The 144,179-nt window shown below is 42.1% G+C and overlaps 5 protein-coding genes across 8 annotated transcripts in view; 1 reads left to right on the top strand and 4 right to left on the bottom strand.

Moving 5' to 3' along the window:
* The window catches only part of dab1a (DAB adaptor protein 1a), a 209,919-nt gene extending 174,973 nt beyond the window's left edge, over nt 1-34,946 (bottom strand). Inside the window, exon 1 of the mRNA XM_034229817.1 lies at nt 34,701-34,946. The gene's annotated coding sequence lies outside the window, so the exon portion shown is untranslated. The remainder of the gene's footprint in view (nt 1-34,700) is intronic.
* Nucleotides 34,947-70,016: 35,070 nt separating this feature from the next.
* oma1 (OMA1 zinc metallopeptidase) lies at nt 70,017-81,575 on the bottom strand. The gene is made up of 8 exons (XM_034229692.1): nt 81,220-81,575; nt 79,902-80,130; nt 79,216-79,389; nt 78,949-79,056; nt 77,338-77,466; nt 77,125-77,199; nt 73,851-74,000; nt 70,017-71,566 (listed from the first exon to the last, which is right to left on the bottom strand). The coding sequence occupies exons 1-8, from the start codon at nt 81,573-81,575 to the stop codon at nt 71,222-71,224; spliced, it is 1,566 nt and encodes a 521-aa protein (XP_034085583.1). The 3' UTR covers nt 70,017-71,221.
* Nucleotides 81,576-84,410: 2,835 nt separating this feature from the next.
* mysm1 (Myb-like, SWIRM and MPN domains 1) lies at nt 84,411-91,245 on the bottom strand. Its single transcript, XM_034229769.1, has 20 exons — nt 91,110-91,245; nt 90,836-90,908; nt 90,671-90,741; nt 90,023-90,097; nt 89,855-89,939; nt 89,220-89,318; nt 88,469-89,000; nt 88,144-88,369; nt 87,937-88,067; nt 87,747-87,850; nt 87,570-87,647; nt 87,299-87,381; nt 87,149-87,203; nt 87,012-87,062; nt 86,681-86,755; nt 86,385-86,573; nt 85,737-85,869; nt 85,352-85,457; nt 85,146-85,203; nt 84,411-85,035 (listed from the first exon to the last, which is right to left on the bottom strand). The coding sequence occupies exons 1-20, from the start codon at nt 91,163-91,165 to the stop codon at nt 84,679-84,681; spliced, it is 2,637 nt and encodes an 878-aa protein (XP_034085660.1). The 5' UTR covers nt 91,166-91,245; the 3' UTR covers nt 84,411-84,678.
* Nucleotides 91,246-92,197: 952 nt separating this feature from the next.
* suco (SUN domain containing ossification factor) lies at nt 92,198-136,514 on the bottom strand. Of its 4 annotated transcripts, none has more exons than XM_034229765.1 (24): nt 136,232-136,514; nt 116,943-117,060; nt 114,695-114,796; nt 113,913-114,247; nt 113,029-113,172; nt 112,517-112,721; nt 111,254-111,365; nt 110,715-110,842; nt 110,399-110,466; nt 110,181-110,288; nt 109,248-109,353; nt 108,185-108,205; nt 107,851-107,906; nt 107,001-107,092; nt 106,557-106,622; nt 105,640-105,723; nt 103,653-103,737; nt 102,141-103,484; nt 101,886-101,973; nt 101,679-101,783; nt 97,283-97,437; nt 96,852-96,943; nt 96,030-96,085; nt 92,198-95,345 (listed from the first exon to the last, which is right to left on the bottom strand). In XM_034229765.1, exons 1-24 carry the CDS (start codon nt 136,282-136,284, stop codon nt 94,803-94,805), a joined length of 4,266 nt encoding a protein of 1,421 aa, XP_034085656.1. In that variant the 5' UTR covers nt 136,285-136,514; the 3' UTR covers nt 92,198-94,802. The 4 variants fall into 4 exon arrangements, with proteins under 4 accessions (XP_034085656.1, XP_034085657.1, XP_034085658.1 ...); XM_034229766.1 differs by having other exon boundaries at nt 96,030-96,082; XM_034229767.1 differs by lacking the exon at nt 108,185-108,205.
* A 1,230-nt stretch (nt 136,515-137,744) lies between these two features.
* On the top strand, nt 137,745-142,842 carry tmed5 (transmembrane p24 trafficking protein 5). The gene is made up of 4 exons (XM_034229908.1): nt 137,745-138,071; nt 138,711-138,808; nt 138,885-139,065; nt 140,920-142,842. The coding sequence occupies exons 1-4, from the start codon at nt 137,883-137,885 to the stop codon at nt 141,136-141,138; spliced, it is 687 nt and encodes a 228-aa protein (XP_034085799.1). The 5' UTR covers nt 137,745-137,882; the 3' UTR covers nt 141,139-142,842.
* The last annotated feature ends 1,337 nt before the right edge of the window (nt 142,843-144,179 follow it).

Genomic DNA, 144,179 nt, shown 5'->3' with positions numbered 1-144,179 from the left:
ATAAATATTGCCTCCTTCAGCTGGAGTTAGGAGCAGGTAGTTAGTCTCTACCAAAAGAGGAGGAGTAAGGATTGCTAGTTCACATGAAGTATGTTAATGACTTTGTTAACTTGTGGGGTATTTCAACCCTGCAAGCTTTACTGTTAGGACAGGAATTGTGGACATCTGGACACACTGCAAGGAAAACTGTCTGTCGATGATCAGTGAATACTTTCAACTGTAGGATGGCTGCTAGTGAAATGAATGTCTAATTATCCAGTTCTACAAGTTTGAAATAAAGAAATAGATGGGCATGGAGGCATAGTTGTTTAAATGCACGTGGACAATAAGTAGTGAAAGTATCTTACCAATAAGTGTAACTCTTTTATCAATATTTCTAGCAACAACTTTTTAAATGCTCTTGTGGCCCAAACTGTGTCTGACCATATTCCCATCTCAAATAAGCTTGATGGCCATACAGTGTTTCATTGGCTGCATGTATGTAGCAATGTTTTCAGCAGTTGCCAGTAAAAAGAAGAGAGATGAACGTGATAAATCTCACACACTGCATTGCTTTTAAACCCAGCAGTGTCAGACTCTGCATCATGGAAGAAGATACAAACCATTAAACATTCAAACTAATTAAACTGTTGTCAAAGCACTTGCTGGGATGTGGGCGGCTATTAGGCAGCATTAAAGATTGTGTGTATGTGTGCGTATGTGTGCCGTGTGCTTTCTTCTGTCAAACTGCAGCTCTGACAAACAATACATGTAATGCGGTTTAGATTCGGAGTGTGCCTTGTCATGGTAATGTGTTTGAAAAGCTGAAAGTCAAAAGCAATTAGAGAAAGAGACAGAGCCCCGTAGCTTTAAACACAAACCACTACACAGCAAATAGGACTCTACTCAATGCTGAAAAACAAAATACATTTATCTGTGAAATATAGTCACAGTGCAGCAATGGTAATTTGATGCTGCAGTACGTTCATGATCTGTACAAAGTGTACAAACACAGAGCTACCCAACCAAACATATACACTCGTTTATTTGGTCTTGTCCGAGCTGCCAAAAAGCAAAGAAAATAAATGAACAAAATAAAAGAGAACAAACAATGCTGACAGTATTTAAATAAAAAGCAAGAGCGCAAGACAGAAGAAAACATGAATAAGATCATTTAAAAGAACGTTTGACTCTGACTAAGTGAGACAAATAGTACTAGAGGGGAAAATGCAGAAAATGGGGAAGATGGGAAGAGGGATTACTTACACTTGGCTTTTGAGAGCCTTGCTGTAGGAATAAACACTATTGGGAGTGGTAAAGATCAATAGTTGTACTGCCACAAACACACACACGCACACACACACAAAGAACCTGGCTCCAATCGATACTTCTGGTGCAAACAGCGTTCCAGTAAACATAATTAAAATGAATACACATTTGTATCCAAATCCACCCAACAAATTACTACATACAGTAAAGTGTCACACACAGTGAGTGTGAAACAAACATGTTACAACCCACTTCAACAACCCAAGACCCACATACACACTGTCAGCCGTAATGCACACACACATACGTAGTCACATGAGTAACTGCACATGGCCAATCACACAGCCAGACTGAGGACTAAATAAATCACAGACAATCAGGATATAAACGTGAGGCAGTCATGCAGGGCGGCATGGGAAGCAACTCTGAACACACAACTACACACTCCTGCTGCATACACATCGACTGGTGGAGGCCCAGCAGAGGGAGAAATATTGGAGCATCATGCAGGGAGGGGGGGTGTGGAGATTTGCTGAGTGCAAGGCCAAGTAAAGCTTAAATCCATTTACACAGCATCCAGGAAAACACATTTTACAGAGCGGATGGTGAAAGACAACCTGACCAACATTACATCTCACCTTGCTAAATGACTCCACCTCAAGTAGAAAAGCTTCTCAGTGCCAGCTTATAATGCACAAGACTACTCATCCATGCTCCATGTTGGTTGGAACAGGGGAAACTGAATCTTTGTACATTTTATAAGATATCCATTGAGTAAGATATTGTACCTCCACCAAAATGGGACACATAAGTACATTCAGAATATAAATCAGATTAATCTCCAGAGCTTCACTGTCAATTAAAATTCACCACACATAAGCCTATTTTCTATTTGGATTTGTCACCCACACACCTTTTATAATTCAAAAAGAAACACACACAGATCTTTGGGTGTACCTGTGTGTGTGTGTGTGTGTGTGTGTGTGTGTGTGTGTGTGTGTGTGTGTGTGTGTGTGTGTGTGTGTGTGTGTGTGTGTGTGTGTGTGTGTGTGCATGTGCGCGCGTGTGTGTGTCATGTATAGGATGTATGTGCCGGTATAGGCAGTTATTTTCACCCGGGTGTCAGTAGCTAGGTTACTTACGTAACCCCAGAGTAACATGAAGTGAGATGTCTCACTATGGGATGTGCCTCAACGCGTATGCAAACAGAAGCATCAATCTCATTACGCCAATCCTGATTGGCTGGTGATCTTGACGTCTACGTCAGGGAATCCACCCACCCTTTAAGTAGCTTGCGCTACGTCGCAGCGTCATTCAAAATAAGCACCTCTTCTCGCTTCGCCTTAGCAAGAAGGGCCGTCTGGTGAGACATCTCACTTCATGTTACTCTGAGAACTGGGGTTACGTAAGTAACCGATAGTTCTCATTCATAACACTCCGTTCGATGTCTCACTATGGGATATTGAAACTCCCGTATTGCTAGACATGCTTATCTCGAAAATCACCAAAACAACCAGAACTTAACAGGTAGAACCCTGTCTCAACACGGGGCCCAGCACTGCGCGGGCCACACTTGGAGCAGAGACATCTAGCCTGTAAAAGCGGACAAAAGTGAGCGGTGAGGACCAGCTCGCTGCTGCACAAATGTCTTGGATGGAAACACCCTTGAACAAAGCCCAGGATGTAGCCAGTCTACGGGTAGAATGAGCATGCAGGCCCGTTGGTGCCTGCAAACCCTGACTCGTATAAGCCAGAGCAATCGCTTCCACAATTCAGTGGGAGAGCCGTTGCCTGGTAACGGGCTTGCCGTTATGAGGGTTAGCCCAGGATACAAAGAGTTGGTCATTGCATCGAAACTCTTTTGACCTGTCCATATAGGTGCGTAAAGCACGGACTGGTCACAGTAAATTCGGCCGCTGTTCCTCAGAGGAACACAGTGGCGGAGGAAATGCCTCAATGTCAATGGGGGTACATGAGCCAACCACCTTAGGTACAAAGGCATGGTTGGGCTTCAGCAACACTCTCGTTTGCCCCGGGGCAAACTGAGTGCATGAAGGATGTACAGAGAGCGCATGAATGTCACTGACTCGCTTGGCAGATGCCAGAGCCAGTAACAACACTGTCTTCAGTGACAGGTGTTTCATGTCAGCTTCTTCCAGGGGTTCAAATGGACGTCGAGTGAGCCCATCTAAAACCACTGCCAAGTCCCATAAGGGCACCAGTGACCTGGAAACAGGGAGGAGCCTGCGAGCCCCTTTCATAAAACGGCAGACCAAGGGATGTTGGCTAGCCGTCTTTCCCTCAAAGCCCACATGGCATGCAGCAATAGCAGCCAGGTACACTTTGATCGTAGAGAAAGCTCTGTGTTTATCAATCAGGTCCTGTAGAAATGATAGAATCACCCCGACAGGACATTGAAAAGAGATGTGTCCCCTTTGAAGGCACCACTCCTCAAACACCCTCCACTTACAGTCATAGAGGGACCTGGTGGAGGAAGCTCTTGCACTCTGAATAGTGTTTATCACCTTCTGAGGGAGTCCCACTGTATTCAGCTTATACCACTCACGGGCCAGGCCCATAGTGCCAAGCGCTCTGGGTTTGGGTGAAAAATCGCCCCCCTGCCTGAGTATGTCCCTGCGTAGCGGGAGCTGCCACGGCTGCCCGCACAGCAGCTGATATATCTCCGCCAGCCAGTACATTGCAGGCCAGTGTGGAGCTATTAGGATCAGTGTGTGGTAGGGGTTTCACCAACTAATCGACTAGTCAACTACCTTTACCACTAGTCGGCGCTGTAGGCCCTAGTCAACTAGTCGTGAAAAGAATTGAGGTAAACGAGGTGCTGCAAAATGCTCCAAAACACGTCCGACATTCTTATGTATGGCAGTACTTCAACAAAGATGTAACCAACTCCACAGTGAAGTGTCAGTTGTGTACAGCTGTACTGAAGTACAACAAAAATACATCTGCTATGCGCAACCATCTGAAGATGAGACACCCGCTGCCGACAGCTAGCACTAGCAGTAATGCTAGCACCAGTGAGCAACGGACCGGCGTCAGCACAGAGGCAGAGGAGCAGCAAAAAAACAGGTCAACAGTGATGCGGATGATGAGCTACGGGATTACTGCCAGCGGACACTGCATATCCCCACAATGGATAACCCACTGGAGTGGTGGGCAGAAAATGTGCACCGCGTCCCCCGTTTAGCCAAGCTTTCGAGGAGCTACCTGGCTATTCCAGCCACAGGCACCCCGAGTGAGAGGGTTTTTTCCCTGGCAGGCAACACTGTCACCCGAAAGCGGTCAAGCCTCCTTCCCTCACATGTCGATGCGTTGGTGTTCCTCAACGCAAACCAAAAATCTGGAAAGGTGGACGTTATCGTGGAGGACAGCGAGTAAAGTGTTGCGCAATGCGCTGTTGCGCACTGGATTTACGTGGCATTTCAGTAAACAGAGTTTTTTGCTGTCGATTTTGGTGAGTCCAGTTACTGTTTGTTATTTACTCAGCCATGTAACACAAATTAAAATGCAGTATTTAATGTAACTGTATGAGTTCCAATATAAAATACAGTTGTACACCTCTCTTTGTGTGTCTTTATTATGACGTAACGACTAGTCGACTGCTATTTTGAAAAACGTGTCGACTAGTAAATATTGGTAGTTGTGAAACCCCTAGTGTGTGGCAGTGGCGTAGCTGTGGGTGGGCCCGGGTGGGCCTGGGCCCACCCACATGCACGTCTGGCCCACCCACAGCCAATCAGCGCTTCATAGTGCCCAGAAGGAAGTGCCACAAACTGCAGTTCATCTAGTGGCCGACAGGGGATGGATGCAAAAAGGAGCAATTCCCATAGACCCCCATGTTAAAATGCCCAACTTTACAGCAGAAATAAACATGTTTCTAGCCTGGATCCAATAAAACTTATTCTGGATATAGTTAGATTCCACCTTCATGACAATGGAATAGGGAGTGCATTTTTTTACCGTGAGTTTTTATAGTAAGTAAAGTAACTTTTGCCGTGAGTGAATGAAAGTATTATTTCTTCTTGAGGTCTGCAGTTTAGCATGTACACATTTTCTCAATATGAAAACACTCAGTGTGTGCCCACTGTGCGACTGTCAAGGATAAACAACCTGTGGCCCCCGATATATGTTGTATGTATTATTGCTACACAAACATTACATTGCAGTTTAAGTGTCGCCAACTCCGTTTCTAATATGCAAAAAGACAGCAAAATGTGTCTGATTATTTTTAGTATTTTAGATCTTTCCAATCCAGACAAGAGATCTCTCTCCCCCGTCTGTGTGCGAGGGGGCGGGGCAGTTTACACACACGCAGCTGCTACATGCAGCAACACACACACACGGAGGAGATGGCGGAGAGAACGTGCTCCGAGGTGTGGTTAAACTATAGCCGTGTCGATGTGGACAATACTCGTTACCAAAAGTGGAATAAGAGTTTAGCATGTCAGGGCGGTAACACGAGCAATTTGTCAAAACATCTTGCAAAAGTGCTCCACATTCAGACGGAGAAATGCACCGGGTTCGACTGTCTTTCTAGTAGCTCTGTAGCCCCATCCACGAGTAACGTTTCCACGTCAGGTATGTTATGTATGCTAGCAGCAACACACAGAGTTAACTACATTATACAAACATGGGTTAATGATTAGAGGTAACTGAGTTATTTATTTTGTTAAAGTTTCAGCTATTCTGTTTACACTTCTGTCATCAGATTATTTAATACGATTTGTTAAAACATTGTTGTTTCTTTTGATGTGAAATATTATGTATTTAATTTAAATAAAAAGCAATGTTAGTTTTGTTCACAATTTGTTTAGTTAGTTTACCTTATTTTTTTCTCCAAAAGAACCGATGAAAGTACTGTTAAAGGACCGGATCGATAAGCGCTATCGATAAAAGTAGTAGTACCGTTAAAACCTTAACGATACCCATCCCTATGTGGATGTCAGTTTTACACACATTCTGAGGCCGCCGTGCCTATGTTTTTTGTTTTCACTGCTAATTTATGCTTATGTTCTATTAGTGCATTAAAAAATCATTAAAATCATTAATGAAGTTTCAGCTCAGACCCCACGCTTAATATGTCTCCCCCTGGCCTACCTACATTTCTCCAGGCCCACCCACACAATAATTCCTGGCTACGCCACTGGTGTGTGGCGTTGTTCTCTCACTCTGGCCAGAGTTGGGGGTATCCGAGCCAGGGGTGGGAACGCGTACAGAAGGACCGGAGGCCAAACGTGTGCGAGCGCGTCCACGCCTAACTGCGTTTAAATCGCGCATTGAAAAGAACAGCTGACATTGAGCGTTTTCTTTTGATGCGAACAGATCCACCGCGGCCCGGCCGTAACGCACCCACAGCTGACTCACAATTATTGGATGTAGAGTCCAGTCTGCATATAGTGGTGCACCTCTGGACAGCAGATCTGCCCGAGGTTCATCACTCCTGGTACGTGCGTCGCTCTCAGAGAGAGGAGACGTCCGCAGCTCCATAAGATCAGTTTGCGTGCCAGCATGTGTAACTGGAGAGAACGCAAACCCCCTTGGCGGTTTATATACGATATTGTGGTCGTGTTGTCTGTCCTCATGAGGACATGATGTCCTCTGAGAAAAGGCAGAAAGCGTTTCAGGGTGAGGAACACCGCTAAAAGCTCCAGATAATTTATGTGTGACCGTTGGAGGTCTCTGCTCCAGAGACCCCTCACAGGTCGACCTTCGTATATACCCCCCCAGCCCGTCAGACATGCGTTTGTGGTGACCACCTTCCGCGATAGGACAGCAGTACTAGAAAAGTCGGGTTTAGCCAGTGGCACAGTGCCATTATGCATTTCATAGTGACCATCACTCTCCGCGCGCCATGACGCACGGGGTCCATTCTGAGGGCAGCTACCCAGCGCTGAAACTCCCTCATGTGTAAGCGTCCCAGTCGTACCACCAGGATGGCTGATGTCATGAGCCCCAGTAACCGCAGACATGATCTGAAGAGAACATATTTGCGTGGCTGGAAATGAGCAAGGCAAGCCCTGAAGGCTTTCACTCTCTTTGCTGACAGGCGGGCTGTAAAGGGCACCGAATTCAGGCGTAGGCCCAGGAAGAGTACAGTCTGGGCTGGGGACAACATGCTCTTTTCTGTGTTTATTACGAAACCCAGGTCGAGCAGGTGTTTTACGAGGACATTCGTCTGCGTAATAGCCTCTTGCTCCGACTATGCGAGAAGGAGCCAATCGTCCAGATAAGTTGCCAGGCGAATACCCTGTTGTCTTAACGGGGCTATCGCGGCTTCCGTACACCGTACAAACACTCGTGGGCTGAGAGACAGACCGAAAGGAAGTACTCCGTACTCCTAACAGACACCCTGAAAGGCGAACCTCAGATATTTCCTGTGTGGATAATATACTGGGATGTGGAAATACGCGTCTTTCAGGTCGACTGATGTGAACCAATCGTTTTGGCGCACGAGACGCAACAGAGATGTGTGAGTGAGCATTCATTCTATGCTAATCTATGTTGTTTATTTTCTTCTTTTTCAAAGGAGCAACAGAGTCTAATTATCTACAATGTATATACATTGAAGCGTTGCGTGAGTGAGGACGCTGGCGTGTTTGTCGCCGCTTCACTTCGTAGCCAAAAAATTTGTTTTTTCTGTGCTGTTTTTTCCCCGTGTTTTTGTGTTCTAACAACCACAAATCCACTGCAAATAGTCTGCTAAAGCTACCATAACTGTCTGGATCTATCGACTGTGTACCTATTACACTTACACATTCTCCGACGATCAGCTGTCACTGCTAGCCGCCGTTCAGCCGCTAGCTCCTGCGTAGCTATCAGCCATCCTCTTCAACCTGGGATCTCTGGAGCTCCATTTCCTTCTCCACATCCCCAGTCTGTCCCCTCAACTCAGCTGCTACCCAGTTTCTTGTTAGCATTTCATTGCTAGCCACTGCTGGCTTCTCAATGTAGCTGCCGCCTAGCCCCTGCTTAGCAGCTCGTAGCTAGCCGCTGCTCCTCTGTGCTGCTGACATGGCTCTCTGGAAATACTCCGCTCTGCAAATGTGGAATCTTGTCTGCCACAACACTCCTAACTACCTCACTACAATACAATCACTTGGACTCCTTCGCCGTTCCCGCTATGTGCATAGGGCTGCACGTCGCAAGTTTGTCAACTCTGACCATGACATCCCCACCACACAGACAGACAGACGGTCCGTCGCACTTCGCCGACGTCATCAGAGCACACCCTACGTGCATAGCTGTAATCTGAGACCTCTCAGCTGTATCGACGTCATCAGCCCATTCACCCCCTCTGCCTCAACAACTACAAACAACAATGCAACATTCATGCTGCAGAATGTTCGATCACTGAACAAAAAAGCACCTCTGATCAATGACATTATCACTGATCATAAACTTCATTTCCTCTGCTTAACCGAAACATGGCAAACTGGACAGGATTTCCTATTACTCAACCAAGCCACACCTCCTGGCTATGTCTACCTCCAAAAGCCCCGCTCCACTGGTCGGGGCGGTGGGCTGGCTGTAATATACAGGGCAGACATCTCGATCAAAGAGCTTCCTGTACCCAACACCACCTCACTTGAATGTCTTGCCTTCACTATATCTGGATCTGCACAGCTCCAGGCTGTTCTTATATATCGCCCCCCCAAAGCCTCAGCCTCTGCCATCTTCCTGTCGGAACTATCTGAGCTACTCTCCTCAATCTGCTCCATGTCCCAATCTACGCTCCTTCTTGGAGACTTTAACATTCATGTGGACTCACCCTGTTGCACATTTTCCTCTGACTTCCTGGCACTTCTGGACTGCTTCAATTTTGAACAGCATGTCCATGATCCCACCCATGCCAAAGGCCACACCCTGGATTTGGTATGTACCACCGGCACAACTGCATCCCACCTGCAGTGCCTCAACCTGGCTGTCTCCGACCATCATGCCATCCTGTTCACTGTGCCTATCGCCCTACCCAGACAGCTTGTACTGAGGACAATTACCTACAGGAGCTTAAAATCAGTGAGCGCACCAGCCATAACCAGCCTCATAGCTAGCCACCTGGCCTCCGATCCCCCTGACACCTCGGTTGACGGACTGGTAGCCCAGTACAACACTGCTCTTTCCCTGAGTCTCGACTCACTTGCCCCCCTCATTACCCGCACTGTCTCCTTCACCCACTCAGCCCCCTGGTTCACCACCAGTCTCCGTGCCATGAAAGCCTCTGGCCGCCAACTGGAGCGGCTCCACAAAAAATCTGGCCTCACCGTCCATCTGGAGGCGTATAGAGAGCATGTCAAATCTTACAAGGACGCCCTCTCAAAAGCTAAGGCACACTACTACTCCTCACTCATCGGTAACCAGCAACACCACCCCCGTATGCTCTTCTCCACCATAAACCGCCTACTCCGCCCAATTGACCCCCCCAACCCAGCAGACGCCCCCGAGCTTTGCACCAGGTTCCTTGACTTCTTTGAGGACAAAGTCAACTCCATCCACCAGGAACTCCAGGCTTCTGCCCCATCCCATCCACATGCCACACCACCTCCAGTCACTGTTCGCTCAACTCAACACCTGCCTCAATGTTGTCTCTCCTCCTTTGCACCAGTGGATGCCACACAGGTTACCAAACTTGTCTCAAAAGCTAAGGCTACAACCTGCTCCCTCGACCCCATGCCCTCTGCCCTGGTCAAAACTTGCCTACCCATCCTCTGCTCCACCATTGTTAAAATTATCAACTCCTCCCTGGAATCAGGCAAGGTTCCCGCCGTCCTCAAGATAGCAGCTGTCACCCCCATCGTCAAAAAACCTGGTCTCGACCCCGAGGACCCCAGCAACTTCCGGCCGATCTCCAACCTTCCTTTTCTTAGCAAGATCATGGAAAGAGCAGTTGCTGCCCAACTCCACCATCATATGTCCGACCATGAGCTCTACGAACCCTTCCAATCAGGCTTCAGATCCAACCACAGCACAGAGACGGCCCTTATTAAAATAACCAATGACCTCCTCATAGCCGCCGATTCAGGCCTCGTCAGCATCCTTATCCTCCTGGACATCTCCGCCGCATTCGACACAGTCTCCCACACTATCCTACTCAACCGCCTATCCGTCTACCTTGGCCTCTCTGGTACAGCCCTCTCCTGGTTCCATTCCTTCCTCTCCAACAGGCAACAGTTTGTGACCATCGGAAAATCCAGCTCTCCCCCAGCCCCTGTCAACCAAGGTGTGCCGCAAGGTTCAGTGCTCGGCTCCCTTCTATTCAACATCTACATGCTCCCCCTCGGTGAAATCATCCGCCGACATGGTCTCAACTTCCACTCCTATGCCGACGACACCCAACTCTACATCAGTACCAATCCATCATCCCAGCTACCCCCACTGTCACTTGTCAACTGCCTCCGCGACATTCAAGCCTGGATGTCAAAAAATCTACTTAAACTCAACAATAACAAAACAGAGCTCATGGTTGTGGCCCCAAAAACACTGCTCCGGAAGGTTGGAGATCTGCTCCTCACCATCGATGGCGGCTCCATCCACCCTTCCCCTGAGGTTCGCAGCCTGGGCGTCACTCTGGACTCCAGCCTCACCTTCAACTCCCACATCAGATCTACTGTCAAAACTGCTTTCTTTCACCTACGAAACATCTCCAGACTCCGGCCCTCTCTCCCCGACCCCGTTGCAGAAACATTAATTCATACCTTCATCTCTTCTCGTCTGGACTACTGCAATGGAGTTCTGTTCGGGGTCACCAGCAAAGCCCTGGACAGGCTCCAGTACGTCCAGAACTCTGCAGCCAGGCTCCTCACCCACACTAAGCCCTGGCAACACATCACCCCTACCCTCATCCACCTTCACTGGCTCCCGGTCAAGTCACGCATCCAGTACAAACTCCTCCTGCTAACTTACAAATCTCTCCACTCCCTAGCCCCTCCATACATCTCTGACCTCCTTCAGCCCTACACCCCCTCTCGTCACCTGCGGTCCTCTGACAAAGGGCTGCTCTCCATCCAGCGCTCCAAGCTGAAAACATTTGGCAACAGAGCCTTCAGTGTCGCAGCCCCCACCCTCTGGAATTCTCTCCCCTGTGCAATCAGGAATGCAGACACTCTGGACACCTTCAAAAAACACCTCAAACACCATCTGTTCACTCAGGCCTTTGGCCTCAACTAATATACAGTACTCAGCAACCTGTTCCTGTTTTTGTTTTCTTCAGCCTATGTCTCTTTATTATTACTTTTTGTTTTGTTACTTCCCATTGTAAAGCGTCCTTGGGTTTCGTGAAAGGCGCTATATAAATTGAAATTATTATTATTATTATTATTCTGAATTTGTATCTTTTGAGATATTTGTTCAGAGCCCTCAAATCTAGTATAGGCCGAATCCCGTTCCCTCCCCGTTTGGGAACGAGGAAATACTTGGAATAAAAGCCGCTCTGACTCTGTTCGGAGGGTATTATAGATATAGCCTTCTTGTCTAGTAGCGAGAGAATCTCTTGCTCCAGAATATGGGCCGACTCTCCCGGGCTTGCGAACGTAGAATTCCCGAAAAGTGAGGGGGGGTGACAGCGAATTGGAGTCTGTAACCCCGTGCTATTGTCTTGAAAACCCAAGCAGAATCTGTGAGCATCCTCCACTTTTCGCTTCTCATAGCGAGTGGAGATGTCACAACCCTGTGTTATTGGTGAGTAAATAACATTGTGTTATTTTGAAAAGAATAACAAATTAGAAGGAAAAAAAGATAAAAAAAATACAGATTTCAGTATTCTGAGGCTCTGAGCCCCATTTATTTTCCTCATAGACGGCAACAAAAGTCCGAAATTATACGATTTAAAATAAAAGCAATAATTGTGGCTTGATATTGAGTAAGAACATGTTTTTATGAACCACACAGCTTCCGGTCTTCCACGACCCGACCGGAGAAAAAGACGTGCTGCAGGCACGAAACACATTACCAGTAGAAATACATTGCTTTTAAAATCGTGCTGTGCAACACAAAAAAAAGGGGGAAATCGTGTTGGTGAACACGAATCAATAGATTAAAAATCGTGTTGGTGAACACGAAATGCCATGAGACTGGATTGCTGTAGCTAACAATGCTATTTACACCCGGGTGCAAATAAACAATCCGGAGCGGTATATGCTGTATGTGTCCTACGACCTGATATAATGTGGACAGGAGTACATTATTCCTAAAAAAGATGCTGTCTTTGGCTCCTGTGATTCCATTAAGAGTGGGATGTGAATATTAATTGGTGTTTTAGCTGGCAGACTGTCAAAGGGAGACTAATGTATTCTGCTAATGATACGGAGTTTGCTACTTTCACAGAGTGACTGTGAAGGTGGAGCATCAGGGAGGATTAAATGTTTGTTGGCTGGTGTTCAAATTGACTCATCTCAATGTATAAACTCTCTCTCCCCCCCACACACACACACACAAACATCAGTGAACACAGATGTGCCTCACTTCCAGTAAACACACCGTGCCAACACAGGTGCCCACACATGCCACAAACTCTATCTGCTGACGGTCAGAGTGAAGCAGCTGTCATGTTGCGGTTCTCCCCTTACAAGCCTGACTATAATGTGGAGGATACTAAACATAGTCATCTGTAAAAAAAAAAATCTGAAAGAGGGTCTTAGAGTAATTATATAATGAAAAGAAACTTTCTCTTCACAGGCGATAACAAATGAATAACTTAAAAAATACTTAGCCCACACACTGTACTTCCTACAAGTTCTTGGTGAGCCTGGAACAAAGGCTTGAAGTTCAGCTGTAGAGAAAATTATCGCTGAAATGTCTGTCTAAATACTGTGCAGCCTTCAAAGAAAACTTTACTTTCTAGGTGAAAGGGAGAAAGAAAGCAGTGGGGCCAGCAAGAGAGAGAAAGAGAGAGCGCACGGATGGGGCAAAAAAGTATTTAGTCAGCCACCAATTGTGCAAGTTCTCCCACTTAAAAAGATGAGGCCTGTAATTTTCATCCTAGGTATACCTCAACTATGAGAGACAGAATGAGAAAGAAAAAAAAAATCCAGAAAATCACATGGGGTTGAGATCTGGAGACTGGCTAGGCCACTCCAGGACCTTGAAATGCTTCTTACGAAGCCACTCCTTCGTTGCCCGGGCGGTGTGTTTGGGATCATTGTCATGCTGAAAGACCCAGCCACGTTTCATCTTCAATGCCCTTGCTGATGGAAGGAGGTTGTCACTCAAAATCTCACGATACATGGCCCCATTCATTATTTCCTTTACACGGATCAGTCGTCCTGGTCCCTTTGCAGAAAAACAGCCCCAAAGCATGATGTTTCCACCCCCATGTTTCACAGTAGGTATGGTGTTCTTTGGATGCAACTCAGCATTCTTTCTCCTCCAAACACGTCTAGTTGAGTTTTTACCAACAAGTTCTATTTTGGTTTCATCTGACCATATGACATTCTCCCAATCCTCTTCTGGATCATCTAAATGCTCTCTAGCAAACTTCAGACGGGCCTGGACATGTACTGGCTTAAGCAGGGGGACACGTCTGGCACTGCAGGATTTGAGTCCCTGGCGGCGTAGTGTGTTACTGATGGTAGCCTTTGTTACTTTGGTCCCAGCTCTCTGCAGGTCATTGACTAGGTCCCCGCGTGTGGTTCTGGGATTTTTGCTCACCGTTGTGATCATTTTGACCCCACGGGGTGAGATCTTGCGTGGAGCCCCAGATCGAGGGAGATTATCAGTGGTCTTGTATGTCTTCCATTTTCTAATAATTGCTCCCACAGTTGATTTCTTCACACCAAGCTGCTTACCTATTGCAGATTCAGTCTTCCCAGCCTGGTGCAGGTCTACAATTTTGTTTCTGGTGTCCTTTGACAGCTCTTTGGTCTTGGCCATAGTGGAGTTTGGAGTGTGTTTGAGGTTGTGGACAGGTGTCTTTTATACTGATAACGAGTTCAAACAGGTGCCATTAATACAGTTAACAAGTGGAGGACAGAGGAGGCTCTTAAAGAAGAAGTTACAGGTCTGTGAGAGCCAGAAATCTTGTTTGTTTGTAGGTGACCAAATACTTATTTTACCGAGGAATTTACCAATTAATTCATTAAAAATCCTACAATGTGATTTCCTGGATTCTTTCCCCCCATTCTGTCTCTCATAGTTGAAGTGTACCTAGGATGAAAATTACAGGCCTCATCTTTTTAAGTGGGAGAACTTGCACAATTGGTGGCTGACTAAATACTTGTTTGCCCCACTGTAACTCTGCATTCAAATACTAGGATAAAGAGAATATGTGTTTCATATTGCAGCACACAGGGCTCATACCGTGCAGATATTCAGTATTAAAAAAGGTGTTTGGAAAAGTGATATTTCCAATAAGGATCCTTTGTATGGGGTTCCCCTGTGCTATATCACCATTACTGCAATTGTACTGCTAAACTAAACTGAAATGTTCTAAACTAATATCAGTTGAATTGAACTAAACTGAAGTGAAAGAATTTCAGAAATGCAGTGTGAACAACAGTGTTTCCTTATTTTACAAGTGACAGTGAGACTTGTTCTAACAGAGAAATAAAAAGGGATTAATGCCTCTTTCTGTCCCACATGTTCCTCTCTCTTTCTTCACTTTCTTTTGTACTTGTGCTGTGTGTCTATTTCTCACTACCCGGCTCTCTGACATTAATCTATTGTTATTAATCAAAACCCCACAGGAATCCCCGTCTGCCCAACACTTTGATTGGACCGGACAAAAAGATGCAGGCAGTGAGGAGGGGGGAGAAGAGGAAGAGTAGAAAGACAAAGGAAAGATGGCTTTGATGTGTTCTTGTTTATCATCATCCTGCAAGTGTTACAAGGTTGCAGGATGATGACAGGTCTCTCTTGAAAATGAGACCTTGTGTCTCAATGAGATCTACACCTGTATAAATAAAGGCTAAATAAAAAAAGGTGTGATGGATTCAAAGCAGAGGTTCATAACTCTGCCAGAAAACATTAGCAGCTCCACTAAAGCAATGCATACATGTATCATTAAAGTGCGTTCACTGTACATGGACTCATGTAACCGCTATCAATACTGTTACTGTAGGATTCTGTGCTACAGCGTGTCAAATGTTTATATATTTGTTCAGTGATATCTCTACTTCGTGTGTGTCCCCAAACCTGTCGTTTACACAGATTGTAATGCTTTCCTTTGCTGATCTATATTTTGATAATCCATTATGTATAATTAACAATACAAAGTTTGTTGTTTGGCTTTTGAGGTTTATAATATACTCATTGTCATTGCACACATGACCACGTGCTTTGCACTGAGATGTATGATCTTTGTGATTGGGTTGTTAAAAGCGAGCCAATCATAGCCCTCATACTCTGCAAAAAAGCACACATATGCACATGCTCACACCAGCAGTTCTTCAAAAACGATCTGTTCCTTTTGATTTAATGAGGGGACACATGAAACTCTGCTTAAACATCACAAGAAGCAGCCCCAAGGCTACACACACACACACACACACTTTATTACAAATTATTTCACTCTGTCCTCACGTGGTGTCACTCATAATGAAGTATATTTTTGCAGCATGAGATAAACAACTACTCACAGGAGACTCGCAAATTCACAAAGTGTACACACACACACACAAATGCACAGCCACGCGCACGCAGGCAGGCATGCACGCACACACACACTGCTGTCTGCTGGAGGAGGAAGAAGTGTGTATTTAGTAAGAAAAGCAGACAGGAAGTCGGAGATTCCCTCATCAGACTGATGGCAGCTCACATATTAAGACAGGCAGCTGGTTAAAGCTACCAGCATCTCCTCACTTCCACACATATCAAGCAGGATTTAATCACTCATACTGTGTGCACATATTAAATATAACCGACTGGAAAATGTAAAATGCTGCTCTGTGTGTGTGTGTCGGTACTGTGTACTGGGGTTTGCCTATACATTAGGTCGTTTTTTTCAGATGTGCAAATATATGTGTAGATATGTCACATCGGCATCTTTCATTGCAGAATGTGTCAACACAGTTGTCTAATTAAAGTTGTAAGCCAAATATCCACATTGAAACTTTGTCAGCACTGATTTCTTACCCAACTAGAGCATAATAAACCATAACATAGGGGTAATGATTGGTGAGGGGAGGGGAGAGGGAGGAGCACAGGGAGAACAATTATAAAACCAGGAGTGCAGGGAGCTGTAGGGTAAGGAGAGTGTTCAGAGAGGAAGAGACAGGGGCTGGAGGGATGGTGAGATAACTAGAAGGAAGGATGCAAAAGAGCAGTTTTACCATTCCACCGGGTCTCATTAATTCAGCCTAATCAGATCATATATTGCTGAGGAAATACTTGAACAATATCCTGCACAACACGTGGTTGCTGTGTGTGTGTGTGTGTGTGTGTGTGTGTGTGTGTGTGTGTGTGTGTGTGTGTGTGTGTGTGTGTGTGTGTGTGTGTGTGTTGTGTGTGTGTGTTCCCATGAGCTACTGACAACATGGCAGTGGTATGTTTGCCGTTTCCTGTGCATTGAGGGGCAGGATGTAGGCCGGGGTTCAGTTATTACCATGAGGATTTCAAACTATGAGAAAGAAATGTGAGTCATGGTCGAATGGTGTGCGTTCTGCCTGCGGATAAAAGGAGACAGTCTGGATGACCCTTTGTTTGAACACGGTCCTCTCACTGTCTAGATAATCTGTCTGAAAACATCCTGCCCAATCCCGACCCCAGAGAGAAGGCCATCCGAGGAAGAAACAGAGTGAAAGAGCGACACAGGCTTCGATGCTGTGAGACAGATAGACACAGAGACAAATGTGCTGCCAAACCCTGTTTAATATTCCCGTCTGAGGACCTTGTCTTTTAAATAAACACACGGATAACATTCCGCAAGTTCAAATTCAAGGTGTCAAGCTAGTCTAACGAGAACAAGGAAGGAGACACTACATTAAGTCCTCGCAGATTCCCACAAATGTCTGATCGTTAACTACACAACCAGATTCCTCTGAAACAAGACCGCTGAGACACTAGCAAGCAGACGCATATACATGTGTACAAACATATCATATTCACACACCACTAGTTATTCTTCTGAGGCTGTACACGTTCATGTCAGATTGGTTGGCCTTATTAGTGGGGAGTCAGCCCCCTGCTGGGGCAGACTTGGGCTGAACCAATCCAGTCCAAAGCAGGGGGAGGAGACGAATTCCTAATGACAGAAGAGATACATACTGATACCAGTTTGTGGAGAAGGAAGACTCTGTAGATGGGAAGGCTGGGGGTTAATAAGCTGGAGCAGAGAGAAGAATGAGGGGAGGAAGCAGGCGATGGGGGATGAGGGCCAGATTCTCCTCGTAGTGATCCTGCACCAGACTCATTCAATTAACACACTGGGGAACGGCCCTTTCATTCTAAGCCAACATTTAGCCTGGTGCACACACACTATCACCAAGGGATACATGTGTTAGAAGCATGTTTGATATTCTGCATGCGTCTGCAAAAATTGTGATAAGCAATGAGCGCAGAGAAACAAAAAAAACGACAACCTCAGAAATACAGAAACGAGCAAAAAGAACATCATTAATTTGCTTCCAACAATACACTTTAGGATTTACAGCATATTGCTAAAGAAATGTGTGAAATGCTTATATGCTCTAGTCTATGACATTCAAACTCGTCGCCTCCAAACCCACATCCACCCAGTCTAGGCTGCGAGGGCATGAAAGGGTTGAAAGATGACCTAATTAATAACGACACACACACGTTCATACACCCACCAATATGTATGCTTAGCAGGCATGTAAGTGTTCAGAGCAGACCCTATTAATTCAGCTCATTTAGCCCCAGTCCAGCCATTAAATATAAGCCGGCCCCAAAGCTCAAAATGCAACAGCAAGGCTCGACCCCCACAGCTCAGTCTTTGTTTTGCCTCCCTCTCTCTCTCTCTCTCTCTCTCTCTCACTTCACACATCCACCATTTATTTGTGTTCTTATTGACAGCATTTGCCATTTATGGTGCTTTTATAAATGAGTACAAATCCAGAGAATGGTCATGAGGACGAGGAGTAGAGATGGTATCGGTTTTGGGCAGAAATCAATCAATCTAATGTCACCAAATATTGTTTAATACCCAGCCACAGTACTAGGGCACACAGCCTGAATCACAGCTTATATCAATCTTTTAACTCCAGATGTGTGAAGAATAAACCATTCATATTCCCAAACCACCGGTCAGTAACAATTTGTATTTTTACATAAATGTTGCTCATGTGAATTTGATGGCTAACTGGACAACTCCGAGAGGAAATGAGAGATAGAAAGAGAGAGTGGGGGGGTGGGTGGGGGTGGAGGGCAGCAGTAGACACAAATTAGGATTAGAGAAATGTTAATCCCTCCTTTTCTGCTCTTTCATTAACGCACCTCTGAGGTGTTTTTAGAGGCTGTTGGAAATAAGCCGATTTCACTGCTCAGGAGGGTTCCCCCCCCACACACACATTAACTGTTCCAGTGTGTCACACACACAGAAATAATTCTCGCTGTCAATCATTGCGAACTAAGCAGTAATATCTAAGTACAGAGCCAATGGCTGAATGGGGTTGTGCTCGTGGTATTGGGGTGAAAACCTAAACATACAAAATGTCATAAGGGGTTGAATCTGATTATCATGCAGAACAATTTATGTCAATTCAATTAGTGCGAAGGGAGACAAGAGCATGTCAGCCTTATCTCTGGCCTTTAGTCAGATATAGCTAGCGAACAGTGAGCGGATGGATTAATATGTGGAGGGGTGATAGAGAAAGACAGTAGGGCCATGAAAACCAGATAGTCATGGAGATAAACTAATAACTAAGATAAGACCCACACGTACAATAAGTCATAAGCTTCACACAGACAGCTACTGGCAGTCAGGGCATCATTGTCATCTGCCCCACCCAACCCACAGAAGGAGAGAGCAGAGCAGATCTTTTAATTAGACCTCTGTAACAAAAGATTTCATTAGGCCTACCGAATCAACTAACTGACAGTTTCAGTAGCTGCCAAAGAGAGGCAGAGAGGAGTGGGAGAAGACAAAGAGATAAAGACAGCAAGGTGAGATGGGTGTTCAGAGTGTGTGTGTAGAGAGACTGTATGGACCAGAAGACATGCAGAGACACTGGAGGACTAAAGTAGACATGCACAGCGATACTGCGAGGCACTTGTGATAAAGTTCCCAGTTGGACTGAGCTGCATTACAGAGTAAAAGCTAAAGCTTTCTCCAATCTGACCTGAGGTCTGCCAGTGGGAAGACACTCTGGGAGGTGGCAGTTCAAAGTCACTCTGTGAAGATACACATCAGAAGAGCTACATACAAATATGAAAACACAAACCTGGACGCAGCATAAAAATGTCTGCACCTTCAGTATTTGGTATAATGCAGCTGCATTGCAGAGTACCACAGCCGGTATGATTCAGCACCACGGAGAGCTCCAGCCTTGTGCCTTGATCTCAGTCAGTGCAGTTTCTCATCTTACTCCTATCCTCAACGTCTGCTCCATCTTTGTTTTCTACAACCAAGTACCAAAAACCTCAAGTTAAATCAGCTGTTTCTTTCAGAGGCCTGGAGAAAGAACGACGAGCAGAGTCTGCGTCTACCTTCTAAATGATCCAGATGTCAGTCTTTTCTTCTCTAATTATTAAAGATCCCCTATTATACTGTTTTTCATCAATATATTATAGGTCTCAGATATATACAAAACATGTCTCTGAAGTGTTTGGCTCCAAACACCAAACAGATCATTGCAGCATTACCCATAATCCCCTCTGTTTCAACCCTGTTTCAATAGTGCTGATTCTCTGTCTGTTACTTTAGATGAAAATAAGGAGCCCCTCCCCACGCCCCTCTGAGAGAGATTTCGTTAACAAGAACACAATGGTGCTCTAGGAGGAGATTCAGGTGATAAGGTGGGGGGGGGTTACCTTGGATGGTTATTGGCTGATGGTTACACAAGCCAACAAATCGTTGTGACATCATAAAGTGGCCAGCATCTGATCAGCTCATTTTCAGAGAGCTTTTTATAGAAATGGATCAGGACAAAAAGAGAGAGAATCTTTTTTCCTAAAGCTTTCAGAATCTCTTTACGCAGAGGGGACACATGTTTATGAATAAAATACATGACAAAGTGGATTTTGCATAATAAGTGACCTTTAAGTTCATATTTTATATTAAGAGTGCATCTAGCAGGGCCTATTTACACTTTCCACACTCTGAAGGTGCCTAAAGGTCTGAAGTCTAAAGGTGAGCGCATGTTTCCCAGATAATGGAAACTCTGATAAAGACAGCAGAATCCCGGCTCTCTTTAGAAAGCACTTCTCAAAACATACGTCGGTATTTGTTCAGTTGTACAGCTTTACATAAGCCACTCTCTTAGCTCACAGTTTACTATCACCGTGTCAACGCCTTTTGTAAACACTGTAAAAGTCCACCATTAAGTACATTATTATTAACTGATCTAGTCTGCTCTCTTGTGTAGAGAAGAACTTTTCTATTTACTATGCAGAACTTCCTGCTTAACAAGATAGATCGCCCAATAGATAAAAGAATAGGGCAGGACTATCAGAAAAACACATCAAGGCTTTGGAAAATACCAAAGGAGCACACTGGCTGATAATGCAAACCCTCACTGGGGTCTTTAGTAATCAAACATAATTATCCTTGTCACAGTGTTCTCAAACATGCTGATAATCACATTCCCATGCACGTGTATCTCTCACACACACACACACACACATACACACACACTAATCCTGGCGGCCTACTAGGGAATCTTTCTATTGATTCTGTAGCAGCGCTGGTTGGTTTTAGAGTAAATGTCAGACTCCTGAGACTTGCTGCCCTCGTGTGTCCCGGCTGCTCTTTTCCCCTCTTCAAATCTCCTATGTCCTCCTCCTCCTCCTCCCCCCGTCTCTCTAATGCTTTTTGTCCCCTCATCTCCTCATCACTTTCCATCTTTATCCACTCTTGACTCCCCTCCCCCCCCCCCCACATCTACTCCATTGATTGCGATTTTCTTCCAGTTCTCTAAACTCCCCCATCTTTCTTTGTCTCCTTTCCTTTCCTTTCCTTCCTTCTTCACCACCCATTGCCATTTTCCATTTCCAACTCAAACTTCTGGCCATTAGCAACCCCCACCTCTCTTTGTCTGTACATTTAGCATTTCACCCATAGTAAGTCTGTCAGTCTCCAGTGGGGGGGATAGAGAAGTACCTGCTCAAATGTCATCAGCATCAACTCTGAATCTCAATCATCTCAAACAGGATCAAAAAGCAGGGGCTTGTAGAGGAGGGGGTTACGGGTTTGCCGCTCTGAGATACAGCTGACAGCACACTTCATTGGAGGAGGGGGTGGGGAATTAGATTAAATGTTCCTCATGGGTGTCTCGCCTGAAGCGCAGCCTGGTCCAGGTGACATTTTGACAGAGTAGGCCTCGGGCTTGTTGTGCTAAGGTTTCCGTAGCTCTTTGACTACAGAGATGGGATCTATAATTGTGGTGAGCTAGCCAGTTAGCTCTCGCTTGAGCCTGTCAGGAAGCACGAAAGACACTTCTGAAGACGAGTGTCTGTTCAAAGAGCCTTTGTCTGGTATTATAGCTGGAGGTGACAGGGCTATTAAAATGCACGGAGTCTGAGCACCCATGTGTGTGTCTCGCGGTGATGGGTAGAAAGAGGCGGTATATTCCACTCTGTGACACAAACCTGAGTGCTGCCTCTCCCCCTCTCCCCCTCTCCATATTACCTTCTACCTCCCGTCCTCCTCCCTATCATCTGGTCCCATCTTATCCTGTCTCTGCTGGATAAATCTTTAATGGAGGTTTTATTGTGCTGATCAGCATTCAGAACTGTGCATGTTTATGCAGGCTCATCTCACGCACACAAACGCCTCAACTGTTCATCCTTCTGACTCAATTGTCCCAATTTCGTATTTTTGTCGTCTTCATCTTTACCTTCCACTCTTTCGCTTTTATCACATTCACAAATCAACGTAACTCTTCGACAAAGAAGCCATAACTATTGCTCTATTTCACCACTTATTTATTTACTGAAATTGCACGAGGGAAACAGCGCTGAACTCTTTCTTTGTTGTGCTGTAGTGTCATTGTCTTGCCTAGTGGAAGTGTGAGTGTGTGGGAGCAAAAAGGTGCCATGCTGTGAATGTAAATTCTGATTGGGGTCCTTACTCTGTGGACTGGTGAAAAGATGTCTGTATAAGAGACAACAAAGGCAATGACAGGTGAGGCTGGAGCTATGATTGATGTGTGTGTGTGTGTGTGTGTGTGTGTGTGTGTGTGTGTGTGTGTGTGTGTGTGTGTGTGTGTGTGTGTGTGTGTGTGTGTGTGTGTGTGTGTGTGTGGTGTGTGTGTGTGTGTGTGTGTGTGTGTGTGTGTGTGTGTGTGTGTGTGAGGGAGGGAGAGAGAGAGAGAGAGAGAGAGAGAGAGAGAATACAAAGTGTGTTTAAAAGACTCAAAGGTGTAATTGTGGCAATGCAGCTCCTCTGTTCACAGTGGGATAGCAGGGGATTTACGGTATCGCTGTCCTGCAGTTAACAAACACACACACACACAGTCAACTAGAAGTGTCGCACTTGGGTGTACATCAAAGCATTACAAGGACAGATTGTCCCTCTGTATGTGCTATTGAAAAAGAATAATGTTCTGTGTGAGAAATACTCCAGCTTTAAAATGTATAATCTTGTGTGTTTGTGACGAACAATGAGGGACAAGTTTTGTCCTCTAACAAAAGTCAGCGTATGTATACATTATAATCAGTGCCGTTAACCAACAGACACACACAGTCACACACAAAGGACCTTCACCATGACGCACATACAGTCCACTTTATATTCTGAAGTCACAGCCAAAAAATAATTCATGTGGCAAAAATATATGTGTGTGTGTGGATATGGACTGATATGTACCGATGGAGGGAGGGAAGGAGCGAGTGATACAGAGAGAGAGAGAGGGTAGGAGCGACCTTGCTGCGGGGAAGCCTTCCCTACAAAGGCTCTTTGTAGGGTCTCTGTCCAGCACACGTCAACACCCTAAGGCGCACACAGTAATATAGTATACACACACACACATGTAGTGTCACACAGACACAAATACAGATTTTGGAACGAAGTGGTGCAGAGAAAGACACAGTAGCACCCTGAGGGCAATCTCTCTCACCTTCTCTCACTCTCTCTAGAGATACAGTTTTAAAGAGACATTTCTCTAAGCTAGAGTACTCTCTTTCTCTTGTGTATTTTACTTCACTGTGCACTAGCATGGATTGAATATCTTTGTAATTTCCAAATTGGCTTGAGACTATGATAAGATGTTTTCTGAAACCAGCAAATATTTGGCCTCAAAAGACGACACTAACAGTTAACCCCTTACAAAAGTGGTCCATCTTTTTCTTGTAAATCGCGTTTAGGAACAGTAAACTCACCAATATCAAATGTTTGTGTTTTGACTTCATCTTATTATATTAATAGTTAACGATACCTCATTGAATAGTATATTGTTTGCATGTTTACAAAGAACAAAATAATGTGTCTGAAATTGACATTGTGTCTCCCACACTGCCTCCATGTCTAATTTAAGAAACGATTAACAATTAAAGCAGCACTCCTACACAGGATCAACATACTTCAAACTCCACATGCACGTATAGTATGTGCACATGTGGAAACACGGACATGTGTGTATAAGCAAATCTTCACACCTTGGCACATATACACTCGCAGTACAATACCCATTCTAACCCTAACTGGGTCAATCCACCATCTATTCTGCTGGGGGAGGGGGGGGGGGGGGCGGGGGGTGGGGGGGGAGACTTAGGTTTTGCTGAAATGGGGGAAGCGAACACCAGAAAAAGGAGCCTCACTGGGAACAAGTCTACAACTGGTGAATCTAGGACAGCTCCACGAAGAAAGGGGGAAAGGAAAGGGAGGAAGGAAACCAAATGATAATGGATAGCAGTGTGCCAGAAGAAGGTAAAGGGATACAAGCCCAATGAGAGCAAATGATGAGAGGGTAGAGGGCAGGAGGAGAGGAGAGAGAGAAGGATCGGAGAAGAGAAGAAAGAAAGAGGCTGAGGAGAGGACAGTGGTTTCATTAGTGAGATTGATTAGATGAATCGAGAAGCTAACAGCCTCTCTGCTCTTTAGCTAAATGCCATCTCTGGGCCTATCAGCACCAGCAACAACACATACATTAGAGAGAAAGAGAAAGAGAGAGGCAGAGAGATGGATGGAAACAGAGAGAGAAACTAACAGAAAGAGAGCATAATCATCATCATCACAGAAACACACAGTACAGTCTGCCCGGGGAGGCCTGAGAACACAAATATCAGCCAATGGCAGATCACCTCATGTGGTTGCAGAACTGTAAGCAACGGGATGGGGATGTATGCATGCGTGTGTCCAAGGGTGTGAGGAAAGAGGCCCTTGAGATGCTCAAACATGCCCCTAGATTTCCTATTACTAATCTGTGTACTATCAACCCCTCGACACACACACACACACACACACACACACACACACACACACACACACACACACACACACACACACACACACACACACACACACACACACACACTAATGACATTCACCCATCCTGAGGGCTTCTTTCTAAAATGTTGCCTTTTACATGGAAACTTAACAAGTGTGAAATTAGAAAGGTTACAAAATTATTCACACACACACACACACACACACACACAGAGATACACACACACAAAATAACAAAGCATGTGGCAAGTAGTGGAGCTCGGATGGGGGGGAAGTCCTAATTGAAAAAGCCTCTTCCTTCAAGGAGTTTGCTTCACAATAAGATAATTTAAAAAAGGGCCGTGTGACATAAACATTATCTCTGGATTGTCTCACAATAACTGACTGATATGAATTTTCATGAGCAACCCATATGTTCTGCCCGATTGACTGTAGGAATGTTCTTAACGACTTATTTCCCACAGATTCAAACTGAAGTTTTTTAATTGATCAATAAGTTAAAAAGTAAAAAAAAACACTATGCACAGCATATTCTAAAATGGTCCCCCAAAAAGTACTACTTAAACGCAGCCTATGTTAACACATTTTTAATAATCAAATTGTATTTTCTTTGCTGAAATCAATGTCTCTAGTTTTCCCTCTGGTCATGTTAGCGTCACCCTTTCTGTGTTACAGGTCACAATTAAAGCCTCTGGCATAAACACTTGATCACTGCTACTAGAAGGAAGTTAAAACGCATTCAGAGCATTTACTAAGAGAAAAATAAACATTAAGCTGACGGTATCCTAGCGTAAGTTCAATTCATTATGTAGCTGATGGCAGTAAGATATTTAGATGAATAGCCATGTTGCTAGCTTTATGGTCGAGAGTGTGATTACTCTTTTCAAAACTGTACAAAGACAAAGAGTACTGCAATTTCTTGAAATGTGAACAACACGACTCAGTACACCGGTGACTCTTGGGTAAAATAATTGAATTGTACCGGTTCAAAAGTCAACAGTAAGACTAACTCAAGAGATAAATAGAGAATAGTCACAAAGTTCATCTCGTCCGTAAGTCAGTGCAACCGGTCATTATTGCCTTCTTTCATTGGGTTTGTGATCATGTTCCCAGAGATCAGATAAGAGTTCAGAGGGATCAATGACCACGCACTACATAAATAAGAACTTCTAATGCAGCAAGTATCAAATTTAACATTTAACATACCATTTTCTATGTTTTTCCTGACAAATCCTTGTTTTTAAATAAGTGTGCGGTACATGGGATAGACACTCACAGCTGCTCGGAGGCAAACAGTCACTGGTAGACTGATTCTCCCAGGCTATCTTCACCTTTCCTCTCCCCCCCCCCCATAATTTTTACTCAGGATGGAGCAGTTTGCTCTATTAAATCTGTAATGAGATGCAAATGAGATGCAAATCCCTCCCAGAGGAGTGGACTGCTGGAGGGAGGCTATCTGATGTCAGCGTTCAAGAGAGAACCATTGCCTCAGGAAGAGACAGAGAGAGAAAGCGTGTGTGTCTCAGAGAGTGTGTGCATGTGTAAGAGAGAGAGAGAGAGAGAGGGGGGGGGGGGGGGGGAGGCAGAGCTGTTGAAAAAGGGCTAGGGCATTGATTGCAGCTGTAGAAAAATGTTTTTGATTTATCTTGGACACGAGCAGAATGGGACCTTCAGTATCACTGCGTGGCAGAAAAACTCAGTCGGAGAAAAATAATACCCTCAATCTGTCCTCTGTACAGCCCCAGATAGGAGACAGGGAGAGAGGGAGAGAGGGGGAGGCAAAGATAGAAAAAACCTGCCGAAATCTAAGGAAGAAGATGGAGATTTGGAGGGGGTGAGGGTCAAGGAGAGGCTGATGTCCTTTTGACAAGAGAAAAATACACCTTTCACTGAGAAATAAAGCTTCCCCTCCCTCACTGCTGCATTCCTTCTGATATAGCAACTCATCAGACTCACCCACACCACAGGGAGAAAGGGGGGAGGTAGAGGGAATAATAAACTGGGGAACTACATCAATACACTTTTCTGACATTTCCAGTGAAACTGTGTCTGTCGTTAAGTTTGTCCACGTCTCTGTCTTACACAAAAACTTGACTGTCCACCATTTTTTGCCTGCGTCCCAGTTTAAGCTGAGCTGTAGCTTAGAGATAAATGCATAAACTTGGAGCTGGACACAGAATGCCGTGCCCATTTCTCTAACCCTTGCTCACTTTCTACAAACAGACACCCAGGGGACCATGTGACAGTGATAAACCTGAGGTATTTTTAGTTGTGGACATAAAGATGGAGCATCCCAGCCTTTAAATTCCATCGGGACTGTAATGTTGTGGGTTGGAAGCTCCAGTGACCCACTATGTATGTGTTACTTTTATTTTTGTATCTCGGAAATGGCAGTCAGCCATTAGCAGCTTCGCAGCTTTCTCTAGCAATAACATAGCACCATTCAACCAATCAATTCAGAGGTGTGAGATCCTGGAAAGCTTGAAGTGCTCATAGGAATAGACTTCTTTTTTTATTTAAAATGTTTCCATGCTGAAATACATGACCTAAACATGACTGACTGGTGGTCAGTCATGTCCTTATTCATTATGTAGCACTGTACTATGCATTGGCCGTATATCTAATGTTATACTCAGCTCAGACACATGTTGAAGTGCTCTGTATGTCAGTCAGTCCTCGGCTGTTCACTGGAGCATGGCTGAGGTTAAGTGACTTTCTCAAGGGTACATCACTGGGTTTTCAGGGTGAAGACCACTGATAAAACACAAAATACTACATTCTACATGTGCCTTGTTTCATAGTATACACACAGGCACTATGAAGTTAAACTAAGATAAAGAAAATCAATTATTGTGTGCAAAACGTTAACACTACTACCATTATGGAAAACATATATAACAAGACACATCGAACATTTAGCTGCTTTCATGCGTACTTAGCAAATAAGCAGCATAGATGCTAGACTTTTAGTTAATAAACTCACAATGTAAAGATCCTACAACAAAGAACATTTATTTTGTTATACAGTCAATTTAAATGTTCATATTTCCACAGATGTTGCTCTTTCCTGTTTCAGGTCCTGGAAGTGTGTTTTGAACAAATCATTTAATGCATTTTGTTGTGAGTATTCTGTGTGTTAATGACGGTTGATTGGTTAAGAGGCTCATTCATGTGATTGTAGTAATGATGACTTCAATGCTGATTGAATAATCAGGATGAATGAATATTCAAGACCAATTTATCATGCTGCCAAGCACTTTTATATTTTTGTGTTCCAATATTTTGACAAACTTGGTGGATTGTTGTCATTTGTTGCAGCAATTGTACATGTTTGCACCAGCTCAGCCTTACTTTGAGCCGGTAACACCCTGCTACCATGAGACAGCATTATGTTGTTTATATCAAAGGGCCTTTCTTAGGACAGGTATGTTGACTTGTCATAGTGGGAAAAACACAGGTGTATTAACGATAGCTCTGTAGTATTCAAGTGTTTCAGCGACAATTAGCAAGCACACACTTCATCAGGAAGCAAAGCAGTCTATATGGAATCTAACAATTATTCATATTACTATTCACATCGGTGCAATGACAATGGTTTGACATGGCACTAGCGTATTACTTTTCAGCATTAAAGCAAAGAGCTGACAAAAAGTGATTGACTGAAAAGATTATGGATACACATCTTTATATATGAACTACATTTCATTTTTCCACATTTGCCTTCACATCTAGCGAGTGTAGTTGTGTATTGAACCCCAAACACAGCTGCATTATGTTCAAGTCATGAGAAGCTCACAAAGCACAGACAGGTCTCTGTAATTCTGCAACTCGTTTCCTATTTTGTCATTCTAAAATGACAAACAATGTGGTCCTTTTACTGTCACCAGGCCTTACTGAAACAGACCACTGATAACAGTTAAAACATTACACCCTAGTATCGCACTTGTCTGTGCTTGTCCTACTCTATTTTATTTCCACTCCGCATGGAAAACCATTAAAAGGCTTTAGTAGGGTGGACTGCAGGCTGATGAAAAGCTGCTCCTCTGTGATTTGGTCCCTAGGTCCCAGCCATGGTCGAGTGAGCTGCACTCAGACACCTGCTGCTCATTAACCACAACACAGAAAGGTGACCACTTCAATCAGGATATTAAGGCAGGAAATGAAATGGACAGAGGGGGTACATCTAGGGAGGAGGGGAGAGAAGAGATGGAGCTCTACAGAGTCCCAAGGTTAAGAATGAGGAGAGGAGAGGATTGAGGGTTGTTCTTTGGCTTTGAGCCCAGATGCAGTGTCGTGTCCCTCAGCTTTAAAATCCCCCCAGCACTCAGAGGTGTGGGAGTGTCTCTGCCCTGTCCACCTGACATCTCTTAACAGTAATAATGTATTCCCTCTTATTAATATGTTATGGATCAGAGAGTGTATTATCGATCCACCAGCTCAGCCAGTTCTTTTACCCCTGCTCCCTCCACCTGCTGCCTTCATTGCTTTGCTGCATCACTGAAGACCCATTTTGTATCTCCTGATAGAACCCCCTTTACTTTAAAAGCTCCTCTCGCTCTCTGCATTCATTCCTTATCCTCTTGCATTAGGACTGACCATTATAAAGTTAAACATAACCTGCGTTTAACTTATTTATTGGCTTGCAAGTCATGCGTAAAGTCGAAGAATATGCAATCATTTAACAGGAATAAATGTAATTCATGATTTATTGACGTAATCTGTCAAGCAAGAAAGCCAACAATTTTCCAGTGTCAACCTCTAAAATAATACAATATCGGTTATCTTTATTTATTTCATTTTTAATATAGTTTTAAACGCCGTTTTGACAAAACAAATACATGAAGACCTTAGGCTCTGGGTCCCAGGTTCATAAACCAAATTGTTAATTGGCAAAATAAGGTTGATAATACAAATCCTACAGTAAGGTACAATTAGTTATTTCAGCCAAATGTTCCGAACTTCCTCTGATGAAAGTAGTACCTACAGTAGTGAAATGTATTCTTGGATAAAGGATTCAGTTAATTCATCGCATTGGTTCTGTCTTTGTTTATTGTCAACACAAACAGAAATAATCAATTCCATTTTGAAAAAGATGAAAACATCTGCTGCTTGAATAAAGATTTGTGCCTAAAGTTTATATCTCCTCAAAAAAAAGATATGTATTCATAAAAAAGCAACCCAACGCTGACACAATGCATCACCATAATTGATGTTTGAGTTTCTGCTCCATTGCATTTAACTTACAACAGCTCTTTGGATCAGTCTGGAAAAAACAGTGACTGTGCACTTTGTGGCTGCACCCAAATTACTTCTTAACTTGTCTCTGCGAGGTAGGCCCAACTTTATTCCTGTCTGTTAACACTTAATTTGACCTTAACAAGCTTTGTTTAATAATGAATATTGCAATAAGATCAAAGCTCTAAATTGACAACCATATAGTTATTCAGAAAAAACATTATTTCAAAAATAAATCCACTTTAGGGCGTCACGGTAGGTTAGCTGGTGACCCGGGGACTGCTTGGATTACTGCAGTGGCTCAGGTTTGGAATCTGACCCATGGTCCCTTATGGCGCGTTTCCACTGCAACGGGGTAGCCCCGTTTAAGCGTCCCTAAGGGTCCTCGCTCTGGCCTCGGGCTGCCTCACTGGCCGTCCGAGGCCGTGGCGCATTTCCATTACAGTTTAGGACCTGTGCTAGCAACGCAGTGTAGGCGGGGCGATCGGCTTTGTTTTTGTTCACATTTCTCGTTGTTCCGTCGAGCTCCCGCTGGATTTTATCATCCCCAATGAGATGAAGGAACGTCGTCACCTCCTCGGTCGACCACGGTGTGCTTTTCTTAGAAGTAGCCATTTTTGTAGCTCCTCCGTTTACAAAATGCTGTGTATAAAAATGCTGCAAGCTTGCTTCTAGATATATATGCGACGCTAGGGATGAACTCGCGCGCAATCTTGTGACGATTCTCTCTGACCAATCAGCAGTCGAGAGTGTTGACGTCACTAGTTCAGCCCTGGCCCTGGTCTGAGGGAACTACGATTTTATGAGGCCGGAAAAAGTACCCGCTGGCCGGTACTAGGCTATATGGAAACACCACCAAAAACCGGCCTGGCCGCTTGAGGACGGTTAAGGACGCTTAAACGGGGCTACCCGCTGCAGTGGAAACGCGCCATTAGTGTTGCCCTTAGCTGCATGCCCTCTCCTATTTCTCCTCCTCTCCTGTCAGTCTTCTGCCTCTGGCTGTACAATTGAGTAAAGGCAAGACACCCAAAAACACCTTGAAAAAAACCCCCAGTATATTTGAATTCCTTTGTTTGCATTACAAATGTTAACTAAATGATGGATTATTAAAACTAATGATAGCAATATGATATGGATATTTGGATAATTTAGGGTACAGGAAGCTGCTTCTAACAGCGTGGAAACTAACAAAATGTCCAAACATATAACTACTTTAAGTCTTTTCTAGTTCATCTCTGACATCTACAAACCCCTCTCTACCCACACAGACTGCAAAACCCAAACACAAGCAGTTTGCGCTCATAACCAAGCTGCGAGACAGCATCAACACGCAAACAACACTTCACACATTCATGACATTCATAAAAGGAAATGGAAAAAGAGCGTAACCCTGTCCCGGGCACTGGCGTGTGAGACGGTGATTGTGTTGAGTAAATGTGATTACCTGAGAGTCAATCTCTGGAGGCAAACGCCACCGAGTTATTACATTCTTATTATTCCCAAACTAATATCATGGCCTGCCAATCACTTACCACGCATGCCTTAACCACATGCTGGTGCTGCCACACCAACTAAATAAGGGAGAGAAAGGCCTACACACACAAACAGAAGTACAGAAAAATAGAAAAGCACCCACACAGATCTACACATGCAGAATGAATCCAGACACATACACTCATCAGACTAGGCTGTAAGCCAGCCGACATTTACACACACACACACACATCCTCGGAGGGCCCCAAGGCGAGGGGAATTGTCCTCTTCATCTGAAGTGGAGAGGAAGTCCATTGGCCAAATTAGATTCCCGACGTTTCCTTACGGAGTTAAGCATCAATCTGCAGGGCTGCACCGTGATGCGCCGTGACCTTGGCCTATCACAGCGCAGCGTCTGGGAGTGCTCAGAGAGGCTCTTAATCAGACCAAGAGGACATGGGGCCTATGATGACATTACTCAGCCTTTATCTCTCTACACACGTCCCTCTGTTTCTCTGTGTCCGTCTTCCAATCTGCCCTCCCCTCCCCCCTCCCCTCTCTCAGCTGCAGGCTGAGGATGTTGCTCCAGAGCTCAAATGGATGCTTGCTTAACCTGACCTCAGAATGTAATCTATGTTCACTGATCCAATTCTGCGCTGACAGTTTGCCCTCACAATGCTGACCAAACACAACAAAACATCGCCCTTTTGCATCAAACCTGACCCATTTCCACTCGTTCTCCTCAACAGGTACTTCTACAGGTCTGTTCCTGCATCACTGATTGCATTCCAACATGCATTCTCTTACTCACACTTACATACATGATCCTCTAAACAACACACACACTTATCCTCATTCCAGAGCCACTGCAATCTCATTGTGAGTGATGAGATTGTGCTGAGATGGAGATGAATGAGCCTTCATTACAGCCATGATAGCACCGAGCAGCACCAGAGAGGACGAGACGCGCTCCACCCTGCATTCCCTCCATCCCTCATTTACCATGTCCAAGGGTTCTTAATGCATAAAGGACACAAGAGGACAATATACTGCGGAAATACAATAAATATGTGCATTTATATAGCTTGGACTTATACATACATACACACATAAAATAAATATGTGCATTTATATTGCTCATTCACACGCACATATACAGTGTTTCAAACCAAAGACCATCCATAGAGGCTGTATAGAAAACACCTACATAGATAATGTAATTCTCTGTCAGGATCTATCAAGGGAAAGCTTTTACCTCCACATGGATAACACACTCATCTTCAGCTGAAAACACACACACATTTATGCACACATTACTTGCTCAAAGCCACAGATGTGCAGCATGGCAAATGAATACAATAAAGGCGTAGTGTTTTAGGTACATTCGGCCCATTTGATGATTGAAAGAGATTTGTAAAATCAAAGATATAAAAAGCCTGTCTCATTCTTGGCAGGCAGTGTGCAGGGGATGTAATTGGATTTTCCCCCTCTTGGTTTAACAGAAGATGTTCTGGAGAGGTAGAAAGTTATGAAGTCTGCACAGCACCTGTATACACATTCAGACACTTGTACACAGAAATTGCCATACAGCAAACAGTGTGATATTACAAGTGCCAGTATGATACAGTAGCCCTGTGTTATTTTCTAACAAAGTAATATTACTGCTCATATCCACTCTATATCAGCGCCAATATTCACAGTCAATAGTCTGAGCTGTAGAAATACAGAAGCAAGACAAGAATTTTAACAACCTCAACACTACTTATAGCCAGCAAGAGTGTGTGTGCGCGCCTGCTGCTGAGTCATGCAGGGTCCAGAATGGATTAGCCCGAGTCAAGCTTAATTCTCAGCAGGTCAGTGTCTAGCGGTTACCTCAGAAATACGTGACGTGATATCATGTGATGTGATTGGACAAAGAAAGTTAGAGACAGGAAGATACAGGACCATCGTCAACGCATGCAGATAGAACCCAGAGTTCACTCACACTCCAATCATATTTCCCTCTGCATCTTTTTCTCCAGCTCTGGCTGTCATACAAACAAATGTGCCTAAATATTTTGACAAACGGAAACATTCGCTGAGGCACTCAACTGGTTTGGAGCCAATATAATGACTTGCAGGTTTAATTGCTTTTCCTATCCAGTCATTCTCTAAAATCCCCATGCAATCCATCTGTCAACGGTATTCACATTCCAGCATTTGGGGTTACAGTATAATCACGTAATGTATAAAACAACTAATTTGTCCATTAGAGATTAGCTAAACTATTGTAGCCTTTTTTCCAATTACCTACTGGCGTTATCCTGACATTAAACCCTTTAGCAAAACACAAACAAATAGCATAAAGATGACAAAAGTGACAGCAGGAACATAAGCACCAAATGGCTCAAGCCCTACTGTATGGTGAGATGACTTTCTCAAGGCCATTTCACCAGGGAAAACCTTTATTGTCATACTCTCTCAACCTCCTGCTGATGTGATTCAAACGCAAACTTTCAGCAGAAAGGATCCGTATCAGTTGGCAGCAAGTACTGTAGTGAACCTCAGGTGCTAGATCCTGTCATAGACACAGACATAGAAGTACAGTGCATCACTACTGCACATGCTGCACCTTACAAGACCACTTGGAGAAAAATCCCACATGACAACATATTTTATTTTATAAATATATTCACACAGAGACTTCCAAATAGCTGGAAGTGCACACAGCCTTGAGACAGCACCCAGCCCACAATGATTGATACTCTGACACAGGCGGGGGTTTTCTCTGAAGCCAAGTCCAAGTCAGTAAGAAAGACCCACACACACACACACGTCTGTCATCCTCACCGAGCTCTAGCTGGCACAACATACATCTCCCTCTCTCTCCTGCTTCATCCATCTCTGATATTCACCATTTATATTTTCCTCTCCTGATATCAGCATCTCTATATCTGCCTTCTGTGAGGATCTATCCATCTACAATGTGTCACAGAAGAATGTCTCCTTTAGTGTTCACATATCTTATCGTACAACTCTTCTTCAGCTGAGTACTACTTTCTTAACTTGCATACTACTGCTGCATTACAGAATGAAATGACATTTAAGTGTAGAGGGGTCTCACTCATGACATATTTCGGTACTCTGTGTATGAACCCTCCTTCACTGTAACTGCACAGCCTCTGAATACAAATGCAAGCCTACAGCAGAGTCTCAAACTCTTTTCTTACTCGTCCCTTTAAGTGATGACACACACCTGATGGATCCTGTGCCCGTTCCCTCCTCTGCTTTGCCACCACGAAGGTCACTACCGGCCCGCTGTCGCTCTTACCCCTCCTGTCTTCCTCTTCCTCTCTTTCTCTCTCTGCTTTGGCCAGCAAGAGGGAGAATCCTTGCAGGAGCAGGAAATCCTCAGCTACAGACAGAGATTCTCAGGGACTGCAGAACCTAGATTCAGCTGAAGCAAACCCGAGGTGCCGGCTGACTGAGCAGTGGAGGTGGAGGAGAGCGGCTAACGTGGCTAGGCTACGGTCTGCACAACAGCAGCCTACAGATACACACCGGCAGAAAGCTCAGAGAGTCGCTAGCTCAAAGCTCACCGCGGCAAAGCTCCGAGTCAGCAACCTAGCCCCCCTCCCCGCCTGCCTCGCTCCTGCTCTCGCTCTGCCTCTCCCCCTCCTCTCCCCTCTCAGTTACCACATTCCACCTAATAGCAGAATCCTCTCTTCCTCCATCTCTTAAAGTAAAGTATACATCACCCTCACCTCAAATGTTTCTCTTCCTCTCCATGATTTACCTCCAACAGAGATTCAAAATGTTTCAGCTGAGATAAAAGTCTACTCGCTCTCTTCAAAGGTTTTTTGTGAATATGACATTTGAAGAAAAAGTCTCAGGTCAAGTCAAACACCTTGTGACAAAGTGCTTTCATTAGATAGAACTACTTTCTACCACTATAAAGGAGAGCATTAAGACATCAAACTGAATCCATCTGCATGACTAGATACCACGCACAATTAATGATACAAATGTGTTTTGGTCATGTGGGTGAACTGACCCTTTAAAACACAGAGTGGCATACAGACACCATAAATGCTCACTTATGACAGCAGGGGAGACAGAAATGCAAAGAGGGGCGGTGGCATTTAGGCAAATCCACATGCTGCCACCTTCACCAGCACCATTTATCATGTATTCATCCTCTCCAAACCTAATGCCCTGACAAAGACAGGCTTATTCAGCCCTCCCTAACACAACGATTAGCCTCAGACAGACTACACATACAGACACCCTCACAGAGGGAAGAGATGAACACATAAACAGTGGGAGGGGAAGTCAAGTGGAGAATCCCCCATTGGGAAAAAAGAGCAGTCTAAAAAATGAGCATTACGGTTAAGAAGAGAGTTGGAAAATCATTAAGACGTAGCCTGGTGGTGAGTAACATATTCACATCGTTAAGGTTATTTGTTGAATAGTAAAATGTCATTACTCTTGTTCTTGCATTGATCCAACATAGGGACTCCATATGTCACAGAGCTCTGCCGGATTGTAGAACAAAACAGGTAAAAGGATGTGAAAGGAAGCTTCCACTCAGTATTTTCTAAAAAAAAATAAAATCCAGCCTTATCTACCCCTCCCTTTTCTCTCCATCCCTCACTCCGACTGCATTTTCATCCCTCTCTCTCTCTCTCTCTCTGTCATCTGAACAAGGACATTCAGTGCATCCCCACAAAAAAAATAGTCATCTCCATCCTCACGCATGGCTGTTGCTATGGCCACAGCAATAAACCTGACTGTGCTGCTTCACTCAACACTGAATGAGTGCCTGTATAGGATGTGTTATGCCCTTACGTGCTCTCAGTGTCAGATCTATGAGGAAACACACAAACACACACCTGCATCATTCTTCAACGCAGACCACATTTTCACATGGCTTCCCACAAATCTATACACCAGGATTTAAATGATTATCGGAAAATCATTCAATCGAGAAAATTAGTTTTGTCATGAATGCCGTCCCATGGACTTCCCGGTGATGAAAATGTTGTAAGGAACCACAGCGTATTGACAGCTGTCGAGTGCGGCCATAGGGCAGATTGATAAGAGAGTGTGTTAACTGTCATTTGGCACAGAGGAGACAGATTACGTTTAAGTAATGACTGTCTGAACCATGTGGATGCTCTTCCTTACCCCTGCCACTGTCACATGCTCATTAAGAGCATCAGAACATGTCATTACCATACACACATACGCTTACTAAAGCGTATCATTAAATAGATTTGATTATATAACTTTTCTGAGTCTCTGAATAACGACAACAAGTGCACAGTGCATTCAACTTCCAAACAAATGACTCGTCAGTACATTTCTAATTAGTCAAGAGAAGAGGAAAAAGATTGGCATTAACCTGGGCTTACTCAGTCTGCGTGCGTGCGTGCATCCTCCAGTAATTATATTTCCAGGCAGTGGTGAGCAGAGAGGGGTAGGCCTGTGTGTATATACCATTCAGCTTATCAGTCGGTCCAATCCTGAGGCAGATCAGATCGAACTGTAAAAGCTGATTAATTAGGAATGGTTGCTGAGCGACAGAGAAAAGGGGAGGGGAGGGGGGGGTGCTGGTAGGGGTGAGGTGAGGGGACAGATGGGTGAGGAAGTAGATGAGGTGCAGTATAGGAATGCTGAGGCTCAGAAATAATTGAACAAAAAATGTCCCTCTGGTTTGTATTTGAGAAGTAAGAGCTCAGCACAGCTTTGGAGATCAAAGTGTAAATGTTGCTAGCCATCTCTGCTGATGGAGGCTCGCTGTATCGTTCATACATGAAAAAGGTTCACACAGCATACACTCAAAGAACCCATGGAAAGATTTAAAAGCCGTTTGGTTAAGAAAATACATTCTGTGGGGTATAGCCTTGAAATAAACTTGAAGTCGAGTTACATTGATAAGATTCAGTGAATCATACTTTTACTTATTAATCTTTATCAATTAGATTAACGCTTTACAGTGATAGCTATGGAGTGACAACATTTGGGTGAACAAAATAAAGTTGGGTTACGTTTTTTGAGACCTTGCTTTGTCTTCGTGTCCTTCAATCATCAAAAGTATCGTCCAAAGCAACATTTGGTCATATATCTTCATGAAATAATGATAGGGCATCTGGAACCTAAATGTACTTAGTAAGAACTCAGCTTTACAACTACAGACATGATGGATTATAAATACAAGAACTCAAGCCCTCTTAAAGATGGCGGATATTCTAATAAGCTATCAAGTTAGCAGTTGTACCTTTGAGTTAGGGTTAGTACAAAGAAGTCAAGACTTATACATGTTACGGCTTATTAAAAAGTGCAACAACTAAGATGTAGCATTTAAACAAAAACAAAAATCTTTATGTATTCCTAAAGTCGCCCTATTATGCTTTTTGGGGGTTTTCCCTTTCGTGTGATATAGGTTTGTGTGCATGTAAATGATCTGCAAAGGCTAAAATCACACATTTCACCCCAGAGGGAGTTTCTCTCCCCCCACCCAAAATGGCTTAGACTCACACACAGATAGACATGTACAAACGCATATGCATGTGGACTCAATCACCTACTTTTTCCATTAGCTGGTAACTCCCAGATGAATAAAACATAGCCAATGATTATGCTGCACCAATCAGATTATAGCACACACACACATACTGTACAATCATATGGTAAGACATGAGAAACCAATTCCCCACGTGTAACACCCACCTATAGGTCAGGGATAATCATAAAAAGTAATTGGTACACACTCTTGAATATATTAGTGTTTGATTTGGCTTCCATTGAACTCCCACATATATTTGCTCTCTGGTGACCAGCTGAAAATATAGCGCAGTGTGTTCATCAAGATTTTTCTTTTCCCCCAGGTGTCCCAAAATGATTTCCCCATGGCAAAAAAAGTATAGACAATCATATATGAAGAGTGTCTTCTTTGTCTTCTCTAGATTTCATTTCTGAAATATGTTTCTCTTGTGATACTGTGAATTGTGTTAATACGTACGATATGATAATCATTTATTGTCAGATTAAGTCTGAAATTTGACTTGAATCACAGCAGCATTTGCAAACACCAAACAAGAACAAATATTAAGACACGATACAAGGAAAACTATCATTTAACATAACAATCACTGTGATGAATCATGATGATTAAAATATAAATATTGATCAAATGCAATGTTGAGTGCTGTTGATAATTAGTTGTGATTTTAACAATGCACTTAAATGCCAATATGGCTACCTTTCATAAACTTCTCCCCTTCTGAGTATTGGTTGTGTCCTTAGAAATGAAAGCTATTAGCAAGCTTCTTCAAGAAAGCACTTCAAACTTACGAAGGATGTGAAGAAAATGTAAGCAACAACAGCAAAAAGCTTTAAAGATATGAAAAACATATAATACAGGTTGTCTTTCCGCCATGATCTTACTTTTAACATCAAAGTATACTCCTTAAGTGTCACAATGTTTAGTTGTGCATGTTTACACTTACCTAAATCCTGTATTCGAGGATAATTCCAGGTTTGGCCAGGGATGAGTCAATCTTACTGTGTTGATCAGTGTTTAATCCCCAGGTACACACACACATTATGCAGGAATTAAGGATACATCTAAGTCAATAACAATGCCACTTGCATTGCAGCCGCTTCTACGCATTTGATTGGATATGTGTAGAAGCACCTAACCCTTGTTTCTACTACATGTAGCACATTGAAATGAATACATCAACACATTCATTCTGAGGCAGTTTTGTAAACAATACAATCATCCAGCCAACCTGCAGCCTCAAATGGCTTTTACACTTTCCTGCATTATGTTGCCAGACATCAAGAAATTATCTCAAGGAAATGGACAGTTTTGCAACACAAAGGAGGCAGCACACTTTCCGTTTCACTTCGTGAGCGTGCCGTACCAGGAAGGGATTTCTCCCCACTGTTGATTCTTGTTGATGGCTCTGTGGTAAAACTTTTGGAAGGAAAGGGACACTTTCTTTATTCTTCTTTTATTGTACACACTACTCGTGTGCTGCTGTGCTGTGCTGTTGATCATTTACCATGGAGATATTCGCGGAGAGACCACAGCGCCTCCACGCTCGGGCCGGGGCCTGCTTTCGCGTTTCCGGTGTTTCTGTGCTCAGGAGAGCCGCCACGCTGAGCTGCTGTGCGGAGGAGTTTATCCACCTTGGAGACATCGCGGTGGGAAAGGAGCGCCGGGCTGCTGTGCAGTGGAGTTTTCTACCCCTGAGACATCACGGTGAGACCGGTGCGCAGCCACGCCGGGCTGCTGTGGAGATATCGCGGTGAGATCTGGAGCGCCTCCACGCCGGATATATCTGGCTTTGGGATCTGAAGGATTCACCAGAGAGGCCTGCTGTCTTTCTTCAGCCCTGCATCTCCGGGCCTCCCACCTCCAGTGCCCCGGGCTCGGTGAGTGACGCCGCTTCACTTCATAACGGGAAGGGAATATCGTGGATGCTGTGCTGGCCTGGGGAAATGGCCACTATTGTGGCTCTGCTGTGCCTTTTGGCTGTCTTGGACGGTGAGAAGATTTCTAGTCATCCTGAGAAGTCTACTGGATTCATGTCTGTTCTGCCGTCCGCGGTGAGCATCCCCTGCAAAGGATCGGGAGTGCTACACAAACAATTACCGGTTACCTTGTCGTCACAGGCAATCAGTTCGACAAAATATGTTTGTCTTTATGTCTATGGCAGTTTTACTCCTTTTACTGTCAATGTTGTTCATGAAGCATTATCTAAGTTAGATCCTAAGAAACCGGCTGGCCCGGACAACGTAGAACCTTTCTTTTTAAAGATAGCTTCAGATTTTATTGCTCTTCCTCTCACTACTCTTTTCAACCTCTCCCTCAGCACAAATGCAATTCCAAAAGTATGGAAGTCAGCTTATGTCTTGCCTTTGCTAAAAGGAGGGGAGGCAACTATTTTAAATAACTATAGGCCAATCTCTAAATTGTCAGTTCTGGCGAAGGTGCTCGAACGCCTAGAGTGAACAGGTAAAGGAGTTTTTATGTAAAAATGATATCCTGTCTAAACATCAGTCAGGCTTCAGAAAGCAACATAGCACCATCACTGCCACAATGAAAGTGGTGAATGACATTACGAGTATTTTAGACAATAAGCAGAGTTGTGCAGCTCTATTTATTGACCTTTCCAAAGCGTTTGACACTGTTGATCATCGCATTTTGAAGCAGAGGCTACTCAGTATTGGCATATCCAGCCATGCAGTGGGTTGGTTTGTGAACTACCTCTCTGAAAGGTCCCAATGTGTTCACTTTGATGGGCTGTCTTCTGAGTGGTTAAACATTGCTAATGGTGTTCCTCAAGGTTCTGTTTTAGGTCCACTTGTATTCTCTATATATATCAACAGTTTAGGTGAAAATGTGGATGAAGCTACTTTACATTTTTATGCGGATGATACCGTGATGTACTGTGCAGGTCCCTCCATTAAGGAGGCTGGTGTTAAATTACAGGCTGTTTTTAACATTATTCAGACTCCGCTTGCTGAACTTAAGCTTCTTTTAAATGTTGATAAAACCAAGGTAATGCTCTTTTCTAAAGCTAAAAAGACTACAGACACTGCTTTGGATATTGTTACTATGCAAGGACAAGTACTTGAAGTGGTTACCGTTATAAATACCTAGGTATCTGGCTTGATGATTGTCTTACTTTTAAACTTCAGGTCATTAATCTGCTTAAAAAGCTGAGGCTTTTTCAGAAACAAGTCCTGTTTCTCATTTGAAGACAGGAAAAGGCTAGTCACTGTGACCTTTTTACCTGTGCTGGACTATGGTGATTTGATCTATATGAATGCACCTGCCCATTGCCTGGAAAAGTTAGATGCCGCCTATCACAGTGCTCTGAGATTTGTTACTAACTGTAAAGCACTTACTCATCACTGTACCCTATATGCCAAGGCAGGTCTGCCTTCACTAACTGTACGGAGGCTCAGTCATTGGTACATGTTCATTTACAAAGCCATGTTGGGTAAACTACCTTTTTATATCTGATCTCTCGACGAATTGAAAGTACATATTGCCTGAGATCTCATGATGTGGTTTTATTAAATGTGCCAAGTGCTAGGACTGTCTTAGGGAAGAAAGCTTTTAGTTGTGCAGCTCCACTAAATTGGAACAGTCTGCAAACATGTTTAAAACTGAGCACTTTGGTTCCCCTGCATCATTTTAAAACTCAGCTGGGTGACATGCTGTTTGATACTCATGGTACCTGTCTCTGTAAATAGAGTTTGTAAACTGTACCCTGTACATTATGTTGTATGTCATCCTTATTGTTGTTCTGTTGTTTTTATGTTACATGTGTAACTAATGTCCTGCAGGTCACCCTTGAAAAAGAGATCTTTTGATCTCAAGGGGCTTCACCTGGTTAAATAAAGGCTACAAACAAAAGAAGCAACAATCTAAGTACAAATGTGTCTTGTTTCGAGAAACACTAGCGCTTATAGTAGCAACCATTATTTCACGTCAATTCTACCAAGGTATAATAACATATTTGCCAATGATGTATTGATATTTTAAAATGCTATGTGCAGCACATTTAAGTACCTCTCAGCAATAACTGCCTAAAAGAGCATCTCTCTGTTTCCCTCTATTTAATCTCCTCCTTCCTCCCCCTCCTCCTAGTGCCTTCTGCGATGTCTGGGTGTCATTAATCTGATGGTGGTGGAGTGGTACCCATTACAGTCGCACACCCTAAATCAATGACTGATATATGAAGGTGTATGTGTGGCAGAATATTGCGGTAAATAATACCCGGCTGTTCTTCTGTCCTCCTCTTAACACTGCCTTTTGATTCCTCTCCACACATTGCTGATGATCTTACTCTGCAGGAGGGCCTAATGAGCTGCCGGGCCTCCATGAATAAAGAGAGGAAACACACATGTGCATGCACACACATCCACAAAAGTGACTCAGACTGTTTGTTTTAAAGAGGGAACGGTGTGATAAATCACAAATGCGAGTTAGGAGTAAATATTTGCATGTGCTAATTGGACTCATTAATGGCAGAGATATGAGAGGGGGTGGGGAGGGAAAAGAGATGAGTGACTACTTAAATATACACCACTGATCAGCTATCTAATTGGAGCTTTGTAATGCACATGCACACTCAGAAGCGTTTGTGCATTGGTGTGCTGGGCTCTGGGCGCAATGATTAATACCTTTCTCAGACACACGCGCTGAAGAAGCCACACACTCACATCCGGGCGAAGACTCTTCACAGAGCCCCCGTCTCCAAAGAGGCTTTCAAGTAAATTGAGTTTGGGTCTAGGGTCCCGTTTATATTAATTTGAGTCCACTGCCGGTTGAGTTAGACCCAGCGCTCTGTGTTATTACCTGCTTGATAATGAATGCCGGCTTGACTTGCAGCAGTCAATAGAGACCGCCTCTCACTGCAGGTAATGCTGCATCATGACACCGGCAGGAATAGATTACATGCAATCTCTCTAAATATTGAAAGAAATTGTGACACACCTGGTGGCCAAATGAGTATTGACAATTACTATATACTAGGGTTGCGGTCGAATAGTCCCTTTAGCTTAGGAACCTTCCTAACGGAGTGAAATGACCCGGAAGTACCTCAGTGGCAGCCATGATAAGTGCCGTTCCAATTCTCTAGATAATAGGAAAGGAGGTTTCAAACTTCCTTTATAACCAGGGCTGCACATAACTGGTGCGCAGGTGCGCAGAGAGAAGAGAGGAGAGAGAGAAAGATATTTGCGAGTTGCATATGAACTCAGGGCCGGCCCGTAGCACTGGCGTTATAGATGTTCGCCTCGGGCGCCAGATCTGGGGAGGCGCTGCGCTGGCAGCTCTGGGAGGGAAAAAAACTTTTTTGACTGTTGGGGCTCATCCTAATTTTCGGCCTTGATGTAACAATATTCATAATTAAGTAAATGTAACACCCTTTTCACCCCGGTTACACGTTTCATTTGCCCTGTACGATGGGCGCTGCAAGTGATGAAAATGGGGGATGTTGGCTTATCTGGCGCCCGCAGCTCACAGCCAAAGTGCGAGTGAGTGTGGGAGCGAGGGAGGGTGCACCGGTTCCGGCGCTGTTGTTATTAGAATCTGGTGCTAGCTGCTCTAACGGATGTAAGAAGAATATGTTTCTACAATAATGTGGAGGGAGAGTCCTCTCCAGTCAGACTGAGAGGCTGATACTACAGCTCAGTGAGGTAAAGGACTCTCAGTGTTTAGATAGTTCACTTTAGTCTAAGTTCAAACGTTTTGATCACAATTTATGTAAACACATATTTCAAAGGCACTCCTTTATAATTATTGGGATAAACAGGTTTGAAATCATTCCAATGTATACTATAGGACAGTAACCACAAATATCCTTTAAAACTGGAAAGATTAAAAAAAATGCATAAATAAATAAATGTTAAGGTAAAATAAGATATGAATGAACAACACAAATAAAATAAGTTACATTAATTTCTTATTGGCTATGGTAGGTTATTGGTTATGTTCACATACTTATTTGATTACATCCACTTTTCTAAGATGACAACAGAGACTTTCGACCCAAACCCAGTTGTTGACTTGTGGATGCAAGCAGCTAATGGCAGACTCAACCAGAGAGAAAGTAGTAGGCCTCCATCATCAGCTACCATGTCTGACACAGAGGAAGACAGAGAGGAGAACAGTCAGGAGGGTAGTGATGACAGCTTGTAGGATTACTGGTCGTGCTAATGTTGTCTTGTGTTCACCTCTGCATGTGTGTTCTGTGTTCACCTCTGCATGTGTGTTCTGTGTTCACCTCTGCATGTGTGTTCAGCGCGTGTGTCTGGCAAATAAAGTCAAGACCCCCTCAAAAGTTACGGTTTATTTCATTTTAAGGATGAGCACCAAGCAACATCTCCAGGTGCTCCTTTGAGAACCAGGGCAAAAAAAGTTATGTGCACCCCTGTTTATAACCTCCTTTAGCTTAGGAGCCACTGGACCTCCCTTTACGAAAGGAGAGGAGCAAATGCTGCCCCACAATGCCTTGCGGGCGCAGCATTTACCATCACACAACAGTCGGCAGATTATGATGGAGAAAATCATATCATGAAAGTTACGGTGCTTATTAATCATTTTAAAACGCATGTGGTAAGTTGCCAAAGTATCAGTATTATAATCAAAAAGAGAAATATGAATGTTAGTTTTTACCGAAATTATCAAATAAAGTCAACATTTCGCAGTCTTTACTGAGCTGTGGGGTTTGTTCAACTTTTAAAAGATGTTTGAATGGTGATATACACAGTGATAGATGTTAAGGACTAACGTTTATAATAAATGGGGCGAAGCCTGCGAGCTAGTTCAGGCAGTCAACTCGAGCACTTATGCTGCATTCATACATAACGCCCCTTGCTACTCTACAACCAACCAAACAGAGTCCCCTTAATATGCCGCCCTATTTAACCTCCAGATCTCTCTCCATGCATTGCTTTCTGCTGCTATTGCTGCAGCTACATCGCTGCTGCTTGCTGCCCCACCACCACCCCAGCTTCCACCTGTAGGCTCGGGGGGTTAGTTATTTAATCATCACTCATCGTGCTATGTATATCTATGGAGTGATGATGCCCGAGCCTAGTCGCCAAACTCAACTATATGCTGCTTCTAATAAACATGTTAAAGAAACACGTGAGTTGTCTGACTGAAATACATTTGTATTGATCTTAAGATCTTTTCATACAATCATACGTATTGGGATCATTTGTATTAATGTGGACCGGAGGGAGAGGGTGACGAGCATACGTTTCACTTTCCTTTTTTATTTCAATTCCAACTTTGGTCATGAAGAATATGTTTCTCTGTTGTCCCCGTTCATAAAGCATAAAGCAACAGCATCAGAGCACGGTGCAGAGTCTCTAGATGAGTTTACAGTAGTCCCTCGTTCTTATTAAACATCCATGTTGTAGTCCACTGTATAGAAAACTGGTTTCCATAGTTTCCTCACAGCAGCAGACGCACATTCATGACGTCCGCTGGCACATCATAAACACGTCGAATAGTGAAAGTGCATTCGGATTCTCAAAGCACCGCAGTCTCTTCTCCTAAATCCTTTTGAATTCTCCTATCCACTATCCCTTAACCCCGTGACGTTTCACTCAGAGGTCAAGGGATAGACGTTAGGAGCTGATTTTTGGACGATTCGACTGCAACCTAGATCTTAACCAGATAACATTAGCAGATAATTGAACGCATTTGTTTGAACCTTCCTGGAACAGCAGATTAGAGGCATTTGTCACACAGGACATCACAAGAGTGCCTGCAGGTTTCAACTATTTTATGTAACCAAAACATTTAAGTAATTTAGTAAACATTTCTGCAATTACATTATCCCACTATGTACTGTAAAGCCCCGCTCATCACTTATACAGTAGGAGGCTACGGGGGAATCGACCCCCACATTATAAAGATGTCCTGATTTGGCGTTAATTTGCCAATCACTGTACACACACACACACACACACACACGCCCATATACAGTAATGCTAAATAGACATACAAGAATATAGTTCAGTTATTCCTGTCCACCCCATGTGTTAGAGCTGCACAAAACAATATTTGCTATCAATATTGAGATAATGTGTTGTGCTTCATTCCTGCTGACAAAATCATTTTTCAAAATGAGTATCAAAATAAGGTTTTTCTTCACCTGAATTCAATGCATTTTAAAGTAATCTTCAGGATATTTCTCGACTACTGGAGTGCTGCAGCAACAATTAATCTATCTATTAATCTATCTTTGGTATCATTTTATCTACACGCGTATAAAGGAGGTGGATGCCCAATGAAAAAGGCACTGAATCAAATATGTATCCACATATTACAACGGGTGTAGCAGAGTATGCTGTCAGAAGCTATAGCGAGAACTCCCTTTCACCCACAGCAGCAGGAAGATGGTTAAATCAACAGTTAACTTTATCAAAAAAGTATCAAAGAATATAAAACAAAAAGATAAATCATGGTTGAAGGCTGGTTATTTTCAGCAGCAGCCGACATGGCAGACAAATATCCGATGTATGGAGCTGGGCGTTTGAATTCTACTATCCAAATAGCTGTGTAGCTGCAACAGGAATCACCTGATCATCAGATCATCAGCTCGATGACTGAGTGTTTGTGCTTTGGACCTAACTTCTGAGCTCCAATTAAGCAGCTTAATTAAACCAGTGGGTACAATAAACCATGGACTTACATTCTCAACTGCAAAATAAATAATTGCTTTATCCAACTGCATGTTTATAGCATACATAAGCCTCTAATGATGGTTAAGGGTAATTCAACGAAATGAAAGTAATCCGTCATCACAGCTCTATCAATAAAGTTGGTCAAAATTGTTAATACATAAATGCAACATTATCCATGGCAACATACAATGTACAATGACCGTTAGGCCGTGTGTAATTAGCTGGCAGTGTCTCCCACCAGAATCTGTACCGATACTTAGTTTTTTGGGGGGATTACAGCTTTTTCTAAAAACCTTAATTGTAATTATGCCCGAGTGTGACGTAACACAAAGAAACTATGACTGAGGAATGACTGAAATCATGCAAAACACAACAAAACCCCTGATGGGCACATCTCTCAGTTATAACCAAAGTATGAAAAAACACCCTCTGCACACAGAGCGGTATTCCACTTTTCATTTGCATCTATGCAACAAGTCATCTACTGCATTTCTCCAAGGACTCATTATTCTTAGCAGACACTTTGGGGGGCGTACTTTCAAAACTAAGGCTTAATAAGCCTGTCTTTGTTTAATATCTTTCCACTTTCTTACAAAATGTTCTTTTCCAATAGCCTATATCAGTGTGAAGAGACAAAAACTAAATCGGGATCCCATAATGGCAACATGAGCAGGAAATGCTGAGACTCCCGCCAAGGAGACAGTTTGATGTAGAGTGATGGTTCAAATCTGTAATTATAGAAATGTAATTGCACAGTGCAGTCATATAATTCCTGAAATGTCAAATATTCTGGTTTATACAAAGCAGACAGCAAATCGACTAAAATACAAGATTCTTTTTTTTTGTGAGGTGTTTTCTTTCTTACTACAGCTGCAGATTGACAAGAAAAGAGAGAAGACACAAAGCAGACCTCACTCTACAAGGTGAAGTACTCAAGGACACATACACTTTGACCATATGTTTTCATTCAGACTCCCTGTTCGGTCGGTTTTTGTTACTCTCTGCTAATGGGCACATGTAGGTAGCATCGTCGTAAATTAAAAGTATGAAGTAGATAGTAGAAAAGAAAATCAAAGGATGCTTAGCAGACTAGGAGGGCGTCTCAACTAATTATCCCTTGAAAGAACAACAAATGATTTCAGCAATAATCTTTTCATAAATATCTAAGATTGAATTTGTGCTAAGTCACAGATATTGTATGAAAAGCTGAATGAGAGTTCAGTTATTTTTTCCTAATGAAAGATTCACTTGTTGCCCCGGCATAATAGGGAGATTAAATAAGAAAAGTTCAACTCATTTCAGTACTGGCATCAGATCTTATCATATTGTTTATTTGATCATCAGTATTGGTCCAGCAGATCACAGGGGGTTCAAGTACAGAGCTTGGTTGCAAAATAATATTCTTGTTTTTTTCACGCAATGTTTTTCTAATAAATCAGAAATGTCATCAGAATGAACCTTTCAAAAGGTTACAAAATGATAGCCTATAGCTGGATGTTTGAAAGGCTGCAGCAGTCCATCTGCAGCTGCAAACAGTGAAATCCTCAAGCTTTGCTCAGCATGAGCAGTCAGTTCTTCATGTGCAGTGCTTCATGTGTAGTGCTTCATGTGTAGCGATTGAGTGTGGTACCCTATGGGTATTACATCGGACTGGCCTCTGTGTGTGTGTGTGTGTGTGTGTGTGTGTGTGTGTGTGTGTGTGTGGACTCCAGCTAAATCAAAGCTGCCTCTGTGCTTGCTCCCTGAATCCTCTGTCGCTGAAAACGAAGTTTGTCTGGGAGCTGAAAGAGACTGGTGAATTATTAAAGCCTGCTGAAGCTTCACTCAGAGAACCAGCAGACCACACACACACACACACACACACACACACACACACACACACACACACACACACACACACACACACACACACACACACCACACACACACACACACACACACACACACACACACACACACACACACACACACACACACACACACACACACACACACACACACACACACACACACACACACACACACACACACACACACACACACACACACACACACACACACACACACACACACACACACACACACACACACACACACACACACACACACACACACACACACACACACACACACACACACACACACACACACACACACACACACACACACACACACACACACACACACACACACACACACACACACACACACATAAATGAGGCTTATGATGCAGTAATCTAATATTGTCCTACACATACTTCCTGTAACAGAAGCCTATCTAACCCCAGTGAAGAAAATGCCAATGTGTGGCAAAGTCAGTATTTCAAGGCCTAATACGTCATAAAGGCGGACCAGGGCTGTTCTGGTTCAAAGGTTCCTCTAAACCAGGAGTGTCCAAGCTCAGCAAATTCAGAAAGTATACTGAAATATGGCCCGCAAATGAAACTTGTGCTTGTCTTGTACTTCTTAAATATATCTGTAAACATATATTACACAGTAGTGTTCATGTGCTAATAAGCCCAATGTTTCGAATAAATTCAGTCAATTCAAGTTGAAAACAATGTCTAACAAATCTAAGTTGATGAGAAAAAAAACAATAACTTATTTGTACAGTATAACAATCTTGAAATATACCGTTCCTATTTCCTCTTATTATAATATACAATACAATACAATATACAATCTGAGGCTTCTGTTTTAAGGAATGAGCTGCTAATAAAATAAATGAAACCCTATGGAGAGCTGTGAGGCTGTTTGTTTTCTTAAAGCATATTCAAGTATCAAGCATCATTGAGCTACATTTGATTGATTTTGCTAACTTATAACTTAACTTATGAGACAATATACCTCCAGTGAGTGGGCCAGCCCTTCGTATATTTTTCTGAATGTGGCCCTCGGTGAATAAAGTTTGGACACCCCTGCTCTAAATGCAGACTGTCTTTCTTCCCTTGCACATTGCTGCCTGTGCATCCCTCAGGGCAGGTCAGTCCCTAGGCAGAGTGCATGCATGGTTACAAATTACTATATTGCTTTTCTGTATATAGTTCATGTTTTACGTGTTATGTTCATGTCTGTATTTACATATTTTACTTATTCATGATGCTGGAAAAATGTGCGAGTGTGCTGGAGAGAAAATAAGTGTTGGAGCTAAGAGGCTAATTGGTGAATCAAATTGATTGTCATCCAAATTTAGAGTAAAGTTAATCAAGACTAATTTTGAAGGTGAGTGACATTTCTTTTTAGTTTGTGTTTCGATTGTAATTTAATAATGGAGCTGCAGTTCTGTCACATTTCTTCCAGCAATTACTGTTTCAACCATAATGAAGACTGGAAGAATAGCTCCTACATGCAAATATGCAACTGCCAGGACACAAGCCCAGATCTAGCAGCAAGGCACTTAGGTGCTACTTAATGTCACTGTACAGTACACATTAATGCCAACTGCCACAGACAGTATAACCGGACACCTCTGACACTTTCTGCAACGGTGGAGACAAACAAACCTTAACACATTAAACCAAAATACCGTCCTCAGACAAAAGTCAAACTCAGAATTGTGATACTGTACATCTGCCCAGAAGTATGAGCTTTGAAGAGCTCCGTCAAAATCTCTTTTTTGATGGCTCTCAACTTTTCTATTCAACTTAATGCTCTGCTTTCGTTACCCTATTATTTTCAATTATATGTTTTAAACTATATATTTTGTAATCTTTCTTATTGTACATTGTGTGGTGTTTTTCATTCAGTCTTATTGCAATGCAGCCTGTAGGCATCTTCAAATAAACATTTAAAAGCACTGCTTCTTCCCCTTCAAATAGACATTACAAAACAGGACATTTTATACAGGTCTGTCTTAAGCAATACATGTTATAGTAAACTGTAACAATCTGGTTTGTAAATGGAAAGCACACTAACAGAAAATAAAAAGGAGGTTGAGAGCAATTCAGTTGGCTAACAGATCCATGTAGCCCTGAGGCGGTCCTGCATGGAGAAGCATTTTGGTTATATGCATGAAGCAAAAACAATCCCGTCTGGGTCCATAAATATACAGAACATTAAGACGTGCAAACCCTGAAATAAGTGAAAGCATTGAAGCTCACTGTCTGCCCACAAAATAACTTTACAGAAAGAAACAGGACTACTCTTAACTCTTTAAAACAAAATACACACACACACACACACTAGTATGACAGTGATCAGTATTGAAAAGCATACATTGTAAACCCATGTCTAATTTCACAGATGCTGAACAAATTGTCCTCTAACCTAAAGAAAACGTGTTTGTGCGGGTGGTATAATTTGTGCAGCTGTGTGTGTTTGTGGGTGTGTCTCTTTGAGTGTGTATTCATCTTGGATTCAGACAATGAGAGAAAGTCAGGGAGGCGTGACGAGAGCTCAAGTTGCAGAGGGAATATCTATGCAATTGTGACTGTTCGTAAATCTTGACATTCGGGTGTGTGTGTGTGTGTGTGTGTGTGTGTGTGTGAGTGTGTGTGTGTGTGTGCGCAAAGGGTGGGGGATGAGACCAAAACAGTGCACGGGTACATCTCTGCATTATGAACCACACACAAACCTCTTCAACATTCAGAGGCCGTCACGTATCTGCTTGATGCAAGGTGACAGTTTCACTTCTAAAGCGATTTACATTGAAATAAGAGTCGCACAGCCTCACTCACTGCTGCAGAGCCAATGAATAGCCAAACGACATTTTGTTTCAACTTTAAACATCGACATGCTATACAGTTGCATGCATTTGTAAAGAAGATCAGTATCTCTCTCACATTCTGAAAACCTAGACACATTTATTGCATGTCAATCATTAAAAAGGTATATTTCAAACTTCCAACAGACCAGCATACAGTTCACTGAATCAAAGAGATTAGCATTTTAGAGATTATGAGAAACCTACAGATCCATCAGGTGACAACAGGGTTCAGGTGTGTGGCTATTGCTTTTGTCAAACTGGGGGGGGGTTATTTTTATTTACTCGCCAAAAAGTGGAAAATCTATTTAGCCACAATAGCAAAACGACAGCTTAAGAGCTTTCCTGAGTGACCACATCCAGGGCAGAGTTTAACCTTCTTACAAACAACAGCCCCCTGATGGATATCTGGCTGGATGTAGAGAGAGCGTGTGTGTGTGTGTGTGTGTGTGTGTGTGTGTGTGTGTGTGTGTGTGTGTGTGTGTGTGTGTGTATCTAAAAGTACACTTGCACTTCGCACACATCAATCTTCCTCCCCATAAATGGGCTGTCAGAAAAAGTTGTTTGTGTTCAAAGAGAGGACCCAAAGGTAGCAGGAAGGAAGTGGATAGAGAGAGAGAGAGTAGAGACAGAGCGACAGAGGAGAGATCAAAGGAAAGTTGTGTGTAAAGAGCAGAGGATATATAGTATATATTGAAACCCATCTATTTTTGATGTTTCCCACTTTACATATAAAATGATTTCGACATTGTTTTCTCAAAGAAAAACCGGTTTAATAATTGGATTTGACCATGCAGTGTGTGTTCTGCTATGACACACTTGACTCGATCAAAAGTGTCATCAGATTAAACTAATTTGTTCATGTGTTCAGCTCACTCTTCTTCTCAATATAAGATGACAACACATTGTGACAGGCTGATCTTTCCCAGCCTGTTTCCATCACACCCACACCATCCATCTATAAAGAGCACAGAGGCAGTCCCTGAACATTACAGTCAGATGACATTTATGGCACGACAGGACACTTCAACACATTCTCCACTGTACGCGTATTTGCCTAAATGTGTGTGTGTGTGTGTGTGTGTGGGCTCAGGATGTGTCGCTGCCTAGATAAATGTGACATTTCAGTGATTAGGGCTTGTGAGGCCAATGCCTCATTAAAGGTTATGTGTTAATTAGGAGGACAAGTTGAGGTCAATATCAAAGTGACAATGCCCCTTTCTCTTCCTGTTATCACACACACACACGAACACATGAACACACACACATGTAAGAGTGTTGAGTGTTTGTTTGGCCTGACTGTAAGTAAAGCAACTTAAAGTTAAAAGGATCTAAAGTAATCTGCACTGTCCCGTTTATACTCAAATATGGATATTTTGGAGACACTTCTTGAGAATGTTGACCGAATGTCTCAGAGTAGTAAAATAATTATAGAAATGAAACACAAACTCCAAACTAAGAAGGTCATTTCTGATATGAAATCGTAATGATCCCTGTGGCTTCAATGGGTGATTGCATCAGTGATTATTAGGAAACAACAAAGAAACTAATGGGCAAAAATAACAGTAAGCTGCTTGGGGTTTAAACAGTTACAATATGATCAGATATTAAGTAAAAATCACATTTAAGTTAAAAACAGTAGCAGACATGTGACAGGCATTGTAGGGCTGCAGTAAGTCTGTCAATATCAGGCCTCTGGCGATAGTACATTTGAATGAATTATTTATGAATCCATGTTTGATTGCCTTTTTATGAAGTGTGTGTACTTCAGATGTGATAAATATAAAAAAATGCATTAAGAAGCCTGCATCACTGCTTTCCTTTGATGTGTTTTTATAATACTCTGTTTAGTGTCCTTAAGTGTTTTGTATAATATATCCACGGAGAGTAGTGTCAATCTGGATCAGTAAGCTTTAGATGGGATGTTGATAGCCTCCCAACCCAAGCATGCACAGAATACAGAGGTTTAAATGCAGTTTGAACTACAACAAAAGGCAATTTAGAAATGCACTGCATTTGCAAAATGTTGCTTTAATAGACGCTAAATATAACTATCTCTGCACATATAACTTTCGCATAATATTACTCTTAAAAAAAGCAAAAATGGTGATACCTTAACTGCATTTTGACCTTAAGAGCTGAACTGAGAGCATTAACCAACATACAAAACACGGCGCAAAGACCAATTATACGAGTAAGGTCTTGTATAGCTGTTTTTTTTCAATTGTTAAATGCAGTGAAGCAGCCATTCAGAGGAAGCCTGTTTGATTTGAGCTCTCTGGATGCAGCTGGCTCCATTCCCCCATGTTAATGTAATCACATTACCACACAGGAAAGCTATTGTCATACGCTTCTGTCAAAAGAGTAATGGGAATGCTAGGAGGCTTTATATAACAGGGCCTTGCACGAGTGTTAGAAGCCCATATGCAGGACCTACATTTCACACAATCAACAAAGCCACTTTGTGTCAAACCTTTGCTCGCTTTTTTTTATTTTTTTTTTTATAAATCCTCTTCTAAAAAAGGAGCTGCAGGCCTCCGAATCAAGACTTGGACAAGCCTCACACAAGCTCACTATTTAATTTCACACTGAATGGAATTAGCTTGTGGACCAACCTTACAACGTGGCTTTTAAAGGAGGGTTGTGCGTATGTGTTCGGATCAGGGGGTCACAGGTTCAAACCCCACTGCAGTCAGCATGTCGTTGTGTCCCTGGGCAAGACACTTCACCCCAAATTGCTCCTGTGGGGATTGCCCACAGTATTGAGTATGTTAGTCGCTTTGGATAAAAGCGTCTAACAAGTGAAAGATTTGAGTTCCGCCCGGAAACACTCTGCCTGTCGCTGCTGTGAATATGAGGATGTGTGTGTTGGAGGAAAATGTCTAAAGAAAATAGATTCATGAAAAGGTCAAGACTAAAATGTCCTTTTACTTTAGAAAATGACCCAGTAACACTCCGCGGCAGGACTGGCCTTTAATATCAATATGTCCATTTCATCTGAAGCCAAGCATTTGCTTCTCACTGGAGTGTCTGAACACCAGGGACGAAAAAGACAGGGGGGGCAAGGCAACAGATAACTGCCTTAGCCGTCTTTCAGTTTTTTTTATTCTAGCCAAATGTGTTCAGTAGCTATCCTCTGACCAATGAGCTATCCTCACCCTAAACACTCAACGTCAATACCGAACCCTAAACTAGCTACAAGGCGGGGTTTTGCCAAGAAAGCGGGATTCGTAATGTTACCTGGACTTTTCTCCACGAACGAGGGGAGATAATGCCATGGATCACTATTTTGTTGTTGCAGCAACAATTTGACACACACACACACACACACACACACACACACACACACACACACACACACACACACACACACACACACACACACACACACACACACACACACACACACACACACACACACACACACACACACACACCACACACACACACACACACACACACACACACACACACACACACACACACACACACACACACACACACACACACACACACACACACACACACACACACACACACACACACACACACACACACACACACACACACACACACACACACACACACACACACACACACACACACACACACACACACACACACACACACACACACACACACACACACACACACACACACACACACACACACACACACACACACACACACACAGTAAAACTGACTATAACTTCCCTCTGTGATTTGTTTGGATATTTACTTTAAGAGGTCTGTAGGTATATATGGACTCTTGAAATGCTTTTAAGTTTGCATGTTTCCATTTTAAATTCTTCATTTATTTTTGATTAACAAACTCTTCTTTATCCGAGTGGATCTATCAGCTTTCCTCTCTGTCATCAATCTCTAAATCCATACTTTTTTATAGCAGAGCTGATAGATTAAAAGAGGAGAGAGGAAAGGAGGACAGAGAAGCCCAGAGTCAGAACAACAGAGGGACAAAGACAGAGTTCTCTGTTTGCTGCTGTGTGGTTCTGGCTGGGGTCCAGCAGGGCCTGAGGACCCAATGTTGCGGCTCTGATGAAGAGAGCTCTGCAGCCAAACTACTCTCTGCCACCCCTCTTTCTAACACTACTCCACTTCCCCAGTCCCTCCCAGCCTCCCCTCTCATTCGCTTTCCCCACGTACCCTCACTCCGTCCCTGCCTGTACCCTGCCAGTGTGATCCATGTGTTGTGCTCCAGTAGAGACTGCTGAGGCAGCAGAAAGGGGGAATATTTACAGATCAGTCAGATGGGGTTGAGTTCTGCTCCTACTGCACACACACACACACACACTTCCTCGTCAATCACTGCTACAAGAGCTGCAACACACAGGCAGAGACACTGCTTCACATATACACACACACTTAAGCCACACTGAATGTAAGAACACTCATATATCCATATACACATAGCTTCAATATACATGTCAACATACAGGTGCAGGTAAAAGTGCAGAACAATCTACTGCAGTCACCCAAATCAGGTTCAAAGTATTTAGACTGATATACTACAGGAAAATATTCTTTATCTTTCCTCAGGAACAAACACACTTACAGGTTCACTCAGGGGGCACTGTTCACAGCAGGAATCTAATTTAATGGATATACATTTCCAAAAACTATGCCTGCATACATGTAACTTGTCAATGTTGCTTTCATCATCTCAGTTCAAAGAAGAAATTGATTGAATCTTCGCACTTTAAAAAGATGCTGGTTCTCCAAGCTTCCTCTAACATCCACTGCAAGCCTACAGCAGAGAGACTAGCACCCACTGTGGCTTTTCTCCCCTCTTTCTCCCACTTCCCTCGTTTTCCTGCATCCATTCCTCAACTTTGTAACAAATGAATTCCAGAGTCCACTGAGAGTTTAACCACAACTACACACATTACAGAAGCACACTGCAGAGCTTTGAGCAAACAGATGACGCTGCCAAAGAGGTGTTGCTCCTGCTAACTCTGTCAGCCCAACAAGGTCAACATTCAAAACACAAGCTGTGCGCGTGTGTGTGCATGTGCAACAGCATGGGAGACCTTGACATCTACTTTAAAAGTTCTCATACCCAGCTGGGGCGGATCTCCTGCACCCTGGTCACCCTGTTGCCGTGCCGACATCCTGCCAACACCCCATCAAATCACACTGACCCTGCCCACCCTCTAGCCTTCACACGCAAACACAAAATAAATCACCTTGTTACCAACCTTCTCCCTCCAACGTACCTCCTTTCCTTACCCGCTGGTAGGGTCAACAGGAGCCATAATGTCAGCAAACTGGCTGACATGGCAACAGTTTGCCTAGTCAGGTGTCACTTAAGGACAAACATCCACATTGTATCAAAAAAGCCATCCTGAGATATTCAAAACTTTCTTCTTTAACTCATCAGCTCAAACATATCTAATGTGACGCCCAGAAGTTTTAATGTGACACTTTATTGCCTTGAAATAACACTTGACACAAATTAGAAATGACAAGCTGTTATTTTAATGGTCATCATCCAACCAGTACGTACGAAACACACAGGTCAACCAGTGTAGCCAGTACCACTATAGGTCATGATCAACTGCAGCCAATAGACACCTTCTGTGGCCCTTTGTATATCACAACACTTAACACTTGCACAGCTGACTCAACCTGACCTATTCCTCTTACAGTTTCCATAATAACAAATGTAATGGTAAAAACATGTTTTTAAAAATTGTTATTTTAAATTACCTTGATATTTAAGGTGTAATAACTGTCCATTTTAATAGTATGCAATGATTCTGGTGCAACCCTAGGTTACACATTAACCAAAAGGAAATACATAGACAACCTGCGTGCAGACCAATAATAACCCATACAAATAGTGACTTGTTGATTCAGAAATACATATTTTAAAACCTTATTTGAACCCGATGTACCCCGACCATCCGTACACAACTCCAAAGTGTTGATTTTCAAAAAAGGTCATGAGCTGTGGTTTCTTCAACACCCTTCGAAATGATTTAACATCAACACATCAGTGGATATGCAGTATAACAGACATCTTGGTAACATGGTGCCTCAAACTACAACGACCTTGCTTTTTCTCCATCTTTGAGAGCACACTGTACATCATAGCAATTATTTTTTAAGAAAACCCATAGAACTTAGAAGCCTGTATATACAACTAGTCATTAAAGGTGATTATAACAGTCGATAACTGAATTTCTGCAGCAGGTTGTGATGAGCACTGAGGTGATGGCAATGGCTAATGCCACAAATCATACCTGTCTATGTCTGGATTGAAAATGCACTGAAGAAGACTACAAATTAGCTCCATTTATCTTTCAGAAATAACTGATCAGAGTACGAGTAGATCAACCTCATCTCATTCTGCCCCCTGCATACTGGGTTATGCTTCCCTCCCTTTCTAGTGGGCTGTTTTTTTCTGTTGTTTGTGTCCTTTTGTCCATCTTCTTCTGTGTTCTCTCACTTGTGTTCAGGAGTAGTGGAGAGAGACGATGGTCTGAAGTAAAAGTTGAGCCAACTTTGAGCCAGACATTAATAATTGAGGGGGGCAGGAGGGGAGAGAATTGCTCCTGCAATATTCATATGTCATATTGACTTGACTGCCAGCCACTCACCCGTGCAATACTGCGTCCTCCCTAAGCCTCATCCTCCTCTCCCTTTCCTTACCTCAGAACACTTTCCCATCTTTCATCCGTATGCCACCTCCTTTTTACACACTCCCTCCATCACACTGCCATGTCTGCTGTCTCTTTCTCCTTTCCTCTGCCATTTCTTTTTATCCCTTTCTCATCTGCTGCCATCTCTCAGAAGAGTATGGCATGCCCATGGGCCAAATACAATTATAGACCAAATTAAAGAGATGCTTTCTAACTCCCTCAACAGACAAAAGGAACACATGCTAGCACCAGACACGACGAGGGGTTACAACCACACACATAGTATTACATGCTCACACAGAGTCAAACTGATTTTCACATGCATCCACTGCAGTGTGCAAGAGAAATCTCCATAAATCATTGATGAGAAAATGGACGAAATGTAATTTGATAGTGTCATGGAGTCTGGCAATAATATAGTGAAGTGTTACATCCCTGACAGAGATTCCCCTCTGTTGCTCACTGGAAACCTCTCCAGGCCGCAGATGCCGTTTTAATTAGCCCTGGTAATAGTAACATAGCTGTGAATAAGTAGCCAGCCGCCTGACTGGTCCAAATCTGTGAGGACAAGCTGATGAATTACACAGTAAAGGAGAAAAAAACATCGTTAGTACCAGCCGTCTGCATTTTAACATCAGCCGTCAAATATCGAATCCTCAGAAAGAGTTGGAATGTTTCTGGGGTCAGCCAATTATCGAGCGCTGCAGGCTACACTGGCTGCCTTTCAACGTGATTAGATCTGAACCCACCAGAGGACATCCGGTCCACTTGTTCTCTTGTACAGAGAGCTGAGATTAAAAAGCTCAAAATTAAATAAAAAATGCTTTTTTTTTGCTGTGAATTGAACTCTAAGCAGGAGAAAAAGAAGAAGAGTTGGACAAAAGGAGAGAGGGATTTGGTGCGCGAAGAGTCCCCTGAATCTTCCAAAACAGCCTCCGGCTGAAAGCTTTAACCAAGAGCGTGGAGATGAAAAATAATACTGCCACTGTTGTTAAAAAATAAAGCATCAATTTTGGTGATACGCATGTTTTTACTTGAAGGGCTCTAACAAGCAGAACAATTGTTGTGACCTCTGGGCTCAGAAATCCACTCAAACACCATAATAACATTTGTAAAAATTGAAAATGAGACCGAAGCGTAACATTCCTGAAAACCTGGCTTTTTAATAATGCAGGATTTCTTTGCAATAGAAAACTGGAAAGAGAAAAAAATAACAGTAAAAGTTCTGCATGGTTCCCTAACCCTCATGTGCAAGAGCCAGGCCATGACCTTAGTGTTAATGCAACCAAAGGGAAAGGCACATCGTGTGTGTGTGTGTGTGTGTGTGTGTGTGTGTGTGTGTGTGTGTGTGTGTGTGTGTGTGTGTGTGTGTGTGTGTGTGTGTGTGTGTGTGTGTGTGTGTGTGTGTGTGTGTGTGTGTGTGTGTGTGTGTGTGTGTGTGTGTGTGTGTGTGTGTGTGTGTGGTGTGTGTGTGTATGTGTGTGTACGGCATAGCAGGGAATATTAGAGGGAGGCAGGTGTTACAGTACGGCACTTGGTTTCACCCTGAGGATAAAGTTATAATTCTCCACCAAGCTCAATAGATGCCTCCGGAGGGCTCTAACAATACATTAGAACAAACAATTACACACAACAGCCTGAAAGAGCCATAAACCACTAGGCCCACACTGTCCTCACTGTCCTCACTGAACTTGTAACAGTATTCTGCACCAACACCCAGTTAATAAACACAATAGCAACTTGTGGACCAGAAGCAACGTGCAGTAATAAATATGTAAACAACCCCACGTCCTCATCATGCATGTGTGCTGGAGGAAACAAAAGTAAGTAGTAGGAGAGCAGGTGAGGGCATTTATGTCATCCTCTGTTGTAATGACGACACACTCAACAATCACAACATGACCTATCAATGACAGGAACTGTGTACGGATGGATCGACAAATACAAATGGATCAATGGAAAGCATTGCATCCATCAGCACACACCCACACACAATCCAAGGCTGTGACAGTGGGACAGAGAGGGGGTGTCTGTCATTGTCCTGTAAGGGGATATCGGAGCTGATGTTGGCGACTTATCCACACTCTTCATAATCCATTGTGTGCGTGTTTGTGTGTGTGTGAGGATGTTGGGTGTGTGTATGTGTGTGTAGTAGACCAGGCCTGGTGTTGTTGATAAGAGCTGAGGGCTTAGTCCTCAGTCACAGGGACACACTCCGAGCATTAATGAGCCCACAGCACAGAGGAGAACCTCTGCCAAAAAGGTCTTTATCAGCCTGTGCGCAAGAGTGAGTGAGAAACTCAGCGTGTCTGCATGTGGGTTTTTTTTTAATGTCACTGTATTTTCAGGAAAAGTATTAATGATCACCCTCTCCTTACAGACACGAGCCACGGTTGTGGGTATAGCCTGAAGGTGAGGCTGGAGGTTGAGATGCAACACACAGCAGTTCTGTCTGAGAGGTCACATCCATCACACAGACAGCTTTAACTCCGTGTGTGTGTGTGTGTGTGTGTGAGAGAGTGCGTGATTTAAAAACTGTATTAGCTGGCTAACAGGGGGGATTTTATTAGGAGCTACCAAAGCCAAGCAACAAGGGGATGGAATGACAGACTGTTATATTGGATGTCAACATGAGGCGATAGGTGAACGTCAGAAACAATATAGACGGACTGACGAGAGTAGTATTGAGACGTAGAGGACACGTCTGCAGCACACATTCTTTGTAGACAAATAATTCTCATATTTAGACAGAGTACAAGAACAAGTGATGTGAACTTCAAAGTGTACACAAAGCTAGGAGAAAGAACACACTCACCTACGTGGGACACTGCAGAGAAACACAGTTGTCATCTCCAACTTTTTTGATGAATGGCTTTTCTTCCACTCTCCCTCTGATTTGTCATGTTCCAGTAACCAGGAGTCATGGCTTTCATCTGCAAAAGGTACAAAGCAGAAGGAGGAATGGTGGTGGCATCAGGAGGTGTGATGTACATTGTATCATGTAAGTGCCTGCATTTTGCTTATCATTTTAGCTTTGAATTATTAAATGGAATCAACAGATCAAACAAGCAGTCCATGAGTCAGTCATCCAATTCACAGAGAGGGAAGGGGACGAGGCAGTGGGTTTGAAGTATTCCAGGTTTAGGGCAGTGCATCAACAATTTATAGGACCTAAGTGATGCTGGTTTGAGATTACAGCAGGGGAGGGGTTCACTGAGCTGTAGAGTGATACCGGTGCTTGGTGGGGGGGAAACTGCTGAGTTGTGTATACCGTTTAACAGTGGGGATGTTTCTCAGTTGTACACATACACACGAACAGGAGGAGGAAGGAGAATAGTGGGGGTAGACCAAATATAGTTGATAGAAAACAACTTCTACCTTTGAACTGAATCAACTTTGTGAACAGTTCTCTGAACTAAGGTCTTAGTAGAAGGCACAAAAGCATCATCATGTTTATCAAATAACTTATTTACCAGTGTTTAAGCTGAACCTGAACGCTTTGGACCCAATGATCATTTCAGAATATACAGTATCACCCCCAAAACACACCAGGAGCGTCTGCGCCGCGTTACGTTGCGGCTGCGCCATGCTGCGACCTCCTCCTGCGTCAACACACACCAGACGCGTTTCAAAACGTTGCGGAAGCGGAGCGTCGTGTGTGCAGCCTCGCAGTTGTTGTTGATTTTGGAATATTTCCTGGACATTTGTACTTCTACAAGTAAGTAGGCTATACGTAGTTAAATGGTTTATGTTTGTGTCTGTTTAAATCGTGTTTATTGTTGTTATTTCCTATTTTGTTGTGTTGTAGACTACAGACACTGTTAATAATAATTGTAATATTCCAGTTATAAACGACATGAATCAAAGATGTGTTGCTGTATTTTAGTGGTAAAAAAATATGCATTCATCATCATAATTATTCTATATATATATCATTTACAGTGCCTGTAAACCGGAGGAGAACGCTGGCATGTATTCTCCTACTTGAAAGACTACGGGGGGATGGGGGGATGGGGGGAGGAGTTTACCTTACGGCTGCGCCGCGGCAAAAATAGGATTCATCCTAATTTTAGAGAAGCGCTGCGCCGAGCCGCTTCTGGGACGCGTCTGAGCCGTAACACGGCGCGTGTGGTGTAATAGCACCCATTGACTAGAGTGGCCGCGATCCTTACGACCGCCGCGGCGCGGCCGTAACGCGACGCAGACGCTCCTGGTGTGTTTTGGGGGTCAGAGTGTAGTTTATTAACCATGAGTGCAAATACATTTTTCCTCCTGGTTACAAATCAAAATAATAAAAACAATGCAGAAATTCTTACTTCATCAGTGGGACGCAAATGACTGACTTGTCATTGGCTGATTTTGAGTGCATGCACATAAATGAAGAACCTTTATTTGAAATGAAATAAAATGACCAGATGACTTTGACAACTGACCGCACAAATAACTAAATGTATATATAAGTATCTAAATCAACATAAGAAAATGTATTTTTGGAACAAAAGGGATTATAATAGCATGAGAAGATTCATGAGGACAGAACACCTGTTCTTAGACTTAGACATAAGGAGGTTCCTGCCTGCGTGGCACATAAAACACAAAGATTACAACAACAACAAAAATGTGTGTCTGTAGCCATGTAGCCTGCAAACAGAAAACACACCTAACATGTCTGGTACCTTAGACAGCACATGTGTCTGCTTCCCAAGCCCTGGAGTAATAGCAGTCATTACCACGCACGAGCACCGCGAGCACTCACTGACAAACTCACACACATTGTCCAGCAGGTTATTACAGCGGCAGTGTAGCTTATTACCCGGCCTCAGCGCCACTCAATTATTCAGCCCTAGTCCACGGGGATAGGAGAAGGAGCTCAGTGTGCTACTTACAACACGCCTAAGTAGGCCAAAGAGACTGAAACTAAAGTATGACACACAGACACACCATAGCATCACCGTGAAAACCAAACAAACTGGGAACTCCAAGCTAAGATAACACATTTCAGGAGGCGATTTAGATATTCTAATTTTGTACGTGTGCAACGGAGTCACTTTTGGTGAATGGCAACAGTGACAGGGAGTCAAACATGTCACTGGCTGGAAGGACAATTAATAGTCTAAATCCTAACAAGGCCCAAATCTGATTTTACATTTTTATTATGGCGGTCATTGCTTTATCGCTGAGAAAACCTAGGTATTTCCTCTTAGAAACATGACTGTTGGTCCTTTTTCAAAGAGAAAGATTATAGAGAAATGAGACAAACCACAGAGAGAGAAACAACCTTGCTTGATCCCCCCCCAGTAGTTTAATAAATACTTTTACAATCTTCTGGAGGAACACAGACAGAGGAGGCGAGGGGCTGAGAGTATCAGAGTGGAGGGAGCAGATCTATTTTAGAGCAAGATTAAGCAGAGCTGGGTTGAAATAGAAAACCCTGACCAACCCAGCCATGATCTGGGGACTTATTAAAGGCTCTTATTAAAAGTTAAGAAAGGCCCTAAGAACCTTACAATAAGAGAGAAGGGTGAGGGGGGGAGAGAGGATCACACAGTGGAAGGGCTGATGTGTGTAGTGTAGAATGGATTGAGTTTTAAGCTCTTTTCTTCCATCCTGTTTTTATTAAGACACACACACACTCTCCATGAACATCTCCCTCCCGACTCATCTGCCGACCTACTCTCCAACCAGGTCGGCTAAATAAAGTCCACGGTTTTAGCCTGATTTCTGACAGTCTGAAGCCTTCGCAGATACACACAACCAACTGCATGCACTTAGTCATCAAGTATTAGATATTCATTTTAAGCAAATCCTTTTTGTTTTCTTCCTGTACTGCCAGTGTGCAGCACACTCATTGAGCATAACACAGGCCTGGTGCCGGCTGATTGGTTTGGTGCAGTCCTGTGTGACTGCAGTTTATCCCACAGAGTCCCGAGGACTCACTGTTCCGCCTGCGTATTGATTAGTTAAGAGATAAGGCTTGCTAGTCTTAAACATCTGACGCCAAAGGGGGTGTTTGCGTGGAGCTGCCTTCTCAGGAACCCTGGGGATGTGGATCGAAGACCGCAGTGTGTATCTGTGTGTTTGTGTGAGAGATGACACTAGACATCGGGATGAGAAAAATAAAAACGACATCATGTATACAGTGCAATCCCCTACTTTGTTTAGCTTCTTTCCCTTTCCCTCTGTCTCTGAAGACTAACCATCAGCAGTGCTTTGTCCTTCAAACCAGAGCAGGCATTAAGCATAATGGAAACCATGACAACGAAGCAGCGAACAACAAACAGCACTGCTTAAGTGGAGAGAGGACAGATGGATAGAGGGGATTTCTAAAAAGGACACTGAAGGAGAGGTGACGTAGGAAGACGTGGGAGAACAAAAATAAACGCTTTTAAAAACCCTCCCCCCGAAAAGTGCATGCATGTTTCAATAAGATACACACACTCTTGTAGCCTACTTAATTTCTTGGCAGATCTGTAGGACTTCTTTGAGGCATAATGAGAGTCAGTGTTTTAGTTTTGTAAGGGCTCTGTGGGTTTTCCTTTTAAAATGTACTCAATTTCTTAGCTATCAAGTCAGTCATTAGACATGTACAGCCCACAGACTTCAGCTGGACTCAAAGCAAGAGAAAAGCAGGCATTTGTTCCCAGTCACATGGTCTATTCTGTGAACCCTAGCTAACAGCACAGTGGCTGGCATTATGGTTTTCCTCAGATGTTATGCTGGTTTACCATGGCAGTAAACTGGAATGTCGTCCAATTTAAATGTTGTCACAGAAACAAACGTACAAGAATTAATGTGAAATTATTGTAATTTATTCCAGGCTTAATCCGTCATAATATCCCTAGTAAGTAGCTGTAAGAAGGCAGACACGCATGCTCTCAATCTGTCTCCCATACAAACACATAGAGATGCCTAGCATGAAAACTTTAGACTAAAACAATTCATTAATAAACTATCATTTGTAGCCTATTTAAACTCAATAAACCACATCTTGAAGGATATGTTAGCTTCATAAACAACACCACGTAGAAGTAGCTTAAACAACTTTTAGCCTTATTTATAGTATCTTGTTCCATGTTTTAGCTCAATAAAATTAACATGATTTAATATAACAATAGTACCCTTTTAAGTCTGAAAAACTATATAGTGAAGCATGTTTGGGCTGAAAAAAAATGTGTAGCATGTTTTAGCAAAATAAACAACCTTCACCATGATTTAACTTTTACCATTTTGAAGTCTGATAAACTATATCTTAAAGCATGTTTAAGCTACATAAACAACATGCAACATGATTCAATTTTACACATGTTACCATTTGTGTATCTGATAAACTATTACCTAGCATGTTTTAGCCTGATGATCATTTTTAACTTGTAGCAAATTAGGCTAGGTGAATGCAGTTTGTAGGACCTTAAACGAATACAATTTAACTTCATGGATGTTTTCACGTGTTTCGAGGGCCTTATAATGTGGTGTATGTTCTCACCAAGCATGGTCTTTAAAAGTACTAACCTGTGGCTATCTCTCCAAGTAGGCCTACCATTTTCGACCTTCTCAAATCCGTGGTAGTTGTTGCTCACTTGTGTTTAAGATGGACAATTGTTTTTCAAGTGCAGTTCTCGGAAGCTCCTTCAGCATTTAACTGAACCATAGTGTTTGTCACTTGATAAAATAGTGTACAGATAAAACAATTTCGCGAATTAGAAAGTTGTCGGTAGACACAACACGCGCATGTTGATCTCACACAGGTGCATTGATTAGACATCCCCTCGCGACTGTGCGGGTGTACAGACCCTCCCACTTGATTGACACTTCCTTCCCTCCTGTTGCACCTGTTAGCTTGGTACAATGTATGTACCCTTATCCTTATACGTATACTTTTCGCATCGAAATTACGCCTGCAAATTATAGGTAGCATTTCTTTGAATAGATGTTCATAATATGCATATGATTAACCATGAAAAGACCCCCATCTTCCTTGGGTAATTTATGTTGCCCGGGATAGCTCTGCCTAACACCTGTTTTAAAAGTGCAGGGCTTTTGATAAGCCTGCCTGAACTATGACATTCGGTTTACAGCATCCACAAACACATGTATTTAGTGGCAGTAAACATAAACTAATACTGGTGTATGCTATGAATTCAAACACATTTCATAATTTGCAAGAACTTCTTTTATAGTTTCAAATTTGGTGTTATTATGAGTTGGTATGAGTCTTCAAATCCTAACATGTCAGAATTAGCGGCTCTATTTTTGAGTGAAACAGTAAATAACTGAAGGAAATCAAACGTTGCCTACGTTAATTAAGAAGTGTGGATAATAACAGTGTTGACAGCTGTTAAAAAAAATGTGATAGCACTTTTGGTCTGAATGTACAACCAGATCTGTCACAGTTTGTTGAATTTAGCTGACACTGACAGTGTGTTGGTGTGAATTTGAGAACAAAATATCATGGTCAGCTGAACTGAGAAAGGTACAAATAAGGCACATTGTTTTTTGTATTATTTACGCCAGTAGAACACACATTTCTCAAGTAATTGAATTTGTGGACAATCAAATGCTCTAAAAAGGTACAAAATCTAGACTTCTGAACCCAACTATCATCAATCTGACATTGCCACTATCCGTCCTCAGGTAAACCGTAATGTTGCATACTGTTCATTTTTTTCATAGGCCCGTAATTCGAACTTGTTCACTATCTCTTGATTTGCTTACCCTAAATTGTAACTTGATTTGTTTGTGCTCAAACACTGAAAGCTACTGGTGTCAAAGCAGTTGAGGGAGACTGATTCAAACCATTTCATCTCATCTCATTTCCACATCCTCTAGTCCCCTTCTGCTTCGGCAATCTTCCTTCCCTCTTTCCCTTCATTAGATTGCACCATCTACTTGTTGAAAGACGGGGAAGAACGCTGGTTATTCAAATTCAAATCAACACTGACAGAGAAGCAGATGTAAAAAGAGAGAGAGAGGGGTAAAGGGAGTTACAAAGCTTGTACCTGACATTGTTAGTATTAATGTGATTCCACTGCCAGGGTTGGGATCGATGCAGTCAGATGAGGGACTGTGTTAACATCCTAATCTCTAATAGCATCAGAGCAGCCAGACTATAAAAACCTCTACCAGTTCAACCATGAACACACACACACACACACGCACATACACACAACCTCAGATAGAGAAGATAATACAGACGGGGAAGACATGAGGAGCCATTAGAGGAGGACCTGTATTGTGTGTTGAAAGAGAATACCCAGATAGCCTCAATGACCCCATGCCAGACAGTTCCTTCACTGCGATAACACACCAAAAAAAAAAACACTGACAAAATATTGGTTTCATGGGTAATTTTAACTAGAACGAACTAGAAGTGGAGATCTATTTTCATTTATGTTACCTTTGAGTGAAGGGTGAGTCATTAGCTAGAAAAAGCTTTACTTTATAACCAATGTAAACATTGCTCACACATTAACACATTAGCTTACAAAAAAGTTGCATTAGATTCGATTTTTTTATGGGAAAGAAACACTCAGCTCAGTGTTATCGGCTCAAAGTGTAGACTGCACCAGATAAAAACAACTCTTGCGCACCACCGTTTTGCCCTATTTGCTAAAAATAACATTCTGGTGGCAGGTTTGCTCAGTTAGGGTAAATCTTCTCAGTGCATAACAAGTGAAAAATTCAAACTCAATACACAATTGCTCATGTAGAAAGAGATGGACGCAAAAAATTAAATGTAGGATGGTTCGTTCTTGCTGCCATTCCCCAGTTGTACAAAATAAAATAAAGTTTACAATTTACATTTAGACTGATGGTTCTAAATGAGGACACAACAAAATATTATCCTGTAAGATTGAACTGCCGTTAAGGCTACCTCTGCCCGACACTCATGCCACATCAACAAAGATTGTTTCTTCTTAGAACCCTGACCTGTTTGAAAAGCGTTTTGCTAATCAAAGTTAGACAAAGGCATATTTTATTTATTTCTATGGGCCCCATTGCTTCAAAACATTGCAAATCTAATTGTACTCATTAGTAAGGCTCTGGAGTACTTCCGTCTCATACTGCAGACACAGCCTCTGAGACTTGCATGTGTGCATGTGTGAGACAGCATCTTTAATTACCCAGGTAACACAGCCAGATGCTCCATCACTCTGGCAATGGCAGTGATTAAAAGCAGTAAAATATTCATTTCAATCAGACACCCACATGCCACATGTATAATGAATGCACAGCGGAAGGACACAGAAACTTTTACCACAACAGCACACTAACACACACACATTTTCCCATCACCATATTCCCTCTACACTCAGCAGCCAGCTGCTTCGTGTGTGTGTGTGTGTGTGTGTGTGTGTGTGTGTGTGTGTGTGTGTGTGTGTGTGTGTGTGTGTGTGTGTGTGTGTGCGCGCGTTGTGTGCCGGGGTGGATCTTAGAAATGGAACTGTGGATGAGCCACTTGGAGCAACACTCCACAGGGAGGTCAGAGGGCAGCCAGACTGCATTGTGGGACATCATTCAGCCACCTACACAGCAGATGTGTTGGGTTGCTCTCTCACAGTCCTGACTCTCTCTGGGAGTGTTTTTGTTTGGAAACAGCATTTTGAGTTTGCCGTCTGTCGTGCATTCAGCATTCTCTTTTGTGGGTGTGCTACCTTTTGTACTTCTTCTACTTTTCAATGCTTCTCTGCTTATCAATACCTTGAAATACCTGCAAGCAGTTTGTCAGAGGTCTCAGAAGCAGTATGGTGTCTCTAGTGGGCGTACAAATATACAAACACAATACAATCTGAGACTCGAGGTGAATATAGAGACATAAAGTAGACCGATGATTTCTCTCTCACTCCGTGGAACAGATCTTATCTGCCTAAGGCTACATGTAGACACAGAGAAATACATATAAGTAGGACTTTCTTATCCAGCATTTGACTTAAAATATGTAAGAAAATCAGCTGCTTAATTTTGATGTAGATAACATAAAATGCTCTTTCACCCACCTGAAATAAATATTTTCTTTTCTCAATCCCCATGGTTCCACTTTGTCTACTTTCTATTTCAGTCCTTTCAATCCCTCTGACTGCTGTGTCTTTGTTTTCCTTGATTAAGCCCTCTGTCGCAGTATTGTTTAGACTCCAGCAGTAGGCTACAATTACTCAGAGCAGTGTGTGTGTGTGTGTGTGTGTGTGTGTATGTGTTGTATCACGCTCATTACAATTACCTCTGGGTGTGAATGTGTCATCTGTTGCCTGCTCATGTTCCAATTTCTGTCTGAGTGCTGAGGGAGCTGCATCCAGATGCTTCAGCGTACACACGACAATGTGACCAGGAAATGGAAAGTCTCCATTAAAATGTATAAAAGCTTTGGATCCAAAAAAATCCTTGAAGTGAAATTAGTGTGAGCATGAAGCGCAACACAGTAAGTCAGGTTAACTTTAGTTAATGCTCATGTTCTAAAGCATGATATATTTGCTCAGGAGGGAACTTTCGATGTTGCAATGGTCTTTAAAACTGAGATGTCACAGGATTGATCTTGTATTCAAGAAGCAAGAACTTGTAACATTTGGCAGGCATTATAAGACTACTGCACTGAATCTGACTGAATGAAATGCTCGTAGCTTTGATTTGAATACGACTGTGTAATGTTGTGTGTGAGATTTACAAACTATGTTTCTCTGATCAGCTGAGAGAGGCCAGCAAGGACTTTCCCCGGGAGTCTGGCATCAACGAGAAACTTCTGCTACAGTTGCTACAACATCATCACATTCATACAAACACTGAAACAATTATAAGGGAACTTTAAACCCTGTTGCAAAGTTTTATGCAATGACACAGGCTGATTATTTCCTCTAACTATCGCACATTCAAACATACACAGTACATTTTACATTGTGTTGCCATGATCCTTATTTATTGCTGCTCAAACATTAACATATTTGAGCTTGAGTTTCACAGGATCTTGCAGTGAAAAAACCCCACCAAAAAGCATTTTTTCAAGTTTTTATTGTTTGTCTGCCACTTGCAAACAGAGCACGTCCCTGTGGCATTTCATTTCACATTTTTGTGTAAACCCTATCACTGACCACTTATTCTAATATAGACACAGCCTTTATTATCGACCAACCCTGATGCAGTTAGACAAAGCTTCCACAGCACACAACTGAAGTGCTCCCTTTTGGTTTGTAAGCTGATACAGACCCTAAACCTAAAATGCATGGCACAAATATTACAACATATCCCATATGAAAACACAGCAGTACTTTTGATTTCACAGTTTAACACAGTGTGCTACTTTGTTCCTGTACAGAGATATGAACCATTACTGTTCTCCCCTCTTCATTGTGCAACTGCTCCCGCAGGCTGTTGTTGTAAATAAGGATGTTTTCTCAGTCAACCTGACTTGTTAAATAGGAATTTACAAAATCCCATGAAAGATTTCACAAAGCTTGACGCTAGATATTGGCATTCCTGTGCAAAAGGCTATGTTTTAAAACCTGCAAACAACACGGCATACATTTACACCATTAAGTCCCTCAGGGTAGAGAATACATAAAGTGCCGTGTGTGTGTGTGTGGCATGATAATGCAGCAGTCATAATTAGAATGTAGATGTCCTCTGCCTGCCATGGACGGAGCCTCCGACATGCACACAAAGTGCTTACTCTCATCTGTTGCCATGTGTCAATGAATAATGCACATATTAATCTGGCAATGTATGGGAGCTTTACTAAGATTCATTCTGCATTGAGAGGTCATCTAATTAATGTGGCCTCTTTGTAGTCACTAGTTATGAATACAATGCTTTAAAGCACAGTCAGCAGGGTGTTGCAATAGAGTTCGGAGGGGGCTTGAACTCTTTTAATATAATGTTTTATATTTTACGGGTTTTTCCACCATTTCTTCTCCAAAGCTACTTCTTTACCCAGATCCAAACCCACGTCCAGCCTCCATAGTTCTAGCAAAATATAGGAGTCTTTAGTGCCGAGAAAAAGACAAACCTTGGGTTCCCCTGATCAAAGGTGGAAGCTTTACCCCGTTTAACACTTATGAAAACAAGGTCAATGAAATTGAATAGACCATTATTAAGATGATTATGCTAGCTCACCAATATACAAACCAACCAATCACTCACTCATTCACACATTCAAAAAGTCTTTGACAACTACAATTGTGGGACTATTTAACACCCCTGTCAGCTGGTGCTCTGCCCCATAGACTGGGATCCTTCTCCCTCAGAAGGAGCGGGGACAGAGGCTGTTACCGCTGACTCTGATGCTATGAATGAGACTTGGCCTTTCATTTCTCGATCTAAATTTGGGGAAGGATAGAGGTCATTTTGGGCAAGTAGAGCAGCAGGCAGTCCAGTGAGGAGTGAGGCTGGGCTGCGGGGCAGGGGGGGCTTGCGTGCCCCTTCTGGCCCTCCTCTCCCCTGGTTCTTAGCGGCCTCCAGCATCACACGGACACTTTTGGTGAAGACGACGCGAGGGTCTATAGCAGGTAGAGCAGGGCAGACGCAGCTCTCCCTCAGCTCCAGAGCCTGGACAGAGACAGAGGGAAGACAAAGTATTAAACCATGCTCTGTACTCTGTATGTACTGACTTGTCATAACTTCAGACAAGAAGTTCATTAACAACAAGTACAAAGATGGATATGACAGGTCTATGATTAATGTGTTTGTTTGGGTTGTGTTGAGTCATTTGTTGTTTTTGTTTGAAGTGTAGTAGAACAAGGAATCAGTAACTTCTTCTTTTACATTTGTGATAGGGAGATATTTCATCAAAGAGCGGCTGTGAACTGAAATGAAGGAAAGACAAACAAACACAACAAATAAACCGTGATAAAACTAAAGAATATCCGTTCCACTGTAGCAGCTCCGTGAGGCCGTTATAAAGCACTGCTGTACCCTGGGCTAAATGCTAACACATCTTAGTTTACATGTTGCCTGGCTATCATTTGCTAGTTTGCAATTAACATAAACTACAGCTAAGGAGGATGGGAATGTCATTAGTTGTGCAGGTATATTGTCAGATCAATCTATTGGGCAAACTGAACTCTCAAACCTTATGATGGCACTAGAGGAAAATAACTATTCATTTAAATCCTTCCAGTCTGGCCAAAATGGTGAACCAACAGATTGATATTGCTATCCCAAGAGGCAAACTGCTAGCATGGCTATATGGCTAAAGATTCAATCTTTATTCTTCAAACAGGTACAGGTTGGATAAGCAGTGCTGGAAGGAACAAACCTAGCACTTCCCAGCAGTTAGAGACATTCTCTTTGTCCGTCTCACACACACACGAAACTCATTAATCTCTCACTTAAATCACCTACAAGACTCATATATACGTGCACTTGGCTTCCCACTCAACAGGCTCTCCCTCTCATGCTACCAGGCAACTTAATGCGCTTTGCTCAAGGATGATGAGCGCACTAGTGGAGGCAGAGTGCCCTCAGAGGAGTCGGGTTAAGTAGCTTGATGCTGTCACCTCTCGCAAGGTTGAAAACATCACATTATGCACCACTTTCAGCCGAATGAGCTCCACTGTTAACTGGCTCATATGTGCTGCCATGCTGGATCGAAATGATGGGTGTGAGGAGGGTATAAACCGGAGAGTTTCCTCACAGAACACACACGCACACACACACACACACTGGAGGCCAATGAATCCCCAAACAATAGTCTTCCTCACTTCACTGCCTGTGGCTGCAGACTGGCCTCGACAGAGACTGTTGCTAGAGGTCAATCTAACACACAGGGATATTATATGATGCAAACAAATAACACACATATAACACACACACACACACACACACACACACACACACACACACACACACACACACACACACACACACACACACACACACACACACACACACACACACACACACACACACACACACACACACACACACACACACACACACACACACCACACACACACACACACACACACACACACACACACACACACACACACACACACACACCACACACACACACACCACACACACACACACACACACACACCACACACACACACACACACAATACTGGCACCTGATGGACAATTAGTGATTTACCCATCTGTTCATCTTTCATGCTTGGAGCATTTGACAGTGTACCAACAGTCCTACTCACACTCAAGGTTAAATATTCCTAACCTGTGCCTAATACACTGTTAATCTGTCCTTATCTTTCTCTCTCTCTGCCTCAGACACACACACTAACTCGGTGAAACGTGAAACGTAATGATTGTGGATGCTGGCGCTCTCCATACAAGTTGCTGCCTTAACTGCTTGTTGATTTCCTTCTAGCCTTAGGACACCATTGATTGTCTTGCCACAGTGCCTGCACAGTGTGTGAGATCGAGCTGCTTCCGAGGGGCTGCTTTCTTTCAGTTCCTGAACTCGAAGCCTCACAGACATTTAACTAATCAGGCATCCCTGCCCCTGTGTGGCAAAATGTTTTTTCCTGTCTTCCTAAAACCTTGCATCTTTTCCTCTCCTTCCTGAGTCCCTTCCTTCTCTCTGCCTGCCCTCCTCGCCACATGTCTGCCGGTGGTTATACATCTCTCCAGATGCTTCATTAGTTCCATTAAGACTCCTTGCAACAGCTCCTAAAGCTGCACCGTTTCTCCTAAACAAAAGACAGGTGTCGGGCTCTGTCCTAAAACACGGATCAAAGAGACTTTTACATTAGACAAACACATGGTTTAGAGCAGCAGGAATGTGTTTACTTATGTAGTTTAGTTTTGAAAGAAACGTCCCATGCTGTTCTTTGAACTGATCCAGGAATCAGTACTGTGTGTGTCTGTACCTGTGGTACGAGGCGGTCCAGCTGAGTGACTCTGTTCCTGTGAGAGGGGTGTGTGGACATCCACTCGGGCACGGTGGTCTCTCCTGTCAGCTGGTCCCTGATTTCCATTTGCTGCCAGAATACGGGTCCTGCTCGCACATCTGCACACGCCTGGGGAGGAGACAGGAAAAACACACACACACACTGGCATTACTGTGTAGTACTGAGATGAAAACCCTTACCAACCAATCATCTGAGTTTGGTTTAGTTTGACAACATTGCCCCCTAGTGGCCAGTAGACCGATTACAAGGATTGACAGCAACAGCTACTGACAAAAAAGCAGACCAGACTGAAATCAATCTAAAAACATACTTAAAACACAAGAATGTAAACTGTCCCAGAACCAGAGTTAAAATGACTAAAATCGCTCAAATCGACTCAAAGGGGCCAAAAAAGAGGGGATTCAGACAGAAAACAGAATGAAACTAGTAGTTTCATTCTGTTTTTAGGGATGTACCCGAATATTCGACTATTCGAATATTCGTTCGTTGGCCAACTATTCGGGTTTTAATTTCATTATTCGGATATTCGTTTTTTGTTCAATTTTTTTTGTTTTTTCCCCTAAATGTATGCTATCAATAAAGGCGAATTGCCATATTCTTATACTATATTTATACTTTTGAATTGCACTGTTAAAATGCGGAAATATATACAATCTCAGCCTGTGCTCCTGACATCGCGTTCACTCACAGTCACGAACGCAAACGGCACGCTTCACCTCGTTTCACACACCTGAACACAAAATGCCGAAGACTTCAGCTGTGTGGGACCATTTTAAATTGGACGACGGTAAGAAGAAGGCAGTGTGCCAAATATGCGACAAGAAACTGGCTGCTGTAAGTACTAGCCTAGCTTAGCTTAGCTGTTGTCAAGTTGCCATGATGAAGCTGCTTTATCCGCCGTTTAAACAGTAACGTTACACATGATAAAATCGTGCACTTGCTTTGCTTGGAAAATAGTTGCAAGCAAGCAACCGAATTGTTTTTTTATATTAGTTTTTCAATGTTATCCGAATAGTGAAAATAATAGCAGCAATGTGGGAACATCTGGGGCTAAGGCAATTATTGGCATACAGTTCGTTCATTTATTTACTTATGTCTTGCCTTTACTAAAAGGAGGGGAGGCAACTATTTTAAATAACTTTAGGCCAATCTCCAAATTGTCAGTTCTGGCTAAGGTGCTCGAACGACTTGTGAGTGACCAAGTAAAGGAGTTTTTATGTATAAATGATATCCTGTCTAAACATCAGTCAGGATTCAGAAAGAGATACAGCACCATCACTGCGACAATGAAAGTGGTGAATGACATTACTAGTATTTTGGATAATAAGCAGAGTTGTGCAGCTCTGTTTATTGACCTTTCCAAAGCGTTTGACACTGTTGATCATCGCATTTTAAAGCAGAGGCTACTCAGTATTGGCATATCCAGCCATGCAGTGGATTGGTTTGTGAACTACCTCTCTGAAAGGTCCCAATGTGTTCACTTTGATGGGCTGTCTTCTGAGTGGTTAAACATTGCTAATGGTGTTCCTCAAGGTTCTGTTTTAGGTCCACTTTTATTCTCCATATATATCAACAGTTTAGGTGAAAATGTGGATGAAGCTACTTTACATTTTTATGCGGATGATACCGTGATGTACTGTGCAGGTCCCTCCATTAAGGAGGCTGGTGTTAAATTACAGGCTGTTTTTAACATTATTCAGACTCAGCTCACTGAGCTTAAGCTTCTTTTAAATGTTGAAAAAACCAAGGTAATGCTCTTTTCTAAAGCTAAAAAGATACCAGAGCCTGTTTTGGATATTGTTACTATGCAAGGACAAGTACTTGAAGTGGTTACCAGTTATAAATACCTAGGTATCTGGCTTGATGATTGTCTTACTTTTAAACTTCATGTCAATAACCTGCTTAAAAAGCTGAGGGTTAGACTAGGTTTCTTTTTCAGAAACAAGTCCTGTTTCTCATTTGAAGACAGGAAAAGGCTAGTCACTGTGACCTTTTTACCTGTGCTGGACTATGGTGATTTGATCTATATGAATGCACCTGCCCATTGCCTGGAAAAGTTAGATGCCGCCTATCACAGTGCCCTGAGATTTGTTACTAACTATAAAGCACTTACTCATCACTGTACCCTGTATGCCAAGGCAGGTCTGCCTTCACTAACTGTACGGAGGCTCAGTCATTGGTACATGTTCATTTACAAAGCCATGTTGGGTAAACTACCTTTTTATATCTGCTCTCTGATCTCTCGACGAATTGAAAGTACATATTGCCTGAGATCTCATGATGTTGTTTTATTAAATGTGCCAAGTGCTAGGACTGTCTTAGGGAAGAAAGCTTTTAGTTGTGCAGCTCCACTAAATTGGAACAGTCTGCAAACATGTTTAAAACTGAGCACTTTGGTTCCCCTGCATCATTTTAAAACTCAGCTGGGTGACATGCTGTTTGAGACTCATGGTACCTGTCTCTGTAAATAGAGTTTGTAAACTGTACCCTGCACATTATGTTGTTTGTCATCCTTATTGTTGTTCTGTTGTTTTTATGTTACATGTGTAACTAATGTCCTGCAGGTCACCCTTGAAAAAGAGATCTTTTGATCTCAAGGGGCTTCACCTGGTTAAATAAAGGCTACAAACAAACAAACATTTATTTTTCGTTCTTCATTTATTTAAATACTGTTTACTGTATCGGTAACAAGTATTACCCTGTTAGGCCTACTGTTACGGCTATGTTATTAAAAGTATTGTTGTTATAACAGAAATATGTATTTTGTATCTTCAGGTTGTAAAACGTTATAGACGGAATTTGGAACCAGATTTGGTCCCCGGGCGCTGCACTGCGGCTGGGTTAAATGCAGAGGACACATTTAGTTTTAATGTATGCGAGTACTGAGACAATAAATAAATATAAATCGTAATAGTATGCTCTTTCTGCGCTTCTGCTTAACAGCGTGTTGTCAGGTGTCTCGGAGCGTGTTATGAAACATTTCTGAAAAAAAAAATGTTTATTAAAAAAAACAAAAAATCTCTCCGCACCGAATATTCGAATATTCGCTGCTGATTACTACCGAATATCCGGAGCCCGAAAAATTGTATTCGGGACAGCCCTAGAAACTACACACTTTACATCACACATTCACAGTTTTCTATGGCTGTGGAACACTGTTTATGAACTAAACATGTTGGGCAAAATCTGTGAAGTGTACTTCTATCAGTAACACATCGTAGATGATTCATACCTTCGCAGCCAACTGTAATCCGACTTGATCGGCCTCAGCCTCCAGTTTCCTACTGTAGGGACGGCTGAACATCAACTGAGGGAGAGACAAATCATGTATGTATGAGGGTGTTCCAACTTCTTTTCCTTATCGAAACCTATTTCAGGGCTCTAATGTTCAGGTGAAAGTGTTGCTGTTTTTCAACATTATTAATAAAAACGGACTAGGTCTCACCTGGGAGAGCTTCTCCTGTACCCAGTGTCCCAGCACAGCCAGGCTGTCTCGAGGACACACGGCCCAGATGGCTGTCAGCAGTATAAAAGACAGCAGGTCCACGACATGAGACAGACTGGCCTGTTCTGCCTAGGGGAGGGGGGCAGAGGGGAGGGGGGCAGAGGGGAGGGGGATGACAGGGGGACATGACAGGAATGTAGCAAGTGAGGATTGGGGTAACAAAGAGAAGAGAATAGGATAGGGAGGAAAAACTAAAAGGTAAAAGTTTTTGAGAGGTGAACAAGGCAGCTGGAACATATTGATTGTTCTCATCTATTTCACTGGAACTTTTACGTTGTTACAGATTTAGAGGTTTTAACAGCCAATCCAATAGAGCACATCTACTGGGTAATACCCAGCCCATCGATGCTCATTCCCTTCATCTAATTAAAATCTCCTTCAAGCATTTCCTCAGAGGACGTTTAAAGTCTTGCAATACCCACAACTTCATTAGACATTTTTTCAGAACAAGACGAATGGGCTTTGGTAGCCAGAGTAAAAAACAGTAGTCTGTGGAGAATTAATAAAGCCCCACAATGCCCTGGGTCCACAGGACTTTGGTCGTCATGGCGCAGAGAGGATTAGTAAGCATTTGGGGGTGATTGTCAGGGAGTCTTTATCACCGGCTGATGCAACAAAAGGCTTCCAGCTGTAGCATCTACTCTGTTTACAAAGGGCTTTTAAATCACTTGGTTCTTGAACAGTATTTGCACCACGTTTTTTCAATTACTCATTGTTATGCACAGCAAGGTCTGATGCTATCAACTACACCTCTCAATGTCAGACTACTTCACACTGCAGATATGATATAGGGATAGTGGTGGTCCAATGGATAGTGAGGTGGGCTGAAGATCGGAAGGTTGTGAGTTCAAATCCCGCCAGGAACACCACCACTAGTGTGCCCTTGGTCCTTAGTTACTCCAGGGAGAATGTCCCTGTGATTGGTAATTGTAAGTCGCTTTGGATAAAAGCGTCAGCTAAATGTAATGTAATGTAATGTTCTTGTACACAGCACTAAAGGTTTCCATGTTTCTGCATCAATCTCAGTAGTGCTGTGTCTTTGTGTGCCATTTCAATGGTTTGGCTCCCTCATACATCTGCAGCATGCATTGAATGAGTGAAAGATCATAATGAGAAAATTCGTTATAGATAAATTAATAAAATATGGTATGATTTCCTGTCTATGGCTGAGACGCACTTATAACGAAATTCAAATTCTATGAGTACTTTTTTCGACTAATGGCTAAGTAGATGTATTCGACAAATCTGTAGAACTGAGTTTCTCATCAGATAATCACGCAAATGCTGGACTTAAAGACTTGTGTTTACCAGAGACATGGTCCTTTCTTGACAACATGTTATTCAGCACGAGAAAAAGTGTTTTAAAGAATAATAATACACTTTATTTATATAGCACCTTTCATGCTTGACGCAGCCCAAAGTGCTTTACAGAGTATGACAAAAATGTACTAATCAACTAAATAAATCGAAGTTGACTAAGACCAAAATGACCCACCCTTAAAAAAATCTATGCCACAATCACATGCAGTCTGTAGAGGGTTGTTTACTTACAGAGTGCCCCAAAACAGCATGAGCCATCTCATGTCCCAGGACAACGGTGAGCTGGTGAACGTCAGCCACAGTCTCCAGCATCCCCGTAAACATGAACACTTTCCCGTCCTACATAAAGGAAAGAACAATCCAAGTCATTTTGTGATTAAATTCTCTACAGATGTACAAAAAAAGAACTTACCAATGACCTTAATGGAGGTTGGTAATGATAATATGACACAAAGACATAGAAATCTGTAATTCCACAGCTGTCTCTCTCTTACTGACCGGGAGGACGAAGGCGTTGACGTTAGGACTCTGCACCACATGGACACTCCAGGAGACATCAGACACTTCAGGGATGTCCTTGTTTCTTTCTGCCAGATGCTGCACCAGCCGCTCCACCACCTGGTGACGGGGGTCAGTGACAGGAACCAACAGCTCTGCAAACTCCTCCATGTACTAAAGCAAGCACGAAAACACACGCAACGCACACACACACACAAAACTTTTAGCAAGCGAGCAGAGAAATTGAAACATGTAGCTAAAAGTAACAGCTAGATGGTTGTAATAGCTAAACGCAATTATTAAAGCTTATAATTACTAAAAGTATGATTAACATATTTGCTAAAATAATTAAATAGTTGAAACTTCCATGTTTTTAACATTGGAAGCAATTTATTATTTTTAAGATTTTTGGGCAAGTTTAGCCTTTATTGGAGAGTGACCTGACCCTCAGTTCATGGGGAACCAGCTCTAACCTGTGAGCTATACAGAGGCCCACAAAGACAGTATAATTGAATAAAACAGTAATGTATAATGATTAATATGACAGGTGAAGTTGACCGGTAGAGGTGATGAAGGGGTACTTGAGCTCATTTAAAAGGGCTGTGGGGGTTTGTTTGACAGTAAAGGTTGGGACATAATCACCGTGCTAATCACACATATGTTATCCCCCTCCCTCATTCTCTCACCGCCTCTGAAGTCAGAGCTGCCAGCTCCATGTATTTCTCTCGGCTGAACACCAGGAGGCGGGTCCGACCCGTCACCGGGGACTCGTTCAGGTGGGTAAGGAGAAGGAGGGCTAAAATCACCATAGCAACGCCTGCTCCAGATATCAGATGCCAGCGGCGATGACGAACCCATTCGCGCATGAGCTGCCGGCGGTTTGGTGGTAGAGCCACCCACCACTTCCTGATACTCCTACACAGAGGTGAAAACTGTTTATGTAGCTGACAGTCTTTAAAATCATATACTGCCCAAAAGTGGTAAACAATTCAACTAAAAGGATCATTTTAGGTCCTGTCATTTCTGAAGAATTTAAATGTTTGGAATTAAGCAGATAAGAAACACTGATATCTCAAAGTAGCTTCAAAACATGCATAATATATGTTGACAACATAAAATGTTGACATCATTTTGTGCGCCTTTCCAGAGGAAGCCGTAAAATATTTAAGTAGACAAGTAGGCCAGGACTTTTTGGAATAGTTACTAAACAAAGCAACTCTCTGTATTGCGGGGAGTTCCATGATGATGTGTCCAAATTCAGATCTCTGACCCAAAATAAAACCAAAGAAATGAATGATGCTTTGCTGATAGTGTTTTTTTATGTGTGCCAAATGAAACTATTATAGTCAGGCCACTTCAGTGTTGATTAGAGAAGAAGAAGGCACTCTTTTTTCAGGCAATCTTTCAAAAACCTTCTTTCCATTCCAGACCAAATTCCATAACTAGTCACTGCAATATTTGCTGTTTAGTTGTTACTTGAGGCAGTTACAACATGGACCGTACAGATACTCCCAATCTGCAAGTTGTAGTGCGTTTCTGTGGTCTGCTGAAAACTGTATGTGCTGTATGCCTATACATGTGCCTTCTATTCCTGCTTCAAAGGCCCCCAACTCTATATGTAACCCTTTACATCTTATGGAAGCGACCAAGTGTCCAAAATAATACTGCAAGAAAAAAAGATAGCCAAACAATAATGACATGCCATCAGTAAACATAAATGACTCCAAGTATTAGTTTGAAAGCAGTAAAGGTAAAGTAAACAAATTAAAACCAGGGGGGTATAGAAAGTAAAATTGCAAAAGACTAAAAAGTCCCAACATATGCACAACACATTCTAGAGTAATTGATTTGTTATTTAAATAATCTATTGATACAACTGTTGGTAAAACAGTTCATTATACATAAACACATTATACATTACATATAATAAAACTAGAGTGTGGCTCAGAGCAATGAACACGTCTTAATTTAAATGTATATAACCAGCTCCAGAGTGTCTCCTACCTGCCCAGGATTACAGCTGCGATCTTCTGTAGAGGTTTGAGCAGCAGCCACAGCAGAGGAGCAGGCAGGGCCCTCACAGGGGCAGAGGTGTGGAAGTGGGGTCCTGAGAGCAGGGGTGAGGTGGGGCTGGGAGTAATCTGGAAACACGCTCTCCTCCCATTGCTACAGAGTAAGAGATGCGGTGCTGTCTGAGGGGATCTGAGGTGAACAGAGTTTGTTGTTCTATAACAGCTGATCTGAGAAGAGAAGGGTGCCTTCTTCACATGAAGTCCAGCTTGTTTGTAGTTTCTTGTCAGATGTGCAGACAGAGAACAGAAACGACTGCTCCTTAAGATATTAACATAAAGTAAAACCATCGTCCTTACTGGTAAATAAACACTCCACGTATAAGCAAACAGCAGTCAGGTCTTTTGAAACTACGGATGATGCCAACACCTATTGTCCGAGAGGGCTGGACTTCCTCATCTTGATGTATGAATGTCTATCGTAGGACGTCCACGTTACTTTGTTATGTTATTTTACTTAGCTTCTTTAATATCATATCGAACAATTGTTCCAAGCTGTCAATGTCCTTGATACCGATGGACGCTACCGACAAGTCACCTTGTACCCGCTAACCGACAGCCTTATGCTTATTTATTTGCATCTATACTAACAGTATGTTTAATTATAAAACTGTTCCACGTCAAGTTTAAAAATGTAAGACTCCATGCGACGCGAAAACCTCAGTATACTGGACGTTAACTTTGGTTGTTTTGGCAGTTGACGCTCCTGCTTCCAAAATGATTCCCCCTAGAAACAAGTCCACGAATAAAGGTTCCGGGCACACAATACAAGCCTGTATTGTGTGTATGAATTCGTGGTATTTCGTATGTATTTTATTTATTTATTTTCTATCTGTTGATTAGAGAAGAAGAAGGCTCTTCTTCATTTTTCATTGCAATGCCTCAGATCTACTTCACATAGTAAACAAGCCTCTCCACTCGGGTGTATTTCCACAGGCCCTGAAAACTGCAGTAATTAAACCAGTCTTAAAAAAGCATAATCTAGACGCATCCGTAATGAATAATTATAGGCCAATATCAAACCTCCCATTTTTATGCAAAATGATTGAAAAAGTTGTTTTTCAACAGCTGAGTCATTTCATGCTTTTAAATAATCTATCAATCCATGTTTATTTATATAGCCCAATATCACAAATGTTACATTTGTCTCAGTGGACTTCACAGTTTGTACAGAATATCAGTATGACAATACGACACCCTCTGTCCTTAGACATCGCATCGTACAAGGAAAAACTTCAAAAAAAGGAAAAACCCCACAGTTTAAAGGGGGAAATGGGAGAAACCTCAGGGAGAGCAACAGAGGAGGGATCCCTCTCCCAGGACGGACAGACATGCAATAGATGCCGTGTGTAAATTGAAAAGAGAATACATTTACAGCATATAGACCGAATGTTTGGAAATGCATGTGTCTATAATAAGAAGATGAATCCACGAGGATGTCAACAATCCTGTGGGAGCAGGATCAGGGAAGTAGTATGATGAAAGTCAGGCAGGACCACAATGACAGGTTCAGCCACGACTTGAAATCCAGGACTCAGGACTCAAAAATAACGGTTCTGATGTGTTCCAGTCAGGCTTTCCTCCACACCACAGCACTGAGACTGCTCTTGTTAAAGTCTTCAATGACATCCACCTAAACAGAGACAGTGGCTGAATCTCAGTGTTAGTATTATTAGATTTCAGCGCTGCATTTGATACTGTTGACCACAACATATTGCTAGACCGACTGGAAAACTGGGTGGGACTTTCGGCAACAGTTCTAAATTGGTTTGAATCCTACTTAAAGGACAGAAAAAACGTTGTCTCTAGCAACTACACATCAGCGTTGACAAATATGACATGCAGGGTTCCTCAAGGCTCCATTTTAGGACCTCTGCTTTTTAATATCTATATGCTACCACTGGCTCAAATAATGAAAAACAACGACCCAAGTTATCATAGCTGCAGATGACACCCAAATGTATATAACAATTTCACCAGGAGACTATTCTCCAATTACAACACTGTGCATTGAGCACATCAATGACTGGATGAGTAGGAACTTTCTCCAATTTAACAAAAATAAAACTGAGATTATTGTTTTTGGAGCAAAGGAGGAACTAATAAAAGTTATTCAAAACAACAAATAAAGCAAGAAATCTAGGTGTAGTGATGGACTCTGACATGAATTTTAACAGTCACATTACAACGGTTATTAGGTCTGCATACTATCACCTGAAGAACATATCTAGGATTAAAAGACTAATGTCACAGCAGGATTTGGAAAAGCTTGTCCATGCTTTTATCTTCAGTAGACTCGACTACTGTAATGGTGTCTTCACAGGTCTCACTAAAAAATCTATTAGAAAGCTGCAGCTGATTCAGAACGCTGCTGCTCGAGTCCTCACTGACACTAAGAAAGTGGATCACATCAGTCCAATTCTGAAGTCTTTACACTGGCTTCCAGTCTGTCAAATAATTGATTTTAAAGTACTGCTGCTGGTTTTTAAAGCACTGAATGGTTTAGGACCAAATTATATTAACGATCTCCTGCACAACTATGAACCATCCAGGAGTCTCAGGTCCTCTGGGACGGGTCTGCTCTCTGTTCCAAGAGTAAGAACTAAACATGGAGAAGCAGCGTTTAGCTATTATGCCACGACTATCTGGAACAACCTCCCTGAATTCTGCAGGTCCACTGCGACTCTTAATACTTTTAAATCCAGACTTAAAACCTATATTTTTGCCGCTGTATTTGAGTGAGCTGTTTATATTCACACTGCAGTATGGCTTTTATTCATCTATTCTATACGTGTTGTGTTTATTTTTATTATCTTTGCTTTGTAATGCCTGTTTTTAAATGCCATTGTATAATGTGTTTCTGCTGTATTTATTCTTAAATGTCTTTTATTTTAATTTGTAAAGCACTTTGAATTGCCGTGTGCTGAAAGGTGCTATAAACTTGCCTTGCCTATATTCAGCCCACCCATTTATTTTTAAAAGATTTCCTTTCGGCTGGTGTTGTAATGTTTTCTACAAACTGTAAAAGTAGTCTACTGTAAGAGAAACATTGATACGTTCCCGCTTTTAAGACTATATAATAGTTTTTGTTTTTCAGATAATACAGGAACAAGTGACAAGACAACCAAATGTGAAAATAGATTTTATTTTCCAGTTTAAAAAGGAACCTGCAGAACTGAGAATGTGAAATGATTTTCATTCAATAACCCAATCTCCTCTCTTTCTACTTCTCTCTCTATTTAGTTTTGACTAAATTACTTCACTAAAAACATAAAATAGTTAGAAAACTAAATGATAATACTGATACAAAACCTTATCATATTTACATACATGTTTATACTTTGTTTAATACTGTATTACGTACAAGTACAGTCAGATTATGATATGTTGTCCCTCACAGTAAATAGTCATGTTCAGATGACAGCACAGAGCCCAGATGTAACACTGTGCTGCTATTCATCTCTGAGGATGTGTCTGTGGTCTGAACACTGCTGTCTGAAGCTCTGCCAGACTCTGGATCAGAGCCTCTTCCTCCCTCGGGAGGTCTATCCTCACTGATCAGCTGATCAAAAGCAAAGTCATCAGAGTCCACTGGTCTGGATGAGATATTTAAAGATTCCCCCTCTTCCTGGTCAGGCGGTTGCTGCTTGGAAATAAAGTCAGACTGGAAGAGGGCCTGGATCCGGGTGAGGAAGGGGTCTCCCTCCTCATCTGGCAGGGGCTCCAGGTACCTGGCCAGAGACGACAGCATCTGAGGGGAGGTGATGGATGGAAGAGGTCAAGTAAAATGACATAAGCTACAATCAGAGAATAAAGCCATTAGCTACTAAGATGTGAGAAAAGCAGGTAGCCTGGACAAACCTTCTCCAGAAAGGTGAGAGTGGAGTCTTTCCGGAAACATCTGTCCATCTTCACACTCCTACCCAGAGTGAAAAAAAAACAGTTTATTTATTTCAATATTAAGCTTTAAGAAGTTTTGAAGAGTGTGTTCTAAATCACACAAACACAGGATCAGCATTACACAAACGCGTGTCAGGATAAACACAACTGTTTTGTTTCTCACTCACCATGGTGTTTGACTGTATTTATGGATGATCCACTGAGCTCTCCTCCATGTTTGTTCCCAGTTTGGAATGTCTTGTGATGACAGGAAGTCGAATCTGTAGGGCAGCTCTAGGGAGGAACAGAGAGATATACTCAGCCAGAGGATAAACTGCGCCACTGTGTGCTGAAAATACTGACCTACATTGTCAGCTTGATTTCAAAGCCTCTTGATCTTAACTGTTTTGAAGTTCTGAATCATGTCTTCTTGTGTGTGTGTGTGTGTGTGTGTGTGTGTGTGTGTGTGTGTGTGTGTGTGTGTGTGTGTGTGTGTGTGTGTGTGTGTGTGTGTGTGTGTGTGTGTGTGTGTGTGTGTGTGTGTGTGTGTGTGTGTGTGTGTGTTGAACGTACTCTGTGGGCCTGAAGGCTCCTGGCTCTCTTTCACCAACAAGCATGTCGTTTGGGAGTGGGGGGAGGGGTTGGCTGGGTCATATGGGCTCACGATCATCCCGATGAAGGGGGCACCGCCACGCGAGAAATAACTCTGTAACAATCAGGACAAAGGGAATCAGATCACATTAACACCTGGCAATAACATGCCTCCTGGGTGATTTGATCACATGTAGTCAGTTCATTCCTGGTATAGAACGCATCTCGAGTGACCACTTCTGATTGGATCTCACTTAACAGCTCAAAATGCAAAAAGACATGTATTTCATTTATTTTGGCTAAGACCAATTGCAGTTTATTTTATTCAGGGGAAGGCACATCCAAACAAAACAAAAGAATACAGACACTCTTTAATCCTTTGTGTATTCCTAAACGTCTCTATGTGCTTTTTAAAATCTTTTGATAATTTAGATAGTGGATAATGCCAGCTTTGAGAACCAAACATAACTTAGACTGAGATACATTCAAGTTGTGATGCACAGGTCTGAGTGATCACAATATGTCTATGTAGTAGTTTACACATATATTTATCGCTCTCCACTTGTGATCCCATCATCATAGAAGTGTAATCAGGGTTAAACTCCATATTCTCTCATCCATTATTTTTACCTGGAACTGGTCCTGTGTGGTGATGTCCCGTACTGAAGGGTTGGGGTGGAAGGTGGGATGTGAGTGGTACCAGCCCACCACACTGAAGCCAAGGTTGGACAGCACGTCACAGGCCTGAGTCTGAGACACCGGGTCCATCTCACACTGCAAACCTGTACTCACACTGTTGCATGGCTCCGCTGCACAGATCTGCAAAGACACAGAATCCTCTATTACTAAAAACACATTTCCAAATACTGAATAGTAATTTAAGATCTCACTTCTCATTGTTTTGCACTTTTATCACATTTTCCTACCTTTAATACTCTGTCTTCCTCATTGAAAATTCCACCTAGCAGGCCAATGACTTCCCCTCGAGACACGTGGGCATGCTGACAATCATGACACATTGGATTTTTGAAACATTAGAATACAATACAGTATAATAAATAAAATACAGAATAACAAATCGAGTTGTTTCAGAATGTTAAATAACAAAACAATAACGATTTTATAGGGCTACGTTCTTAAACAGTTAACAGTTCATGTTGCATGCAGCATACTGAAGAAACGTCAAGCTAAATAACATGTAATTGTGATATCCAATGGAAAATACATTCAGCATGTGTGGTTGTGTGTATAGCATACCATGTCCATTATGAGAAGGGTTTCGGCACACACAATAACCTGGAATGGTTCCTGGGGGAACAGCAAAGAAGGGCTTTAAATAATTACAAATCTATAGAGCATACACGTCACATAACAGATAAATGCTGGCCACTTACCTGTACATCCTCTCCAAAATACCTGCAGGGAATCAACTGGAACGGATCAAAAGACCTAGAGAAAGGAGGGAAACCAATTATAGTTACAGAAATATAAATATATAATTACAAGCCTTTCAAACATTCAGCACATGGACTCATCGAGCTCACCCTTTGAATCTGGGGATCTTGCAGGGTTTGGGGTGCTTCTTCATCTCTTCTCTCCGCAGAGCGAGCTCCCCGGCACTGAGATGCTGTTAAAAAAGCCACCAACACAGTTACAATGAAATACTAAAGCAAATTAGTTATCAATAATCTGCTGTACAACTGCAGTGTGTGTGTGTGTGTGTGTGTGTGTGTGTGTGTGTGTGTGTGTGTGTGTGTGTGTGTGTGTGTGTGTGTGTGTGTGTGTGTGTGTGTGTGTGTGTGTGTGTGTCCAAACCTCATACGTCTGCCCCTCCAAATCCTTAGAGTCACACCAGTTTCCTAATACGTCCCGCACACGGCGCTTCCTGGTCCGCTAAAACGTGAAGCCCCCCAGCCATTAGCACAAAGTCCAACAAACTCATATTTTAGGTTCTTGATGTTGGGTGCATCATGGGAAAATATGGGTACCTACCATGCTCTGCAGCCTCTGGGCAATCTGGTAGGCCTCCAGCACATCTTTGCCCTCCTTATGCTTGGAGCGGTCCAACACCCTCGGGCGATTATACACCGCTTGCTCTGTGAGAGAAGAGGCACAGCTCCAAATGAAACAGAAGCAAGATTTGTTTTTGAATAAGAGAAGAATGGCGTATCAGTGAGGTTACCGCAGTTGAAGTTGATAGCTCCGATGAGCTCCAGGTAGGTGTGTATTCTCCCGATGCAGTTTACATCTCCGCAGTTCTTCAGTCCAGGGCGGACCGACGTCTTGTTCAGGTACTTGGGCCTGATCTTTAACCTGGTGAACAAAACAATTATTAACATCTTATTCTCTACAGTTGGGAACAAATTCCCACATTACTATGCAGTTTTACCATTGATCCAGGATGTAGTTTCGAATCTTAAGATATCTTTCGGGGGTCTTGGATGCTCTTCCCTCAAAGAACTCTGGGATAGCTTGTTTCTCATCCTCGGTAATGGTGTCCATCTCCAACTCTACTTCCTGCTCAGGCACCTTAAGCTCTTCCTCTTCCTCTTCCTCGTACTCTTCCACCTCCTGATCTTCATCAGTTGGACTCTGCTCGGTCTTATCAGCAGAATCTGGGAGTATAAACGAACACAGTGTTACTTCACAAGCAAAGAACTTGGTGATATCATGATGTGGTAGATCTACATAAAAACAGCAGGTTTTAATCGTACCTGTTCCATCACCACAGGCCTCTTCCAGTTGATCCCACTTTGCTGAGTTTTTAGACTGGGAGCTCTGGCCCTTGATTTCATCAGTCATTTGCTCCAAGTCTGTCTGAGCTGCTGCCTGGACGTTTTCTGGCTGGAGATATTCTCTTTCATTGTCTTTCTCATCTATCCCAGTAACACTAGTCTTCTCTGAGGAAGAGGGGGAGAGTTGAGGGCTTTGTGGAGACAGTGAGCGGGGGCTGGGCTGGTCCCTTGTCTCAGTCAGATGATTCTGCTCCTCTGAATCTTTCTGGATCTCAGAGCTCTGAGGCTGCTCCGGCTCACAGATCTCAGTTTTGATCACAACCTGCGGCTTAGCATCTCCGTCCTCACTCAGGTCATCAGTGATGTCCACCTCCTCATCCTCTTCATCAGAAAGCCTCTCTATGCGGACAGTGTTTGTAAGCATGGATGCATGACTGGAAGTGGGCTGAGGTGGTTGTAGAGGCGCTGAAGGACCAGCAGAGGGAGCTGCAGCTCTGGGTTCTGATTTAACCTGAAAATAAATGCAGATGATGTTTATTCCTCATTCTTATTTACCAAGCCTTCCTGAGGAATGTGTTCTGCTTGTGAAATAATTGAAATAATGAGGAAAACAAAGTTATTATAAGTAGCATAAACCTACAATTAGGCGAGTATTAACTAACTGAAATGTGTGAGTGTGCCGAGTGTTGCGGAGGTAGCAGACAAACAAAGGTAGAAAGCGAAATCTCACCTTGTGTTTGAAATACTGTCTGGCATAACTCTTGACCTGAAGAATGGAACGACTTCCAACCAACTTGGAAATCTTAGTCCACCTCCTACCAAACTGAGTCTGCAGAAAATCAGAATCAGAATACCTTTATTAGTCCCACAGAGGGGACATTTGCATCATTACAGCAGGAAAGAGCCACAGACAGCTTAATGTTACATATGTATGTGAAAAAGTACTAAGTTATGATATAATAAAAAATATAATAAAAAAATAAATATCAAATATTAAAATACAAATCCTGTAACAGTTCTTAGGATTTAGCAGCCAGGTATATATTACACAGTTATTAATGGCATATGTATATAATCATGTATATATTGCACATATAGCACATAGTTTTGATGGTATTTAACAAAGTTACACAATTTACAAAATACAAAAAAAACACCTTGTAACGGTTCTAAGGATTTAGCAGCCAGGTATAAATTACACAGTTATTAACGGCATATATATATTGCACATATAGCACATACTTGATTGTTATTTGGTGAAAAACACACCTTAGCGACCTAGTATCTTTAAAAATACACTAAAAAGTAATACGTTACATACCTATTAATTAACCTTTACAACAATTTATTAACAGGTAAGCTTACCAGTCCTTCCTCAAACAGGTCTTTCTCCTCTTTGGACCAACGAGAAGAGGAGCCTGAGGCCGAGGACGAGGTCTTAGCTGGAGACCTGAACATAAGACAGGAGAAAGTGTGATTTAATCCACGAGGTGCAATCTGCTCATGTGAATGCTGGAGAAAGGGTTTACTTACTTCTTCACTTCGGCATTGTGGTTAACATCACCTTCCCAAATCTGGTTAGGAGTCCCCTCACCTGTCAGGTAGTATCTAAATGTTTGGTTCAGGACCAATATATTCAAAATGTATTATAAAAACAGTACAACGACGGGGAACAGAAAAACACATTAATGTCACCCAATGTATCAATTAGAAAAATCTTTACTAAGAAATTGTTTAATAAATGTACTTCTTTAAAACGCTCTAAAAATTATGTTATATTAAATGATTCATCATTAATCTTTGTAATTGAAAATGTTCACATTTCGGTAGTTAGATGCATCTGTGAAGGAGTTTTATTAAATTAAAAAATATCTAAACAGAAAGGAATAAGACACTTCATAATCTGGTCAAGACAATTATAAAGGGGGAGTCTGTGATTGTGGAAAAACATGATTGATATTTGAATTTAGTAACTCAGTAATACCCCCCTCCTGCTTGTGACCACTGCCTTTCTTTTTGAAAATCCATGGCCTGTCCTTTGCACTAGCATGAACCCCTACCATTGCTGATTGGCAACTCTCAGATCTGCAGTATAGCCACTTAAGACTGTTCATTATGCAGCCAGTATGACAACATCCCTCCCAGTGTTATGAGATGCATTCGAGGCCAGTGAAAGGATACTGTTCCTCCAGCAGCATCCTCTCTATCACCTCCCTGTTCTCTGCGCTGATGGAGTTGTCCAGCTCCCATGGCTGCACAACACAGAGACAGAGACACACACACAGTCAACACAAGAAGCATCACACAAGAGCTGAAGGACTAGCTGTTAGCTCCGCGAACTCATACCAGTATCCCTGCGCTGCTCTTCCACGCAGACTGTATGAACTTCTCCTGGACTAAACCTCCTCCACCCAGTTCACTGCAACACAAACACAAGGAGACAACAGTAACACGGACTGAAGAGACAGATATCATCCACCTGACTCACAAGAGCCGCAGCTATAGCCTTCACTGAGGACTGAAAACAACCACCAGGTCCCCGTAACTAGTGCGCACTAAACCACACAAGACTAACACACTGCATGAATGTTAAATAAACAGAAATAGGAAATATTCTCACCTAATACTGCTATCAAACTCGTCTCCTTCGATGTCAACATCCACCTCGTCCTCCATCTTGGTGGATAAACGTAAACATGAGAGGAGAGGGCGGAAAGAAGACAGCGCTCAGCTCCGCTCACAGTGAACCCTGGTGGTGGGAGGTTTAATCCTATTGTCATGGTTGCGTCGGATTACTTTGAAATAAAGTAAATTACTGAATAAAGATTATATGACTATTTTAAGCAAGGTAGGCTACTGCTTTTCATTACAAAAATGTAATCTAATTTGAATTATCTTTTATTAACATGACACATTTTACTTCTTAAACTGAAAAAGTTGACTGCCACAATCATTTGGGCTCCAAAAATATTATTTCTTCTCTTTTCTCAAAACATATTCAATGAAAATAAAATGCTCTTATTTTCAGAATTTTACAGTTGGTCAAATGTAAGCGCCTTACGAAAACAGAACTGACAACATGTGGAATGCTGTTGTATTTGTGGTATACAGCAGCCATCAAGAAAAAGTTCAATACATTTAAAAATTGCCATATGTTAAACATATACATGTTATTGAAAGTAATTACGTAATGATTAACATTGAGACTATTATTGAATTGCACAATGTGCTCCTGTTCTTCTTGATCTCTTGTCAATAGATCAACCCTTTTGAAAAACAAGTCATCAAAGAAGTTACTTTTGTCGGTTGGTGTTAAGTTATTTGTCCTAAAGGCGCTAGTCTAATGTAACATTAACTTTTCTTTTTGAAAGTCAACAAGAGTCTCGGTCAAAAATAGAAATGTCCTCATCATAGTGTTTATGTACAATTATGTATCTTTACCATCAACTAATGTAGCTGCATAGTGCATGATGATGGTTTAAGACCGACCCAAACTGCCCTGCTGGATTTTAATGCCCAAACGTTGACTGCTGTTTAACACTTAACAAGGAAAAAAAAGCCCAAGTACGTGTTGTTTTTATAAGCCAAGCAGGTGAGGTTTTCACATTCATGTGAATTATTCTCCAACTGTCAGTTTCAAAGCATCCTACATTACTTAGGTAGTGAGCGTCAGTCTCTCTTCATCCATAATAAAAAACAACAACAAAGTGAAAGACAACAAAAAAAGGTTTTATTTAGAAATTCACAGTTTCTAATGGCACTACAGTTTTGTAGTAACTCACTGTTGCTCCAAAAATACTCTGCAGCGCTTCAGAGTAATCAGAGAGAGAAGATAGCACGTGACGCTTAAGGTAGAAAAACAAAAAGGCATGAGGAGTTATACAAAGTGCACACTGAGCTCCTAGAACTTCTCTCCGAGGACATTCTCCCTATTCGCTAGGTTTCGGGGTAAGTAAATTCAAAGTAGTTTCTCACAGCACAGACACACATGAGATCAACAAATAATTCTCACATGCATACGGGTTTACACACACAAACGTAAGATCATACACATTCAAAAAGGGTAAAAAAAACCCTCATGATTTGCTTGGTTTGTGGAACATACAGAATCACAATTATAGTGTTCCTAATTTAACCAGCTTTGCTGCGTTCCCTTTATTCATAATCTTCTCCTCACAAACCACAAATATCATTCAAGGTGGGGCAAAACCGAAGTCAAAGAGCAATGACAAGTGATTAAAAAACTAGAGCGTACAATGAGTGAAGATGCACAATAAAAACAATTAGCTAGTCGGGAAAGCAGGCGTGAAGAGCGATAAGCACTTTTAGCTCCTAATGAGAACATGTTAGAGTGGTTAATAAATGCAGGCATATTCAACTTTTGTTCACAGTTACGGAAAGTCGTGCAATGGAGGTCAGAGGTGACGTTGGTGGGTAAAGATATGTAAAGACAAAGGAGCTGTAGAAGCAGAGGTAATGGTGTCTTTTGATGGAGTAAGATGAAAAATCTCTGTCTCGGTCATTATGTTCACAAGACCAACCACACAGTGCCAGTCAGAGACATACTGCATACATATAATACAAAATATATTTTATTATTAAAAACAGAATACCCCTTCTCACATATTAATATCTGAGTCTTAGCGCAGGTCAGTCATGAAATCATAAACGGGGCGAGTTAAAATCGTTTGGATAGCGATCCAACAAAAATGCTAAAACAAGCACACAGAAGAAAGACAAATAATTTACACTCACTTCCATCTACCCAGCAGCTCTTAGCAAATACAAAACCAGCAGTGTGACGATCCTAAAAAGCCTGCAGTTGTGTAAATCAATACTAAAGGATCCTGTTATCTGCTGCAGGACATGTGACTGCTATCCCATCGGATCATTCAGGCCGAGGTAAACAGAACAAGTGGCGGCCATAATGTCAGAGCCGAAGATAAAATGTAAAGGAAAAATAAAACTGTCCGTGGTTTAGCCATCTACCATGGCCATGTGTCAGTGCTGTTGTTGAGGGCATTTCACCGTCATATTTCTGTAACATACTCACGAGGATCAACTCATTTGACACTGCAGGATCGGGAGACATGCAAGTTAGGTTAAAAACATCTGTAGTCATTTAAATAAATAAATAAATACATAAATAAAACTGGTCTTTCGGACTCCCAGTAGGAGGTGTGTGTGTGTGTGTGTGTGTGTGTGTGTGTGTGTGTGTAAACATTCAGCTCTGCAGCCCAATGTGCTCCTAAAGTACATTGTACTCGAAAACAGGAAATTCGTGTCTACATACTGGTAATGTGAATAATTCAAACCAACCACACCAGCAACGATAAAAGAGGAGCATGGCTCAGTTATATACGAAGAAAAAGAAAATCGAACACCATGGCTTGCCTCTAGCCTGTTCTTCACTTTACATTCCTCACAGTCACATTTTTCTGTATTATTGCAATTTCTCTGTAATGGGTGTATGTGCAAGCGTTTCGGGCCCAGCCCAAACTGACTGAGTAGGAAACATCTATTCGTGACCTAGTAGGACCTACAGACTGCTGGGATTGTATTTGCAATTTGAGGTTAAACAGGACACTAAACTGAGAGGACTAACACATTCAGACAGGTAACGTGATGTTCTTCATTCAGCTCTGATGGTTGGTTTGGAACAGACTGACGGAGACAGAGGAAGAGGAGCAGAGCTGAAACACTCGGGCCCCATAACACACACCTGCAGTCATGTGAGGATGCAATACAGAGACAGAATGGATTAAATGATGGCAATGAAAGGAGAGAAGTAGTTTGTCGTGCTCCCCACGTCTGCCACGCCGACACAATTCATCCAAAAGAGAAGCCCAATACTTCTTGATGCCCCCGGGGGTGAAGGAACGTAGAGCTGAGGCCTCCTCACTTTGTGGGGATAAAAGCTTACTAGTGCTCAACTGTCAAGGGACAATGTGCTTATCAAGAAGAGAAAACACCTTGAACACACTTCAATAGATTTGACTTGATTAAATGTTTCCCTCCCCACCGCAGTTTCTCTCTCGTCCGCATCCACAATTCTTTACATTTAATATTTTTAGCTTTAAAATGTCTAGAACAGATATAAAAGGCACATAACCGTAAACAGCTCTTTGACAGGAGTGGATAAGGACTGGTTGCTGTGGAGCTTCTGCTGCCACAGCCATTTCAGTTCCACGGTGCACCTGGGTGCTCATGGGAAATGTGGTTCTTTGGGATGCAATCAGTGCCTCATCTCCTCATAGATCTGCCACCACATAGTGTGTGTTGTGAGTAGAAAGTTGTGTTAAAGTGTGGGCTTTCAGACATGTCCGGTGATTGCTGTCACCCCGATGGTCCCGACACTGATCTCCTTGTTTCCCTTCATGAGCTGCTGCAGGCTGGGCAGAGAACCCACGCCCCCCCCACGCAGGGCAGGGAACTGCAGCTCCATCTGCCGCGACTTCCTCCTCTTCATCGAGCGCTTGTCCTGCCGGGACTTGGTGGGACACTGCTGGAGGGAGAAAGGCAGGCTGTGTCCATTGCACAGGTCTGTGGAGGAGCGGATGGGGGAGGGGGGGGGGAGGCGGCTCGTGTAGGACTCCTCAGAGTGGGTGGACGAGCTGCAGCTGCTGGTCTCTGAGGAGGTGCAGGTGGGCAGTAACGACGCCTCCTCCGCAGAGGAAGAAGGAGGTGGTGGAAGAGAAGGAAGAGGAGGAGGGGGTGGTGGTGGAGGAGGAGGGGGGGAAGGGGGGCAAGGTTGGAAGCCGTTGCAGTTCAGAGCCCCGTTTGTGAGAGGAGCACAGGGGTCGGCCAGCTTCAGAATGTCAACCTTGTCCAAAGACTTTGACTTGCAGCGCTTTTTCTGCAAGGAAAAGCATAAAACAGGAAGACATTATGAAAAAACATTTAGATAAAGCAAAGATACATCAAATATTGTCACGCCATATTAACCACTACTGTGCTGAACACTACGGTCACACAAAGATGGGTGGGGAAGTTCCATAGGGAAAGATTGAATCTAGGGTTTGGAGGAACCAAGTATCAAAGCTTCTTATCTAAACAATGTATTTATAAATTATCCCAAAGCTGTACTGTTGCACTATTTGATCCGTTTTATTTGTTCTATATATTCATGTTGCACTGCTGGAGGAGCCTGCGACTGAAGTTTGTCATTGCCATATCTACACTGTAGCCAATGTGCACATGACAATAAAGCCTTGAATCTTGTAATATAAGTACACAGCAAATTATTCACATTGCAAAATGTTTGAGTGGGAAGTGTTTTTACATTGCATAAAGCAGAAAAAAGGCCCACGGTGTTCGCAAAGAAGTGGTTAACAGGTATTTGGTCTCAATAATAACACTGTTCAGGTGCCCCCTTATCTGAGCTCTTCCACTGAGATCAGAAAGCAGTGACTGGCGAAGAAGCCATTCACTGCTTCAGCATACTTATAGTACAGACTGACTGACACCAGAAAACACACAGCACTCAAGTTATTCAAACGACGGCCGTCACAGCCAACAGCAGGTGGAACATACACTGTACCTTTTTCTCTGGAGAAAACCTTAGAGGTTCTACAATGTACAAGTCATCGGGACCTACTGGGGAGGGGAGAGAGGGGCTAGGTTAATGATGGAATGGCAAACAGGAATACATACATGTAATAAGCATGAAGTGACCTTGCAAGTAGTTTTAATTAAAGATGCAAACATCCATTTTAATCATCGCTAATTGTATTTTCTTAAACTAAAAACAAGGGTAAAGCTAAAATCACAGTGAAAGTCTGTTATGTCATTATCTGTTACTACTTGCAAATGTCTACCATGAGCCAGCAAAGCACCATGCTCTATTATTATACATTTCTTAAGCCTGCATGTGGGCACAAGCTGGCAATGACAGCCTCTCAGACTCAAGGGCACACACACACACACACACATAGTTGAGGGATAATGAACAGCAGGGGGAGTTTAAGGTTTCATGAGTCAAAGAATGTATTCTTTTTATTGCCGGCACCAGCCTCTCCTGTTGGGCTTGTGTCGCTCGAGGCACTGGCAACAGAAATATCGGCCACTAAGCATGGCAACATGTGAGAGAGGAAACCAGATGAGTTTGAAAGAGAAAAGGAGTAGAAAGGAAAGGATACTATTTAAATGGGGACAGTTATGTGGAAAGAGCTGCAGCAGTCTGATGCAACATCTTAAAAGGTCTATAGCCACGATAATGTGATCTTTGCAATGAGCTATGACTGTAGTGTCAAGCCTTAATGTAGCTTATAACGTAATGATTACAGAGGAAAGAGAAACAATAGAGGACAGAGGAAAGGTTTGAGGGAAGATTTGAGTGTGTGTGTGTGTGTGTGTGTCTTACCTTCTGTAGAGGATAAGTGAAAGGACTTGGAGCGAACGAGCGGACAGGTCACCCTGCGCTTTAGGCTCATATCGTCATAGGAGGAGAAACACCTGACAAGAAGAATGACATTGACATTTGTGTTGTTTACATTGTCACTGTTCCAGAGTCTTAAAATGAGTGGCAGGACAGGAGTGACAGCCTCTGGCAATGAAGTCACAAGTGATGTAAGTAATACGTTTTATTCGAAAGCAGCATCATAAAACTGGTTGTAGGAGATCATGATGACAGATCTAAAACTGGAGGAACACATAACATTCAAGCCTCCGGTAGCAAAATTCCATATTCACACGTAAGGGGAGTGTGTGTAAGTGAATGTGTGTGTGTGTGTGTGTGTGTGTGTGTGTGTGTGTGTGTGTGTGTGTGTGTGTGCGTGCATGTGTGAGACAAACCTCTTGGGGCTGGGGTAGTGGTTGCTCTTGGGGAGGGCAGCAACAACGGGGTTGGGGGAGGGAGAGGGGCTGCGGCAGCACTGCAGACACAGCAGGAGGCCCAGAGTGAGACACAGGACCAGGGACACCACCAGGTAGCTCTGCCGGTCCGACACCTGCAGAGGAGAGGCACACAGTGAGAGGCTGGTCAAGTACAACAATCATTTAAAGCTTCACCCATGTATGCTACCTTAACGATGGCAAAGTACTTATTAGATTTTGAGTTTGATATCAGCAGGTCACGTATGGTATTTTACACTCAGTCCAAAGAGATCTAATTGCAAAGATAAGTATCATCCATAGGACTATGTGACTGTCACACAGAAAAGAAAGCACTTGAGCGAAAAGTGTATTATTAAACATGGAAACAGTAGTTTTTTTAAATCACAGGTTTCACACAATGTACAACAATATCTGTTTTTCCATATTTTATTCCATTCTATTTCTATGTAAATACTGTTATATACTATATTTTTTATTATTTTTTATATTTTTCTAGTTCTCCGTCTGTTTCTAATTATTGTTTTACTTTTATAATAATAATAATACTACATTTTATTTGGGGGGCACCTTTCATAGCACCCAAGGACACCTTACAGGGCATAGGGGCAATATAGGGAACAATTAAAACAGTGGATTTAGTGAAATATCAGCCGGTGTAAAACAAGACAAACAACAGGAAATGGACTACAGAAGGACACAAAAGGGTACAGTTTATAAAGAAAATGCCAGTTTGAACAGGTGGGTTTTGAATGTTGTTATGGAATCAGACAGTCGGATATGTAGTGGCAGGGAGTTCCAGAGTCTGGGAGCCGAGCAGCTGAAAGCTCGAGCACCCGTGGAGCTGAGGCGAGAGCTTGGGACGGTGAGAAGTCCTACGGACGAAGAGCGGAGGGTGCGGGAGGGGGTGTACTCCTGAAGGAGCTCGGTGATGTAGATGGGGGCAAGGTTATGAAGAGCTTTAGCCAGTGTAGCTGAGTGAGAATGTGGGTGATGGTCGGATGAGTTGGTGCAGGTGATGATCCCGTATGTACGCACCATGACATCAAGTCAAATTCCTCGTACGTGTCAACCTACCTGGTAATAAACCTGTTTCTGATAAACAAATTAAATCCTAATTTCCAGGGATTTATTCTCTTGTATAAAACCCTTAAAATATCACAAAAAAATATAGTAAACTTAATGCTGTGTCATGTTAACAAATAAGCTTAGATTTGAACTTCACATGTCTATTTGCTGACCCCTGAAACAGAAAATGTTACATGGGGGGGCAAAGGGGAGGCAAGAGGTCATGCCAGGGTGGCATAGGAGGGCGGACAGTACGTGGTATTTTATACTGTACAGTGATTCCCACAGCATGTTAATACTTTGGGGGGCCCCCAAAGTATAATGGCTCCTCCCAAAGTATAATTTGTGTGTTTTTTTTTTTTTTTTACTCAGTGAGCACTCATTTGCATTTGCATTGGTGGCAATGAGTGCTCAGTGAGTAAAACAAAACTTAAAAAACCATAAATTATACTTTCGGGGGAGCACCTGGCAGCATGCCTCCGAATATCCATAGATGGACCGGAATCGGAACACTTTCCATACCAGAAAGCCCTGGAGAGGTTTTTTGACAAGCCGCGACGGATCCACTGCTCAAACAGGCTGTGCCGTCTGTGCAACCATTAAGTTTGTTGCTCATTTCATTCACCAGTTTGTATATAGTTAAAATAAAGTTATCCGGTGATTGACGATCAGATACCAGTGTGGAGTTTTCTGTCTTAAATTTGATATAGATCATGTTCTTTGTTGGTTTGTGAGGATGTTCATACACACTTGGTAAGATGTGTGTGTGAAAGAAGACCACAAAAAACAGCAGTGACTGCTCTCAGCTGTTTAACACTTAAAGACCTAGACACCATCACCAGTTGTAGGTTGTCTGAAGTGCAGTGTTACTAAGAAAATTCACTAGAATGCAGGAATTGAGAAAAAAAATCTCAACAATGTCAAATTAAATATATATTTTGTTTAAAAAAAAATTGGTTGTCTTAGACAGACATATTTGCATGTCCTCACTAAGCATTATTACATATTAATTTAATATTAAACAAATCAAAATTATCCCAAAATGTTGCTGCTAATATAATCATATGCTTGTCAACTTTAACTGATGAAAAATCAATTCTGAATAAATACTTGAATTATCTATGAAATTGCAATATTGTCCCTCAGTTTGTTTCAACCCCGTCACCCCATTTACCCTCCTATTAAAATAATGGATCAGTCCATGTGTGATCTGCATTGAGGGAATTACATCACAAAAGTGTCAGTTTCTTCTCTTACCTATATTTCAGTTTTTGTATTTTCAGATTAAGATTGACAAGCTCAACATTTCAACTATGTTATATGAATTCATAATAGTAAATAATTGTTTATTACAAAAATAAACGATAGTTTTGCAAAATATTACAATTTTGTAATGTCCTTGATTTCCATGTGGTGCCATCCATCCATCCATCCATCTTCTCCCGCTTATCCGTGGTCGGGTCGCGGGGGTAGCAGTTCCAGCAGAGAGCCCCAAACTTTCTTTTCCCTGGCGACATCAACCAGCTCTGACTGGGGGATCTCAAGGCGCTCCCAGGCCAGCGAAGAGATATAATCCCTCCACCTAGTCCTAGGTCTACCCCTTGGTCTCTTCCCAGCTGGACGTGCCTGGAACACCTCCCTAGGGAGGCGCCCAGGTGGCATCCTAACTAGGTGCCCGAACCACCTCAACTGGCTCCTTTCGACGCGAAGGAGGAGCGGCTCAACTCCGAGTCCCTCCCTGATGACCGAACTTCTCACCTTATCCCTAAGGGAGACACCAGCCACCCTGCGGAGAAAACCCATCTCGGCCGCTTGTATCCGCGATCTCGTTCTTTCGGTCATGATATTTTTCGATATGTGGTGCCATATCTTAGCTAAACAAGGTCTCATGCCTACTTTTTGTCAAAAACTTCAACCCTGTTACATTTTTTCAAGGAAATTCCTAGTAATTATTTATATTTTGTGCCTAAGGTGGGAAAATGTAAGTAGTCCACTACCAGATGTTATAACCAAACATTTTGGTTTCATTTTTCAAAGATATAAAGACCCAAAAGGCACCCGATTCAGAGAATACTCAGAATTCTGCATACTGTAAGTACTTAATTATAATTAAGTACACAAATGACATCACCCATCTCTTCAGAGAGCTAAAGGTGACCTGTGCAGCAACACATTTCAATCAATATTTGTCAATACTAAGAGCTGCTAGATTGAGCTGCTGTAATGGAATATGTAAGGAGAATAAGAACATACCATGTGGTCCAGCTGGAGTTTCATCTGCCTCCTGATCCCTGCCTCTGGCCCTCTTTCTGATACTTCATCTTTATTCCTCACATATATTTCTTCTTCTTCACTAATGTCTTCATCTCCTCCTCTTCCTCCTGCTCTGACCCTCCTGGTCTCTTCATCTCCTCCTCTTCCTCCTGCTCTGACCCTCCCGGTCCTTTCATCTCTCTTTTCCTTTTCCTCTTTCTGTTCGACCTGATCACTGCTCATATGTATTTTTGTTGTTGTTGAATCACTCCTATACTCTGGCCTGCAAGAGTCTACTTGTGAAAAGCACTGGTACAAATGCTTGTATAACTTTACACGTTAGGGCCATGTAGCCTAGCTAATATGTAGCATATCATAAATATAACATCAGAAAGTATTGATCAAGCTCACACAGGCAGCTGTGTTTGGATCCAGTTTTTACGGTAGAGGATGTATCCTGGTTTCATTGATCTGGCCTCATTGCTGTGATGTGTAGTTTACGTGGATTTAATATAGGCTACCGCATAGTTTAGCAAAGTGATCGATCTCCCAGCTAACGCTGTCTGCGTAGTATTTTGTAACGTAACGCCCCAAACAGCGCCCGTCTGTTAAACGCTATCGATTCAAACTAAAGCGTTTTATTAATATTTAGATTCAAGCTCTCGTCCTTAGTAAAAACAAAACTAGTGGAAAGGGAAATGCTCCCAGGGGAAGCTGATCCATAGGTGCTGGGACAGCTCGCTCCCTCTCTGCAGCGGTTTAATGCAGGGCCGTAGCTGCGTTTTTAACGGGCCTAAAATGATATTTAAAATGATTCACTTTTAACTAATGTAATGCTTGTTTTGTTGCTTGAGAAGCTTGTGGAAATAGTGTAGGTTTGTTTTAGTACAGTTTTAGGGAAACAAAAGTTAGGGGGGCAGCTGGGGGGGCAAGGCTCTACAGTGGGGGGGCAGCTGCCCCCCCCTTGCCCCCCCCCCGTAGATCCGCCCCTGCCCTGTAAGCAGTGTGCAGTATAACAGACAAAGGTTTCATTTACCTCTCTCTGAAGCTGGCTCACTGTGTCGGTGAGGTTGAGCATCAGTTTGCTGACGTTCTCCAGCTGGTTGTGCAGGATCTGGATTGAGTCTGTCTGCCTCTGGTCCTGTCAAATTAAAAAGTTACTAGTTTGTTAGCCAATGTCAATAATCAAACAAACACAACTGTGAATGCTTTTCTTGCTCTTTTAGCCTTCTTGTAAACCGACCTGCTCCTCAGCGATGCGGGAGGTGTTCTGTAGTTTGATGATGGTCTTATTGAACGCTCTCTGCATCTCTTCCATCTGTTTACGGTATCTGAGAGGTACACAGATGCAGAAATGACAAACTTTGTGAAACCCTTCCACAGTGCAAACTCATGGCCCTGTCATTCATTTTGAAGCATATCCAAACAACAGACTTAAGGAAAGCACAAACTTAATATAACTTTATAATACTAAGGCTTATTGTGTGCAGGGGGTTACCTCTGGCTGAGCTCCTCCAGGTATCTGCTGGACAGACTCATGTTCATCTCCAGGGCTTTGATCCTGTTGTTCAGCCTCATGAAAACGCTCTCCTTCTGGCTGGAGCCGTGCACCGCTCCCCCGTTCAACAACATGCCGTTCCCAGCCATTGCTCCACCGTTATAATCTCCTCCGTTCTGCAGCTCTGCATAGAAGTCTGTAGCTGTGCGATGGACATTGCCATTCCCATTGGTGCTCAACAGGAACTCGTCCACTGAGTCCTCCACACGATCTCCAGTGTGAGAGTCCCTCTGCTCCCCGTTAGACTGTGAGGCCTGGACGTTTTGTCTCTGTGAGTCCCCACTGTCTGCGCCTGGCTTTACAGTATCTGCGTCTGTGGGTGGGAGAGCTGTGGGCAGTTCAGTGAGGGGGGGGATCAGGTCTTCAGGCCTGGATGCAGTGGGAAGCAACTGAACGGGCTGCTCCTTGGCGGGGGGAACCACAGCACCAGGAGAGGCCGTCTCAGAGGCTCCAGGCTGTGGGGGGGGGCTGAAAGTTAAAGTTGGGGTGGCACTGGAGGCATGTTGCGTCTCCGGGATGGAGACAGCAGGGAGGGATGGAGTAGGGACGGGGTCGAGAGCCGCGTCTTTAATGGGAGGGGGCAGCTTCTCCTCGTGGCTGGGGGTGGGCGGTGTCAGGGAACTGTGGATGTCTGAGAAACTGTGAGGGGGGATAGTGGCGGTCCTGCTAGGTTCCAGGAGGATGTTAACCTCTGGAGTTTGTGTGTCAGGGGTGTCAGTGTTTGGATGTGTGGTGGGCACCTCACCCGAGGCTTTCCCTTCATGTTGGGCCTTAACGGGAAGCTCGGGCTCTGGGGCCTTTTCTGTGAGGGGAGGAGCTTCTTTAAGGGGTGTGGGGACAGGGATAAGTGGAGGTGGGTGAATGAGGGAAGGGGGGTTTACATCAGTCTGTGTTTGTGAGCTCAGCTGCTTCCGCTTTATGCTGCGTTGCCTCTCCTTGGCCAGCCGGGCGGAGCACCAGCGGTGGAGCAGCTCCGGCAGGGTGGCCATGCAGGACAGAGACAGGGAGGAGAAGGAGGAGAAGGGACAGTAAGTCTGGCTGTCCCACTGGTTCCTGTCCGCCTCCTTCCTCGATGACTCCTCTGTCTTCTCTTCCTCCTCATCTGCCTCATCCTCCATCAGGGTGACAGTGGACTGTCTGGGCTCTTCGTCCTCCTCCTCTACCAAAGTGACAATCTGTCTGTCCTCCTGGGAGTCGGTAGATGAGGGGGAAGGCGTGGAAGAGTCATTGGAGAGATCACAGTCCTCCTGGGCTGCAGGGGGATCTGGCTCTACAGGCTCTGGTCTGGAAGAGGCACAGATACTGATTTAGAAGCAGATAATCAGAGCTTGGTTTTCCTGGAGGATAGTAAAAGGATAAGTGAAGTAAAACAACACTATATTGTTGTCATCTTATTTTAACTCATCCTTCTGTGACCTATAAATCATTCTTAATTCATTAAGGTGGTCTTACAGTGCAGGGTCCAGAGGTGTTTCAGCTGGTTTAGGTGCAACTTCTGTGCTCTCCTTCTTTTCCTCCACCTCTGCTGTTGTATTAACTGCATTGAGAAAAACACAACAATCAAACAGTTGGTCACTGTCGCAGAGTTCAAAGGAAGATATCACTTTTAGTGCAGTGGCCAGTTTCTCCCAAATCCTAGTTGCCTGCAGGAGGCAGAGTGGGGAACAGAGACCCTTTTCGCTCCACAGAATGGCTGACAAGCCCATGTTTGGGAAAGCCAGAAATAATGTGAACCAGTTCAGTCTAGTTAGAACCGACATCTCCCTCCCACACTCTCTCTTCCCTGCGGGTGTAAATGCAAAATGAGCCCTAGAAATGCAAAGACACTTTTTTGCTAAAAAAGTAAAATAAATCTACTTTTGGAACAAGTGGTCGGGTGTTCTCAGATGGTCTTTGCAAAAGATACTTAACTACAGGAGAGAAACACAAATGTTAACAGAAACTGTTCAAGAGCAGACACTAAATATAAACATTATAATGTGAAATATGTGTAAAGCAGAGTTTTCCCTTTAACTCCATGCATCAGGGGAAAGCTGTGTAAGAGTCATTTTGATGTAACTCTGTGGCATGAACAGGACAAGGAGCAGGCTGTGGCGTCATGGGCCCCCCTCAGTCTGAATTCATCTACGCTCCACTCCCAAAAGGTAAGACACAGATAGCCAAAGTTCTGCTGAAACGCTGCAGGACACCTCCAGCCGACAGTCAAATAAACATCTGACTCTCAGCTCACATACACATTCAAGGCTATGCATATGCTCACACAGGAGAAGGAAAGAAAATGACCTAGTTTGAGCAGCAGTTAATTTAAACAATATGTGGGCAGACATGTGGCAAGCTGGCAGTTAGAGGGAAAGAGAAAGGAACAGCTGAAAAAGGATAGTATGAGCAGGATGAGTGCCGCAAAATAAGAACAGAAGAGGTGGTGTATATGGAATGTGTTAAAAAAAATAGTTATAGTACTTCTAAAAAGGTCTTTGAATAACAGCGTTTCCACGAACTAGCGTTGTGCAATATTCTCAGTATTTATTTAAATGCGTTTCTTCTCCTTTGTTTCTAAATACTTTATGGAGCTGTTATTAGCTTTCCTTTTGATATGCTATTTCTTGGGAGAAACAGAAGAAAATTGGCAATGTTTTCATCAGGTTTTCTTTTGATTTCATTTTCTTCGTATCAATTAATGAACTTTCCTCCTCAGGCAAGACTATAAACTTCTCGTCATATTCGTTCCTGATGTTTCCAATCAGGTTTGCACAAAAACTAAATATGAATAAATTAATGCGAACCCCTTTCCTACTAACTATTAATCAGAAGTGACAGTGAATTATCCAATAGGGCTCCAAAAGACTAGTTTGTGATTGAATTGAAAACTAGTTTGGCGACTCGTGCCGAACAACCTTTTCTGAGAAATGGAAACGATCAAATGGATAAACCAGTTTTACAGACTGTTATGAGATGTGGTTGTTCAAACAAAATAAAACAAATGCATGTCAGGGCCTTCTATTAAAAGAGAAAATGTACAGAGGCTGGGTTAATACCGTAATTATGTTGGACACTATTATCTCTTAAACTATAATTAAGCCTGTTACTGCGTGTCAAGCCGCTTTGAAAACTATTCGTGTAAATGGCTTCCAGAACAGTTTCACTTTGCCCATAAGAGACCTTTAAATACCATGGTTTGTTACCTTTCAAATGTGTCAATCTTCCCTACAAAGTAAAGTTTGTGAATGCATATAGTTCTGTATTCCAAGATATTATATCATTGTTTTAATCAAAACTATGACAATACGTCAAACTAGTGAAAGATGTTGTATGCAGCATGGGCAGAGCTATAGAGGGGAAATCAGATAAGTCACAATTTACAGAAGAGAGTCGTGGACATGAAAGGTGAACAGGATGGAAAATAGGGACAGGAAGCTTTAAGTGTTTGAGGGATGAGTACCTCCTGCTACTGTTCCACCCTCCAGCTCCGGCTTGCCGCCCAGCACGTTAGCAGCAATGTTGTTTACCATGTTGAGGATGGCATCTATAAAAGGAAAAGAAAACAGTTATTTTATAATGCATTAAGTTCCTATACAGAGACTTGGGGCCAAACATGAGCTTTTTTAAACTTCTTTAACATAATTTATATCCCCTACATGACTTTCTTTCCAGATCTTTCTTCAGATTTTGAGGTTAGCCCCGAAGGTTTGTGTGTAAAGCCTGTGTGTGTAGGGGTTGACCAGTACTCTTTTTGCTCAGGAGACAGAGGGGCACCAGTGTGTTTGCACAAGTGTGTGTGGTTAAAAAATAAAAATAAAAAAGTCTTGTGGAATCTGCATAATGTTGTAACCAAAACCCCAGTCTGCATGTGATACCAACTAGGTTAAGAAAACAAAGGGAACACTGTGCAGGGAATCTATATCCAACTCAGCAAACACACTGGTGTGTGGGACTCCATCGACTCCGAGAGTTATGGACCAAGAATACTCACATGATGCAAAACAAATATATACTTTCATAACTATTTTCCTTTACAGACAGTATCAGTTTCACCAGACTATTTCAGTTTTAAGATATGAAAGCTCAAAATGATACACTGCTGCCACCGTTACAGAATGAGGATTTCTTGGCCTTGACAAAAATAAAACCAATAAAGCTAGAACAATACCCGACCTCCAGTCCTTTAAATTCCTGAGTAATGTGTTCCTTCTTTTAAGGTCTTATATATCTTTGGAACAGTTAAAAGGATAATAATGCAAATGCTAAGCACACAACGAACCTAACCTTTTTAAATATTTGTGTACCAAATTGTTGCACTTAACTTGCTATACAACTTTCTTAATTGAGCCATATATACGTGTGTGTGTGTGTACATACTGGTTGCTGAGCCAAGCAGGTTTTTAGACGCCTTGTCCTCTGAAGGTTGGTAGCCAGGTGGATAGTCTGAAGAAAAGGAAATACTGCATGTTATATTCAGCAAAATACTTAACTTTACTCTTAAAAATATATATTGTTCAACACTAAATAAATATTATTGTGCTTTTATGGAATTCTACAATGAAATATCCCAAACAGAATTAGGGTTCAACGAAGGGAACTCTGCTGCATAAGGCCGTTGATATTAATAGTTAACTCCAGCTTCAGTTACTTAGTTACTTAGTGGTAATGTAATTTGACTCTTCTCAGGGTCTTTTGTAGTGCAGTGCATTGTTCTGCCAGATGAGGCAGCTTTAAAACGTTATTGTGTGTAGTCCATTCATCTATTAGTCAAGTTAGAGTACATTTTCAACTGATGTTGAAAACGGGTCACCGGCATCTTACCAAAGTCTTCATCCAAATACTCCAGCCTCTCTGAGGGATACTGGGAATCTGCAATCTCTTCATACTCCTCCACCATGCTGGTACCAAACACCCTACACAAAACACCCGCACACACTGTGTTACACAAACAAGCCTACCTACAGAAATAGGTTAAGGTTTACATCGTTAAAGAGCTGGCTAAAGCTTTCTGGGAGGGGCAAATTTTCTAAAAACATGTTGCTCGGATCAGATTCAAAGAAAGTGTAACCTCTAGTAGGTTTATTGTTTTACAGCCGCTTTAAACCCCAACAGCAGTGCCGTCAGAAGAAGCCCCGATGACCCTGGTGATCTGGGAGAGACGTATAGAGATACGTGCCATGTGGGTTTGTGAGATAAGCTAGATAAACTAGAAGGTTTGACCTTTGGAGTAAATCGTATATGAAAACAGGTAAAAAAACACATTGACCGGTGACATGAAGCATTCCAAACAACCACTAGAAGAGGGAGAGAATAAAAGAGGGATCAAAAGATCCACTACATTTCTTGTATAATCTAATATTGATCAATTTCATAATGAACAACATAATCATTCTTCATGATAAAAAAACATTGGGTACAATGCATTTGTCCCAAGTATAAAATAAAAGTCAAGTGACTTCATGATAAGTGGATTGATCCTTCTTCCCAAAATAAAGAAGTGAGTGGATGCAAGTACAAACTATTTATTGTTCCCATACAGTGTTTTTATTTCTTTAGAACAAAGCATAGTATTTTCTCACAATGTAAGCTGCAGCTGTACCCAAACTTCATAGATTGAAATGTTAAAGAACTTTGAATTTTAACTAAAGACCTTTACTATTTACTGTCTTACCTAATGAGACTGAGTGGACAGAAGTGCTCTGATCCAAAGTGGGAGAGGAGTTCAACCTGCAGGCAAAATGGATAAACTGTTGAATTCACAAGTAACAATGCCAATCATTTATGCGTGCCCACTCCATAAACCCATAACCCACCAAATATGTGACCATCAATACTAGAATTGGCAAGCGTTGACATTATATTATGTGCATGTTCGAATGCTTAATATCTATCACATGCATTAAAGATGATCCTCAGCCAAAGCTCACCCATTACAGTGTACGACCATTACAAGAGTGCAGTATATAGCACAGCATAACCTCTGACAGATAGAGAAGAGTGCTAACCTTTATGTACTTGATGAACATCTGATGCGAGAGGAAGACAGGAGAAAGACAGGTGAGAGAAATAAAACAAAGAGAAAGAAATCAGTAAAGACTGATTCAGCAAGTCAAGCATTTTTTGCTTACAGTCTGGCTATCACATGAGACAAAACACAGTGCTGGTACACGCTCATTTCTCCATAACAGTCCACAGGCAAGGTACTAGAAAGAGGTTTCTGACAAGCAGTAGGAAAGAAGCACGAGCGAGAGAGACGCTCAGGACAGAGGTTAAACATCAGACAAAGACACAAACGTGTTCAGCTGCTCAGATCAGTCGAGTAAGCAAAAAAGATAATCCTGAAACTTTCTAGAAATCTGCTTGAGTATGAACAGCACAATTATTTCATGATAGAGCACGTGAATCACAGTAAGCACCCAAACATAAAACCCAAACCACATAAGGATAATCCTGTGAGCATTAATCAACTGTTTCAATGAAATTAAAGTGAATATCAAGTGAGCAACATACATGTGAGGGGACAGACAGATCAGAAAAGCACAGACACGTCACAGCAACATGTATTTCAGAGTGAATTTGTGGATGGTAAAAAAGTCTAGAGTTTTAATTAATCTTAATGAAAACAACTGATAGTAACTTAAGCAAACGACTAATCCTTTCACGCCACACACTGATGATTCAATATGAAGACTGGCAGACGTGGACCAACTCGGCCCGATGAGTTGTGACACCCAAATCTCAAATATAATTAAACCAAATAGTAATGTGTATCTGCCCAATCTGCCCTGTAGTTCTTACACGTGACACTCTGTCATGGACACACCCCCTCAGTCATGCACACAGTCCCATGTCTTCATACAATAGAGGGAGAGGTTGACAGCAGTGCTTACAGCATGGCTAACTTACCATGAAGTCATAAGAGGGTCACCTGAGCTCAACAAACATGTGTATGAATTCATTAAATAGGACCGTCATTTCACTAATGAGAATGAATGTATCCATTGTTACTGTTTCTCATATTTAGACGCACAAGTGGCATATTGTATCAGAAAGAAGAAAAAGCATTACCTTCACATATTTAGCATAAAGCTGCTCATCCAGTGGGAAGCTCTGGACTATGCGCTCGTCACGGGCGTGAAAAGTACCTAGTTTTACCCACTTGTTGGTAGGATATCTGCAGACAGAACAGGAGGAAGGTAAGATGTGTGTGAGGGCTACAGGGTTATTCAATCACACATGTTCTCTCTAAGGCTGGGTGTAAAGGCCACTGCATTTCATGTGACTCCATGTCACATGAAAATGGTGATGGTAAAACACAAACAAAACCAACTCTACCAGCATTTAAGTTAAAGCTGATAATACAGGAGGAAGAAAGTGATTTGAACCAGTTCTGGTGTTTTTAATATAACAACAAGTGACGCCTTTAATTAAACATTTTCTCCCACCCATCAAGATCAAAATCAACCTATCCAACAAAAAAGTGTTTAGTGGCCAAGGGATTTATGCCATTACAAAAATACTGACATTCCAAAGGCTGTCGTGTAATTTAAATAATACATTTTGTATACATTATGGCTTGTTCATTAAACTAAATGCGTTAGAAGTGTCAGTCCATGTGAAGCAATGATTATGCCTAGGAAATATTCTCAATATACCATTTTTAACCTACCCTTAATTGTCTATATTGTAATTGTATTACGTACTCTTTATTATGTATCAATTGCATGTCTTTCCGTCCCAGGAGAGGGATTTATCCTCAGTTGCTCCTCCTGGGTTTAATGACAGAAGATGTTGCATGCTGTACATATTGCTAATACAATTTAATATTGTGAAATGCAAATCAAATTGACTTATATCACAGGTACTGACCAGCTGCTTCCTTCTACCTTTTCTTCAACAAACCCTGCCAATACATGCAACAATGTGACTGACACAGCAAACCATTGGACTGGATGCCCTATCAATTTGAATATGACTTGATATTGTACTGTGGGAGTATACCTGTCACTGATGGAAACCAAAAAGTCTTTAGGTGTTGATGAGAAGAGCTCAAAGTTAGCAATGTCCAACTGCTTGACTTGAATGGGCTCACAGAGCTCTATGACAAACCTGGAGAGAGGTAAATAGAAAACGTTAATTATACAATAAAATGATGTGAATTGTGTACATCTTGAATCAGGCTTTATTTATGTACCAGTGGGGTCTGTCGGTGTACTCACCAGATTTTGTTGCTGCATGGATTTAGCATGTAAAGGTCCATATTCTCCATGAGAATAGCTGAAGTGCTCTGAACATGAGACACAAGAACGAGTGATAACATTAGCATCAACCATTATCGCTAGTTGAATTCATTTAGTTAATATATAACAGCCAAACACAGTGAACATTGTTTCATGTAAACCTAAACTGCTGTCCCAGGTTTTCATTCCTATCTCAAATGTAAAATTGCTGATAAAACATGACCGAAGGACGGTAAGTCTGGTAGTGGATGTGTTTGTGTGTAGGCTAAAAACGAAGGAAAGATGCGTGTTCAACCTTGGCCTCGTTGTTTGCCGAGAGTATCTTGGCACCACACTCCACAGAGGCGTAGTTATTCTTGAAGTTTTTCTGGACCTTCTTCACTGGATGGGGGCTGCCGCTGCTCGAGGTATGGAGAGACTGACCTGGGCAGAGGGAGTGTTCCATTAGTCACATTACGAACACTGACAGGAAGAAGTAGAGAGGTTACGCAACACCCATAAACACACGCTCTGCTGAACACTGCACATGGCGTGTGCAGGCAGAACGAGAGAAGAGGAAGGGAGATGAGAGATGGACAGGAATAGAACCGGGGGGTGGAAGCAAAAGAGAGATGATAAATGGAGATAAAACAATAGTCGCAAAAAGGAAAACGAAGCAGCTGACATGTAGGTTATAGCATAGTGGGTTTATCATCATGCTATGAGAATATTCCATGTCTGAGAGAAAAGGCGCCTTGAAGAAAGCCTCTGTAGCAGAAACTTAATGGGTCATTGCACTCAGTAGCTGCTGAGTGTCTATATCTAGATGTGTGTTTTAATCATTTATGCGCTCACTTTTCTCCTTCTCCACCTCCATGACTTGTTTCTTCCACTCGTCGAAGGTGGGGATATCTTCTTTGCGGGGCACTGGGGGATCAGGCTCTCTGGCAACATTGCCCTGCCCTGCCTGAAACACACAGTGGTATCACACACACACAGGCCTTTAATGACAGTTTAACTCCATCACCACAGTCACCTAATATCCTTATATCCTGTTATCTTGAGCACAGTACATTGTAAATGTATCTAAGTATTGCTTATTCTGACTAATGTTGTATCCTGGCATCAGTGATCCACTACAAGGATTGCATGCTTTGACCAGTCACGAACACACGCATGTTAGTCAGCTAGCCTCTGGCCGCTAAAGCATTGAGATGCACTGAGCTGTGAATAATATTTGGATGGATTATATAAATCACCATTTTGGAAAGTCTGATCCTAAAAAATCCATCAACTTGGACAGCCTCTTTAAGTTAAACACCTAAAAACATTTGGCAGGAGTCATTTACAACCAGTCACACATTACTCACTAGATCTTCATTCCAAAACAGCAATATAATATTTAAATACCCCACAATAACCAAAATAGGTTAATCCCCCTGGATACACTCCACTGTTGTTATCCTTCAACCATAAAACAAGCAACTGAAACAAGTTGACTCAGCATTTTCAGTTTGAACCATTCACGAGCTGACCTTTTCTAAAAACAGCTTTGCTCACTGAATATTTATAACTGTCGTTGTTTTTGCTTAAAGCTAGTGGACAAAGAACTGACGATGTAAAATGACAAACCGCATCTTTAGGCCACTGTTGATTTTTAATTCTACTGGATAGGTGTGCCTTAACATTGAACAAGTGTGCAGAATAGTTTTATATTATATGACATTTGTCACCAGTTTAAGGTGTTTTAGTTAACAGGAAGAGATACAAGATGCCATGAAGCTGACAGCTGTGGTTTCTCACCACCTGTCTGTTTCTCTCTGATTAGGATCTATTAGTTACATTTTCCATGACGACACCTGACGCACTGCATCGTCTCTGCCCATGCCTACTGAAAAGATCCACAATCAAAACGGCACTGAGACTCGTAGGAACAGTAGAAATGCCTGCGTTCCTGAAGATATCGAGGTTATTCTGCCTATGATTAAAGCTCCAACTGGTTATTCCTGCACTGATAATTGTTGCATTTAGTTGTTACTTAACGCTTTGGATGTTGGCTGTTTCTCAGTTTACATTTATAATACATATAAATATATTTAGAAACCACACGCTGCCGACCTGTGGTTCATTGTGTTGAGAAGTGTTGCCCTCCTGGTCCAAATCAGCCAGCCCTTCCTCCAGGTCCTGCGCCTCCTGTTGCTGCTGTAGTTGTTGTTGTTGTTGTTCCTGGTCCACAGGGCCCGGAGTAGACTGGACCTCGGCTTCAGAACCAGAGCTTTGGCTGTGGTCCGGCTGCTGGTCCTCTAGGCCGGCCTCATCCACACTATATTACAGACACGGGGCCGATGAGGTGGAGGGAAGAGATGGAGGTGGAGGAATAAGGAGAAGAAGAGTTGAGAACACAAGTTAGAACTCAGCAATGTTGGACACATCGATGCAAAACATATTCAATGTATTTGACAGAATTGACAGTCCTTGGTTGTGCGCAGGCAAAACGATGGAAAAAGGAAATAATTTTAAAAAAGCAGAAGTGGAGAGCAAGGCCAGCGGTCGACGGTTGCGCACAGCAGAGAGGTGTAGTTTGATTACCTGTCTCTGCGCTTTGATTGGCTTCCTGGTTAAAAACTCACCTTAAGAGAGGACTGCCAAAAGGGGAGTTTTCACAGGTTGCCAGTTCGGGGGGAATGACCCTGCACTGTGAATGCTGTGAGTGCTCAGTAAAGACTAAGTTGTCTACTGGGAGTTCATCTCCTGCACTGGCAACCCGCACAGCGCTGAGGGAAAGAAAGGACATGGCGTTTACCACACCTCTTCACAATGGGGAGGGTAGAGAGGGGAAGATGGGGCGGGAGAGAGGAAGAGGATATAGGAGGACACAGAGTGTAGGGAGAGAGCAGAGAGAGAAATGGAAGGACAAAAGGGATGGAGAGAACAGTGGAGGTGCCGTTGATGTGTCCTTTTTGAAATGTCCTGATGTTCTTTGGAGAGGAGTTGAATCTAAACTTTTCATCGGATGGACATAATGATCTTGAAGACTGGATGCAGGGGATATCCAGAATTGTCTTGGCCAAAGTTCCATGTCACCACAGGTGATTTTCCACAATGTCCACCAAAGTCCATTAGACACATTTTCACTGTGTATGTTGAGCTCCTTGTAACTTCTCCACGCTTGTCACCAATTCCTTGAAGTGCCTTTCAAATGTCCAGGCTGTCAGACCAGCTCTCTTTTCTCTCCATTTGGGATCAGTTAATTGACAGTGGTAAAATAAATAAAACAAACTAAATAAGATACAAACTGAAGGAACAGAACAAACCAACATAAATATCAAAGCAAAAGTGCAATGGAAATAGTTGTAGCTTCATTATACCAACATTTGGTTGAAACTGGCTTGAACCATCTTGAAAGCAACATGTCTTTCTAGTTTTAGTTCTCCAATGTTACTCGTCTGTGGTTAAAGCCAACTTCTTATGCCAGAGAACAGTCTCTGCAATGAGGAAGTGAATCTGAGCTTACCCTGTGTGGGTCTGGCCGGCACTCTGTGAGGTAGGTGTGTGTTCAGCTTCATCTGGGGTTGTGGCTGGGTGTGAGTCCAGGTTGGGTTGTGCAGCAGAGGGGTCACTGAGGGTCTCTGCTGGGGCCGGGACATCGGGAGACACTTGGCCCTGTGCTGGAACTGGTTCTGGGGTGGAGGACAGAGGGACTTCCTGTGCATTGTCCTGGGTGTCAGTCTGCTGCTCCACATCAGCCTGGGGGTCTGGGTGGGGTTCTGGCTCAAGAGCAACAAGTACAGTATCGGACTGTGGGTCCGACTTGGTCTCCTCCACCTCAGCTTCCAGAGCATTCACAGTCTAGAGACAACACAAAACACATTTATGTTTAGAAGAAAATCAAAATCTTAAAAAAAGTTAGCAACAATTCTCTGTAAATCCTCAACATTCTTAGAATATATACAGCCTTTATTGATTCATGTATTGGGTCACAATTATGATATTTAAACTGGAAGATTGTGAGGCACAAAGTAGGGAAAGTGGACATTACTACAACCAACTTGTTCCTTACTTAAGTGTTCCTCCTTCCTATTACTGTGTGTAGTGGAATGTATAGGTTGTGAATACAATAGAAAACCATCCTTTATAAGTTGGCAGCAATGAAGAAAAGAACATTTGCTTGTCTATTCGTTGCTTGAATAACAGTTGAAATACCCTGATCTCTATGTGTGTTTCTTTGATGCATGTTTTTTTAGGATTTGCACCAGATGTTTTTGAGAGTCTTTAAGAACTGGTATATGGTGTTACCTGTTCTTGGTGTTCATTGTGGGGTGATAGCGTCTCTAGAGCTGCTTTCTCTATCTCTAGTCCAATTTCATATGATGTATGTGTCGTCCATTCTTCCAACACCTAGGTAGAAGAGAAATAATAATCAAAAAACATTACACACACACACACAGGAACTTCCCTGGTTGACAAAGCAGTTTAAAAATTGAAATATATAATTGGCTAAAAGTGAAGCCGGCCACAGGACAACAATTCAAACTCTGCACAACATTATCGATGGATTATTTCATTATAAATATACATTTTCTGTGAAAATGTAAAATGCAAAAGAGGTGTTTGCATCTCAGGTTCTGAAAAAGCCTTTTGTTGAGGGACAAAGACCGTGTTACAACACCAATGACAGACTGCCAGGCCTGTCCAACTGCCCTGGCTCGCCTGTTTGTTGCTGGACCTCTAACAATGACCCTCCTTCTTCTGTGCTCACACATGCACAACAAAACACACTCACTTCCACAAATTATTATTCATTCCAATACTCATGCAAATGAACAGACACACAAAGCTTTAAGGGCCCATTCTCAAGAGCTGAGGGTGTCCCATATTCAATTTAAAGCCAGCATCAGTCCACCTCAGGCAAATTCATCCAAGATCGCTTCCACTATGGAGGAATGACGTCCACACTGAAGATTGATTAGTCTTTAACATCAATCACCAACGTTGCAAAAAGGAGACAAAGCAGGGAGTTGAGGAAGCTTTGTATACTCTGAACTTTAACCCCACAGAGCAAGTCAGGACCTATTTCACAACCTGACCTCTATGACTCATAAAGAGAAGCCTATGTTCTGGACAATGTTCAACTGGGCTACTTTCTAAGTTACTTTTTACCTTGAAAACACTCTAATCTTCGTGTACTATACATGGTGTTCAGCCCTATACAGTTACAATCATCAACAAGATTATCAGTTGGAAGGTAGAGAGATAATGCGAAAAGAGTGATATGTTGTGTTTCTTCTTCAGTCACACCCATTGGTGGCAGCAGAGAAGATTCCACAACACATTGAAAAAGAAATGAAAGAGAAATATGTGACCCGCTCTATCGAAATCAGTCGGAAGTCGCAACGGCTCATTTCAAAATAAACGTGGATTTGCGTAAAAAAAAAAAAAAAAGTTTTTCGGGGGTTCGGGTGTTTTGTTTGATTTGAAATAAACAAAGTGTTGGCTTTAAGAATATGAAACTTTTATTTCCAAAATCACACGATAAATACATTTTTGAAGCTTGTAAAGGGAAGATGACGTCTCTCCCTGGCCACTCTGCTGTTCCGCAGCGCCGCCCCCCCTCCCTCCGGCTGGAATTATGAATGTAAGGCGTATAGTAATCATAGATAACACGGCAGGGTCCGTTAGTTTGTTTTCATCTGATTTCAAATAAATAAAGTCTTGGCTTTCAGAATATTAAACTTGTTTGGCAAATTCAGATGATAAATAGAACTTTGAAGCTTGTAACGGCATAATTACAAGCGGAGAACGGAGTAACTTGACGTCACAGCAGGCATAACAACAGTTACGAGAGTGTTTTCTCCAGGAAACAAACACAATACACGCAAAATTACACAAACACACACGCGAGCTTCCCCCAGACCAGTAATCCAAACAAAAATATCTTCCCTCCGTAGTATTTTGATCATTTACTCCGCTAATAATCAATCAGATCGATGGATTCCAGAGAGGAGGAAACTTTGAAGGCCTTTTTCTCAAAATGATGAGTCATTATATAATGTGACATACATTAAGTACAAAAACAATCCTGATATCATTAGAAAGCTAGGAATCTCCTCTTTCCAACAGTGTATACAACTCAAAATGTGTCTTCGGGTCAATGCGACTGATTTCGATGGAGCAGGTCACATATGGCGTTTTGTTTTTTGTTGACTTGAAATCTGTGTCTCTACAGTAGGGGAGTCCAAACTTTTTTCACGAGGGCCACAAACAGAAAAATATACGAAGGGCTGGGCCACTCGCTAGAAGTGAGGTATATTGCCTCATAAGTTCAATTATAAGTTGGCAAAATCAATTAAATGTAGGTAAATTATGCTCTAAAATGACTTTAGTTTGGACACCCCTGCTCTACAGTGAGCTCCCTACTGATGTCTCATTCCTGCGGTCACCATTAACCTCTTAAACATACTGTATGTGAGGGTAGAAACATGAAATATGCACTCATGGCATTTAAGCTGCCTAATGTGTTACTGCGCAAAAAACATCAACACACCTTGAGTTGCGTGGAGTCCTGCTCCGACTCCTGCCCCTCCAGGTTTTTGTTGTCCCCCGCGGACTGACCAGGGCCAGACAAGCTCTGCTCTGAACAATACACATATTGACCGGGGTACCTGAAACAAAAACAGGAAAATCGAGTATTAACACAATGCAAAGTTATTTCAATCATCAAAAAGAGGAAAAGGAACCTAAAATGAGACGGTAAACAATCAAGTACAAACAGTACAAGTAGGTCTAAAAACAATGAAAGAATATCATAATTAAAGGCTTGCATCAACCTGTTGCCATTTCCACATCATTGTTTACAACGACGATTAGGAGATCATCAGCACAATATATTTTAATAATTGGGTGATTATGACTTAAAAGAGGCTGTACTACATCACATCCTCCGCAGCGAGAACACTTCCTTCCCTAGGGGGGAGCACAACTGAAACAAGCGTTGTTGGCAAAGGGAAAGAAAATACTGTGAGTGCAGTAGAGCAAAAGAGGCTGAATCGGCACAAGGAAAAGCAGAGATTCACAAAAGAGACGGAGACAAACCCAAAGGACTGACAGTAAAATGAGTTCTACAAGGAGAGTCAGAGATAAAGAAAAAGGCAGACCGTGGTATTCCACTCATGTCGTTTTTTGTTTTTTTTAAGTTGCTTAAGGCAAACTGCAGAATTTTTAGAACCAGTCATCTCTTCTTCGTCTCTTCCCCCAAGCTTATCTCAACAGACCAATCTGTGTGTGCCACGAGTTTCATTTCAACTTCTTTTGCACAGTTTTACTGTCCACTTAACTATGCTTGAATACTAAATACTGTGCAGAATAGTAGCAGAACAACATTGCTCTTTACCTGCTGTGAGCTCAGGGCCAACAGGGCTGACACAGAGAGAGGCTAACATGCTAATCTACAATCAGCCAGACAATGGGGCTACTGTAGAAGCATGAGCATATTGTCAATACAGGACTTATGATGTGATATGCACGTTATAACAATGGGCCTGAGGAGAGTGCAATAGAAACAGAACTGAAATGAAAAAGAGGCCAGTTGGTGTCCTTATCAGCAGAGTTGAAATTAAGTGAAGAAAATAGAAAGTAGAAAGTGTAGGTCTGTCCTGACATGTTACCTATGCTATGACGCAAACAGGATTATCCCAAACCTCAGCAACCTACATTATTTTAACTTTAATGACACGATCAGTAAACTGTTAGAGCCATTAGGCTAATCCGTCAATCATCGATTAGGTTAAACGCAGAAGCTTCGAACAAAGACCTTTTCACACACCGAGTTAGGCAAGCACTTCTAAAACTGGACACCCAACACATTAACAGATCAAATACCTCGGTAACACCCATTATAGGGAACCAGAGGCACTGGCATGAGCATCATATATTTGTTTAAACCTGAAGGAAAGTAATCCATGCGGTAAGGCTAATGCAAAAATGAAACTCGGTGCATGACAACACTTTGCGTCAGAGACAAGAGGCACAAAGAAGCAGCGCTCGGATGCAAACACCATGTGATTCTGAAACAGGAGCAGGTCAAATATCAATGTCAGGGGAGAGCGGGACACATGGACAGTCATGTTAGCGCCCTGTCAGCCTGGCTGTCAGGAGGAGAGATGAGCAATGAGCTCACAATCACACAGAGACAACCATCTGTGCACGTCGGAGTCCTGCCACTCACAGCACCTCTCCATCCGTATGACATCCAGATGAGACTTCATTTGTCAGAGGATCTTATTCAAAGTGTGCTCTGTACCTTATCAGATACTCTCCTAAGTGGACATGTGTGGCGGGATAGGAATTCATTTATCAAATGTGGATAGAGGATCAAACCACTCAGCTGTCTATGTCGTATTTTATTTCTTGCAAGAAAGTTCAGTCCGTCTTACAGAGAGCATACAGTCTGCAGAGTGAAAGACGAAGAACAGAGTTTGGGTTGCATATTTAAACACAGAGAGGAGAAAGGAGGGGTAAAGCTTGGTGATAACAACGGAGAATGCTGGAAGTTAGGGAGGCCATATCAGGAAGCTATCAGTTCACCTGAGTTGAAGGTCATACTGTTGGTGCACAGAGTGTAACTAACACATCTTCTTAATAAGGAATGTTCCCAAGCTTAGCTAAGAAGTGGGAGAAGTAGTAAATATAGATAAACATTAGCAAATAAGAATCACACAATGATTTTCTTAAAGTAAGTAAGTGAGTATAATGTTTTTCTATTACAACATGCCATTTACCAAATTAATTAGACAAGCGATTTGACCAATGACTGAAAAACCACATCTTTTGGCTATGATGTGGTCAAGATGACAAAATGGAGGAGTTGATGTATCTTTCCATGATGGATGTATCTTTGTGTGAATGTTTTAAATGGCGTCTCTTTTGAGGGACAGCTGACTCTGACAGCAGGACGTGACATTTGGCGTTGTTGTTTTGGATCCCTGCTGATGAACCTCGTGCGCCTGCTCCTGTACGAGTTAGCACCACACATGTACTTTCCCAAAATGGTCTGGGAAGGGGAAGGAAACCTAAGAGCAGAGTACTGTACAGATACTATGCAATAGATATGCACAGGAGGCTAATATAGGCTCCTGGCTAAACTTAGATCCAGAGCTTCAAACTATGTTGTGTTGCTGTTCCTCAACTTCCCTTCACACCCAACAACATGGCCCACATCTTTTACTGAAGACAACTATTATGAAACAGGCTATTAAAAAAGGAAATGATAGTCAAATACAAGGACACAATGCAAGCGTTAAAGTCTGGTATACCTTGTTGCCTTTGGTAGTAAAAAAACATGTCAAAGCAATAATGTTTTGGAGTCTGTGAAAATGTAAGTTTTTCATTTAGTAACTCAGTAACTGACAGTCGACTATCAGAGTAGAACTACAATAACAGATAAAGCCCTAACTACTGTTAATGGTTGTTGTTTTTTTTTACTAGTAAGAGCCCCTCTTTGCCCCCAACAGGCAAAATAATGTCACAACACACAGAGTTTACAACGAAGTGGCTGCAGCTGACTTTTCTTTTTAAATCTATTTTTGTTCCCCACAAGACCCTATATGCAAGCTTTCATCACTCTTTGTTCAATCCTTTGTGTCTGTAAGGTACTCCCAGGATATCTTGTGTGGATCTCTGTTGAATGTTTGCATGATCCGTTACCTCAAAGCCTTCCAAACATCACTACTGGCGTCTTTACCGAAGATGCCACAAAGTCTTAGAATTGCTTTACATATTTTCCTCACTCTCACCATGTCTGGTATGCTTTGAATATGTTGATAAGTGACAATATGCTTATTTCATATCAAGGCCTCTTTGTTCCTGAATATTCTCTGAAACAAGTATTTGATGTTCCATAGTCTAGTTTCAGAAAAACACATTAATTTATCAGCAAATAATTCATGAAATTCTCAAAATGTTGTAATATATGTTCCTTAAAATGTGCATTTAGAGTTGCTGTCAGTACCCAATACGACCTTTGTTTATTTCCCCAAACTTATCTTGTTATAAAAATAACTTCAAGTCAACATTAGTGTAAACACACCTAGATAACAAACAGTTCAAATACCAGAGTGCAGGTTTAACTAAGCCTGTCACAGAGTAAACAATCCTGTATAAACTTCCGTGATGATGCAAATACTCCCGATTTCTGCAAAGTGACTCATTGATCCAATGTTTACCAGAAAGCTGCCACGTCAGAGTGTTTACATCAAATACAGAGATTAGAACAAGTTGTGAAATTCAGGAACATTTACTGAGCTTCGTGTAGATCAGAGCTCAAACTGTGAAACAAGTGTCAATAACGCATGTCCCACCCCTACTCAGCAACATCTCCATGAATGAATAGAAACACCCGAGTGTTGACATTCCGAGGTTAGCAGAATTAAGCGAGAAAAAAAGGTGAAGGGGCTGCTTTGCTTGCAGTGACCTACTTTTGTTTTAAATCTAATGCAACAGTGGAAAGGGAAAGTATGATCACCAAATGCAGAGATCACTGAAAACAACTACATGTTTAAGTGTGGTGGGCTCGACAGTAACGGTTGCCAGGTTACCACTTCTTGGTCTTTGGTTGCCATCAGTGGCAACCAGTTTTTAACATAAAGAAATAAGGACAGCAAAATGTGCACCCCAAAATAGATAAATGTTAATTATTTGTTGCATTAAGAGTGATATTTAATTATTGTTGTGACCAGTCGGAACCTGATACTGATGAATGATGTTGCACGTGCATTGGTGTGATTACGGAGCCAGAAAGCGATGCATGTTTACTCCATGGATGTATAATAAGAACTGGATACAGCGTGGGAGGCGGGGCCTCATTCATTCCTATGAGAGTTGCTCAATGGCGCATGATGACAAAATGGCCCAACTTTTGAGAGAGCGAAACGTCACAGTCAGATTACCCGGCATGCCTGAGAAGTACCTGTATGTGCACTCATAGAGCATGCGCAACTTTAACCACGCCGCCCAAAAGGCTCGTTCACATTAAGCACGTGAATGTGCGTACACGTAACAGCACCGCGCGTTCATGACAGCATGGTACTGGATTTATATTAACGAGGCGGCAGTTAGCAGCTAGCAGCTAGCTAGTAAATTATGCTAAGTTACACATCAATCGTTATGTACTTTTATATTACGCTGACATCAGGATCTAGTGATATCCAAGCAACAGAGCTTCATTTAGCATGATACTTGTGTGGGTTGTACATGAAACCACTTGGTAATATATACAAATGTATATGTTGAAGCCTGTTATGATCAATTGTGAGTTAAAACGTTATCTAAAAAGTAAAGCTGATGATGGATTACTGTGGTGGACTTAAAATAACAATAGCCTATTTCTTTTTGAAATGTGATGGAGTAAAAGGATAGTAACTGTGATTATTCATGTTAAGTAGCTCACAAGTAACTAAAACAATTGCAAGTGCAATAAGAAGCTACAGGAACGTTAATCTACGTCGGTAATATTAACTTTATTTAATATAACATTTACGGTACAACATTTACATCATACAGCCCATGTAGTATAATATTTTACAAATGATGAATTACAGCAAACATGTGCAATATATCCATTATTACAGCTCCGTGGGCTGGCAGTAAGGCGATATGGTCCGTTGTTATTGTGCATCCATGGGTAAAGAGAAACTCATGTAGTACTGAACACGTAACATGAACGTGCCGGGCGGCGCGGTCCCGTGGGTTAGATGCGCGTTCATAATGCCGAGAAAAATAAATCTCAGAATAACGTTATTAGCACATTTTTACAACTTGAGGAACGAATGTTTTTAATAAGGGCTATACAAACGTTCATACTGGGTAGTTTATTTAGTTTGAAAAAAATTATCCAACGAGTTACAGACCACTCTTTCCCAATGTAAGTCAATGGGAAAAAGTGTTTCCGGGCCCAGCAACCTAAAGGAAGTGTAGTACCGCCGTTTGACCAGCACGAATATTCTCATCAGACTCCGGCGCACTTCCTGGGGGCTTGGTTTACTCGCATGCGCCGTGTGTTTGTTTTACAAAAAATGGCGACGCAAATTAAGTTGTTTGACTGTGGGGTAAAAAGTTCAGCCAAACCGTCAACATCTCAAACGAATGTTCAAAGTGATTCAACTGATAAAGCGCAACTGATAAAGTCTTGGGAGGCAAAACATTCTGCTCCGTTGTGCATTCACTTCCGGTAAAAGTTCCTTCAAAATAAGAGTCCCGATCTTATTACTACCAAAATAAAAGTACAAAACGAAACTTTACCATAAGAAAATATTGGCATACAAATATAATCACTTCTATAAAAAGGTAACACATGTTAAATATAGTTAGACATATAAAAAGGTAATTTACAGCATTAATAATTAATATCTAATTCTTAACTATGAATGGTTTTAATTTATTTAACATTATAAATGTATTAGTCTGGCCAATCCAAGACTTCAATGCTGAAGGGCCAATAGATCTATGGTGGGGGTCAGCACAAAGGTCAAGAAAACCCAAATTTGAAAGGGAGACAACGGATGACCAATAAATTAGTGACTTGCTTAATTCATTTGTGAGGGATCTGTGAAGAACAGGACAACAGCTGCACTACTGGTATTTAGTATACCAGCAATTGAGGGTGGACAAGTTTACTACCACTTAGGTTTCAAATAATTGTGTTAATTACTTATTGTAAAGCATTTGAACATTCTTTTGTGTCCCATTTTCATTATTAAGTTGATTTATAACTGTATAGTATCTTAATTATTTAAAATATAAAGGTGACTAAAAATGGCAACCATATTTTCAGTTTTGGCAACCAAAAGCTGATGCCTGGTTGCCAGCCTGGCAACCACTTTTAAAAGTTAGCGTTAAGCCCTGTGTCTACTGTAGGATACATGCCACATCTGGGGTTAATGCCAAGCTAACGACGGAAGAGCCTGAGGCAAGACTAATGAGTCAGCAGCCTTTCTATACACTCTTCCTCATTATCCTCGTTTCCTGTCCCACTTCTGAAGCACCTAGGGGTTCTAAAAAGTCTTTAATTCCTTTCTCTGGCTACAAAACGGCTCACTCGCTTTGTAAAATGAATACAAGCGCTGAAGAGGAAAAAAAACAACCTAGATTACAGTTACTGTTAAAGTAGAGCCAGCAATGTTGCATTTTGTGAAACATCATGAATTGATAGCTGGGTTTATGGGGTATAACCTAAACAATTAGGTCAGTTTCAGGTTCAATGTGATTAGGAGGCAACCAGTCAGGTATGGGGGAAATGGACAACCAAGTGAACGACGAGGCGACAACCAAGGATCAACACATTTAGTAAGGCTCCTGTTAGCCAACCACTACAGAGGTATGTTATAGTCAGGGACACTGTTACAACCTTGGCCATAACTTTTGAAAACGGTTTTATACTTTGTGTGCCATCAAACTGACTTTAGTTGCACAATAACACAGCTAAAGCAAAACAGCTTTTCACGGATGCACACAGACAGCTAGTTGTCTGGCTAATACATTGTCTCCGCTGGTTCCGAACTGCCAAATCCTCTGATATTTCCTGTTTGCTTAAGTACCATTCAGAACCAATAGACATGGTATAAACTGCACTGTACCAACAGACTGTGTGGACACAGAGCGGAAAAACCTGCAGAGACAACAGGCTTCGGATAGATTTATCTGCCAGCAGCGATCAAACGTTATCACCAGAGCTCTGCATGGCATGCAAACCATGCTCTGATCTCTTCTCAGGCACGGTGTTCGCCTGGTGACATTTTCAGAGGTGTCAAAGAGGACTGTGTGTGAATTTGTGCTCCCTTTAACCTTGGTGGGTGCTGCTCCTTCTCTCCTCATCACCATGTATTCTTCACATTGACTCTTCACCGGTTCATTGGTTTAGAGCCTGATAGATTTGACACTGATCGTTCTAATAGCATGACACAGCAACATACAAAGTATATATAAACTGGGCCTGGGAAGATTAGTTGCTGCTGTCCCCTGTCTTGGCCTAATTCTTAGACCAGCTTCTCACACACACTCGGTGCCTTTAACTAAACGACACCATGTGATGGACATTAAGTCCTTACCCACGTTAATTGGCTTTAATTAAAGAAAATATCTTTATCATTGTGTCAACTGCTGCGACAAAACAGAGGGGGAAAAAAAAAAGTGTCAGATGAAAAATTACTAGTGGTTTTATGTTTGAATGATCTTGATTATGAACTTGAGTGTCTTTCATCTTTCCAAAAGGCAGTCTTGTGATGTTTTTCACACAAGTTCAGTTTAATCTTAATAATATTAAGATTAAACTGAACTTTGGGTATATTAAATATACAATGTGTGGTGCTGTGAGCTGGGTTAGTAATGTGAAAGAGGATGATGATGACCTGAGTTAGATAAGGTTTTCATATAAACGGATCTGTCAAATCACATGCCTAGTCAGTTCGAACAGGGCAGCCAGAAATGCACGCTAGCTTTCAAACTGCAAAATGTGATTGGACGCAGAAGGAAATAGTATATTTGCATAGTTGGTTTGAAATATAATGTATTTATTGGGACATTTTTTTCCTGGCATACTAAAATATATATTGCATTATGGGAATTGGAATGCAGGGTCCAGTGGGCAGAGGTGGATGGTTGGGCAGTGAGGTGTGCCAGGGCTCACAAGAAAAAGTAGGCCAGTGCATCAGACAGCCAGACGAAAACATGTCGTCACAGTTAAGAGGAAAAATGGGGGCAGAGCCTAAAAGCCCAGTCTTTGAGGACTGAGCGTGTTTGTATGCATGTTTGCGCATGCGTTCTAATTTTCCTTCGCATCGTAGCGTGGAAAAATGTAGAGCAGCAGTTTGTTGTAAAGCCTTCTGATCCTCCATAACCCTCTGGTGCATCCTCTACTGGGTCAAGACAGAGTGGCTGGACTGGTAATAGCTTTCTAACATGTATACACACACACGTGTTTTTAAAGGCTAGACATTCCGGAGGTTTAGCTCAGTTATCCAAAGGCTTTGCAATTCACTTTGGTTATTTTTTACTGTCAGGAAATACAGTTTTTAAAATATTGTTTCCTCAAATGTTCTCCATTTACTCCACACAAAGACTAAAGTGTGGGTCTCTGCTTTCCCCGTACTCCTCTTCCTATGTAAACGTGCAAATCCAGCTTGGGGCATGACATGATATTTCTATGAAAACAATGAGGGCTCTGACATCTGCCTGAAACTAGGACCGTCGGACTCAAAGCACAGATTCAGAAATGAACAGTCAATGCCAGATGTTTTGCCGACTGCTTCAAATTCTTGATACTTTTTGTACATCTGATCCTTTTCCTCATCCTTTTGCTGAAAATATTTTGGACCGCAGAAGATTTGGGAACAGACCATCAGCCAATCTTCAGAAAAACATTTATCCTACAGTTATTTATCAGTAATAAAAAGGTAAATGCATCCTTATGTACATATATACTCAAGCACAGTGCCATGCCCTCTAGCTGTTGGAATACAATGCTAACCAATCATTACCAAAGAGAAGCTTGTTTTAAGAGACTTCACTTAAGGAATTTCCATCAACAAACAGCAGGGTCAAGGGAAGTATCAATATAGGTAGCGAATGGTTATCTTACGGAGCAGGAAATCAGTCTCAACTGTCAAACTATGGGATGTTTTCTATGGTTCATCCTGTAGCCTTAAAGTAAAATCATCTTTCTTTTCAATCTCTATTTCCTCTAGAATTTAGAAGAGTTATAGTTATATCCTCACGTGGTAGGAGTTCCCCATGCAAGTGAAAAGCGATAAACATCAATGCTAAGAACTGAAAAGCTGTGGAAATATAACCAATGTCATGCTTTTTGAACCTCAAGTCCATTGCAATTCTCTCTCTTTCCCTGCCTTGTGTGCTTCGGAAGGAAAATAACAACATTTGTCGCAACAAGATGGAACTGCTACCTTCGCGACCCGACCACGGATAAGCGGGAGAAGATGGATGGAAGATATATTTTACTGGAGCCTTCAACTCAAAGATACGTAAACACATTTACAAACAGCCTGCAGCTGCATCTGCCAAGACATCAAAGCCACTGCCGCTGTCAGAGACGTGGAGAACCAACAGAACTGGAAAACCCTCCACCTGGCCTGAAGTCACCACGCGACAACATGTTGCATTCTCCATGACTTATGTTAACGACAAACATTTGTTACCAGAAAGGTAAAGTGTGATCAGGCATGTTTCAAGTAAGGAACTCAGGTCAATGTTATTCAATACCATACTTAACTCTAACCCTTTTCAATGTGAATGAAAGTTGTCAGGTCATAAAACAAATGATCTGTTGATCTTTACGAGCCAGACTCCATAGTCTCAAAATGGCAAACCCATCACTGCTAAAAATAAATAGAAAAAAAGAGACAGTAAATGAAAACTTTGTTAAAAGTTTACCATAACACTTTGATTTAAATAAAAAGAGATGATTACATCCATGATAAAGAATAAGCTCCCAAAGCTTAAAATATGTTACAATGTTCTAGCAAAGTAAAAGCAAAGAGCACTTCATAGATAACTTGATTGGTCGCTTCCTTATTATTCCTGTAAAAAAGCCATGCCAAATGAACGCTCTGGCACGTGCCCAGTAGTTCCTGGCAGAGTAACACCAATTCATTCTGTTAACTCATGAAGCCAGATAGTTACGGTCTGTTATCTTATATAATGAAAGGCCACTAACTTGTCTCATGCAAGCTTGTTTACCTCGTTGATCTATAAGGATCCTTCTTTGGCTCTATTGGCCCTGTGACGGAAGCAAATCCTTCAGGAGCTTTTTTTAAAAGGATGTAGTGTGAGTGAACAGACACACCTCTATTTGGAAGAGTGACTGTAGCACCAAGTAGGCCAAGTCACCTGGTTAGGGAAAGACTGCTGCTACTGTCGGGTCACGTTCACCTAACATGCTGACATTGAGGACATTTTCCTCCAAAAATATAACTGAATAGAACCCTGTGTTGTCCACTAAATCACTGATGCAACAATTTAGAGAACATCCTTTAAACCTCACCAAGCACAGTCAGGTAGATACAACATTATGTATAACTGTTAAGGTCTGGATGAAACTGAGGCTGAGACTTGACCGGCAGAAAGGATTTGAATACACCGTGAATAAACTGTCTCGCAAATGCAAATAAGTGTTTGGTCAATTCTTGGAGCAAACCGATAGTTGTGACTCCTCTAAAGCTGTTGGCATGCCTCTGCGTATTGTTTTGTGTTTAATGAGTCAAATAAAGTATACAACCAACTAATGAGCATTGTGTTATTTTCTAGATTAAGGACTCTTGGCCAGTGATTAGCATAAACAGTCTAATTACAAAACAATGCATCAAAGCAATAGATGAAATGTAAATAACATCTTAAATCAAACCGGTACACCAAGTTTTAAAGGTCCCATGTCATGCTTTTCCGGTTATTACCCGTCCCCATGTGTTATGAAGGTTTTTCTGCATGTAAACGGTCTGCAAAGTCACAAACCCTCAAAGTACACCCTGTAGCGAGTACAACTCGAACACAGAAAAGACCTGTCTATGCTGCCCCTGAACGCCTCGTTGGAGATTTCTCTTTTTCTTCCTGGGTACAGTGACGTGCCCATACCCAAATGGACCAATCCGCGGAGCCGTTAAGTCCGTGGATTGATCCAAATTGACCAATCCGCGGACTTCCTCACACACACACACTCAATCTTTTCTCAGCTGCAGCTCCGCCGATTTCTCCTCCCTGAGACGGCGGGGCGAGGCTGTGAGTCGGTGTGCACACAAACTCCCAGCCAGGCTGCGGGTGTGTGTGTGTTCGGGCTGGGTTTCGCTGTCTCACAGACGGCCACTGGACTCATAGGGAGGGGGGGGGGGGCAGGAGCTCCAACAAGCCGTTTAGGACAGAGAGTGAATACACATACAGAGATGCTGTATGAGAAACCAATGCGATTTTGGAAAATTGCACAATATAAATCTATTTTAGTAGACCTCAACAATGGAATTATGATCAGTAGAAATGGCCATGACATGGGACCTTTAAATACAAAAACAATTAAGTGATACAATTAAGTCATTCTATCATCTTGACCCTAAAGGAATTCAGGTGGAAACACTGTATTCACCAGCAGTAAAATAGACAAACCTAAGTTCCCTACAGTGGCAGTATGGAGGCTGTGAAGCGTCACAGAAGCTCCAGTCAGACGGGATCAAAGAGGCTTGGGAGTCAGACATCAGGAACATCGGCCGAGGACAATGGGACTGAAGGACGCAGTCATGTGATATAATGTCATTTGATAGGAAAAGCCACTTTTGACAGTGTGGGTTAGCATGGGGGGGGTCTGGATAAAACAATACATGCGTGCTCAGTCAGTATGTTTGCATGGTCCGACACAGCAGGAGAACCAAAGCTCATCAAACATTCACTTTAGTACACAGTGTTCTAAGTGCTGCAGCATAGCGAAACATGTACTATACATTCACTAATGCAAACAGTGGCGCCCTAATGAGCAAGGACACTTTTCTCCTTCCTTTTTAAAAACACTGGTAACAGAGAGTTAGTTATATGAACAGTACATTATTACTGATACACTAGCACCTAAACATTTAGCAAGTCTGAAACAATGAGCCTACTACCCAGCATATTGACAACTTAAATATAATGTCCAATACAAATCTCATTATTTTGGCTAGTGAAATAAAATAATTTGATCTTGTAGCCGGTGATTTGAGAAAAGTAGATTTGATGGTATTGGTATGCCTTTATATGCAAACTCAAGTGAAAACATGCTATTATTAGAGTTAGAACACAATGTTCTTTTGTTCTGTGCGTCAACTACAGACAGGGTATCTTTCTGTACATTGCCCTCAGCCAGACAGTAAAAGGCATACGGTACTTTCTGAAAAACTCGTCTTTCAACAGAGAAATAGAGAGATAAAGACCACCACACGATACATGCATGACAGGCAGGCTGGTCGGTAGCTGTATGAGGTAAACAGTAAAGAGCAGACAGACAGAGAGGGGGAGGGGAGGAATGGAAAGCAGGGCAATTTTGAGAAGGGAAGAAAACGGCCTCTTTCTAGGAAAGCAGGAGATACTTAAACAACTCCCGATTTAAGTGGTATAGAATCCAGCATTAAGGAATATCTTGAAATGCATTTAAACAACTTGAGCTAGAACTTTTTAAGCTTTTACTAGTTTTAGATGCCCATTTAAACACCTGGTAAACAACTTGCACTGCTATTTGCAGAGAACATTTGTTACGTGTATGAGCACAACAGTTTCCAACCAAAAATAAGTTCCAAACTGAATGCCCAGTCGCCAAATATTTAATCCAATTAACTTCTTTCAGATGCAAACGCACACAATAACCCTGCTGTGTGTTTTGACGCAGCTTTTCACCCTTAAGACCTTACAGTCTCCACCCTCAGTATACTTTTCACCTACACAGTAAACAGTGGTATTCTTTCTACTGACTGAAAGAGCCTCTGGCTACTGGCCTGTTTTCAACTCTCAGTGTAGGCCTGCCTGTTCCTGGAAAAACATTATGTGAGCCGCAGGATACTCCATTCCGCTCCCGAAAGATAAAGACAAACCTTAATGTGTCTTTTTGCAAAATGGTACCGTTAAGGAGCTCATCGCAGAGAACAGCAACAATTAACATCATCTCTGTACTATTAACAAACCTACAAGATCGTAATGAAAGTTAGTGACATAAAACCCACATGCAAACATGTTGTTGATATCAGTGAAGAGCACTTTTCAAGGTTAACGAGATTTACCTTGGTACATCCACTTCAAACTAGCATACTGAAGGATTTTCTGAGTTGTGCAAGTAAAAAACAAGATGGAGAAACAACTGAATATTATTTACAGCAGATTGTTGGTTTTGTATTTAAGACATAAATCTTCAATCAGAATTTGGTCAACTGTTACAACAAAGCAGATTTCTGTTGTTGGTCTGTTATCTAGCTGTTCCTGAGCTTGTTGCAGCTCATTTAAACTATGTTGTAAACTTCATTGTGACTGGAGTTTGATTAGTACACATCCCATAAATCATATGACTACAAGCATCCTCTGTTTTTATTATTTGGGTTTCTTTCTTTCATTTCAATCTGGATTTGACATTGTGGTGACGGCCCAGCCTGCCCTCCACTAAGTGTTCGCCGTGATGAACTCATCCCACCTGGATCCATATCAGGTGTTGGCTCACTGACACTTCACATTTGACATGTTATACAAATCCGCCAGCGTAATGCAGAGAGAGCCATGCAGCTGGGAGCGAGCGCAGTGTGATCTGCAGCTTCCACGCCCAGTGGGCAGGAACAATGGTGGGCTCTGGAGTGCCAGTCCGGCTCAGTCTCCTCATATAAAACCAGAGCTGCCAGGCTTTAGGGCTGAACTCGGCTACAACAACAGAACCGTGGACTCACTTACTGAGCCTCCAGTTTCTAAGCCAACTTTAAAGAAAAGGGAAGGTTTATGTCACCTCATGTCCAGCCACAGATTTACAAGGTGGAGCTAGTGTACCCACTGCCTGCTAATTATATCCCGTCTCCAATTGACTGAAGTTGTTTTAACTTGAGGATTTTGTTGCAAGCCAAATAGTATAGACTTATTTATTATGATTTTGATGAATCAATGTATTTGGATGGGCTGCACAATTTGGAAAATATAATATAGTTTAGATTATTTTGGCTGATATCGTGATATTAATTGCGCTGTTGGGGCGATTGATCGTTTTCGCATCTTTATTTAAATGATTTTTAAAGAGGATCTGTAGGAAACAAATTGGTTTTATGTCGTCTGTAGTAAACTATTTGGAGGGCGGGATATTTCCACCACTCCACAAAACTTCATTCAAAAAGGGATTTTAACTAAATCAATTAAATAACAAGCCTGAGCCAAGCAAATATTTGATAACAATGTTCTGCTTACTCTGAAAAGCAAACGGAGAGTGAATAAACTTAAAGAATGGATAACAAAGAGCTATGTCTTGGAATAAAATACATGCGCCTGGTTTTTCTTGCTCAAGAGAATGATTGTTATTTTTGACAAATGTCATGTTTGACAAATGTTATGTTTGTCCTAACGGATAACCCTCGTCACTCGTTTGCTTTAGAAACGATTTTTTGCAAGTTAATCAATGCTTTAATTTACAATGTTGAAAAGGAGTACTTTAGATGCAATTCAGATGAGTTCAGATATGCTACATCTTTGCTCAGAAGGTTTGTCAAGAAAGGCTAAGGACAGACACCAATCAGAGAACATCTTAGTAACAAACAGCATAGACTCCGAGCTATTCACTGCATCAATTAACCCCATTGTTAATTGACTTATTTTACATGAGATCATTTCAACTGCAAGAGAAAGCAATGAGTTTGTAAAACACACATTGGGTCCAACTTGAACATGCATGTCTTATCTGTATTCTGTTTGTCCACATGCACACGACTGGCATAGCGTGACAGACTGTAGAGTATGTAGAGGCGTATGAATAAGTTATAATCAAAGAAGTTTATACATCTGCAACTCATTAAAGATTAACACCAACAACGTTCTTCAGACTACATAAATGACGGCAATGTAGGGCTGCTCAATGAATCGTATTTTAATCGCAATTATGGCTTGCAACGATTACGAAAACAACGTAATCGAAATAAAACGATTATCTTTTTATTACTTTTTTTTTTTTTTTTTTTTTTTTTTAAATTGGTTTTTCAGTTGAATTATATTTAAAGTTCAGGGTAATCAACTGGTCAAAACATAGTGTTCACTTTTATTTTCTCCAATAAATTGATATTTTCAAAGTAAATGGAAAATCGTTTTTTCATAATCGCGATATCAATTATTGACCAAAATAATCGAGATTATGATTTTTGCCATAATCGAGCAGCCCTACGGCAATGTATCTCAATACCCTTAGGTTGGGTTGGATCACTGTTTTGACCAACCGACCATGACTCAACATTTGGTCAGAATATACAAAACATGCCATTCAAATGGGTGAAATGGGGTAAAACTAGGAAAATACAAGAAGTATGCATCTTCAGAAACTCAAGAATACTCCCTAGATCAGAATGCACTCACAAGGAACCCAGTAGGACAATACAGCAAAGAAGAAGTGGCCTCGTGAAGACGGGGAGAGAAAAAACACACACGTGCTGCACATCACAGTAGCCATACAGTAACAAAAGATAATAAAGTTACAACAAGGCAACGGGTTATAAGCTTCAGAAGAGGGCTTTAGTAAGCAACATTGCCGGTAACCAATGCAGCCTTTGTTACCTTCCATTTCACCTTCAAGTTCTAACCCCCCTCGTCTTTCATGGCATGAACAGCCACAAACACAGAGCCTTCTCTCTTTCTGTCAGTTTTCTATGTAACCAGTACAGGTGCTGGGGGTGTCTACTGGGAGGGAAATACAAGTAGGATTATCCGTGATCAGTGACAACAGTCTCCACGGTCACTTGCACACATGGGCAACGCAAGGCGGATCTACTTATGCAACAAGTGCCCCAAAAAAGGGAACTTTTACAATGTGGTCAGCACATAGTTCTTTTAACAAGAGGGATTTTAAGCTATAACCTTACTTTTTTAGTACACGGTTCAGATGGAGAGAGAAGTGTTGTTCAACATCTGCCTACACACACAACGTCAAGGGTGTGAGTGACTGTGTTTGTGTAGGGAAGAGGAATATATCTGAAGCTATATTTGAAAAACTCCATTAGCCGGCTAAATCATTGTTGGACATATTTGTTGTGTGCTGGAAAACCTCATTGCTCAAGAGCTGGAGCTGTGAGTTAGGAAATCCTGATCTAGTGACAAAGGGAATGTGAAAGCCCCTATAGAGCGCCTCATCCTATAGATGACCTAGGAAAGGAAACAGGTTAGGCAAGATAAACCCTATGGTGTTCTGTTCCTGGGATGCTGGTCAAACAGACATCACAAACAAGCAAAACACACAGCAGTACCTGAGAGCAACTTTAACCGCCTCTGTGCAATTACATTATGGATTAATAAACAGCGCAACAACTTAATGAAACAATAATCACATTTAACAGCACTGGTTGGACAACTTAATTTGAACTGCACAATCTCAAGACAATTGTAATGCTTTGCTAATTTTGTTTTACTTATTAGAATATTACACAACATCCCCAGTTAGACACTTGGCTAGGAAGTTGTCTCATGAGTGTTAACACATCGGTTAATACCAAGTCACTTTAAATGGCTGTGACACTAATACGCCGAGAAGATACGGGGACAGAATGGGATTATGACAGGACTCGAGCTATTTCTCTTGAGCATGCTCCTGTACAAAAGCATTGATCAAAATCAAACTGTTCAGGAAATAAAATGTAATTGAAGTCAATGGCAATAATTTAGTCAAAACATGTTGGTTGTCAACTTATTGATACAATCCGTGTGTCTTTTTCAGACCTCAAACATACCTTGGAGTCTGTTAAATATAAGCAAATAGTCATTGAGTTATATTCTTACTTGACTAATTGCCCTATCCTTGAAGAGCACCTGATCATTTACATCAACACCACATTTTTGACACAGTACAGCAGCCGCACACAATTTGATCTTGTTTATTGTTTGCCTCTTGGGTAGTATACACCAGAAAGAATAAGAAGAAAGATGGAAACTGTTTCAAAGAAATTCCCAAAATGTGTTACTCCAGCCACAAATGCACAAACACCATACTCAGCTGAAGTCTAGGCACTAAAGTTAAAGTCTACATGGGGAGAAAATATGTATGTGGTGAGCTATCATTACTGACAATTAAAATGGCTAGAAATATGCACCCTCACACAAACTCCCAAGTTCACAAGCACACTTTCTCCAGTGTTGCTGATGTCAACAGCCTAAACTAGCATACCCTAAGCTTATTAAGACCCGACAGTTGCTGACTGTGGCGGCATGACACACACAGGATATGTTCTGCTGTGCATATCTGACACTACAGCTGAAAGATCTCTAGATGAGCAGATACATCAGTCTCACAGTGATAAACAGAGAACAAGACTTCACGCAACAGCCTTTTACGACCAGCCTCCCGATAGAGAGCCCCTTTCTGCCTAAAGAGACTGCTGCCTTGGTAACCTTTGGATTACAGAAAGGAGTGCATTCCCTGTTTCTACTGGGATGTGTGAGAGCTGGCACAGAGGAGTGAGAAGCCGACAGCAGCACGCTAAAAAGGGTTTGCATTACTAATGAAGTCTGTGCGTGTGGTTGCATGGTCATTAGTTGGTGGGAAAGTGAAAAAGTGCACCAAGGTGTAAGCAGGCAAGCACCAAGGTGTAAGCAGGCAAACACCTGATATGCAATCAAATAAAGCTGTTCCAAGGGATGATGTCTCATTTGTCCATTTAAGTTTGAGTTCAATTATCCTTTGGACACATCCTTTGGCGGGAGAGCAAAACTTTGTTCTGACGTAACTGTGTTTTTTATTTTCTCTACAAAATCTGCTTGATCTCTTTCGGAAATAATCGTATCTTGGTCTGGGATTTGGAGTATTTAACATTGTCTGACTCAGTGAGCTAGTATTTTTCCTGTTTATCTTTTGTTATGCTCAATAAAACATGAGAATTAAAATATGTTTGAGGATACGATCATTACCGTTTAGTCTCCCAAAAAACTAAATCATCTCATTGTCAGTAAAAGTGACAGTGAGTGGTCATCATAAAGAAATGACCAGTAGAGAAAGACACAACAGGCAGCAGGCCACGTTGCTGCCCCCGAGTCGATCTTGTTAAAGGTGGCATGTTGGCGGACCAGGTAATCCTATTATTCTAAACCCTGAATATTGTTACCTGCGCCATGAGTCTGAGATTTAAAAAAGTCGTGACACAGTTCATCTACCAGATGTCACATCTTACTGCAGGTACAGTTAAGAGGAAGTACACACATAATGCAACTTATTTACATTGTAGAAAGCAACAATGGATATGTTAAATCTGTTGATTTTTAAGTAATAATGTTACACTGAGGTTTTCACCATACTGTTGAGTCTTGTTTTGGATCCTGTAATGTGTGACATTCATTGGTTAATTGAAAGAAACGTGTTTAATACCACTCATTTCTTTTTAAAACGTTCATTAATAATAACAAATATTTGGATTTGTTTTCACAAATGATGATAAATGCTTGTTTTCTTATTCATACAATAATATATTAAATAATTCTATTTTCAACTAGGTGTCGTAGACTGGCTAACCAATCTTTTAACATCATTTTAGCCTCGTCTTGCTGATGATTTGAAACCATTTTCCAGATAATTACCTCGAGTAAAACATTACTAATTGAGGAACAATTCAAGGTTGAAAGCATAAACTGCAGGGAAATAACTTTTTTTTTATTTGAACTGATGTGAAAAAATGGAGCCTTGTTCCTTTTACATATTGTTGGTCAACAATAACGTTACCAGCCTTCAGATAAGTAACGCTTTCTATCAAAGCCCATGTTCAGTGGTTCGGGTTAGCTAGCCATGTTGCTATTCCACAGCTGGCTAGTTAGCCTACTTAAACCCATTTGAAACAACACACATAAACCAGTCATGTCAAGCACCGACAAAACCCATGCAAAGGTTAAAAGGCAACTGTCCATCACAGCCACCCTGTAACTAGCTGAGTGTTAGCTGTGTAGCAGAGGAGACTCATGCCCCTCAACATTGATGACTGAATCATATTATGCGGCAAAACACTCGTTCAGAGCGACGTGACGGACAGGAATATAATCACAAAACATGGTTCAATTGTTGATACAACTGTCATGTCATAACTAATGTCAATGTCGATGTCGGACTTAGCTTACCAGCACAGGAGAGCTACAATGAGGCACACCAACAAAACGCGCAGCCTCTTCATTATCTTCCCGCGGGGACCAACATCCTCGCTCTTTGAGGTTTTGTCTTATCTCACTCTTCTACACAATAAACCAAAGACAAGCTGTTTTTGTTGGCTGGGGCCCTGTGTTAATTAGAAAGGCGTAAACGACTGTCTTCTGTGGCTAAAACGCTCACGAGATGTATGCTAATTGTCATTGTGCGGACCAGTTGTCCGCTTCTTTTTCAGCTTGCGACTGCTGTAAATGGGTCGCTGTTCGTCGGTAAATTCAACCCCTGCTCCACGTCCGACCAATCAAATCAGAGCTCAGCATGTGTCAACCAATCACAGAGCACGTAGCAACATCGTGGTTTCAACAACACACCCCCTGGACTGATGAGTAAGAAGTAAGTGAGTGACTGTTCTGTGGAGCCGGACGCGTCACCGATATCTTGATAAGCAAATCATATTTTTCAGTTATTGCTCAATCTTCTGATGTCAAACTTTGCAATAAGTGACTAATGCTGATACCTGTGTTGTTTGTAAGGGCAATGTATATGCAACTAGTCCAAATCACTTGATGAGGTATGTGCGGAGGAATCTGTACACTGTGTACTTTTTGCCTCATAGCCTTAAAAACGTCATATTGTACATACATACCTCAAAACATCCTGAAAGGGATTACAAAATATATATAGCCATTTGTTATTAGAGCTCAACCCTCACTGAAATAAATCTTAACATTATTGTTCAATCTGTATTGTGTATTTCTCATATAAACATGTATCAGTATATGTTAACCTTCTAGTTTTCAGTTTCAGTGTTGTTGTTTTTATGTTGACCATATCCACGTGCCATTCAGGTGAAGAGTGGAAAGAGGGATATTTTTTAAAGTTCAACAAAAATATTATTCGCCCCTCCATTCTTCGAAATAACCCCTCCTCCATTTCCCATATGTCTCCCACAACATGATTTGCATTGGAGAAATGTCATAATATGTGGATAATATAGATAAACATGAGTACCGTTTTTGTTTACTAATGTACAAATTCTCCATGTCCAGTATCACAGATGTACCAGATGTATGTTGATGCTGATGTTTTTTTGGTATACTTAATTTAAAAATGTTTATCAAAATGTAATCACACATTTATATTTAAAGCCAATCCTCTAACTTTTTAAAATGTATTACTTGCAAACTGTAGCTAAAACATAGGATCTAATTTATGTTATTTTACTCATAGACTGTATATATAAGGATTTTACTCCATCGTTTTATCAACTTACCCCACATGGCATAGATAAACTACGTATCCCAGAGTGCAACTTGAGAAGAGCCCTAAACATCTGCCTGCAATTTTGTTGTTGTATCTAATTTAGATCTAGTGATGACAAATAATCTAATCCAAAGTAAACCCAATAAAACAGAATGAATCCGTTGTTGTTTGAAGTAAAACTAAATATATGTTTTTTGTTTTGATCAGGCAGGGTCCTTAGCGTTGCCCCGTCAATTGATATCCAGAACATTTTATCAGAAGTTAGTTTGCGTTACTAGCCTCTCCTTCACTCACTCATCTTTTAAGATCCTGTAACACCTTTTTTTCCCCCTCTTTTGGACGTGTAGACAGGCGGCCTTGGCTATGGCGGTAGGCCGGGTGATTGCGTGTGCCCTGTCCGTGTTTGTCGCTCTGTTTTCGGACAGGTTTGTGCTGGTGGCTTCCTTCTCTCAGTCTATGGACAGCGACTTCACTTTTACTCTAGCCGCCGGTCGCAAGGAGTGTTTCTTCCAGACTATGAAGAAGGATGCCTCACTGGAAATTGAATACCAGGTGATATACACTCTCTTAATTACAATTATACTGTAATACATTGTAACGTAAGCGGAGCAAACCACCTATTTATGTCTGGATTGTGCCAATTCAATGATAACCCCTGAGCCTGAGTCAACATTGACATAACATTACACTTTTAATATGGTACTGTTATCGTTTCCTGCATGTTTTGGGCCTCATTTACAGGTTTCATTAATGCAAACCACTTATAAATGACCATATAATGTATATGAGAAAGAGAGCCAACAGGTTATGTAGCTCACACCTCTATGTTCATTTGGCTGGGAACCTGTTTTGTCTGTTAGTATACACAGTGTACTACACTGCGTGAGTCTGACTCTCTGGTGGTTGTAGTAGTTAGGTGATGTCAGGGATTTTACATAAATTGCCTGTGGGAGACATGCCGAGCATTATACACGTCATTTGTAGTGTCTACCCTGGAGCACAAGGTAGAATAAAGGGAGGCCTAGATAGAGAAACTAGTGCTCCCCACATTTAATATACTGATACTAAGATTCATTGATTGAAGTTAATAATAACCCACATATAATCTTTCAGTATTGTTTTTATGTCTCAGTTTTCAAAATGTACTCTGTCCCATTAACTTTCAAGTGTGATGTCCTACATTTTCCACAGGTTTTAGATGGAGCAGGTCTCGATGTAGATTTCTTAATTTCCTCTCCTTCTGGTCAAGTGCTGTTCAGTGACTACCACAAGTCCGATGGAGTACACACGTGAGTTACATAGGTGATCTTGACATGACTGACACAGACCCATGTGTAAGCTCTTACTACCTGTGTTTCCCTCCAGTGTTGAGACTGTGGATGGAGACTACATGTTCTGCTTCGACAACACATTCAGCTCTGTCTCCGAGAAGCTCATCTTCTTTGAGTTGATCCTGGACAACATGGAAACAGAAGAAGAACAAGACGACTGGAAGGCGTACGTCCAGGGAACCGACATACTGGACATGAAGCTGGAAGACATAATGGTGAGGGTGGAGAGATAGACCATGTGTTATGTATTAAATATTTAACTTGACATGCATATTCAAATAGATAATTGTACAAAAGGTTTGTTTGTGTTGAACGTCCTTAGCATGAATGGCACTAGTGAGAAGTTGATTCAAAGTGTTGTTTTATTCTTACCGGGTGTTTCAGACTTTGTCCCTCTCTTGTTTGCTATGATATTGTCACTGTGCCACCTATGCTCTAAAGATGACATAGGAGGTGCAAAGTGACCCAACAGGCGGTCGATACAATGGCATGCAGTCTAACATATAAATGCTGAGGGTAGTTCCACCAAGCTGCACTGCACAGCAAGGTAAAATGTTTATCTTGATGACGGCTGCAGCTATTTTCAGATCACTGTGACTCTTTCTGTTAGTTCCACCCTTTCCTGCAGTATTTCTGGCTGATCTACTAACCAAATAGAGCAACACATGTCCATATCTGGTTGAGTAGACCTGCTTTCTAATGAATTTCCTGTAACTTGGTGGCCCATTGTTTTTTCTTTTGCTTTGCAAGTGGATAGCTACTAATGTCAAGCAGCAACAAACCCTAAACTCAAAATCCCAAAGCTACAAAAGTACTGAAGGTTGAACACCGTTATAAAATAGCTTTGTCTGTAGTCTCTAGTACATGACTGCATCAGTAAGCTGTAGTGAGGAAACACATGTTGGCACAGCACTGCTAAAATCAGACCAAACTGGGTGCATGGAAAAACCCTTACACATGCAAAGTCACAAGGAGTGTCCCAAGAATAGACATCGTCATGAACCCTCACCTATTGGCTAAGGACAGCCAATTGTCTCAGCTTGCGCCACAAAAGCCTGCAACACCTCTTCAACAGGAACTGCCGTAATTTGTGTCAGAAGTCCCTTAAGCCTCACTCAAAAGACAGGAAATGTATCCTCCAGCTGTGCAGGAAGTTGATTTCCCATATAATTAGGGAACATACCTAACCAATCAATCAATCAATCAATGTTTATTTATATAGCCCAATATCACAAATGTTACATTTGTCTCAGTGGACTTTACAGTTTGTACAAAATATCAGTATGACAATACGACACCCTCTGTCCTTAGACCCTCACATCGTACAAGGAAAAACTTCTGGTGAAAACCCACAGTTTAAAGGGAAAAATGGGAGAAACCTCAGGGAGAGCAACAGAGGAGGGATCCCTCTCCCAGGACGGACAGACGTGCAATAGATGCCGTGTGTAAATTGAAAAGATAATACATTTGCAACATAGGTAGTCCAAATGTTTGGAAATGCATGTGTGTATAATAGGAAGATGAATCCACGAGGATATGCCATCCAGGACCTATGATCCAGGACCACAGCCACGACTCAAGATCCAGGGCTCAGCGATCCAGGACAGAGGAGCGCAGGATCATCCATGACTCCGGATCCCGGCGTATATAGACACCAAAAAGAAAGACATTTGGGGAAGCTGGGTTAATCGGAACATGAGAGTACACAGGTATAGACAGAGAGAAGGAAGAAGTAAGATGTCCCCCGACAAACTAAGCCTATATCAGCAAAACTAGGGGCTGGATCTAATCAGCCCTAACTATAAGCTTTATCAAAAAGGAAGGTCTTAAGCGCACTCTTAAAAACGGATAGGGTGTCTGCCGCCCGAACACAAACTGGAAGCTGATTCCACAAATGTGGAGCTTGATAAGAAACTAACTGATTTAAAGTTCCTATAGAGATCTGACTCTTATTTCAATCACTCTGCTTTGTAAGTCTGTACGTTTTTAAAGATTTTAGTGTCATGGAGAATTCATGTTGAAAGTCTTCAGATTCTGTCACCCTGACCTGTGTGTCTCCTCTCCTCCAGGACACCATCAACAACGTGAAGGCTCGGCTGGGCAAGAGTGTGCACATCCAGACGGTGCTGCGTGCGTTCGAGGCTCGCGACAGAAACATCCAGGAGAGTAACTTTGACAGGGTTAACTTCTGGTCCATCACAAACCTTGTTGTTATGATGATGATAGCGGCGACCCAGGTCTACCTTGTCCGCTCACTGTTTGAAGATAAAAGGAAAATCCGCACATAACACCACCCCGAACGAAAAGACAGACAGAGAAACTAATGCCCTCAGACACCTTTGGGATTTTTTTTCAACTGGTTTCCTACTTTTAACACAAGATGTTCTATGCACCCACACATACACAAACAGACATTTTGTCTTATTAATAACAAAGGGTTGTTGCCCTGGTCCACTGGAGTTTAGTGGCCAGGATTCGCTGGTTTGGAACAGGAACTTTTAACTGTCGACCCCTCTGCTTTGCAAACTCCTCCATGCTACAGAAAAAGTCTCTTTGTCTCTCTCTTTTAAACTTGTATATTGTTTTATAGTCTTCCTTAGTGGCTGTAATTCTTTCAAAAAGTGACAAGCACAGCATAACAAGCATGTTTATGATATGAATATTTTTTTCTTACAGAGCCTAAAGTTAACAGGCCAGTGGCCAATTGCAAAAAATGTCCTCTTTGCCTCGGACATATTTGTATACGCGATAGACTAGATGAAGAAATTATCTAGTGGGAAGTACAATCAGTTAGACAGCAAGTCTTCCCTAGACAGATATTACTTTAATAAAGATACTGTTACAGAGAAGCCTCAGTTGTTTGTGATTAGCTGAGTGTTTCTTCCATTGCCTTGAACATTTTTGTTATATCTAGAAATTCAGACAGATTTTCCCTTTCATGCCAATACTGAAAGTCAGACATGCTCTTTAGCAATCAAGGGGCCATGGATGAAGGGGCCAAATCTCATTAAGACTTCTGCCCTCCTCTCATTTGCAATGATTTGTGGGCTTAATGGCAGCTAGCTCCACTCCTCCGCTGTGAAGCTCGGTGCTGCTGGCAGGTGTCTGCTTACAGCCACCTACTGTGTGGAGATGTGGAGTCTGCCTGTTTCTCTGGTGACTAAAGTCTATTTCTATCTTCCCGACACCTGGAAGGGCATTACCACTACTTTATCGGTGCACTGCTCAGTTCCTTATGCACGGGCCACTTACTGCCTTGGCTACGTCAGCGTTCTTTTAAAAATATATCTGTGAATTATTTTGGATATTTACAATTTATTAGCCACCATTACAAGCTATCTGATCATTGCACTGCCTCTGATGCCACAGAACAACTTGTGTTTTGTATTCATATTCTTTAGAGCATTATCTGTGGGCCCCAAAGTGTGTTTTTACAATAATGGGGGGCCAATCAGAAACCGGTCCACAACGTGTTCTGATGTGTGAGTGAAGGAAGCAGCTCTAGAGATTTGTCTGTCATTGGTTAAAAGAAGAATGAAGTATTAAGACACTGCTGTGGATTTTCAAAATGGTTGCTGAGAGAATTTGTTTTATTGTTAATTCTGAGCTTCACAGGTGAAACTTGGTAACCCACTACCCTCCTGGAAGCTTCATGTTGCCATCTTCTGATTTAACCTGAGCTGTAAGATAAAGAACACACAGTGAGTTCATGCCTAGTTCAACAGCCTTAAGTTGAAAGTAAGACAGTTTTTACACAGTTTTGCCGTACATGTTGTTTCTCCCTGCAATAACAAATGTGATGCCTTTTGAGTGTAAGAAAATAATCATCCTATGCCTTTGTTTAAGTGCGTTCAACCATTCATTGTTATTCTGCCCGCCATTATCTCACTGTGGTTTGCAGTTTTTAATTTAAAAGTATGTAGTGTTGGATTTTAATGTGCTTCCGAGTTCTGCAAAAATAAAGAAAACAAATATTTGTATGTTACTGAGAAGAAGAGTGTCAAAAGTTTCTGGTTCAACTTTAGAACTGAGTATTTTTTACTACCCCGAAGGAGAGGTGGAGTTGGAGGGAATGTGACGTGAAAACAAATATTTATTCAACTTATGTCCTGTAGTTGTAAATGTGTATAAATTAAACAAATAAAACAGTCATACCTTTTTCTGACTCCTGTGTTCCACTATGTTTAAACATGTTGGTTATTGTAACGTTAGAGACATCCTATCAAACTTTTGTGTAGATACCTGTAGCGGAGCTGGAGCTTCTTCAGCATACAGCAGTTCAGACGAAGTGGAAGTGACCAAATTATTTAGCTTTGGCACATTTTGGTTTCTTTTTGTGCATCTCGAGGTGCAGAGCTCTGATGATGAGACACTCCTTCAGTGCAGAGACCGAGCCCCCCGCCATGCACAGCGGATGCAGCCTAGGAGAACTGAAAAAAGAGAAAGTGGTTTGGGGCTTGTTTTCCTAACAATTTTACACTTTGATTCAAATACAGGCACTTACTGGCCTATCAGACGCTGTGTGGATGACCCAATTCTTCTGGAAACCTGGTCTCCCTTTACACATGATATCATCAACTAAAATCAACGATGGGTGATATGTAAGAGACAACGAAGCGTCAGTTAACATCTGTAAGAAAATGTAGGCTAAGCCATTGTAAGAAATGTGCTTGTTCTATCTTCTAAATTGAAATGCAAGGTTAAAATTAGGTTCCCAACCATGGTTTCTTTCAGTAGGAAGAATTTACCATGGTGCTTGGTGTTTGTGGCTCCTTTGACTCCGACCTGTGAGGTTTACAGGCGGCCTGTATTGTCACAAAGGAGACGGAGGCCTTGGGTGGCCTTTCCACTGAGTTGCTCCTGTTTGAAAGAATATAGATGAGGGTTATCGAAGAGTACCACACTCAATATGACACAAACCTTCAGTGACATGTGAACAAGTTATACATTACATTTTTGCAGACTTCAGGGTCTGTTGGTCAGAGAAGGGGCCACGAATATCCAACACCGCCACCTTGTCAAACAAAAACAAAAGGAGGACATTTTTGGTATGCAAAGTGAGGATGATCAACTTTCTAGGGCACAGTCAAATGACCTGCCTCATGAAAAACACTGGATCAGATTTACACTACATTTAGAAAAGATAAGATTGGCACCATGAAGACCTAGGAAGGATTTTAGCAGTGTTTAACAACCAGTCATTAAATGTGTGTTTTAGCAGGGCTCCCTGAGGTTGTAGTATTGTGTTTTAAACTTTTCCCATAGAATTTGCTTGCAAGCTTGTGCAAAAAAATCTTGATTATTTTTGTTGTTTTATGTTTGTGTTTTT

Source organism: Gymnodraco acuticeps, unplaced genomic scaffold (assembly GCF_902827175.1).
Source record: "Gymnodraco acuticeps unplaced genomic scaffold, fGymAcu1.1, whole genome shotgun sequence".
Lineage (NCBI taxonomy): Eukaryota > Metazoa > Chordata > Actinopteri > Perciformes > Bathydraconidae > Gymnodraco > Gymnodraco acuticeps.
Note: the sequence above shows the minus strand (reverse complement) of the source record. Positions and strands in the feature narration are given on the sequence as shown.

Coding starts and splice junctions, on each gene's coding strand:
- oma1 (XM_034229692.1), bottom strand. CDS start 81,575: ATGGTTTTACTTTATGTTAATATCTTAAGGAGCAGTCGTTTCTGTTCT. Junction 79,390..79,901: donor CAGCTCTGACTTCAGAGGCG/GTGAGAGAATGA, acceptor TGCTTGCTTTAG/TACATGGAGGAGTTTGCAGA. Junction 74,001..77,124: donor GATTACAGTTGGCTGCGAAG/GTATGAATCATC, acceptor TCTCCTCCCCAG/GCGTGTGCAGATGTGCGAGC.
- mysm1 (XM_034229769.1), bottom strand. CDS start 91,165: ATGGAGGACGAGGTGGATGTTGACATCGAAGGAGACGAGTTTGATAGC. Junction 87,648..87,746: donor CCCAGAGGCTGCAGAGCATG/GTAGGTACCCAT, acceptor TTCACGTTTTAG/CGGACCAGGAAGCGCCGTGT. Junction 87,204..87,298: donor AAGATCCCCAGATTCAAAGG/GTGAGCTCGATG, acceptor TCCTTTCTCTAG/GTCTTTTGATCCGTTCCAGT.
- suco (XM_034229765.1), bottom strand. CDS start 136,284: ATGAAGAGGCTGCGCGTTTTGTTGGTGTGCCTCATTGTAGCTCTCCTG. Junction 107,093..107,850: donor TGTCCACTCAGTCTCATTAG/GTAAGACAGTAA, acceptor TGTTTTGTGTAG/GGTGTTTGGTACCAGCATGG. Junction 103,485..103,652: donor ACACCTCTGGACCCTGCACT/GTAAGACCACCT, acceptor TGCCTCTTCCAG/ACCAGAGCCTGTAGAGCCAG.
- tmed5 (XM_034229908.1), top strand. CDS start 137,883: ATGGCGGTAGGCCGGGTGATTGCGTGTGCCCTGTCCGTGTTTGTCGCT. Junction 138,072..138,710: donor CACTGGAAATTGAATACCAG/GTGATATACACT, acceptor CATTTTCCACAG/GTTTTAGATGGAGCAGGTCT. Junction 139,066..140,919: donor TGAAGCTGGAAGACATAATG/GTGAGGGTGGAG, acceptor CCTCTCCTCCAG/GACACCATCAACAACGTGAA.